The sequence below is a fragment of the Homarus americanus genome, unplaced genomic scaffold (genome assembly GCF_018991925.1).
Source record: "Homarus americanus isolate GMGI-L3 unplaced genomic scaffold, GMGI_Hamer_2.0 scaffold25860, whole genome shotgun sequence".
NCBI lineage: Eukaryota > Metazoa > Arthropoda > Malacostraca > Decapoda > Nephropidae > Homarus > Homarus americanus.
The window spans coordinates 644,550-760,351 of record NW_024724693.1 but is presented as its reverse complement, the minus strand read 5'-3'; the positions used below and the strand labels follow the sequence as shown (position 1 = coordinate 760,351).

Here is a 115,802-nt window from a genome sequence, read left to right as displayed (position 1 = left end):
TATCGTACCAGGTTGGCACTTGGCAGCCCATTGTTCCCGGATTAAAATGCTCAATGATGGAGCAATAATTATGTGGTTCATAATCCGGTGTGACCAAGCACCAGTAGTATAACCATATCACCACTGATTTGTCGTAAAAACCCAACACAGACATCCACTTCTGTATACAGGTAACAAACGTCCTGGGTTGACTCGTAAATACCTTGGTATAGATAGAAATGTATAGATATAGATATTCAGTAAATCGTTAAACAAGATCTCTTTAATTCAGGATGCATAATTACAGTGCAGGCATACAATGTACAGTCCACAGTGCAGGCATACAATGTACAGTCCACAGTGCAGGCATACAATGTAGTCCACACCACGTATAAGTCTTAGTGCAGGCACCACAGTCTGGTGGCTCTATTTTCGAAATAAGAAAATAATTTAAAATGTGTTACATCATTATTTTTTTATGTTTAGTACAAATATATCTAATTGACGTTTGTTTCACGTTTGTTTTTCATAATCAAATAAAGCAGAGGGTAAACAATATAAACATCGGTAACGTAAGGGTTCAGAAAGAGCTTTTCGATACATCAGACTCAATCACTCTATAACGACCCATTACACGAACTAAAATATTGGCATATAACTTTGTGTAATACATTGACTTAAGACTTGTTGATCCTTCACGGGTCCGGGAATTCGCTAATCAGGTGCAATTCTTCCCCCAGTGCCAGTGGCTACGTGTGCCTGTGTACTGTGCATGACAACAGATGAACTAGTTATACAATACATTGACATTTCCTCATTACGTACTGTATAGTGACGTCAACAAGATTACAACGGTCTTAGAGAAAGTTCACGCAATCCTGTAGTTATCACCTACTGTACGTCACGCCTTTCACACCTGATTATGTGTGATATTAACCAACTTGGTAAATCGTGTGCTTATTACAGCAACCATGGAATTTGAAGAAAAAAAAGTGGTGTTTGAAGGGTTTTGATGCGATGAGTTACATAGTCGTCACGTGATTCTATCCCTGCCACAGTTACATAATAAATTCCTGGTCTCGTCACAAAAGACTCTAGTCTCTTCATGTGTGCTTCTAGACTAATGTATTCGCACCTTGGCATACGTTATCCTAGTCTCGATATGTGTGATCCTAGCCTCGTCACGTCATCCCATCCTTGTCACAAGTAATACTATAGGCAGTTATAGTCTTATCTCATATGTTCCTAGCCATTTATAATGTCCGAGCCTCGTCATATGTGATCCTAACCTTGGCACATGTGGTTTTAGCTTAGCCAAAGAGTTAGAAAGTATAAATAATGATCTCCCAGAAATTTAGGCTTATTACTAAAGCCACAAGATGAAGTAGTTATATAATACGGTAAATCAGGCTGGTGATTCATCTCAAATTTCCTGGACTACAAAATTCTGATATTTACTTGCAGGTCAATATTTAGGATTCACTTTTAGTTGTTTAACGTTGCTTCTTAATATGAATTACATCTGAAAAACAAGATGAAAGAGTATCATTATTAGGTAGGTAGTAGGCAGCTACCAAACAGGGAGGTACTACCGCCTGGGAAGATATTGGAAGCATAATGTGTTGTCTAATGGTAGATCCTGCTGCCATATGGCATCACAAAAATTGTGACCAAGTCCCGGGCTGCTGATCTGACTTTCTGCCTCATTTACACACAATTGCGGGGTCTCAATTGTTTCTCTTACTATTAACAACACAACATACATATATAGTGTTTCTCACTATTGATATTTTTATTTTTTGTTTTGAATTTATTCATGGCTCTTTATTATTACAGGGGGTATTATTATTATTATTATTATTTATAATTTTTATAGACTTTTATTATTACTGTATGTGTATTTTCTTTTATTATAATTATTATTTTTTTTAAATATTGTTATTAATTTTATTATTATTATTATTATTATTATTATTATTATTATTATTATTATTATTATTTTCTTTTATTATAATTGTTATTTATTAAATATATTTATATTAATTATATTACTAGTATTATTATTATTACCATTATCATCATCACTGGCATTATTATTATTATTATTATTATTGTTTTATTATATTTTCGCCCCCTGGGCCTTGATGTGGGTCATTAAAAATGACCCGTGCCCGGGTGGGCTAATTCCCTTAAAGAAAGAAAAGAATTAATATACAGAAGTGAATCCTGGCAATAAATTAGTGGGGCATACTAATATCCAACCCATACTGTACTTATAGATGATTCCTCTTTTATGTCATGAAGCGTTTCATAAGTGTAGTGCTCACCCATTGGATAGTTGTAATTCTGTTTGTTCTCCAAGATGCACCAAGGACTGCATAATTTTACTTTTGCATTTATCCTCTTCGCCACTGGTCTACTGCTAGCCGCTTGGGCAGTTGGTCATGTCTCTGTTACGCACTGTTGGCATGAACCGGCTCCATTATCTCAGTGGGCCACATGAGTGACCTTCCATTATCTCAGTGGGCCACATGAGTGACCTTCCATTATCTCAGTGGGCCACATGAGTGACCTTCCATTATCTCAGTGGGCCACATGAGTGACTCCATTATCTCAGTGGGCCACATGAGTGACCTGACCTCCATTATCTCAGTGGGCCACATGAGTGACCTTCCATTATCTCAGTGGGCCACATGGTGACCTTCCATTATCTCAGTGGGCCACATGGTGACCTTCCATTATCTCAGTGGGCCACATGTGACCTTCCAGTGTGGGCCACATGAGTGACCTTCCATTATCTCAGTGGGCCACATGAGTGACCCTCCATTATCTCAGTGGGCCACATGAGTGACCTTCCATTATCTCAGTGGGCCACATGAGTGACCTTCCATTATCTCAGTGGGCCACATGAGTGACCCTCCATTATCTCAGTGGGCCACATGAGTGACCTCCAGTATCTCAGTGGGCCACATGAGTGACCTCCATTATCTCAGTGGGCCACATGAGTGACCCTCCATGTTCAGTGGGCCACATGAGTGACCTCAGTCATGAGTGACCTTCCATTATCTCAGTGGGCCACATGAGTGACCCTCCATTATCTCAGTGGGCCACATGAGTGACCTTCCATTATCTCAGTGGGCCACATGAGTGACCTTCCATTATCTCAGTGGGCCACATGAGTGACCCTCCATTATCTCAGTGGGCCACATGAATGACATTCCATTATCTCGGTGGGCCACATGAGTGACCTTCCATTATCTCAGTGGGCCACATGAGTGACCCTTCATCATCTCAGTGGGCCACATGAGTGACCCTCCATCATCTCAGTGGGCCACATGAGTGACCCTCCATTATCTCAGTGGGCCACATGCTAGATCAACGAAGGTATTTAGTAAATTCAAAGAGAGAGATACATTCTAAGTTTTCTCAGTGAGAAGACTACGAGTGTATTATATATTCTCTCACTAACGATGACACTGACATGTTTTACCCTGATGACGACGACAACGAAACACGAATCACGATTCATGAGAGATCATGACACTGACCAATAAAGGATCTCAAATCAGGTGTCAGAGCTTTATGGGAGTGAATGAACCCGTCTCATTACTGTCAGAACTTCTCACAGTAATGAGACGGGTTACTGTGGGAAGTCCTGACAGTAATGAGACGGGTTACTGTGGGAAGTCCTGACAGTAATGAGACGGGTTCATTCACTCCCATGAAGCTCTGACACCTGATTTGAGATGCTTTATTGGTCAGTGTCATTTCTTATGAATCGTGTCATACTGTCAGTTTCGTTGCCGTTGTCGTCGGGGTTAAAACGTGTCATCGTTGGTGAAGAAATATATAATAAAGAGGTATGTGGTAGACAAGACAGGTTGTAATTGTTGAGGTTATTGTGTTAAATATGAGGATGTACAAATCATTCCACAGCCTTATTTGGCGGAATACATAGACATTGTTGTAGTTAATTGGGAAATTAGAACATTTGCCAGCAGTGTGTTTACAAACATGCATCTGGCTCAACCCTCTGGCAGTAAAAACATAGGAAACTAAGGTAAATATTAAAAGTCGCCAACACCTACTTATATAATGAGTCTTATATCGTTAAGATGTGTTATATATTACATTGTGTTCCACAACCTCTCCTGTGTCCCTTGGGTAAGTCAGAGAGCTAATTGGGGACATGTACAACAATGATCTGTGCAGGTGGGGTCGATATTTTACATCTATGGTCTCATACTGTTTCCCACAAAGTATGCACAGAGCTACTGTTCATGTGGATGAGTCCTCTGAAAAGATTATGATCACTTTCTATTAATACACCGGTCTTTCTCTCGCTGTTTTTAATATGTATTTTGTAATGTTTAGACAATTCTAAGACATTTTTCTTCTATGATATTTATGGTGGAAATTAAGGACAACCGAGATATTAATTTTTCAATATTATTAGATTTCCTCGGTCACAAGTGTCGCCATGATTTGTTTACATCTGGCACCGGTCTTTCTTTTGATATTAGAAGGTTTTTCCCAGGGTATTTGACGAGTTTCGAACAAATTTTATATTAACTTCCATCGGAAATCAGTTTTTTTTTAGATACCTCCCACCCCCACCTAACAATCTTAACGGCAATTGATAGGCAAGGGGTGACCTAATTGTGGTGTACAGTATAAGCACCTCAAGGGGCACTACTCAGTCTAGTGTCCTTACTTGGAGCTGGCGGACGCTCGCCCCACAAGGGGTGACAGCTCAAGATTGAAGAAGCCTCAAGTCCAGAAAACTGTGAGGGCAAACTTTTTCAGAGTGAGAGTTGTGAACTCTTGGAACAATCTGCCAGAAAGTGTTGTGACGGCACAGAGTGTGAGCTCTTTCAAGACAAGATTTGACCAACACTGGAGCGGGTTCAGGTACATTCAGGAGCCAGTGCAGCCCAGTACTTGCCAACAGTAGGTAGCAGAGACGTGACCAATCGCCCAAGCGGCTAATGAGCCGATCAGTGGTGAAGAGGATAAAAGTCAAAAGTTAAAGTTGGTGTGATTTAATCGATTTGACCTTTATTTCTGGAGGAAAGTACCCATTTTATAGTTATTCCCCCCAAAAGTATGGAAAACTATACAATTCATTTCTGACATTACATGTATTATTCTTTGCCCCTGGTTGAAATGGGGTTAGAAATGTTCCAAAAAAGGAGATATAAAGGTTGGTGATGGTAGTGTAGCATACTGTATGTGGCCAGTTGTCAATTCTCTTTGGTTGTCTATTGTCTCTTTGTATGGGCACACAAACGTATGTACATGTAGATACCTCACACTCAGGAATGAGGTAGAATAGAAACTCAATGCATTTTCTGTATATATATTGTTGTACAGTGAAGTGCTAAGGAGTTACTAGGTGATGACTAGTTTGCTCAAAGGTCCTGTTGGGCGAGGAGCTTTCTGAGGGAGCTGGTTGGTGAGGCGCTGTAGAGAGGTCTTGCTGGTCCAGTAGGTCAGAGTAGAATGGGCTCCCTGGCCAGCCACGCCTGTATTTATACAATTCTGCCACCTCAGAAATCAAGGCGAGCGTAGTGTGGGAGCCAATCACAGAGGAGAACGCGACAGGTGCCCGGCACTCTGATCCTGGCATGTCGTGGGAAGCTATGGCCTCTCCTGGCGTTGCTACGTGTGCGTCTGCACTGGGGAGTAGGTCTACTGGCATCGCTGGCTGTACGCTGATTGGCGCGCGGCAGGAGCTCAGTCGTCAGTTGTAGGGGAGAGGATCCACTGCAGTAGAAACAGTCAGCCGTGTATTGGCCGAAACTGCAATAATGCTAAATAATTTATTCTCTAGCTTTTCCTTTGGAAATTTATATTTTTCTTGTATTTTAGCCAATAAAATGACCAATAATATTACTTGAAGTAGAGGGAAAATGTGGGGTAAACCTAATGTTTCCTAACCTTTCAAAACCCTAAAACTATAAAAAGTTTACCTTTTTTCATATTTTCGGTATTTAGTGTGTGATGGTTTTGTTTTCGCTGATCAGATAAGGAAGGATTCATAAGCTCGAAAGTGATTCTTACCATTTTTACAAGTTATGTAAGGTTAGGTAAGGTTTTCAAAGGTTTGTTTGGTGTTCTTTTTAAGTATTTAACCCCACATTTTCCCTCTACTTCAATTAATATTGTGGGTAATTTTATCGATTAGATACTGTACTCAAAAAATATAAATTTCCGATGGAAACGCTACAGAATAAATTATTTCTAGTTTTCTCTTTCTCCCTATATAAATATTAACCAATGATACATCGAGTGAGTATTTGAATCATTTTAACTTTTGTAAAATTGTAATACCTATACCCCTTTCATATATGTACAGTACAGTCAGTACTGTGTGTCAGCTGGTAGAGGGAGCAAACAAATTAAGGAATATACCAAAAGGAAGCGCAACTCTCCCTTAATACCATAATTTTTAATGTGCTGCCAGTGCCGCAAGGAGACCGTGGCATCACCTGATGGCAAACTTTCTAAAGAAAACATGTTTATAATGAGGGCACACTATTAATGTTTATTGAGCGACATTTTTTTAAGCCTCAAAGATGAGGTACTCATTAACCATAAAACGTATCGGTACAGTAAAAAATCATATATTTGGACTAAATTCACTGAATAAACCATTACAAAAAAAAATATTTAAAGGTGCTTTATGAAACTTACATTATAAGTAAAGAATGAAAAAAAAATCGTCTTTATGGAATTTCTAAATTCTTCTCCGCTGATGCCTATAAAACCCGTTGATTGGCACTCATAAAATGTCACTTAGAAGATTCCTGTTCGTCATGGTACTCTCCCTTTAAACAGAAGCAAAAATTCAAGCTACAGATTATTCACAACAAAATGGTGAAGTTCATTCTTGACATAAACACAAGTAGTGAAGCAACTGAGGCTGAATCACACTTACAGAATTTTGAATGAAGTGAAAAACACTTTCTTCTTTACTGCTATAACAGACTGGAGCAAGTTACCTTTTACAGCAAAATTAGTAATGATATTAAGTAATTCAAAGTTAAAACTAAAAAATACATTACAGTACAGTACAGACAAAACAAGAGAATGAATTTCTATGTCACTAACCCCAGAATGTACTGTTGAAGTGATCTGCCAGCCTCAGATAGTTCAAGTGCAATGTTTGTTGAATATATAAAAAAACCCTTTCATTATTACTCCAGTATACAGTAACATAGGGTTGCCAGGTCTCCAGTTTTGGGCCGGATTTTCCGGAAATTGATCTTTATCTCTGATCTCCGGTCAGAAAAAGGAATCGCTGTATTATTATCATTGATCATATTATATTGTTAATAGTTTATCATATACATGTAATTATATAATTTATTTTCATTAGACTGATGTTAATTAGCATGTTTCCACTCTACATCAGTAACATTAGTCGATACAGACCACCCCCCGGTGCGCTCCTCTTACTCCCAGACCTCCATAAAATATCATGGTATGAAGGTGTGGAACAACTTACCTCCACCCATCCGAGCAAAGACTACGCTCCCTTCCTTTAAATCATCTCTTAATAAAATATCTATTGTCTAAGTATTATTATTTCTTGTAACACCTACTATATTTACAGTACCTGCTTTTATTGCACCATCAAAACCATTTTATTGGAAATTATCATGTAAATAGATAAGTAATTACCATTGCAATAAACATTATTGCCAACTAGACATAATCCTGCAGTTCTGTCCTCTTGTTGAACCTTATTACTGTACAATCCATGTTGTACTGCTCCCCCATTATACTTAGTTTTTCAATTCCACTGTAATTTATGGATACTGTCCAGTATATAAAAAAACGAAAAAAAAAAATACAAAAATAAAATTAATAAATATTGAAGTGATAACCGTGGTAGCATTATGAGATGTTCTTATTACAGGTTGACAACCCTTTATCCAAAAACCGAAAACCTCTGAAAACCGAAAGTTTTTTGTGGAGCATTTTTTTTTATTTACTGGGATTAGCCCACCCGGACACAGGTCACTGAACCACATTGGGGATTGGGGGGCAAAATGTAGTAATAATAATTATAATAATAATAATAATAATTATTCATTGTAAATAAATTTTATAAAAAAATTCACAAAAATAAAATAATAATGATAACAATCAATAATAAAATAATAATAGTAATAAAATTAATAATAATAATAATAATAATAATAATAATAATAATAATAATAATAATAACAATAATACTGTAATAGCAATAAATTAATAATAATAATAAAGAAATACAATAATGAAAAAAAGATCAAAAGTGAGAAACACAACCTAGACCTATGAATTATTATTATTATTATAATTATTATTACATTTTAGCCCCCCAGGCCCCAATGTGGGTCAGTGACCTGTGCCCAGGTGGTCCGATCCCTGTTTAAAAAAAAAAAACTAACCATTCTGAAATCCGAAAAATTCCAAAATCCGAAATGCATCTGGTCCCAAGGATTTTGGATAACCGTGGTAACATTACGAGATGTTCTTATTACTACCATGCCATTGTACTATTCCAGATGATACTAATTGTTACATAATACTTCCTTGAGATAAATGTATAGTATGCAGTACTGTGTATCAGGTGCCCAAAAGAGCTCAGGTTCTCAACTGGCTCAGCCATGATAATACAGTATTGTTATTATTATCCACTCTGTATCTGTGTTTTTCTGGCTAAATAAACTGTTTCAATTCAATTCAGTTCAGTTGTGGGCAGCATGAGTACACCATCAGCTGATCAACCTAGGCAAAGTCAGGTGATGAGACTAGGAGGGCTTTTGAATCTGAAAATCTTTGGGAAAATTGGTTATTTCCAAATATTTGTTTTTGAATTCCAAACTCTTCAGTGTATTTATATATGAATGCAAAAATTCAGCTTATATAATGTTTATTGTCATTTAGATTAATGTAAAAAAAGTACAATACTGTACAATACAATGAAGGAGTGAGAATTCTTAAGTAACAGTATCAAGTATATGGTAAATTGACTGAAAAGTTTGTCAAGCCTACATTCAATTTGTAGAAACTTAATGCTTCAGACAGATAATATTTAATTTATAAGATAGGGAGTCTTTTTTAATAAAAGAAGACATGGAATTTTCAAAACAAATTTATTTTGAGTACAGTATATATCACACAAAAGGTGATCCAGTATGAAAATAACTACGTTACTGTACTGCATGTTGAAAGGAAAAGATGTGTGAAATCAGTGTTCACATCAGATTTTCGTGTACTAATGATCCTTCCCGTGTCAGGAAGGTGATGATGGTACCTTCTATGGGTTCTGAACTGCGTAACATCAATTTCTTCATTCCCATCTTGAAATCATGCTTAAGGTCTCTGTCAACACCACGTGTCGATATTGTTCTTTGTTGTCTGAAAGTAAATTCACGAGTAATGAAAATATTCTTGACAGCAAAAAATGGTACTTTATTCTCTGGAATATGATGTCAATCAAATATAAACAATTAGATATGGATAATGTATTGGTACTAAGGAAAGAACACATTAGTTTTCAGTATCTGCTTCTGATATAAGATACCCAAGATTTTTGGTAGGTTGTTTTAGTGCCTTAGTATATACAGTACTAATGTACCTCACATCCATTCTTGGCACACAACAAATTTTCTCTTTCCACCTCTATTGTATATCTACAGAATGTACTGTTTTATCATCCTCGTTAATCTTTTGATGCCTCATTTACCTTTAAACTTTATGGAGACTATCTGTAGTTTCTTCCCTAAATTTATCTGCCACTTACCATCTTTATGCCTGTTAAAACATTCTGAGACTCTCTGAAACATCTGTTGAAGAATTGTACAGTATTGTACTTGATGATTTAGTTGTTACTTTTTTTTTTTAATGGGATTAGCCCACCAGGGCTCAAGTCAATGATGCACATCAGGGCCTGGGGGCTAAAATATAATAAATAATAATATATTATTAAAAAAAAATCGTGAGAAACGATATAAGTAATACCTGTATCTCCGTTAGCTGGGATCCCTTAAACCCGGAACTCTTCGCCCGCAACCCACCACAGCCAGCCCAAGCCAGTGAAGATGACTTTGAGGGATTTGTCAGGGAAGCCCTGACAATTGTAAGTGACAGTGATGGTGATGCACCTAGTAATGGTGATTCACCTGAGGGCCAGTAGCCTGCCCTCTGCCTCGGAACCAGCCTCCATCCCCGTACACCGACCAATCTCTTCTACTACCTTAAGTGTTCCACCTAACTTTTAGTTTTTCTAACCTAACCTTTATTTTTCCTATGTTAACCTTTATTTTTCCTAACCTAACCTCTTCTATATTACTTGTTTTTTCATACCATCATAAAGTTAAGATAAAATTTTTACTACAACATAGTTATGTGTCTTCAAAAAGTGGAGTTTGGGGGGTCGGGCCAGTTTCTATTGGAATTAATCCCATATGTTCTGTTGTTCACTTAACGCGGTTTTCACTTAACACGGTACCCTGTGGGTTTTATTGACCGCGTTAAGTGGGGTACTACTGTATAATTATTTTTGGAAAAGTTTATTTTTTCTCGATTTATCCCCAACAACATCCTAACCCCGGGCTTAAGGGTTAAACACAACTGAACACTGCTGAGTCTTTGATAACAGACCGTGTGGTAGAGACTCATTAACAAAGGGGTGATTCATCTTATTTGCTTAGGTGCAAATTGGGGGTTGTCTATTCAGTTAATACCTGTTATGTTTTTGACAATTCTTCAAGGATATAACCTATGGCATCTTTATGCAATGACTCAGTGGCACTAGCAAAGGTCTAAGTCTCAAGCATTCAGGAAATTATCAAGTTTACTGTACCCTTTCTAAAACAGTACAGTACAAAATTCAACAGGCTATCTTCCTGCTCTGACCCATGTATTGTATGATTCACATGTGTACTACTGTACAGTACAGTATCATAATTTCCCCTCTAATGTCACATCATGATATGTCTGCCCAAAGTTACTCTTGCCAACTTACTTGTTGCTGTGGTTTATGGGAATGATGTCCATCTGTAAATTTCCTCCCTCTTTGGTAGCCAGGAACATAAACTCTTCCAATATATCTGGTGTGATGATGTAGCTATAAAACAGAGGGTATGAGAAGCCTCCTTGTTTTCTAATAATTTGCAAAATTTCTTCAAACGTATTCATGTATTTTGGCCACTCATACTGTAAATAGAGGATGCATACTTATACAACACATTAAAATAAATCTTATGTATAAAAACATGAAATATCACCATCCCACTAGGTACAGGCATTCACCAATTTATAAAACGGTTAAGTTCCTGAAAAACCTTGTACCCAGACTTTTGTAATCCGCACATTTTCACAATGACTGGATGAGAAATGAAAACTCTTGTTCTGCCCAATATGAGTTTTTTATGATTTTCTTTAAGCATTTTCTAACTTACTCATATCAATTTACCTGTAACAGTGTAATAAGATGGCCAATGCACAAGTCATCCATGTGCCTGTCCACAATAATACGCTGTCGTAAAGCATGTATGAGAAGAGTGGTGGCAAACTGCAAGCATTGTGGGCGTGTGAGTGCCAACACATGGAGGTGACGGCGGTTAGGAGCAGCTGACACACACAGGTCCCCAGCCAGACTGCCAACACCGACCCAACCGGGCAGCTGACCCACAACTTCCAGTACGGCTTCTGCTGCTCCCTGTAAAACAAGTATTATTGTGGCAATTATATTTATGGGTAATATACCACTTACCAAACACTGTATCAGTAGAAGAAGGTGGAAATGATGAGCCTGAACGAGGCCAAAATTCATTCTGCTCAATAAAGGAAGGTGTAATGGATTCATATTTTGAATTCTCATATTAGTTTTGATTCATTAGGGAGTGTGAACCAGAAGACTCTAACAATATTTCCCATTGTGAGGCTTCAATGGTTCCTCTCTTAGTGACCCAAAAGGTCCTGTGAGACAGAAACAACAGTCCTTCACTCCATTTACCACTGGATTATACAATCACACCAAGCTAGAGTTTTCCGCAACATGCCAGACTCAACTAGTTCAGATTATAGCGTATCGGGTCCCCTCTAGTAGTCTGGCATTAGCCTAACAAACTATTAAAGGGGATATCACATTTGTGCATTTTTCCTCCAACCTCCGGTCTGATTTGCTCAGTTTCCAAAAATGGACTATTACCCGTGCATCTTGTGTACCGTATGTCCATCTCCAACCTCAAACCATAACAACAAACATAGTGGAGCTCTTAAGGCAGTGAAATGGGAATATTCCCAGTCTGCAGTACAGTGGAATCACGATAATTTATGAGATACAAATTCATGCTCTTAAATTCACAGGTACGTACTGTACCTCTATTACTACAGTATTATTTTAATGCTTTCACATGACTGAAAAAATCCTACTGTATGCCAGATGAGTTATCGTGTGGTACAGTATTATATTCCTGTTTCCTTGTTTATATACATCGTGGTCACAGTCAGTCTGGCACCTGCCCATCTTGATGTTGTATTGGTGTCACCCAGAGTATGATTATGAGAAGGGAAAGGAAGGAGCTATTAAAGTAATATAGAACTTTGTGTACAAGACCTGTGTTAGTCTATTGTATGATGTTTGTTAAAGCAGTTTTGGAACAGTTTATTAATATTTTATGGCTTCCAGAGCCTAAGTAATTATTTCCATTTAAATTAATTAAAATATAATTCATGATTTGATAATTCACAATGTCTTTTGGTACTCAACTCATGAATTATCACAATTCCACTGTACATTATGGATGGATGATAATGAACTGTTTATCGTAAAAGTGTTCTGAAATGATGAAATTAGTGTTGTGGTGAAAAAATTTATATGCTAAGAATTATTTACTTTATTCTATTCCTCACTGGTTATTTGTCTAACACGGTGGTCCCCAACCTTTTGTAGGCTCTGGGCTACATTTATCATTGTAAATATAGTGGAGGGCGAAAAAACTTTGGATCTAAATTCAAGAAAAAAAAATAATAAAAAATCATGTACGCACAGGTCCATCACCGACTTTCCAGGAACGGGTGTTCTGGCACCTCTTTTAATCCGGACAAAATTACGAAATGGCACTCGAAATTCCTGCGACCTTCAGATTAGTTTACTGGGCTGCCACAGATGGCGTTACGTGTTAACCGCGCTCACTTTGTTTACTCTGCAGTTGCTGGTAGCCCCTTGATTTTGTGTGATTCTCAGCTTATTTTGCACATACCGGGTACTGTACAGCTAGGGCTTCAAAGGCAAGTACGAGTGTTGGTATAAAGATTAACACCAGCTACGTGATCAGTATGGTATTGGTTCATTAACTGTGTATGATATAAAGAAGCAAGGAGAAAAGGTAATGAGATTCTATGGTGCTTTAAAGATACCAGGAGGTGTATAGCTAGTGGGTCAGAGATGTATTGCTTAATATGACCTCTGTTAATCCGGCAAAACGGATGGTCCGGCAAGGCTCAGGAAACAAAGGTGCCAGATAATGGGTGGTGGACCTGTATACTGTACAGTTATTTGCAGTTTTACATGTCTAACTATGACCAGTTACATTCTTTTTAAATTTACTCTTGGACCTGATGTGTGTATTTACCCCCAGTGAGAGAGCTGGCTCTCTTTCTGGGCCCAGTTTAGGGTAAATATACACATCCTGTACATGATAGATGTATCAAGTCATTAAATTTTTTCATTAATTTCACTCTTACAAAGAATCCTAAATAATTCAAAATTTTCTAATAAACCCTAGTGGGCTCCATAATGTGGTTCCACCCCTGAACTACAGGTTGTGGACCACTGGTCTAACATAACTAAGGTACAGTACTAGAATGTATCCTCGTTGTCTTTAGTGTAAAAACATTTAGATACAGGCAAATTTTCTGATGAGAGATACCTGTAACATTATTTAAGTTTACTTAAGATTTTATAAAACATATTATTACTTCACTTTATGTAAACTCTTTAATTAATTCAGAGTACAGTACAGACAGAAAACTCATTAAATTAACTCACAGATAAATTATTTAAAGCATAGAGCACTGAAGCTAATTTGAGGTTAGTGCTGATGAATGTAGTAGGAAGCTGATGGACACGTTGGGTGAGTGTGTGACGCAGTTCCCTGGATGCCTCTGCTAGTCTGCCTTGATATATCAAGACATCCACTGTGAACACACGCAACCACCACCACCGGTCTGTGCCAAGACTCTCCAACAGTCGCACAAACTCTGCCAAAAGTGTTGACAGTTTATTTTGACTATACTTTAATTGTGATACAGTATTCTCAGGTGTTTATAAAATCAAATGAATACTAAGAGACTTTCTCCCATGAGCAATTTTTTTTATTATAGGCAATGTATATTTTTTCATTCTACTACCAATCATGTTTTCCAAATACAGTACAGTACTGTAACTATCAATTTATTATTTTTTTTTCTGTTTATCAACTTTTAATTCTTAGTTTTTTGTTTCTCAAAAATATGTCAAGTTGAAAATTCTTGGTAATGTAGGAGAAATTTAAAGCCAAAAACTTACCTGCACGTAGCTGTTCGTAAGAATTGAGAAGATCCCAGCATTTGATGGCAGTAGTGAGTGCTTGAGAGAGTCCACCAGCTGCAATGCCACCAGGAGTGTTGACTGACAGTCCCACCACTGGTGTAACAGCCTGACCAGCCGGAGTAGGCCGACTAACTGTAATGATGGGAATGGTAGGGTCTTCGTCCAATGAAGGTCGGGACCGTTTGGGAGGCACAATGACCGACTCTTCACGTTCACATTCCGGAAAGACGAATGCTTCCACTAACGTCAAGGGTGTGCTTGTTGATGCACTGTTTTCTGCTGGAAAAGATATTTTAAAAAATTTTGATGCCGAACAATTTGTGTTTGAAAATAACATATGTTCTAATGCTCTCTTTCCTGTTGGACCCTCAAAAGTTGAGCATTTCAAATGTCCCATGTGAGAACAAGCAACATGCATGTCTCTTTGTGTCTCTAAGCTGTATGCTCAGCCCATGACAACAGTGTGTGTGTGCTATCAGCGAATCAACACCTCATTCTTCCAGTTTTAAGTGCTCTTTTTAAGCAGTGGCATATATACTGCATGTTCATGGAAGGGGGGGGGGGGCAAGTCTCTTGAGTCTTAAAATAAAGCTGTAAAAGGATTACCTTCTTAATTTTCATTCACTTTTTTTTAGCAAGCACATTATATTTACAAAACAGTAAAATAAGCAGATATACAGTAGGTTTAATTTGCAGTTGCATTATTGGAAACTTATAAAACAAATTAGTTAGTGTACAGTGGTCCCTCGGTTAACTAGCACAATTCGTTCCAGAAGGCTGCTCGTTAACGAAAAAATTCGTTAACCAAAACCATTGTTTCAATAGGTTTTTGGGTGATTGGTTCCAGTTCACCGAAAATTGCCTAAAGTAAAAAAAAAGGTAGTAAAGTACGCTTACTTTGAGGTGTGTATGTAAAAGGCTCCTGGATGATGATGCTGATGTGAATTTGAGTGGGAGGTGGAGGAGGAGAAGGGAGAAGAGAAGGAAGTGGGGGTGGAGGAGAAGGGAGAAGAGAAGGCATTGAGGTGGAAGAGAAGTCACCCCATGCCGCCATTTCACCCATAAAATTTTAGTTCACTTGGTGTAATTGAAGATTATTTTCTTTAAATCAACACTACACTGAATTATATATTGTCAGTATGTAAAATAAACTTCAGAAAGACCAATAATTTGACTGGAAACACAGAAAAAAAGCATTTATGTTGAAGAGAGTCTAAAGCAAGATGTTACCTCCACTGAAAAGACACAGAGACTGACGCCTGTATGGTGTGTTGACAGGCTGTTTGGCGTGCTAAAAACTAGTTTCCCTGTATTTAAAATGTTAAATAATTGTTAAAATGACTAAAAAATTTAATATAAGACTTTTAAAATTATTGAATAGTACAGCGGTCCCTCGGTTAATGAGATTTCGGTTAACGAGTTACCTTCCATAAGATTCTTAACTTCGGTTAACGAGCAATCCCTCGATTAACGAGTTTCTTACGAGCCAACCTCAACATGTTTTCACTTGCATTTGGCGGTCCACCAGCTGTAGTATTAGTCCGCCAATACAGTAATCGGTTCTAGGGCTTATATTACTTACCATTTTAGCAAATATCAAGAAGTTTGTACTATTCAATAATTTTAAAAGTTTAATATTAAATTTTTTAGTCATTTTAACAATTATTGAACATAATTGAAGGTAAGGAAACTAGTTTTATGCGCGCCATCCAGCCTCTCAACACACCAAACAGGCGTCAGTCTTTGTGTCTTTTCAGTGGTGGTAACATCTTGCTTGAGACTCTCTTCAACTAAATGCTTTTTTCTGTGTCTGCAAGCAAATTATTGGTCATTTTGAAATTTATTTTACATATTGACAATATAGTATAATGTAGTGCAGTGTTGATTTAAAGAAAATAATCTTGAATTACACCAAGAGAACTAAAATTTTATGGGTGAAATGGCACCATGGGGTGACTTCTCTTCCACCCCAATGCCTTCTCTTCTCCCTTCTCCTCCACCACCACCATCATCATCATCATCATCCAGGAGCCTTCTACATACACACCTCAAAGTAGGTGTACTTTTCTACTTTTTTGTTGAATTTAGGCAATTTTCGGTGAGCTGGAACCAATTACCCAAAAACCCATTGAAACAATGGTTTCGGTTAACGAGTTTTTCGGTTAACGAGCAATTTTTTGGAACGAATTGTGCTATTTAACCAAGGGACTACTGTACAATCGAATTCGTTCGCAATAGAGAGGAACTACTGGAATGTGAGGAGCGGTTCAATGTGTAGATGTTGGGTATATAGAGGTAATACTGAACTATCAGGTAGAAGTGCCAGCCTGTAAAACACTGCAGAGACCAAGGGATGGGCACAGCACTGGCATCAGGTACAGTATGTTGAAGCAAAGTTTTTCAGTTATATCTCCTTCCTAACACAAGGTGGAAACAGCTGGTAATGCAAGGTCATAACCCCCTGAGGTAATCTTAGACTATCTGCCTAACATTAACCCTTCAAAAAAAATTTCATAGCTTTCCAATGCTTTGAGTTCATTATGTGATGGCCAAACATTAAAATATAGAAACTTGTATGTGTATCCATGAAGATTCTTGTCTAGCTATGAGAATGTTTTTGAGTAACTGAAATTCTCCTTAATGAGACTAACTGTTCACCAATTAAGTATTCCAGTTAAAGGAAACTTTTCTAGAACAGTATATTACAATTTTCAAAACTGACCTTTGTTGTCCAGTTTATAAAAGGACTATCATACACAGGATGCTATTTTAAGGGCGTTTATCATCCTTTACTGCTCCTCTTATTACCAGTGTCATATACAGTATTTACCTTGATTAAAATCTGGGTACAGGCGCTTGGTATAGTCCATGAGAGCATGAAGGAAGACAGTCAGTGTTGTGTAGAGGACCTCACGGACATCCTCACCTCCTTCACCCTTAGGTCCTCCCAAGCGAGCTCCTCCTTCAACTAAGCTCTGGATTCTTTGTAGAATAACTTCTCTGTTGCTGTCAGGAGGAATGACTTTAATATATAACTTATAAAATCTAAGGACCAACAGAGCAGATAGCTTATTTGATTTGAAGATATACAGGTGGATGATTAAATGAAAGTAAGAAAAATGGTAAGATCTACCCAGAAATCCGCTTTTGTGAAGGTGCCCCAAGCTTGGAGCCTTCTCAAAGGTGTGGTGACTAGTGAGATGCAGCTGTCAAGGGAGTGTCACACCTGACAGCCAGCACTCACTGTCAGCTGACAGCCAGCACTCACTGTCAGCTGACAGCCAGCACTCACTATCAGCTGACAGCCAACACTCACTATCTGCTGACAGCCAGCACTCACTATCTGCTGACATCCAGCACTCACTATCTGCTGACAGACAGCACTATCTGCTGATAGCCAGCACTCACTATCTGCTGACAGCCAGACTCACTATCACCTGACAGCCAGCACTCACTATCACCTGACAGCCAACACTCACTATCTGCTGACAGCCAGCATTAACTATCTGCTGACAGCCAACACTCACTCTCTGTTGACAGCCAGCACTCACTATCTGTTGACAGCCAGCACTCACTATCTGTTGACAGCCAGCACTCACTATCTGCTGACAGCCAGCACTCACTATGGATTTACTTCTTTGGAAGACTTAATATTATAAGGAAAGAAATAAACAAACTAACATTGTCAAAAGCATTATGATGTGATGTACTGTACATACAAGATTTACGGTATTCTATTGTGTTCAGAGGTGTACAGTATTTCTACAAGTCTCACAATGGTGGAAGCCATCCTTAACATATGAGGCTAGCTAGGCGGGCAGACTATAACTTCGTAAGTGCCACCCTCGCATGGGGCACACTCTCGCTCCTCTCCCTGTGTGCTTGGACACTTCAATTGTAGGGCGCGGTAAATAGAGTCTAAGGAACCGCATGATCCTGCATGTGTGTACATTATTTTTGCATGCAATAATGTTTGCTTGTACAGGTTATACCTCTCTAGTCCGGCAACCTCGGGACCTGACCGGTGCCGGACCATGGAAATTCACCCTTTTCCTGGATAGATAGTGACTTGTGCTTATGCTTGGAAGCACTAGCACCACTTTCTGTGCATCATGGTCTCTTTGAAGACATATTGAAGAGTTAAATGTCGTATAGTAGCTTCTCAAAATTCGCGAGTTTTTAATTCAACGTATTTTATTGGAACACAAAAAAAATAAATAAAAATTTTGACGGCGGAAACTTGAATTTCAACGGGTTTGAACGACCCGCCAACGTGCAGACGACGTGCATAATCGTGTAAACAGCGTCATTTCTCTTATGTACAAAAGATTAATTATTGTTTATTACTGAATGTCTTTTTTATTGAATTAATGTTTGTGTGCAAAATGAGCAATACAATTCATTAGTAATACGTAGAATATTAAAACACACGAGGAAATGACACAGCATTGTTTTCGTTGATTACAAAACCAGTGACTGAATGGTTCTACATATAAAACTGAAGAAAATAAGACCTTGGTTGTAGCTGTAGTAAAATTAATATGGTTGTTTTAAGTAATGTTATTTAATGTAAATAAATGGAACAATAGAAGTAGCTAACGATAATGGTAAAGAAAAAAGAGAGATCGCGTATGTAAGTGCGCACACGTGAAAACATATCGTCATTACTTTACATAAGAATAGGAAAACAACACTTATTTACTGTTCATATATATTTTAATTAATGTTTCTGAATTTGTTTTTATTGAATTAATGTTTGTGTGTGCAAAATTAACAATACAATTTATTAATAATGAGGAGACGAGACGGCTGCCGGCATTGTTTATGTTAAAGCTTACAAAACCAGTGACTGATTGGTTCTACATATAAAACTGAAGAAAATAAGACCCTGATTGTAGCTGTAGTAAAATTAATGTAAAAAAATTAATATGGTTGTTTGAAGTACCTGTAATGTTATTTAATGTTAATAAATGGAACAATATAAGTAACTAACCATTAATGGTAAAAAAAAAAGTGAGACTGCGTGTATGTAAGTGTGCACATGTGAAAACATATCGTCATTACTCTACATAAGAATATGAAAGCAACACTTATTTACTGCTCATATATATTGAAGGGTTAAATGTTGTACTCTGTATAGACAAGCAGAGAGAGAGAGCGCAGCCGAACTGCCGGATGTAAACAAACCTTAATTTCCCGCGGCTTTGTTGGTTATTTTTTACGGGGATTAGCCCGCCCGGGCATAGGTCACTGACCCACATTGGGGCCTGAGGGGCAAAAATTTAATACTCCTGTAATAATAATAAAAATTCAGATAAAAAAAAAAGAAAGAAAAAAGCTGCCTATCTACCTATTGGACAAACTAAAATCGTTCTGGACCACGGGAGTTTCCGGACCACAGAATGCCGGACTAGAGAGGTACAACCTGTATTACCATATCTTTATTTTTAACATATTGTACATCATTTTTTTTTTTTTGACAGAAAATGCGGTTAAGCTGATTATTATGGTGAGCAATATAATCACTTGGACATTTTTAGTTCAGTAAAGCCTTAAATAACGACGCTAATGTGTCCTCCAATATTGCAGTGTAAGGTGAATCATTAATTACCATTAAAATAAAGTAATAATAATGAGATGCATTCCTTAGTGTGACCCTTTCATAATTTTTGTGTGGCTTTTACCCTCTTTTCCCCCAAAACAATACAATTAATGAAAAATGCAAAACTACTGTATATTTTTTAAATAATGTTTACGAATGCACCTTATACAATATCAATCAATAATAATAAGGTCACACAAGAGGAGTCGAGACGGCATTGTTTTCGTAAATGTTTACAACACCCGTGACGAATGAAGATGTTTCTAGATAAGAAACTGAAGAAAATAAGACCCTGCTTGTAGCTGTAGTAAAATTAATGTAAAAAAAATGAATACCGGGTATGTATGTTTTAAGTAGGTACTGTAAATTTCAAGTTTAACACCGTTCGTATCAGTGGGCGTTCGTAAGTCAGGGACCTCCTATACAGGTATACCCTGAAAACTGTCGCCCCAATAACCTCCGATTCACATAACTGATGATTACATATACAGTATGGGAATTACCCCACAAGTTTGGTTGATACCCTAGAGATCTGACGATTGGGAGAAGAGTGGCAGCGCTGATTTGAATTTGGCAGGTGCTGGTGTCGTGCAAATTCTTGCCAAGAGCAAGCTCTGAGTGCTGCCTTCGCCTTAATCCCACCTTTGCTCTTGTTTACACTTACCATGTGTCTCTGACTTTGAGTTTTTTCATTATTTCCGACTTTGTGTGTTATGCAATCATGCCTAAAGGCCGCAGTGATAATTCTTCTTGTGCTGTCCATCTAAGGGGCAGCTTGATGTGAAGTGATAAGAGTGTTGATGACCCAGCAAATATTGATAAAGACTTTCAAAAATATTATTCCTACCCAGTTTTTGGAGCTTTTTATGAGGTAAGAATACATATATTTTCTCGCGAAAAATTTCCTCAAGTTGCTGGTTAATCTGGGCAACAGTCATTGAGCATTACTGTACCTGTATAGTACTGCTACATCTATTGAAGGCTGGGTCAGCAGAAGGGTGTGTTGTATTTTGCTACAATCTCTTTTTTGGTGCAATTTTCTTAATGGCTGTACAGTTCTCTTCACTTTTCTATGGTGTAACAGAACACTGCACATTACTTGCTTGTGCTCTTTAAGAAAATAAACCATCATGGTGAATGTTTTGGGCCTCCAGTCCCTAACCCTTTATTTGTAGTTGAAATACACATCTTTTTAACTATTTTTTTTCATTAATCAACCTATCTCAGTGCCTATCTTGTGACATAACCTGACTACAATACAGGTACAGTACATTATGTTGGCTGATCACAAGATCTCACACCAATGTGAGTTAAAAAATCAATATTTTCTGTCATCTTGGTCTGGTGTTATGGTCTCTCAGGGTTTGCTATGGTGCAGCAGAGTAAGTGATGATCACCTTTATTAGCAACCATGTCACTACAGTACTATGGATAAACACACATACCTGGTACTCTGGAATCCAGATGCCAGGTCCCAGCCCAAATTCCAGCCAATTAGTTGGACAACAGTGAACAGCTGTTGCCATGGATCATCAATCTTTCCATCACCATCAAGAACTCCCTGAAATACATCCAAGACACTGAACAAAAAATACTTATACATTTCCATATGATAAACAGGCATCTATAAAACAAAATAAAAAAGTTAAATTCCTTATAAAACAATAGAATCACACTCCCCCGTGTTCATGCAGGACCTGCACACATATGAAATGTTTACTCCCTTTCTTTTAGACCTTATAATAATATTTACTTTTTGTTCATTCTGTATGAAACATGAAAGATTGTGTGTGCATAAAAAAGAAAAGAAAAAAAAGTTGGTCTACCCGAAATTAGGAATTGAAAAATAACCACTGTGAGTGTTAACTCTGGCTCTTCAGAGGCTCAGGAACGGAACCTTTTTACCCCCATAAGTTATAAATATCAATATGTATATGATCGATCACCTTATTATAGCTTTTCAATGTCCCTAATCACATCATATAATGGTTAACACCTGTAGCCCTAATTACATTACAGTAATTCTTATGGGGAAAAGTTGCTCATTATAAAACACTTCACTGTGTCACATATCTCTGTAACACCCCCCACATATAATGAAGACCTCTGTATAAATAAATACTGCAACAGCTGCCGTTTGACCGAGAATTATGAACATTTAACAGCAAAGTTAAAAAGAGGTATTGTAGTAATACAAGTACTGTAGGCCTGAAATTAACATGAATTTGTATTGCACAAATCCATTGTACTTGTGATTACATTTTGAGGCTGACTAGTAGCTCTACTTTCACTCGATTACAAAGACTTAGACCACCAGTGGTCTTAACATACAAGTAAAATGACCTTAACCAAGTTCCTGAATCTTATATAAGATTGTGGTCGCATAATCTTCAAGAATGTCTATTTAAGCACGTTTCCACTCTTACATACTACTGGAAATGGCTTTACTTCTTAACCCCTTTTACAGTAGGGATGCCTCTTTACTGTTTTATTGGGCTAATGCCAGCACAGTGGTTAAGTAAACAAGTACAGTACATAGTGTATTACAATATGTTGGGCTTCACTAACCTGCATGACTTTTGGTGAAGTGGTAACATATGCCACATAAAATTCAATGGCTCTGGACAGAAGACTATAAAGAGTTTTTGGTCTTACTTCCAGTCCGTGCGTCTGTAACAATCTTGGCAATAAATCACACACTGGAAGAAAATAATAAAAAAAAATCTTGTGTAGTAATTATCATGAGCGAGCAGTCATAACCTGAGCGTTGTGAACATTTGCAATCCATTAATTCAAGTTAGTTAGTTAACTCCTTCACCGTGGGAACCACTTTCAATTTTTTTACTTGGCTAATGCCAGAACATTTTATTCAGTTTCTTCACATTTACTCATGTAATATATGAAAAAAAAAAATCTGTACAGTATCCTTAAATTTCATAAGCAATTGCTTTATGAAATTTAAGGATACTGTTAAGAAAATTTTTATCGAGTTGTAAGAGGAATTTGGCAATGAAGAAATGTTTGGAGGTGTGGTGAAAGCTGGCAATGTACAAGGGAAGGTGAGTGGAGTGATCAGGTCAGACACCTAACCACATGGTGGGAGTACAGTACAGTACTGGCAGGCGTATGTTACATTTCATGCCCTCCTTGCTGCCATTTTGTTGCTTGAACCATTTGTCCAGTTTTGGCATATTTTCCACTTAGCACTTTGTTTCATTTTAGCACCGTTAAACTATCGCTTGTGTAGTAAAGAAAACTCCTTCATGTCCGACATCTAAAGGACAAGTATCAGATGAAATATTCCATAAATAGTTGAACAACAGAATTAAGCACCTTACCTATTCCTTCTGTCTGAGCATTACTGTACAGTATGTAATCTCACTACCACCTCACTTAATGAACTTGAACTCCTCCCCCTCCTCTTTTATATAAACAGAGAGAGAGAGAGAATACTGCATAGGGGATTGGTGATTTTTTCGAAAAAAAATTGGATGGAAGATAAAAGAAAGCTTTAATTTTGACAATGTTAACAATGCTATGCAGTACAGTAGAATTGTCATAGTTTGTTCACTTTTAACAACATTAAGGGGAGCATCCAGCTGAAGCACAAAATTCATTAATATAATTGATCATTCAAAATCAATTTCCTGACATCAATTAAGGACACTGGTCATACATTGTTGCTCTGAATCAGTTTTGCCTAATCCCTGATAACCTTATTTTCCCTTATATTATCAATTTTCAAAATCCTACTTCTTCATAACTTCTCGCTAGATTACATTGAATTTTATAAGGAGTAAAGATAATTTACTCCTCTTGAACGTGGCATACAGTACAGTACAGTATAGATATTTCTGATTATCGCTTTTGTTTTGGGTTCATGAATTTTCTTCCAAACTAACTTACCATTTTCACATCCAAATAATTACAAAGATAAATCGGCAAATAATAAACCAGAGGCCAAATACGGTAATACTGTATCCCTATTATACGGAATCCCGACCCAGAACTCTCCTATAGCAAGACTAGAAATTTCCCCCAAAATGATTTCCAAAACCCAGAATTTTCTGAAAAATTCCGGCTTTGGGTACGATTTTCCGAGGGGCACATTTCCTGGAAAATTTCAAGAAAATTTAAAATTCCGATGGGGGAGTTTTTTTCCGGGTTTGGGAGATGAAAATCGGGTGCATTTTCCAGAAATTCCGGAAAAAAAATTCCGGGAATGGGGGATTTTTTCCAACTTTGGGAGAGTCGTCTCGTTACCTGGAAATCTCTCATTCCCGAAAGTGCTCTGCACCGACTGTTCCGGCTAACGGAGATATCACAATAAAGAAAGCCTTTATGTTCAGCCGTGCACAATATATTCTACTACTGTACTTAGTTTTGTTTAATTGGAATTGGCCTATAAATGGTCGAGCCTTTGAGATTTGAAGGATAGAAAACTAGTTTTGAGATGCGGGCTGATAAGGGCAGCGCGAGAACAACACAGGGTTGAACCTCACTCTCGCTTCTTTCATGGGTAACTGATGCATACAATCAGCCTTGGACTGCTACTAGCTAGCTGAGAGAGGTGCCAGATACTAACTTTTACCAAGTGATTACAGTAGGTCAGACTGGCTCAACAGTTCTGTGGCTCCTTACATGAAACCCAAATGCCAAACTTTTACTGGGAAGCATTGTACTGTATATAACCCCAACCTGGTGTAAGTGGTACATGAGTGTTACAAAAATCCAGTGTTATATCATTTCAGATGGTAACATACTCAAGAATAGGCCACTTATTTTAGTTGTACAAAATGTGCAACTCACAACTTGTACAATTTAGTAAGTCAACTGTCCTCATTAAAACACTCAATTGAGTGTTATTAAGTAAGGTAATTATATTCCCTTATGTCCTTTTAAAGGACATAGGTGGATACAACACTAGAGATTATTACCATACTGTACAGTAAATGAAGATCATACAAGATCTTGAGGAGAAGTAACTTGTATAACCAAAGAGTATAATGGCAATTACTGTATCATAAAGTCCCTATTTTAACAACATCTAAGTACAGTACAGTACAGTATCTTCTTAGGATAATAGAGTGACAATTGAAGCTGGATAAAACTGTCTACAGTATTGACAACATGAATACTGCATTGCACTGGGACCTTGCTGGGGTTTGAAGGCCTAACATACTGAACAACCCCAAAACAAGGTCTTCTGGAACAATAAACGCTCATACACTCGTGATCTTCACCCAAACAAAAAGTTCATATATAGAACTGCGTGACCGCCAGCACAAGAGATGTGCAATATGAAATTTAGGGGCATCACACAGCTGGGTAAGGAGTGTAGAGAGAGGTAGCATTCCACTGAGGTGCTTGATCCAGTGGTATGTTTTCTACTGAGGGAGGACAATGCAGGATTATAAGAACAAGCTTGTGTATCAGACCTGTCTCCCTCTTAGCAACTGTACCTCTATTATAATGTCACCAGGAATCATCATCTACAAAGATGTAAGATATTCATTTTTGTTTAATGTACTGTACATAATATTTAGATTCCAGTCACATACATTACTTGCTGTAGATCAGCTTTGGGTTAAAACTGATGGTTCTCATCAAGAGTGGTGTTCAGTAATCTGTCCTTGAAAAAAAAAAAAAAAGCAACAGCACAATATTGCCCAATAAGTACAGTGCTGTACTATATTGCCCAATAAGTGCAGTACTGTACTATCTAAAATTTAAAAGCACAAAATTTATATGAAAAAATACCTTGAGTATTAGGCACAATTTTATTGAAAAACACTAAATCCTAACTTACCAAGCATCCTTCTGAATGGGTTAAGTGCCCCGGGACAATGTTTCTCAGCAGCAAGCAGACTGTCCACCAATTGTAACTGTAAATAATATTTCATTGTCACTTAATGCCATCCCTTTAAGTCACTTAATACCATTCCCACATACTGTACTGTCATGTTAACGGGGTCCAGCCACCTATCTTACCATACCACTCGATATTCTCCCACACACTCTTATTTTGTTCTCATCTTATATCTCTTTACTACAGTAATGTTCAATATACAGTAGAGTACAGTAGTTTAATTGTTCATAAGGCACACTAGCACACTGGAACGATTTTGTGGAAATTCTGTAGTTATTTACACACAACAATGGCATTAGTGTGAAGTTGTGAGAGTGGTGAAGTGTTCTGGCGTGGTAGAAACTTAACACTCGTGGGGCATTTTATTACTTATTATGTTAGTTTAACATTACTTTAGATTCTTTTAGTACTACAGTATATATACATCATATTCAGCTACACACAGACTTGGTATAAAACAGTGGATGATGCAGACGAAGTTTATGTGAAATGACACACAGTACAATATACATGCTCTGTAGAGTGAGGACCCCTGTATACTGTACGGTACATTACTAAATACTGTATGGCCCTTGGCTTGGAACCCATAATGTTAAATTATAACTGAACTTGTAAAACAAAGAAACATCTTAATAGGCATTTGTTAAAGAGTCCTGTTAATACCATTCAGCAGCTTATGTTAACATACCCCATGGTGAGCAGTGGTCTCGGGGAAGGTGGTGGTCAACAGGAGCATAAGACGACAGCGAGTCATTGTGTCCTGAGAACGTTCAGCTGCAGACAACACCATCCCCAACTGGATATCTATATGATAAAAGACAATACTGTATTGTACATATCAGATACAGTATGCCAAAAATAATATGAAATCATACAAACAATGTATATCTGTGGGCAGGAATTTATTTATCCTTATAATCAATATTGTTTCTCAACAATTTTCACTGAACTGGACAATATACAGTGGAACCTCATTACATAATATTTACAGAGAGGACTGGTCCAGTGCTGTACTGTACAAGGTATTATTCTGTGGTTACCAAGAAGCACATTTAATCTAAACCTAATGTGTACAGTATGAGTCTCTCCTCGACTTATGACGGGGTTCCGTCCCGACGACCAGGTCATAAGTCGAATTGGGCAGAAGTCGAAAAGGCGAAAATAATACATAGAAATTCTAAAATGGGTGTCTCTTTTTCTTCTCAGCACCATGAGAACTCTCACTTTTATGCTTGCCAGCCATTATAGGGGGAATTACAAACAAAAATTTTGTTAGTACACAGCGCAATCACTAACGTAGGGACTCAAAAATACGTAATGTGAAAAATATTTTATACGACCATGGCCGTCGTATGTCCGGGTTGTCGTAAGTCGAGGAAAGACTGTATTTACAGATAAAATACATTGATTTTTGTTCAATAATCAAGGATTTTAAGAACACATCTTAAATATTTATGGAGGATTGGTGTAAAATAATTCATAACTAGGAATACTGTATACCGTAGTAATGTATTCTTTATTTCATTTTTTTTCCACTCATATATTGAAAGGAAATGTTTTGAAGCAGTTACTGGTATATCTTTGCAGACATTAAATTCAGCCATAACTGGGTATTGTTAACAGTTATACTGTAGTATATAGAATTATATGTGATATCAATACTAATTGAACATTCGTGTGAACTAATGGGGGGCGGGGTTTATTATTCTATCAATGTCAGGCAGAAAAAAAAGACTACAGCTTCTGTGACGTCTTTGTGCAGCCTGCAGAGTGATTGAGAAATTCTGTTTAATGTGGCCCACGGTTCAGGTAGATGCAGCCACTTTATGGTGTGTAAAGCAATATTTATAAAAAGACTAATCTTCACACACACACACTTCATTACTGTTTCATCACCAAAGAGTAAGCAACTCCTAAAATGTAACAGTGAAATAAATATATATAGTCAACAATATAAACATTTTAACTTGTGTGAGTTTATGGGTCAAGTTTGGCGCTGTCTGTTTGATGGATTAGCTGCTATGTGGCAGTGGGTCACTTGTAAATTAACTAAGGTTAGGTAAGTCCAAGTGGGGTCACGGGCAGTAGTCAAAGGTAGAGGTCTCTTCCTTGTTGACAGACTGTCTCTCTCCATAGTGCTTCACCCGTCATGCCTGGCCGTTTGTTCTTTCTATTTATTCTTGTCTGATTAGATGTTAGGTTGTTTCATTGTAGTTCCTCATGCACCAAGATTGACATTATTCTGGTGGGTGTGTCTCATAAGACAAATGCTCTAACTGTAAGAAAATCAACGTATTCACAGGCTGCTTCACCCATCTTATGTTAAATGCTAAGAAACATTAATATATTACTTAAAATATTATTTTGATGGATTTGTTTCATAAATGAGAAGAAGACTGTAAACTGAAAATATTGTAAGGTGGACGTGATGATAAACTGCTTCACTGTCCGTGCTAATACAATATTAACATTACTTTTGGGTTAGGTAGGAAATAAATTTAGGTGGGTTGGCCCACAGAAAAATACTTAAATTGTAATATGCCCCATGACTGAGGAAAGATTGTCCATGCCTGCTGTAAGTGAATAAAAAATATTTGCTTCCAAAACCACTTTTAGGGCTACACTGTACAGTACAGTAGTTTCAACAGGGTTGGTACAACTCATTGAGATAAGTCTAGGCTATTAATGTCAAGCTTCTTGGGCCTAGTTAGTAAGTGCATTACAGTATACTATACTGTACTGTACCCTACCCAAGGTGTCATGTTCTGGGCTCTGCAGTTAAATGTGATTTCAGGATCAATCCTTCCTTTTGTAATCACTCATAAAGGCACAGTACTGAGAACCTCACCTTTAGGAAGCATATTGAAGAGATATGAAAGGAATGATATCTGAGAGTCTGGGTTGTTCTGGCGTAAAGCTGACATGATTGTCTCTACCTCCCTCCACAGTAACGGCTCGGGGGCAAAGTCTCGTAACCTATTAATAAAAATTAACACTCGTTATAATCCTACATACATTATCTACCAACCTTATGTTTCTTAAGTTGAACCACACAAAAAAACAAAGAGTGTGATGTGTACCCTTGCTAACATTTCTAAGTTAAATTGAAACAATAACTGTAGCAAATAAATAAAGAAAATTGCTCATCGCTGGATTCAGCAATGATAATCAACCAAGCACAGCTTTTATCAGAATACCTTTTTTCTCCTGATATCACCAGAACTTTTGACATTGTCTGGCATCAGACTCTCTCCATCTAGATTCTCCTTCTGTTTTCCCCAGTTCTTTAATTTGCTTTCTTTTGAACCATTATACCTGTACTCATGTGGACGATTCACTCAAAACTATTTTCCATTAATACTGGATCACCTTTAGGCTCCTACATTAGTGTGGCTCCAGGACCTCCACCAGCGCACACCGTACTGTACTCTTGATACTATCCCATACTAAAGTACTGTATATCATATTGATCTAAAGCTCTGTTAAGTCTGCTAACAGGTTGTCTACTATGCATACAGTACTGTACTACAACTGGCCTGAATGCAGATCATGAGTCTACAGCATACAGGGGTGCCCAAAAATTTATTATGTTCATTGAAACCAAGACAAATTATTACTCTCTATAAGTCTCCACAGTCATTCAGTAGCACACAACATCCTTGACCACCGAAGGGTCAAGACGTACCTGGCGCTCCTCTGGGAGCAGCCAGGTCAACTGTTATGTTGGCCCATACAAACTCCCTCCCCTGAACCCTCCTCCCCACCGGAATATCAACAAGTTCTCGCCAGAAGTTACTATTTCATTTAGGAAAGGAATGAAACCAGTGTTGAACAGAGGTGAACAGTGTTGAACAGAGGTGAACAGTGCTTAAGTCAGTGAAAAACAACTCAACAGTAATAGCTGAATCGTACCCAAGCTAATCTTCACACAGTAAGGTCCCAGGTACCCAGTGATAACTGCCCCTGAGACTCGACAACACCAGCTATGTGTTAATCTGTCCACGATAAGGAGGCCTGGGACTATACCTCACTCACTTGAGTGAGTGATGTCCTGTGACACCAGACCACGTGGTGTCCCTATGATACTACGACACCACATAGTGAATGAGTTGCTACAGCATCATGTGAGGTTCCTTATAACACCATCTGTGAGGGAATTACTACACCACGTGATGCCCCTCATAACACCATCTGTGAGGGAATTACTACACCACGTCAGGCCCCTCATAACACCATCTGTGAGAAATTACTACACCACGTCAGGTCCCTCATAACACCATCTGTGGGGGAATTACTACACCACGTCAGGCCCCTCATAACACCATCTGTGAGAAATTACTACACCACGTCAGGTCCCTCATAACACCATCTGTGGGGGAATTACTACACCACGTCAGGCCCTCATAACACCATCTGTGAGGGAATTACTACACCACGTCAGGTCCCCATAACACCATCTGTGAGAATTACTACACCATGTCAAGCCCCTCATAACACCATCTCTGAGGAATTACTACACCACATGAAGCCCCTCATAACACCATCTGTGAGGGAATTACTACACCACGTCAGGTCCCCCATACCATCTGTGAGGGAATTACTACACCATGTCAAGCCCCTCATAACACCATCTGTGAGGGAATTATTACACCACGTCAGGTCCCTCATAACACATCTGTGAGGGAATTACTACACCACGTCAGGCCCCTCATAACACCATCTGTGAGGGAGTTACTATACCACGTCAGATCCCTCATAACACCATCTGTGAGGGAGTTACTACACCACATCAGGCCCCTCATAACACCATCTGTGAGGGAGTTACTACACCAAGTCAGGTCCCTCATAACACCATCTGTGAGGGAATTACTACACCACGTCAGGCCCCTCATAACACCATCTGTGAGGGAGTTACTACACTACGTGTCTGTTGTTCAACACCTCAGCGTACAAGATCTACGTGACCTCCACTGTAAACATTAACCTGTATGTTCACTGTATGTTCCTTTACCTTTCTCTAATGAAGGCTTTTGTTAAGCCACCAATGTATGTAATAAGTCATTTATGTCCAATGTATATTTTCAGCCTTCGGGCTGCAGAACTTTTTCTATAAACCGTTAATTATTATTATTAATTATTATTACCAGCCACCAATGTCAATACTTTTGGTGTTACTACAATCACCTTCATTCCTACCCCAGCCATAAAACAAGTCATTCTTTATTATGTCATCTTCACTGATTGCAAGTTCTCTTTAACTGAACATCAACACCATTCACCTTCTTAATTTTCTGCCATCTACCTTGTTTTTATACCCCCCCAAAAAAATAAAATAAAATAAATAAATAAAATAAAAAATCTGGGCCAGTAAATTTCAAAAGTCACTTGCCTAGGACAAGCAAATGCTGTACATAATCTGCACAGCCTGCAATAGTCCCTTACTATAATCACAAAAGTGTGACCGTATCAATGCAAGTCTCGCCATACCTTAAATAAACAAAACAAAATATGTTTGTACTTCTTGTGCCCATTCAATAAACAAGACATTCACAGTACAGTACAATTTAATATGCAATCGACCCATTTCCTCACTTCACATTTTTTTCTTTACTTCCATACACCTCCTTTCTTCCTTTCCTCAGCATCAGGCGACATTGACCTCAGGCAAGAGACCCCGGCTGCCATCTGGTGATAGGCGGGGGAAACTTCGTTTGTTGTCTGTAACCATTTGTTGTTGCCCCAAATTGTGCATAATGAGTACAAATAAAACATGCAAATGTTTTACCAAACACTTGTTGCACCAAGAAACAGTGAAAATTTAGTTTGAAAAGTGAAATTGAGGCTTTTGGTTGTGAGGAGAATACAGGGTATATCTTCTCAATAAATCATTCCTTACCACAAATTATATAATTAATAAGTATTCTTACAATTATTACATGCTAATAGTTTTAATATGATAAGGTTGATAGAAATGGGTGTACTATACGGTAGGTAGATGTGCTGTTCATAGTGCTGGTGGTCAGCTGTGAGGAGATCACGATGCCCACTCTTTTATATATTGTACAATACAATACAGAACTGTATATCCTTCCTTCCACATTTTTACACTATGTTATATACAGTATTACTATGTGTACTCTACTGATGACACCATCAGGTCTGAATACCAGTGTTCTTTAGTAAAAATACTATAGGTGAAGAAGGCCAAGTTGTGTGAGATCCACATCCTAACCGGCTATTTCCCATGAGGAGTTAAATTCTACCAAGAATGACTCACAAAAGATCAAAGGTTTTCAGGAACCCAATACAGTACAGTACTTACAAAATCCCACAATACAAACACAGGAGTCATGACACTTACAATACACTGAGACACTTTGCTGCTTCCTTGACATTCTTGGCAGCTTTCTCAATCTGGTATACTTCAAACTGGCAGGAGAGAGAAAGAGAAAATCATCACATTATTCTCAATATACCAAAAAAATAAGAAAAATATTTGTGAGGGAGGCAGCAAGAAGGAAAGATTAGACAGCATCATTTATACAAGTGAATCATGGATTATATAAGATATATACCAGGTATATAGGGAACTTGATGACTTAACAATGAGCACAGTCAACAACAAATAGTTACCAAAGATCTAACTGTGCACACGAACTATCTAGAGGTCATGTGGGCAAATTGTCAGTTAAAATATTTACAAGTCATGGATTCTCAGTGGAAATGAACAAAATAATTTCCATATACGGTACCTGTGCTGTACCTACACTGTACTGTACCTGTATTGTACTGTACCTGTACTGTAGTGTACCTGTACTGTACTGTATGTGTACTATATTGTACCTGTACTATACTGTACTGTACCTGTACTGTATTGTACCATATTGTACCTGTACTGTATTGTACCTGTACTGTATTGTACTGTGCTGTACCTGTACTGTACTGTACCTGTATTGTACTGTGCTGTACCTGTACTGTATTGTACCTGTACTGTACTGTACCTGTACTGTACTGTATTGTACCTGTACTGTACTGTACCTGTATTGTACCTCTACTGTATTGTACCTGTACTGTACCTGTATTGTACCTGTACTGTACCTGTATTGTTACTGTACTGTACCTGTACTCTACTGTACCTGTATTGTACTCTACTGTACTGTACTGTGCTGTACCTGTACTGTACTTGTACTGTACTGTACTCTCTCTATTGTACTGTTACTGTACTGTACCTGTACTGCACCTGTATTCTACTGTACTGTGCTGTACCTGTACTGTACTGTACTCTACTGTACCTGTATTGTTCTGTACTAAGGTGGCACAACCATGCAGGGCTTCTCCATGTACTATGACCCCCTTCAGGAGCTGCCATGCACAGGCCAACCAGCCTATTGCAGACTCCTTATTTTCTTATGTTATGTTCCTGGACGCCCTAGACCTCACAGGACACGACCCTTCTGTGACAGTTGTCTCTTCAGGGTCAGTATTAAGTCCAGATAGATCCCGAGAGATCAATTTATCTATAGTCCACAAACTAAAGTTTACCCTTGCCAGGACTTTTTGTACTGTACTGTACCATTGTGGACCATAAATAACCCTTCATTAATTTTAAAAGTGTTGAGCCCTGAGACAATAATCAGCCAGATTATATGTTAATTCGGTAATTATATAGGACTAACCCGTGAGCGAAATTGATTGAAAACAATTATATAAATGCCGGATTTTCAGTGTTATATTATAGTGGACACTGTTGTAGTTTGTGGAAATATGTTAAAAATTAATATTAAAAAAAAAAAAACACTACTTAACATTTGTGGGTATGAAGAACAGACCTAACCTTACCTAACTTCCCCGGTATATTAAACAGAAAGAACTTACTATGATATGGTGAAATTTGAGGCATTTTCTGGACGTGAGATGATACGGCCACATCGGCGCTATGCAGCCCTGGCGGGTTAGTCCTATATATTAACGGTTAATTCTTATTGAGGTAAGGTTTGCTGCTACCCCAGTTTATGCCATAATCAAACTACACTCCATTCCTGCCTCATAGTTTGTTACAGCGCCACAAGCCTTTATGGAGAGGTAACATATGTGTGGTTGACATTTATCACTATCATCATTCTGAACAATTTTAAAAAGACGAGAATAAGTTCAAAACGAGTACAAATTTATACTAGTGATAAGTGACCATAAGATTAATAAGGTAAGTAAATAGATATAATTTGGAGCTTTAATGACCCTACAGTCAGTCATCTTACGAAGTAGGGCCACAGCAGACAGACAGAAAAGCTCACGTCGGATTATTGGACACAATTATACTCCATCATCGCTACTACATTTATAAGTCCAAACACCAGTGGATGTAGGTATGACTCACCTGAATCCCGAAATTCTTTGGGAATAGAGCTTGAGCCGTGATCATCCAACACTTGGCTGCACAGGGATCTTTCTTCTGCTGTTCCTTTGCTCTGTATATAAGATATTCCTCATCAGTGAGGTGACTCAATTCCTCGTCAGGAGACAGTGACGGTGTAGCCATCTTCAACACTAAACTGTAGTACAGTATACTGTATCAACAGTACTACAGTACATCCCTCGCTCTCAACACACTTGTTTACACACACCACCCATCCACAAACCCCCACCCGGGGATTAAGTGTTAAAAAACCTAATATTATTGATATTTCTCTTAATTATTAATTGTGTGTGCATACCATCATAAAATTAAGATGTTATTTTGACTACAAGGTACGTATTTTGTTGGCAAAAGTGGAGTCTGGAGGTCGGCCCAGTCTCTATTTCAATTAATCCCATATGTTCTGTTATTTCATTTAAGTGTTTCTCACTTTACGCAGACCTCCATGGGTTCAATTGACCGCTTAAATGCAGACTATACTGTATAGGACAACCTTCGGACGCGTTATTTGTATTACTGTTTATTTTCTTTATTTTCATCTGTGAGTTCTGATAAGGTAATCATTTCTTGTGCAAATGTTTCATGTCATAGATAATTAGGCGCCTAGACACTCACTAATTTGTCTTCCCATCGGTAATGAGGCCACGCTCTGCTGCTTTGCTCGCAGCAGTTTCATTTTCAGCATGACGTTTCAAGGTTGTTGCCTGTCTTATATGGACGTAATTTGCGAATTTAGGGATAGATAATGAGACCCTTCAATTGTTCAAAGACCACGGCATTGTTCCTTTAAATAGAGACTGTCCACACTGCGGGAATCCCTGTGCTTTCAGACCGGAAAGAAATTTGTTGTTTCTCGCCATCACAATAAATCACTCCGCTGCCCCGGCTGCATAAACGCTGATTCGCCCGTATCATCTCACATCCAGAAAATACCCCAAATTTCACCATATCATAGTAAGTTCTTTTTGTTTAATATACCGGGGAAGTTAGGTAAGGAAGTTAGGTAAGGCTAGGTGGGTTTGTTTGGCTAGGTTGGTTAGGTCTGTTTTTCATACCTACAAATGTTAAGTTAATTTAATTTAGAAATATCCATTTTTTAACACATTTGCACAAACCACAACTGTGTCCACTATAAAATAACAGTGAAAATCCGGTGTTTTTATAATCTTTTTCGATCAATTTTGCCGTGGATTAGTCCTGAATAATTACCATCTAACTGAACCTAACCTATATCTAATCTAATCTAGCTTATACCTAACCTAACAAGGAGACTATACCCCCCACACCCCCCTACGGTTCCTTGTATGATTGAAGCGATAATATACTGTAACACCAAAAGAGGAGTCACCATAGATGAGTAACAAACACATATACTCATGAGGTAACTTATGAGGGTTGATATTCACCCATAGACTGTCCGCAGGTTCCCGCCATGTTTACCTGAGGCTGTGTCTCTCACTTGTCTCCTCCTTGTAGGTTAGGTTAGGTTAGGTAGGTTGGTTCCTTTAGTATGGAAATTGTTTTTGTTTTATTTGGTGTGTTTTATGCAAATCTGACCTTCATTTTTGGGTAAAATTATCGTTTCGGTCATCCTGCAATTTTTAGGACAATTCTGAGACACTTTTCTTCAATGGAATTTCTTCCGCTCATGATCTCAAAAACAAAGGAAAATTTTTGTATTTTCTAAGTTGTTGGAAGTTGAAATAATGTTTTTCTGATGTTTTTTGACGTGTTTTGAACGAATCTGATATTCAATTCTACTGTTAAACACACCTACCCTAACCAAACCTAACCTACCCAACCTAACCTACTGTAGGTAAAATTATCGTTTTGGCTCTCCAGCGATTTTAGAATTTTAAGTTTTGGAATCAGTCGTGCTTACCTTAATTAGACTCGGGAGTTGGGGATCATCAGGGTCGTCGTCCTCGTCATTCACAGGTCGTACTGGCTGCTGTTTGTCAGCTTTATAGGTACAGGGTTGGTTACAGTTCGTGCAAGTAATTTCAGCTGGCAGAACACTGTGTTCGTGGAGAAATTTCAATGCTTCGCCGTCCTTACCATAATATTCAATGTGAAATCTTGCGATGGCTTGGAAGTAATCAACATCACTACCATTGCACAAGAGAGACATCTTGGAAATAAATTCAAATTCAAGGGGGTCACAGGTGGGGGGGGATACCGAGGTGTGAGTTGGTTGATCCAAAATCATATCCACCAGTTAACTTATGAGATTTTTGTGAAGAACAACTGCGCATGTGTCAGACTCTGGAGCATGTGTACTAACCAACACACAGGAGCTCTCTGGGATGGTGGTAACAGGTGGACCCAGGAATATAAAAAGAGGAGGAGGTCCAAGAAGTTGTGGGAGAGGGAACATGGTGAGCCCACCCAGCTGGGGGGGCTGTAAGGGTAACATGGTGAGCAAAGTGAGCCACCCAGCTGGGGGAGGGGGGTAAGGGGGAACATGGTGAGCCCACCTAGCTGGGGGCTGTAAGGGGAACATGGTGAGCAAAGTGATCCCACCCAGCTGGGGGCTGTAATCGCTCCAGATTTTTTTTTTAATCTGACCAATATTATAAGCATTTTGAAGCCATGTTCACTTGATATTAGGAGATATTCTGAAGTCAATAGTAATTACGTTTTACTATACAAAAACGCCTGAGTACAATACTGTACAGTACAGTACTGCATTAAAGAAAAGTATTGGAATTTTCTGATGAAACAGGGGGAGTCCAGACCCCCAGGACCCCCTGGATCCACCCTTGGATAATACAGTAGTCATTTTAGTTCAAATTAGCAGTTTCTGTTAAAGACGAAAATGTTAATTTGCACAAGAAATGAAGGTCAGATTTGAGTAAAACACAAAAAAAAAACAGCCCTCCCCCAAAAAAACTATTCTTGTACCAAAACTTGAGGAGAGCCATTGGACGAATATTTACCTTCATGTGGAACAGGTCAGTTTGGGTAAATTTTCACTTGTGGCCGCTAAACAAAATTGAAGTTGAAACAATTTTATTTCACATGTTGCCACTAAATGAATCTCTTGAATTTTATAGTTACAATTGGTAATTTTCATAATTTTAAAACATTTATCTTCAATGGCATTTCTGGAGCCCCCAGTTTGGTTAGGTTACATTCAAAACTTTTTTCAGGTGTTTTTGATGTGTTTTGAACATTCTTTACCTGGAGTTTTATAGTAAATCTCTAGATACTGAGATGGGAGGGGGAGGGGGGGCTTTACTCAGAAACTATTGATTTGTGCCACAAATGAAGGTCAAATTTGTTCATATCTCATCAAAACCATCTGAAAAACACAGTTTCAACTTTGATTTTGTATAGTGACAATAAGTGAAAATTTACCCAAGTGACATTATTATATTTTCACCTTTATTATTTTTTTCCCCTATAAATCTCTTGCTAGTGGGCAGGGCAAGAAAGATGAGGGAAAATACTGAGCAAAAACCCATGGCATTATTTCCAAGCCTCAAAAATTTCTGTATGCAAAGAAGTAACTCAACAGAGGTAAACTTTATTATATTTTGGGTTAAGTTGGTGGTGCCCCCTGATTAGGTTAGGTCAGGTTTTGACATTTCTCTGCATTCATTATTTGTGTTTGCTGTGTTTTTACCCCGTAATTTCCCTCTTCCTTCGTTCCCTGCCCACTAACAAGTGATTCATGATCGAAGAGTAACTGATGATATAAAAGTAAAAAACAGTAATTCTAGTAAATGTTGCCTCTTAAAATACTGTACAGCTCCTCCCCGACTTACGACCTACTCGACTTGCAACCACCCAGACATACGACCGCCTCAATCGTACCAAAATTTTGTCAAATTACGTATTTTCGAGTCCCAACGTCAGTGATTGAGCTGTGTACTGACAAAATTTTCGTTTGTAATTCTCTTTAAAATGGCTGGCAAGCTTAAAAGTGAGAGTTTTGTGGTGCTGAGAAGAAAAAGAAACACCCATTTTAGATTTTCTATGTATTATTTAAGCATTTTCGACTTACGACCTGGATTTGTGTCCCTAACCCAGTCGTAAGTCGGGGAGCAGTTGTACTTACTTTAATGATAAGATCGCATTGTGAAAATAAAGAAAATCTGTAAACATTTTCTGGTGGTAGCAGTGTTCTCATACATCACCCAACTTGACCATACACAACGAGGATAGTTTGGTGAAATGTTAGAGAATTTTAATATGATCTAAAGAGGCTGTATCCATAATTTATCAGTCCTACATATCTTTAACTCTTGTCTCCCAAACAGCTTATGGACTCCCAAGTACAGTTAGATGGTCGGCTGTTAGGGCTTGTGGATTCAGGGTGGCGTAAGGATTGCCTACCCAGCGATGATATAGCCGTACCCGTGCTGGAACTTCCCGACCCTGAGCCAGACACCACCACGCCACATCAAACGCTGCGCCAACAAGAACACAAGTGGACTGATCTCATGCTCTCTAATCTTACAGACTCTCAAGCACAGAATATGTCAAACTAATTAATTTGATTGTAAACTCACCTCTGTGGCTTTGTCTCATTATGTATACAATACTGTACTGTACAGTAATAATTTAATATTTTTATTCTTGGTTGTATTGTACTGTATTCTATAGTTGTCATACCAAATCAAAGTTGATTGATTCATTATTGTACTTAAAAATTACCAAGATTATACAACATTATAGAGAACATTATATATAAAGTAACTTATAAATACACTTGCACAGTAGAGTACTACTGTACTGTAATAGAGAAAAATAATGGAGTTTCCAGGCTTAGGCAAAAACTGTGGAGAGACATCATGCCAGCAACTAGATTTTCTTCCAATTAAGTGTCACTTTTGTAACAACAGTTTCTGTAAGGATCATTTCTTGCCTGAACACCATCAATGTACTGGGGATTACAACAAAATCAAGCAACAGGTTAGTAACTTATAAATTTTTTAAAAGAAACTAAGTCACTGGTAGCCGTTTCCTGTGCCAACATTCAGTTCTTTATTATTACAGTACTGTGCATCCATAATGATAGATAGGCAGCTACCAAGCAGGGAGGTACTACCGCCTGGGAAGATATTGGAATCATAATGTGTTGTCTAATGGTAAACCCTGCTGCCATATGTGACCAAGTCCCAGGTTGATGATCTGACTTTCTGCCTCATTTACACACAATTGTAAGGTCTCAATTGTTTCTCTTACTTGGACAACACAACATATATACAGTGATCCCTCGGTTAACGAACGCCTCGGTTAACGAATTACCTTCCATAAGATTCTTCACGGGATCCCGTTTCCTCTATCAAGGAATAAACAATTGAAATTGAAAAATTGAAATTGATTCTTCACTTCGGTTAACGAAAAAATTTTGGTTAAAAAATTAGAACAAATGTGCTTAGTAAAGACTATGGCATATCGGCATCAACTGTGTCGACAATTCTTGCACAGAGAGACAAGTTCAAAGAAGTGAAAGTGAGAGTCAAATCTACCAGACTGTTTAAAAGTAGATCATTGATATCAGAAACAGAGAGGTTACTTCTCAATTGGATCAGGGAAAAGCAAATGAAAGGTGATTCAGTTTCTACAGAATTTATTTGTGAAAGAGCCAGGGAGATTTACGAACATTTAAAGGAAGATCAACCTGGTTCTTCTGGCACAGAGTTCGGAGATTTTCTGGCCAGCAAGGGCTGGTTTGAAAAATTTAAGAAAAGAAGTGACATTTTCTATGTTATTAGGCATGGTGAGGCTGCAAGTGCAGATAAAGAAGGAGCAGCAAAGTTTGTAGTAGACTTTAAGAAACTGGTGGATGAAGAAAATTATCTTCTACAGCAAGTGTTCAATGTGGACGAAACTGGGCTGTTTTGGAAGAAAATGCACAAAAGAACATTCATCACCAGAGATGAAGCCTCTTTACCTGGGCATAAACCTATGAAAGACCGTCTCACTCTATTGCTTGGTGCCAATGCTTCAGGGGATTTCCGACTGAAGCCTATGCTTGTCTACTACTCTGAGAACCCCAGGGTGTTCAAACAATAAAAAGTGGTAAGAGGAAAGCTTGGAGTTTATTGGAAGTCCAACCGTAAGGCATGGGTGACAAGACAGCTCTTTAATGAATGGGCTGTTGAGGTGTTTTGCCCTTCTGTGAAGAGCTACCTAATCACCAATAAACTCCCTTTAAAGGCTCTTCTCCTTATGGATAATGCCCCTGGTCATGACCCTGAACTTGCCAGCACTTTGGAGGCTCAATTTGACTTTGTCAGAGTGTTGATTTTGCCTCCCAACACTACATCAATCATGCAGCCAATGGACCAGAATGTGATCAGCAACTTCAAGAAGTTGTACATGAAGAAAATGTTCAGGTGTTATCAGGCAACTTCCACTGATCCTGAACTAACACTGGCACAGTTCTGGAAGACACAATTTAACATCCTGGAGGCTGTTAAAGTGATTGTGTCATCATGGCAGGAAGTCTCCATTAGATCCCTCAATTCTGCATGGAAAGCACTGTGGCCATCAGCAGTTCATGATTTTGAGGGATTTGAAGAAGAAGCAGAGTTGGACAAGGAGATTGTGTCCATTGGTCAGTCATTGGGCCTCGAAGTGGAGGAGGAGGATGTGGAAGAGCTTGTGATGTCTCATGAGCAGGAACTTACTCCTGATGACTTGAAGGAACTGGATGAGATGTTGGAGGCAGCAGGCAGCTACCCAACAGGGAGGTACTACTGCCTGGGAAGATATTGGAAGCATAATGTGTTGTCTAATGGTAGATCCTGCTGCCATATGGCATCACAAAAATTGTGACCAAGTCCCAGGTTGCTGATCTGACTTTCTGCTTCATTTACACACAATTGCAGGATCTCAATTGTTTCTCTTACCATTGACAACACAACATACATATATCGTTTCTCACTTTTGATCTTTTTTTCATTTTTGTATTTATAGTTCTTTATTATTAAAATTATTATTATTATTACAGTTACTGTATTATTATCATCATTATTTTATTATTGTTTGTTTTATCATAAATTTTATTTATTATGAATTATTATGACTATTATTTATTATTATTATTATTATTATTATTATTATTATTATTATTATTATTATTATTATTATTATTATTATATTTTTGCCCCCCAGGCCCTGATGTGGGTCAATGATCTATGCCCGGGTGGGCAAAAAAAAAAAAAAAATTCCGAAATCCGAAATGCCTCTGGTCCCAAGGATTTCGGATAAGGGATTGTCAACCTGTACAGCACAGTACACCGTAAATTCTTGTTTGCTATCCTATGCAGTACTATACTGCTACAGTATCTCATAGATGGAGTGAACATAACTACAGTACAGTATAGTCTCGTTTTACTCAGTCAATTAAACCCATGGAGGTCCGCATATACAGGTACCTCCAGGATGTCGTCGTTGGTGGTCTCGGAGAAGCCTGCAGCTCTAACACTTTGTGCAGCCTCTCTTGCAATGTCTAATGCCACAGCAACAGACTGAGCCTCGCCAGCCACCGCTTGACTCTGCCTCCCACCTGGGATACCCTCCAACACATGTCGGCACGAGTGACGAATCGTTGCCACAGACAGCTGTCCCCATGCCTCCACCAAGATATCAACAGTTTTCTTGATGTTAAACAGTTCCAGAACTGCTTGACTCGCACTTCATGGTCCGCCAAATCTTGTTCTGGATCCTCGCTCTCGCTATCGGTGCCACTCAGAAGGTTCTGGAATTCATCCTTGGTGTTGGTGAAGTCGTTCAGGAGCCGAAACTTCTTTGCGGAGAAAGCAGCCTTGACGTCGCATATCAACTCCTGATCCATGGGCTGGATTAACGAAGTAGTGTTAGGGGGAAGGAGGATCACTTTTGCATTGGGGTAACGATCCAGCAATAGGGGCGAGTGTCCTGGTGCGTTGTCAAGGAGCAACAAAATGTTGAATGGAACATTATGTTGCTCGCAGAATTTCTTCACATCAGGAAGGAAACCGTTGTCAAACCAGGAGAGGGACAGACCAGTGAACATCCACGCCTTCCCTGAGGTTAGCCAATGGACATTTAACTTGCTCATGCCCATATTTTTGTAGGCATGCGGCTTGCGGGCTTTGTGGATCACAGACAACTTCAGCTTTCAAGTGCCGGAGGCATTGGTGGTGAACAGGACGGTGATGCGCTCCTTCTGCAACTTCCGGCCCCGACACTTGCTCGCAGACTTGACTACGAAGGTCTTGGATGGTAATTTCTTCCAAAACAACCCAGATTTATCCATGTTGAACACTTGGTCGTCGATGTACTGTCCTTCCTCCATAATTTCTCGTAAGAATGGGGGAAAATTCATAGCGGCAGCCCGGTCAGCACTTGCTCCTTCACCAACAATTTCAACATTCGTGATCTTATTTTGACGTTTGAAACCTTGCAGCCACCCAGCGGAAGCAGTGAAGGGTTTGGGCTCTGCAACTCCGATTTTTCTAGCAATTGATAGATACAGTTCTCTCGCGTAGTTCTGCACTGTCTGCGTGTCGACCGCCATGTTCCTTCTTGACTGACGAATCAAGTACCTGACCAATAAACCTTCAGTCTTGAGCAGCACCTTATTGTGGCAATATTTCACCATCGACGCACCTGCAGACTTTGTGATGCTCATGTGTTCTTTGATCTTGCCGGCATCATTCTTGATGGTGCAGATCGTCGATTCATTAACTCCATATTGTCGGGCCAGATCCACCTGTCTTGTGCCTTTCTCTAACTCCTGGATGATTTTGTATTTCACTTCATAGCTTAAGGCGTGTCGTACCTTCTTGAGCTTTGAGTGGCTTGGGCCAGGTAGTTCAAGGTTTCTCGGGGGTGGTAGGGGTCCAGCGGAAGCCATTGTTGAGCAGATTAGCTGGCACAAGGGAGCACTGTATACATGGAAACGCAGGACAAAGGGACTGACGCTTCTAAGGTCAGCGACTTATTCCCTCTGGTGGCAGGGCACGCCAAGTTAAATTAGACCAACCACAGCTCGCAGCGGAGGGGATGCGTGGGTGGTAAGGATGCGTGGCCCAATCACAGTCCAAAACGTCAACTGACGTCAGCGGTGACGTAAGAGCGACCTACCGCGCAGCTTGTTCGCGCCGCTTCCTGCGTAAATTCAGGAATGTACCACGTAACTAATAATTGTCGCGTCTGGACAGGTGCCGCGTAAATGACCAACCGCATAAGGAAAATCCGTTTAAACCGAGACTATACTGTATTGTAACAGGCTCTCTATTTACTGTATTTATGATGTGGTGCAGTCATGTACAAAAGTCCTGTCCTGCTGCCACCCACAATGTGAAGCTGATACAACTGAAGTTCGAACAACGAAGCACCTGAAGGAAGCCCCTTTTTGAAGCAATAGATGGTGCACCGTGTATGAGGGGGAAGGAGGATTAGGAAGAGATGATGTTAACATTGTGATGTCGTTGGTTATCACAATAATGATAACAATCTTACATGCATGTAAGCCCTAAAACCGATTACTGTATTGGCGGACTAATACTACAGCTGGTGGACCGCCAAATGCAAGCGAAAACATGTTGAAGTCGGCTCGTAAAAAACTCGTTAATCGAGGGACTGCTTGTTAACCGAAGTTAAGAATCTCATGGAAGGCAAATCGTTAACCGAAATCTCATTAACCGAGGGATCACTTTATTGGTTGAAGTAGTGAGTTCACTGCCTTATTTGATGCTGCAACTTATTGTTTTCTACCTACCTTGAGTGATGATTGTTTTCTTAATATTTCTTTCCAGTGACTTGTTTATAATAGGAAGGCATAATTAATAAATTAAGCCATTCTTTACCTGTCTAGTTCGTGTTACTGTACTGCCAGGTATTATAATTTGTTGAAGTAGAAAGTGCAGGTGTACTGCATAACATTATGATATACAGTACAGTACTGTGTATTCATCCTACTTACTTTTACTGTAAGAGTAATGCCAGTTTCATAACTTTCTTCCAACAGTACAGTACTTTCTTGAGTTTTATTGACCTGTATCTTATCTATGTGCCATTATAGGTGTCAGAGGATGTTAACTACAGGTACCCTTGCAGTCATCCAGGTTGTAATAATGGCGAACTAGCACCAGTGATTTGTACCGGCTGTTCCAATAACTTTTGCCTCACCCACAGACATCAGGTAAGGTTGATACAGTGTTAATGTAAAGCCTTATGTTGGGTGCATGGCTTAAAATTTTAGGAATTTTGGTTGTTATCTAGTTACAGTAGCCTCGGGTTATTTTGTGAATTTTTATTTAAAGGCTATATATTACAATTTTTTTTTACATTTTATGAGAAAGACCTGGCTGCAAGTGTTTTAATTCAACTGCCTCGCTGACACAACTACTACAGTCACTCAGCCAGTGCTCAAGGACACTTCCTCTAACTCTCTCAAGTTAACCACATACTGTACAGTACACCACTTACCAACGGGTCTAGCAGCTTCTCCTTCCAGTACGAGTGAACAAACAAGAGAGACATTTTTAATTTAGAAGAGACAGTTGAAATTTTGGATACTCTTGACAATGAAAAGCATCAGTTATGGCACACTGAAACGGGGTAAATGAGAACACAATTTGATGCATATATCAGACTGAAGGCTGAGAAGAGTCATGCAATACTGTATACACAGACATCCATATCCAAGACCATCTAACATTGGTGGCCACCACTCTACGCTACCAAGCTTTGAAGATTTGGACAGTGAGCATTGAATGTCATACAGCTGCACTCATTGGTCTAATGATTCAGGCTGGGGCAATGGAAATTCAAGCTCAGTTGCTCAAGAGAGATGGCAAGCCAGCCAGTGACAGCAATTCTAGGCTGTCATCACAGCATCATCAAATGTGCTGAGCTACAGAGTGTAACTCTCACTGTGGAGGCTGCATCAGCTGCTGTAGAAAAAGTGAAGGGAGAATTGACAAAATGATAGCAAAGGATGCCAGAAATCCATAAAAATAATTTTTGGTTTATTCAGGTGTCCTGGAACCACTAAAAATATCTGTGTTTTAGTTATTTATATGTGCCAGAAAATCATTTTCATTTTTGTAGTTGTGTTGACATGGGCAGACCTGCGATGTCAGAAACCGAGTCAATTATATGCTGAATTTGCAGTACTGTACTGGATGGTGGTTACACAACTTGAGGACATTTTTCTGTACAAGGTAAAGACTTTCTTACCTCATGAAACTCCCCACAATGGGAAGGTATAAGTTTTTTGTAGTATTATTATTAAAATTTTTCTTGTCCTGTATGACACAATGGACAAAGGGTTTTGACAACCTTACCTTGACAACAAGAGTCGCCGTGACAACAAGAGTCGCCTTGACAACAAGAGTCGCCGTGACAACTAGAGTCGCCTTGACAATAAGAGTCGCCGTGACAACTAGAGTCGCCTTGACAACGAGTCGCCGTGACAACAAGAGTCGCCGTGTTTATTTTAAAATTCATCGGACTTCTACGTAAAGATACCTATTGAGGCGAGTCTATACAGACATGCAGAGTTACTCACATATTATAAGGCACTTGTGTACATCTTTGATGACCAATGACAGCAGGTGATTTTGCAGAAGTTTGATTAATTGTGGACTAATAGGACACAGCTGGAGTATTAAAAACACTGATATTTGTGTTTATAGTCCCATGAAAATTGCACAACAGAAACTTTATTATGTACTTAATGATTAATCTCGCAAAACTGAATTGTTCAGCATTCCGCCGTAAAAGGCAGGTAGAACTGTAAATAAACCAGCAGTGATGTATGTACTGTTCTCCTTATACTTCTACTGTATCTGCATGCTAAAGGAAAGTGTTTAAGCGGCAAGGCAATGACTACAGTTATGTACATAAATAACAGAATACTTACCTATGATTTGGATATGTAATTTCCCTATTGGACTGTATAAAAATATTATACTTTCATGTGAGATATAAAATGTCTGCAGCAGTTAAGAATTGTTTGACTTTTTGTGTTCTTGCTACAAATAAACCCAACTCTGCCCTCTCAGTACAGGTTCTATCATAACATTCCTATGTGTGAATGAGTGTAGGAGGTGTGCTGTGCTTGACTGGGGTTTATCCTGCCTGCATGCATGGAACAACTCTGGCATAAAACTAATAATAGTGTTTGTAATATTGGAAGATACTTAATGGTATCTATTTTTTCCTAGGTTGATCATGTATGTCCAGCTTACAAGCCTCCAGAAAATGCGATGGCTGAAGCAGCTGTTAAAATTCAGCAAATTACCGACCGTCTAGACGCAACACCTGCTAAGAAAGGACAAGGCAGAAAGTCTGACAAGCTGTCAGCTAAGGTACAGTACAATTTTGATCTTACATTATGCAGCACAGCACTAATGAAGTGTGTGTGTTCCAATTTAATTTTCCCTTATTTAACATTACTTTTTAGTTGCAAAAATCATTGCTCACTTTATTTCCTTATTTGCGGTACAGTATATCACCCCATGATGACTTCTTGTAGGAGGTTGTGTGCTGTAATGTACAGTAAACCCACATTATTATGCAGTTTGAGCTAATAAATTTGCCTCAAAACAAAGAATAGATACAGGACTACAGTATTTTTAGATATTGGAAGCATAAATTATTGTCTAATGGTAGACCCTGCTGCCATTTGGCATCACAAAAGTTGTGACCAAGTCTCAGGTTGCTGATCTGACTTTCTGCCTCATTTACACACAATTGCAGGGTCTCAGTTGTTTCTCTTAGTATTGACAACACAACATACTGTACAGTGGTCCCACGGTTAACGAGCACAATCTGTTCTAGAAGGTTGCTCGTTAACCGAAAAACTCGTTAACCGAAACCATTGTTTCAATGGGTGTTTGGGTAATTGGTTCCAGCTCACCGAAAATTGCCTAAATTCAACAAAAAAGGTAGAAAATTACACTTACTTTGTGGTGTGTATGTAGAAGGCTCCTGGATGATGATGATGATGGGAATTAGAATGGGGGTGGAGGAGAAGGGAGAAGAGAAGGCATTGGGGTGGAAGAGAAGTCACCCCATGGCGCCATTTCACCCATAAAATTTTAGTTCTCTTGGTGTAATTCAAGATTATTTTCTTTAAATCAACACTGCACTGCATTATATATTGTCAATATGTAAAATAAATTTCAAAATGACCAATAATTTGCTTGCAAACACACAAAAAAAGAGTTTAGTTGAAGAGAGTCTCAAGCAAGATGTTACCTCCACTGAAAAGACACAAAGACTGACGCCTGTTTGGTGTGTTGAGAGGCTGGATGGCGCGCATAAAACTAGTTTCATTACCTTCAATTTTGTTCAATAATTGTTAAAATTACTAAAAAATATAATATTAAACTTTTAAAATTATTGAATAGTATAAACTTCTTGATATTTGCTAAAATGGTAAGGAATTTAAGCCCTAGAACCGATTATTGTATTGGCGGACTAATGCTACAGCTGGTGGACTGCCAAATGCAAGCGAAAACATGTTCAGGTCGGCTCGTAAGAAACTCGTTAATCGAGGGATTGCTCGTTAACCGAAGTTAAGAATCTTATGGAAGGTAACTCGTTATCTGAAATCTCGTTAACCAAGGGACCACTGTACATATATTGTTTCTCACTTTTGATCTTTTTTTTTCATTTTTTATTTCGTTATTATTATTATTATTATTATTATTATTATTATTATTATTATTGTTATTATTATTATTGTTATTATTATTATTGTTGTTATTAATATTATTATTATTATTATTATTATTATTATTATTATTATTATTATTATTATTATTATTTTTATTATTACCCCCCAGGCCCAGATGTGGGTCAGTGACCTGTACCCGGGTGGGCTGATCCCCGTGAAAAAACCCAAATAAATAAATAAATAAAAATTATATACTGTACACAGTGTTTACTGTATACCCACTAAAAAATTATTGGGCACCCTTATGGCGTGATACAATATGACACGAGTAATGATTAGTGGGTGTACATCAGTTGTGTGGTGTCAATATCTACAATTCACTATTAAAGTGAATCTACAGTATAGTACAGTGCATTACAGTATAGTACAGTGCATTCCAGTATAGTACAATGCATTACAGTATAGTACAGTGCATTACAGTATAGTACAGTGCATTCCAGTATAGTACAGTGCATTACAGTATAGTACAGTGCATTACAGTATAGTACAGTGCATTCCAGTATAGTACAGTGCATTACAGTATAGTACAGTGCATTCCAGTATAGTGCATTACAGTATAGTACAGTGCATTCCAGTATAGTACAGTGCATTCCAGTATAGTGCATTACAGTATAGTACAGTGCATTACAGTATAGTACAGTGCATTACAGTATAGTACAGTGCAGTACAGTACAGTGCAGTATATTGAGTACAGTGCAGTATAGTGCAGTACAGTATAGTACAGTACAGTGTAGTACTGTATAGTACAGTGCAGTATAATGTAGTACAGTATAGTACAGCACAGTGCAATATAGTGCAGTGCAGAACAGTACAGTATAGTGCAGTACAGTGTAGTACTGTATAGTGCAGTACAGTACAGTATAGTGTAGTACAGTATAGTACAGTTCAGTATAGTACAGTTCAGTATAGTGTAGTACAGTTCAGTATAGTACAGTGCAGTATAGTACAGTGCAGTATAGTGCAGTACAGTATAGTACAATACAGTGTAGTACAGTATAGTATAGTACAGTGCAATATAGTGCAGAACAGTATAGTACAGTGTAGTACCATATAGTACAGTACAGTACATTGTAATATAGTGCAGTACAGTATAGTACAGTGCAGTATAGTACAGTACAGTACACTATAGACAATTATTAATTAACTATATTGAAGGGTTAGTGGTCCATAATCACAGCAATTTCAATAGATAACTTACTGGCCTGTGTCTTGAATACTAAAACAAAATTTTCATAAACTGAACTGTACTGTACAGTACTTTTAAGTAATTGAACACAGTACAGTACAGTAATCCTTTCCATTATCAGATTAAGTAAGATATGGGAGGAGGGTGAGTTGCCACATTCTGGTTACAGTACAGTACTCCCTATACTTTTGTTTAAGGTCAGATTACATATACAGTATATTGTACAATATTGTGTTTTTATTCTGCTATTGAAGATGATGTATTACTTAAGAATAATTATATGCCATAAGAGGCCAATCAAACGAGAATATAATGATGAATCGATGATAAAAACAAAGCTATGGCGTGTGGGATCACTTGGTCACCTTTCCTGCCTAGACACACACCTCTCAATTGGGTAGAGCAAACCTTAATACACCAGTGAGCAAATCTTGTCCTTTTCTTGAGAAATTGTTTTCATTTTAATTTTTTTTTAAAAAAGCACATATACAGTATGTATCCCTGTCTTGGAAGAGAATTTAGTTAAGGAGCCAGCCATCATTTATGGGTTGATAATGATCTTTAGAACCAATTTTAATTGAGGACAACTTTATATTGTCATAACTAATAAAGCACACAATTGTTTTTTTTAATTCTGCAGGTGCAGTTGATGAAGTTGAAGCAGAAGTCATCTGGGGATGAGAGCTTGCCACGGGAGGAGAGGCTTTATCTTATGGTTCTCTTCCCAATGGAGTGTAAAACTGTGGCACAACCACTATTTTTTTCTCATCAGTGGACAGTTGGGAGAGCGATTGATGCTGCTGCTACCATTGCAAAGGTTTGATTGATACACTGCACAATACAGTATTTATACCCATCCATAAATAGCAGATATTTTTTCATTTATCTTGGTATTCTCATCTATTGCCACCAGATCATCCTTACCTTCTTTATCATCCATATGCAGTGCAGTACAATATAGTACAGTACAGTACACAAAATGTTTGAGTACTCTACCTCTCATCATCTGTATCTTCTCTTTTGTGAAACACATTTGTCTCCACCCTATCAGTTGTCCTTTATCTGTTTGAGCGACACACTTTACCATCTGGTTCACATTTTACACTCATTTTTTATATCCCCAAAAATAAGTCTGCAGCATCTCTCTTATCAATTAATTTTTGCCTTGATTGAATTTTATCATTGAATGAGTTTGTGGAATCTGTACTATGGAAACATTAAATGAGTCCATGTGATTATTGTAAAAGAATTTATAATTCCTCTTTTCTTCTGTAAAATATTAGATTTTTTTTCTTCAAGTTTTTAGATAATTTGTTTTAAATTTCATGGAGTTATTTAAACGTTTCGTTACTCAAGTGATCCAATGCTCGGTGTTTTTTCACTGTACGTATATTTATTATGATGAGGCTCTGCCAATGGTTGATTTCCTTGCTGTGCTAATATTTATGACACATAAGCCAACCACCTGAGTTTATTTCAACACACCAAGTTTACATGTCACTATTTTACATTAATATCAGACTCAGTGCTATACAGCTGTTGCTTTACTTATATTATACAGCTGCTGCTTTACTTATATTATACAGCTGCTGCTTTACTTATATTATACAGCTGCTGCTTTACTTATATTATACAGCTGCTGCTTTACTTATATTATACAGCTGCTGCTTTACTTATATTATACAGCTGCTGCTTTACTTATATTATACAGCTGCTGCTTTACTTATATTATACAGCTGCTGCTTTACTTATATTATACAGCTGCTGCTTTACTTATATTATACAGCTGCTGCTACTTATATTATACAGCTGCTGCTTTACTTATATTATACAGCTGCTGCTTTACTTATATTATACAGCTGCTGCTTTACTTATATTACAGCTGCTGCTTTACTTATATTATACAGCTGCTGCTTTACTTATATTATACAGCTGCTGCTTTACTTATATTATACAGCTGCTGCTTTACTTATATTATACAGCTGCTGCTTTACTTATATTATACAGCTGCTGCTTTACTTATATTATACAGCTGTTAAGAAATAGAAGAAGAAGAAGAACATAAGAAAATAAGGAGTCTGCAATAGGCCGGTTGGTCTGTGCATGGCAGCTCCTGTCGAGAGTTACTACCACTCTCTATCATCCATGAATCTATCCAGCCTCCTTTTGAAACTTTCCAGAGTTCCCGCACTTACTACAAAGTTGCTAAGCTTGTTCCACTCGTCCACCACCCTATTTGTGAACCAGTTTCTTCCTATCTCCCTCCTAAACCTAAACTTATCCAACTTGAATCCGTTGCTCCGAGTCCTATCCTGCTCGGATATTATAAGAACTTTATTGATTCCTTTCACCCACTTAAATACTTCTATCATATCTCCCCGCACTCTTCGTCTTTCTAGGGAATGCAAGTTAAGTTTCTTTAACCTATCCTGATATGGAAGGTTTCTAAGTCCCTGAATCATTTTTGTCATTCTTCGCTGTTGCTTTAGTACTTACAAACTTTGAGAGATACAGTACTGTACAGTACTGTGTGTATGAACAAACCTGTCCATCCATAGCTAGTAAGTTGCTCCTGATTACAACTTTCACCCAGATAGATACATACCGAGTACAATATTTATTCTTTCAGATCACAAACCGTAACAATATTTTGGGTGCAGACAAACTGATGTTCTTTCATGCAAGTGATGGAAATCGTCTTGGCTCCATGGACCAAACACTGAAATCACTCCTTGAGAAGCAGCATCTCTATAATGGACAGACTGTTATATTGGAGTACACACCACAAGACAAAGATTATTTACCAACTTTCAACAATTACAAAGCATGAGTAAATTTTCCTAAGCAAATGTTTAAGTTTTGTTTTTGTTTTATCATTAATCAAAAGTGTAATTTAACAATGGCATTGCAACTTGACTGAAGGTAGGATTTAACATAAAGGCTTAAGGTGTTGGCAGCAACTCAATAGTTTTCAGTGAGTGTGGAAGGTGGCTACTGTGCACAAGAGATGAAATGGTGCAAGATGCTACTGACTTTAAATGTCCTGTATACACAGATGACTATGTGTCCTTAGCAAGACTGGAGAAGCTCAAGTTAGGGGATATATCCTTGGATTGTGTCTGTTACTTGGATGACATGATCAGTGCCATTGGGGGTGCTGAAGCCAGCTCAGTTGCAGATGGACCTTCTCTTCGAGGGAAAGGAGATTAGTATAAGTCAGTTTTCCTATAATGTGGTAGTTGTGTTCCTGAAAACACAACGTTATAGAAAAAATGCATTGTAGTAACCATTGATTCAATGGGAATTAATGGGTTAGAGGGCAGTAGGTACGAGTACATCAACGTGACTGACTTGGGTCCCACTTCCACTTTCATAGAATTATTGTTAATTTTTGTGTTGTTTTATAATAACTGTGTTTTAGTTTAATAATATTAATTATTAATACCATGAAAACAGGTAAAAATGCTTGTTACAGTATGTTGCTGTGCAATAGAAAACAGCTGTGAAGGAGAGTGAAGAACAAACATGGTGAAATACAGTAATACATAGTGGGGTGTGACTTGGTTAGCAGCTTTCAATGATAAAACCCTAAAAAAAATATATATAATAATAATAATAATAATAATATCCAGAAGAATTGTAAATAAACTTAAAAGAATGTTTTAATACTCTACCACAAGAAGAAAAGATGGTGTTTGAGACAAGTGGTGGAGGAGATGAGGGTTCATACCACTTGATCACATCTAATTTTTTTTTCAAGAATACAGCATGCCTTTAAAATTCTCGGATCTCGATTATTTGCAGATGACACCCTGGATGTACCCAAGAATGTCTAAGGGTAGTTTTAAAGTTGCTGGCATTTTTGCGGCCGGGACAGGGCGCCATTCGTTCTAGAGATAGTAATTTCTTTTACCAGTATTGTATATGTGTGTGTGTGTGTGTGTGTGTAGACACACACACAAAAAACACATACAAATAAATAATAATGGGAAAATCCTCTCACAAATAATCAGAAACTCTGTGCTTTGTTATCAAAGTTATAACAAAGCACACACACACACACTACAGGTAAAAGAAATAATTGTCCTAAGGGCAAACACATAAAGGGAATGTACATTTCTTTGTACACAAGTAAAAATGTACCCCCCCCCCCTTCCTGGTCAGCAAATGTTATTCGCGGATTTGGCGATTTGCGGCCATTTTGAGAACCTAACTCCTGCGAATTTTTAGGGCCTGCTGTAATAGTTTTCCTTCATTTAACGTCACTTCGACTAGAATGCCCTCACACCCTTGTCTTGTATTGTAATTAAAAGTAATAAATTTGATACAGTACTTGTGTAGTACGTACTAAGATATAGCACAGACCGCGACAACAAGTTGTCTAATGCGTATGAAAGATAAGCTTAGAATATAATTTAAGTTTATACTACTATATGTATGGTTCTGGTGATTGTTTGTGTTCATTGTACGTACAATATATATATTGTACATGCAAACATTGTTTTTACTCTCCTATAGTAATAATGTACATGCCTCAATAGTAGTGAAGGAGCAATATGGTAAACATGATAAGGAATAAAAGGTGATGGTGAATTTATTACAGTAGTAAGGTCTGTAACACCATTAGACACAAAATGAATGACGCTTTTGAGTCAGTGGGGTCTGTTTTCGCCCAGTTCTTGGCAAGGTGTCTGACTCGGTAACACAAGCACCTAACAGTGTATGCAGTATATCCCAAAGATATATTGAGACTACATATACCATATTTTAACTGAGATGGAATGGATGATTCTTGACTTAAGAGAGCATGATAATTCTTCTTAATAGGATACAGGTAATGACCAGCTAGTCATTTCAACCATAACTGGAGATCTCAATTCAGAGGTTAAGCCCTCAGTACTCCAATCATTATTTTTTTCCTTAACCCAAGTTACTGTGTTGTTGTATTCTTGGGAAGATGGAGAAGAACCAAGTCTTTCATTCCTTCCTCAGGCATTATTAGTGGATAGACTTTAAAAATTCCATTTAAGACTTGAGTTCAGACTAGACAACTAAAGGATATTCCCCAAAGAATACCTAAACTATGAGAGCTTAAGTAATGGATTATTATTTAAGCTGCCATTATTATTCAAATCTTCCTACTGAAACTGTTATCTTCAAAAAGGAAAATTTAGAAGTTAAGGCTGCCACTTGTTTGGAGGGTAATGAGTCACTACTTGTGTACCATGCACACAGTACCTGTATAGCTTCATCCATATTGAGGCTTCCAGGACAGTTGTAGCCAACTTTTAACACCCATCCAATGGGAGGGTATCTGATTTCCCTAATTCAGACTAAATTATAAATTGGGATCAGCGGGTTCAGTCCACCTGGCCACAGGTCTGCTTTTGGTATGGCATATGGATTGCAAGTGTGCTAGTCAGGCATGGGAATGAAGCCAATTGAAGCCAAAGCCATAATTTTATAAAAATCTGGGAATCGTCTAAATGGGAAGAAATTGTCTTAGTGGCATGTAATTACTGTACAAAGCTATATTTTATAAAGAGTATTGTGTAAGTAAAACTATAGGTACTGTTTAAACAGTCTTACTTCATTTTATTTTATGAAAAAATAAAGGTTGAAATATGTGGCTAAACATACATTTATTGGAGTAAATATTAGTTAATTATTGATTAAAAGTATGACATTGCAGAATGAGGTGTATAAATTGTATACACTTTTTAAAATCTGGGCCTAGCAGCAATTACAAAAATTGAAAGATTGCATCAGTCAGATTTGAGGTCGGGATCCGGCCCTGCTTAACGTACCCGATCTTGAGCGTAAAATCTAACATGAAATATAAATCGTAACAGGTCTGTGAGGAAAGGTGTTATTGAGAGAGGCAGGATGTGCAGTACATTATGCTCTTATGTTTAATAATAAATGAGTTCTTACAACAGATAATCTTACGGTGGAACATTGTCAATGTCAAAACACCGAAGCAAGACAAACTTCTGCATCTAGATGAGAACAATCCAGAAATGCAAGAGTCTTCTCATTATCCTGATTTAATATTTTTGACATAAGTTTTGTCCGCGGCTTGGTGCTTGGAAATATATTGACTGTAAACTGGGGGGGAGGATGAGAGGTGGAAAGCTTTGAATCACACCACATGTACTTAATCAAATTGAGTGACTATTTTTCAATAAACATAATTTCCATTATTTCTTGCTTGTTAAGTTTAAAATTGACAAATTAGTCTAGGTTTGTGCAGTACAGTACATTACAGACATGAGTGGTGCAAACAACTGTACATTGTATCTGTAGCACAAATATTGAAATCAGAAAATAAATTAAAGATGAATTATCTATCACTGGCTTCTTCAAAGTCTGGTGTCGTGCATGAACAAGTTAAGATACAGTGGTCCCTCGGTTAACGAGCGCCTCGGTTAACGAGATTTCGGTTAACGAGCAATCCCTCGATTACCGAGTTTCTTATGAGCTGACCTGAACATGTTTTCGCTTGCATTTGGCGGTCCACCAGCTGTAGTATTATTCCGCCAATACAGTAATCGGTTCTAGGGCTTAAATTCCTTACCATTTTAGCAAATATCAAGAAGTTAATACTACTCAATTTTAAAAGTTTAATATTAAATTTTTTAGTCATTTTAACAATTATTGAACATAATTGAAGGTAATGAAACTAGTTTTATGCGCGCCATCCAGCCTCTCAACACACCAAACAGGCGTCAGTCTTTGTGTCTTTTCAGTGGAGGTAACATCTTGCTTGAGACTCTCTTCAGCTAAATGCTTTTTTTCTGTGTTTGCAAGCAAATTATTGGTCATTTTGAAATTTATTTTACATATTGACAATATATAATGCAGTGCAGTGTTGATTTAAAGAAAATAATCTTGAATTACACCAAGAGAACTAAAATTTTATGGGTGAAATGGCGCCATGGGGTGACTTCTCTTCCACCCCAATGCCTTCTCTTCTCCCTTCTCCTCCACCCCCATTCTAATTCCCATCATCATCATCATCCAGGAGCTTTCTACATACACACCTCAAAGTAAGTGAACTTTTCTACTTTTTTGTTGAATTTAGGCAATTTTCGGTGAGCTGGAACCAATTACCCAAAAACCCATTGAAACAATGGTTTCGGTTAATGAGTTTTTCGGTTAACGAGCAACCTTATAGAACAGATTGTGCTCGTTAACCGAGGGACCACTGTATCAGTGTTGTGATATATATTGCTGGCTTACACACTTCAGAAGAAGCTTAAATGTTGTGTGTCTGTATCTTGACTGTCCTTGGATAAGAATCTTCATAATGAGGTACGTTATGCATGTCACACTACATCCAAGTTCTTTATGGAGGGAGTTGGAAATGGCATTCAGAATTCACTACATACAGGTATATCTATATGTTTTAACTCTTTCAAAATTATCCCAATTTTACTGAGCAATTTCAAGGAAAACTTTCTCCATTCCAGTAATAATAATAGCTAGTCTTTTATTTCTCAAAAGTGCCAGTTCTTCTGAAGAATGCACTAGTGCTTAAAACACTACAAAGTCAAAGACTTGAGAATTAGAAGAAATACAATACAGTACTGTACAGTGCTGTACTGTACTACAATCAAAGATCACAAAAAGTGACAGTTTGGCTTCGATTATTCATATACTGTCCCCTTAAGTTTTATTGCCTCCTAAATCCTGTAATTCTCCATCACTGTACAGTACAGTACCCTGTTTAGGATCGAAGCTGTAAAAAAAAAAATCATAAGTTGTTTCTTAAAGGCCTCCACAGAAGTCAGCTGCAGGCAACCCATTATACAATCTGGCTGCTGTATAGGAAAAGAACATTCCCACTACTGCTCTAGGCTCCTCAAGGCATGAAGGATCATTACTATTATGAAAAACCATTTCAGAATGTGTGATCAGTGGAATTAGTTAGTTGGCCAAATACTTAGGTTAACCAAACTTTAGTGTATTAAAAGTCATTAGACAGAGTTTGAACTCTATCCTAGCTTTAATTGGAAGCCAATGTAAATCGATTAAGCAGGGCAGTGGAAGTCCTCGGAGGGGGAACAAAAATAAGCCTGGCAACCTTGTTCAACACTTGTTTGAACTTTCTTCAGTACATCATTAGGTAGGCAGACCCGTAAACAGTTACAATAGTCAAGCTGAGACAAAATAAGTGAAAGTAATAGTGTCAGAAGACACTGTCTATCCAAAAACTGTTCCACAGCAAACCAAATTTTGAATATGAAAGTTGCAACTTTTAACCACTAAATTTATACTGTACACTCTTTAAAATTCAGTTTTGAGTCAAAGCTCATGCAAAGATTAAAAACAATTAACAGGACTGAGTTGTACACCCCCTAAAGTTTAAAAGAGCCAAAATCATCTCTGCTGTCACCCACCTATTTCCTCGGATGCCGATAATTTCAGTTTTGCCGTCATTCAGCTTAAGTTTTCTCCTTACTATCACTAATGTTACCTGTTTATCATTTGTAAATCAAGAGACCCATTCCCCAATTATATAATTAAATATTTTCAGTGTTCCGGCTGCTATGCTCTTTCAATAAACCGTTTATTATTATTATTACAGTTAACCCTCACTTTACGCGGTCCCGCATTCCGCGTTTCCACGTTAACGCGGTGCCTTGCCAGAACCTCACGTGCTCACATTACGCGGTACGTGAACCCCATTACGCAGAGAGTGTCCGGCGCGACGCTATTTTTAGATTCGCCCCACCCGCCACCCGCCCGCCTGCCTGCCTGCCTCTCCCTCCTCCTCCCTCCGCTTGGGCAAGCGGCGCGGTAAGGTTGTGCAGTGTGTGTCTTTGTTGCGTTATCACTGACGTCATATGACGTATCAGACCTGTGATTGGCCATGCATCCCTATCCCCTCTGCTGCTAGCTGTAATTGGCTTAAAGTATTATGACGTGTCCACCCGGGGGAGGGAGGGAGGGAGGAAAGACGACGCTTGACCTAGCCGCGGCAGTTTCATCCCTCAAGGCCATTCCGTGTAAAGCGCATCCATTGTTCCGTAAAATGGCTTCCGCCGGACCACCACCCCCAGAGAGAAACCTTTCCTTACCTGGACCCAGCGGCACTAAACCAAAGAAGACACGACGTTCCTTAAGCTACGAGGTGAAGTATACAGTAGCATCATCCAAGAGTTGGAGAAAGGAACAAGGCAGGTTGATTTGGCGAGCCAGCATGGCGTGAACGAATCTACGATCCAGACTATAAAGAAGGATTCGGCCAAGATAAAGGAGCACATGAAGATCACAAAGTCTACAGGTGCTTCTATGATCAAGTATTTCACAACCAGGTGCTTCTCAAGACAGAAAAATTACTTGTGAGGTACTTGGTGCGTCAGGCGCGACGGAACATGGCGGTCGACACGCGCTCTGTTAAGGACTACGCACGTGAACTGTACATGGCAGTGGCACGAAAGATGGGAACTTCAGAGCCCAAACCCTTTAATGCTTCCTCTGGGTGGTTACAGAGGTTTAAGATCCGGAACAAGATCACCAATATAAACATTGGTGGTGAAGAAGCGAGTGCTGATCGTGCTGCGGCTCGGGAATTTCCTCCGTTTTTACGTGAGATTATGGAGGAAGGACAGTACAGTGACGACCAGGTGTTTAACATGGACGAATCTGGTCTTTTCTGGAAAAAGCTACCTTCCAAGTCCTTCGTTGTGAAGAATGCCAGCAGGATTCGGGGCCGGAAAATGCAGAAGGAACGCATCACCGTCCTGTTTACCACCAATGCCTCCGGTACCTGTAAGCTCAAGTTATCGGTGATCCACACAGCCGCAAGCCGCACGCCTACAAGAGCATGGACATGACCAAGCTAAATGTCCACTGGCTGACCGCACGTAAGGCATGGATGTTCTCTACACTGTCCCTCTCCTGGTTTGATGACTGTTTTGTTCCCGATGTAAAGAAATTCTGTGAGCGACAGAATGTCCCATTTAATATTTTGTTGCTGCTGGACAACGCACCAGGACACTCGCCCCTACTGTTAGATCGTCACCCCAACGTAAAAGTGGTCTTCCTTCCTCCCAACACTACGTCTTTAATCCAGCCCATGGACCAGGAGTTGATTTGCAATGTGAAAGCTGCATTCTCAACAAAAAAATTCCAGCTCCTGAACGACTACACCAACACCAGGGAAGAGTTGCGTAACCTGAGTGACACCACCACCGATAGCAAGAGCGAAGAAGATGAGGATCAACAGTTAGAACAGCAAAAAATACTCTTCAAACAATTCTGGAGAGTATTTAACATCAAGAAAGCTGTGGACTTCTTGGTGGAGTCATGGGATCAGCTGTCTATTGCTACAATTCGTCACGCATGGAGACATGTGTTGCATGGAATACCAGGTGAGAGGAGGAGTCAATCTGTGACTGGTGAGGTTCAGAATGTTGCAGTAGCAGTGGACCTTGCCAGAGAAGCTGCGCAGACTGTTACAGTTCCAGGCTTCTCCGAGACCACCAACGACGACATCCTGGAGGTGATCAGAGATCCTGAAGTGACTGCCGACGAGATGTTGGAAGAAGAACACGTCAGTGAAGAGGAGGAAGAAGGTGCGTCATTCTCCGAAGAACACAATTTAAGTCATAGTGATATTAAGGGTGCCATGGAGTGTGCAGAGAAGATGAAGTCCTTCCTTTCCCGCGACAATGACGATGACCGCTATGAAGTCTTCCATACCCGGCTGGTGCAGGCTATGGAGCCGTACATCAAGGTGTATCACGACAACATCAACGCCAGCCGTCAGCAAAGCATAACAGATTTCTTCGCCTGCAACCCACCACAACCAGCCCAAGCCAGTGATAGTGGCAGTGAAGATGACTTTGAGGGATTTGTCAGGGAAGCCCTGACAACTGTAAGTGACAGTGATGGTGATTCACCTAGTAATGGTGATTCACCTGAGGGCCAGTAATCTGCCCTCTGCCTCGGAACCAGCCTCCATCCCCGTATGCCGACCCATCTCTTCTACTACCGTGAGTGTTACACCTAATTTTTAGTTTTCTAACCTAACCTTTATTTTTCCTATGTTAACCTTTATCTTTCCTAACCTAACCTCTTCTATATTACTTGTTTTTTCATACCATCATAAAGTTAAGATAAAATTTTTACTACAACATAGTTGTGTGTCGTCAAAAAGTGGAGTTTGGGGATCGGCCCGGACTCCATTTCAATTAATCCTATATGTTATGTTATTCACTTCGCGGAGTTTGGGGATCGGCGGACTCCATTTCAATTTCTATATGTTATTTATTCACTTCTTGAGACCCTCCGGTTTACATTAACGTAAGTGAGGTGCTGTATTATTATTACTGTATTATTATTATTATTATTATTATTATTATTATTATTATTATTATTATTATTATTATTATACCTTACTATCAGACATCAAGGATTTCAATATTTCCTCAATATCCTCAACATGAATTATTTTCACATAAACCTGTGTATTATTGGCATAAAAATGGTAGGCTACACCATGAGCATCCAGCAGAGATGCAAGACTATTGGTATAGACTGTAAACAAAGGTGTTCCCAAAACTGATCCCTGTGGGACTCTAAACTGCAAAGAGACCGGGCCTGAAATGGTTCCACCAACCATCATACATTGAGATCGCACTGACAAATAAGACCCGAGCAGTAAGAGTGCGTTCTCACGGACACTAAACGACCAAAGATCCTGAAGAAACAGATGATGATCCACCGTGTTAAAACATGCAGATATCCATTAAGACTAGAAGGGGGGACTTTCCTGCACAAGTATTTATTACTGAATTGTTTTATGAATTTTACATAGGCAGTTTCAGTTGATAGATGCCTCCTACAAGCTGGGACCAGAGAGGGGGTCTGCCCATATCGTCAACAACCTGCTTCGTCACAAGACCAGACTTGACCAACACTGGAGCAGGTTCAGGTATAGTCAGGAGACGGTGCATGCCCAATACTTGCCAACAGTGAGTAACAGAGACGTGACCGATATCCCAAGAGGCTAACGAGCTGATCATTTGGTGAAGAGGATAAAAGTAAAAAAAAAAAGGAGTAAAAAGAATTGTGGGGTACGTGATATTTGTTCACACTCAGGATGGGATGGAGAAAGGAAACTCACAATGTGCTCTCTGTACACATGTTGTATTGGATGTACAGTGCAGCTTGGTGCTGGGAAGGCAGCATGGTTACAAGCGTTGAGTAGAGAGAGCTGGTTGGTGAGGGTGCTCAGAGGAGGACCAGCTTGTGGGTTGCCATGGTCGCCGGCGGGAGCGAGGGCCGCCAGGCAGGCGGAGGAGGAGGTGTTGCTTGCTGGTGGCTGTAGGTAGTAAGAGAGAGGTCACCACGAGGTGAGGTCTTATATAGCAGAGGTAGGCGTGGCTTAATAGTTGACCTCAGTCATGTAAGGCGGCGCTGGTTGCTGACCTAGACACGAGGGCAGGCTGGTGAAATCATGGGTCGGCTAGTCGGCGAGAAACAGCGTTTGTAGGGGAGGAATCCACTACACTGTTAATGAATATGATGTATTTCTTTGTGTATGAACCTCTGTCCTGCGTGGCAGTGAGAAGTGATACCACCCTCAGTGTCAAGACCTGACTGAATTACTCAGAATCAGTGCCGGATTTAGACCTGTGGAGGCCCATGGGCATCCTCTTTGTGGAGGCCCCCCTCATTATAACTACCCAAGAGGGTGGGGTGGCGAGTGAAGCAAGCCTAAACATCTGGGAGTTCCGGGGGGGGCGCTATAAGCCCCCCGGGAAAAATTTGAAATTTGAACACTTCTTTGGAGAATTTTGAAGCCATATGCAGTTATATTGAGGAAATTAGAACATATTGTATTATGTGGAGGCCCCTGGGCAGCTGCCCACTTTGCCCACTCCTGAATCCGGCCCTGCTCAGAATAGGCATACTGTACTACAAGCTTTGCCAATAAATTTGTTAATCTAAAAAACAATAGTCTGTTACGCACTGTTGTGGGCATGTACTGGCTCTGTTACGCACTGTGCCAAATACTGGACATGCACTGGCTCCTTAATGTATCTGAACCTGCTCCAGTGCTTATCCAGTCTGAGCACAAGCTAAAATCGTGCACAAAAAAAGCAAATCATGGCAGACAAGTCCAGCTCTGGACGCTGTGGGATGAATATGAAGAAAAATATTACCACTTCTAATTTCCCCCAAAATTTCAGTCTTCTTCCAAGCTTGCATGCGTACTTACAATGTTTTTATTTTATTTATTTTCAATCTTTCACACATGATTTAAGTGAGATGATTGCAGGCGTATTAACAATGTTTTTATTTTATATTTTCGTCTTTAATAATTTGTCTTAATATTGTTCATTATTTTATATCCCAAGATCCCAAGAACCAGTTATTTCCGTTTTTATAATGATGGGAATGAAGGGGGTGACGAAAGTGGTAAAGCAGTGGTTACGAAACAAGTTAAAAATAGTTGTGACGAAGCTGGTTGTTGACGATATGGGCAGACCCCATCCATCCATCCATCCATCTATCTGTTGGTTTGTTTCTTGTAAATAAAGTTTAAATAGCGCGGGAAAATGTTGCCACACGTTGCCAACTTAGCGACTTTGTAGCTAGATCTAGAGCTTTTAGTTTTGTTCTAGCGACATTTTAGAGCGATTTGCGACTCTAGAGATATCCACAGAAATCTAGCGACTTTCTGGATACTTTTGGACTGTCCATGAAAACTCAGTTTTCCTAATTTCGAGCCATAATATATAGCAACGGGGTTACAGGGACAATAAATAATAAGAAAAGTTTAATACATTTGAACGGGTCGTGGTACAGAAGGAGGGACACGTCTATTTCCTGATCACTTGATGTCAGCCCGTCCATGGCTAATGTTGCTGTGTCGTCATTTATTTGTCTATTACCTTCGCCTTTGTAGCACCTGGGTAACTTATCTTTTTGTCAGATATGCAATATGAATTTCATTAATACGCTAAATTTTAAAGAATATTAGCAAAACATCTTATAGAATTAATTCTCAAGCCTGCGTGGTTCCAAACTTGTCATCCGCGTCCACCATGGGTGACCCATAGACTCCATACAGTTGCCCCGACACTGTTCACCCGCTTTGCCAAAAACCATCAAGGAAAGTTTCCGCTTGTTTGCATGCTGTTTATTAATTTGAACCCTTCATGGTCCCAATAGAAAATGGGTAAGCCACAGTATTTGCAGCGATTTAGGAAGGAATGGCTCAGAGATGACAGATACAAAAATTGGCTTCTGGAGATGCCAGGAGATAATAAAAAAGGATTTTGTAAATTTTGCAAGTGTACTTTGTCTGCTGAGTTGTGCGACATTGAAAAACACAAAAGCACTAAAAAACACAAGAAAGCACAAGAGCCGTTTAGTGCAGAAAGACAGACAATTTTACCATTCAAGAAACTTGGGAATAATAGCTAGCGACTTTCCATGGAAGATTTAGCGACATTTAGCTTCTTCTAGGTACCAGCCCAGCGACACTTGAAGACCCGAGTTGGCAACACTGCACACGCCACTTTGTTGTAGATGACGTCATCAGACAAACAAAAGGAAGGTAACTAAAATCATTTTAATTTCATTATGAATCATTTTTATGTTATTTAAACTAAACGTCATGAGTTAATACTGTACAAAGATGTGTAGTAGTTGTTTAGTTTGAGTTTGAGAAGGCAAATAGTTAGTTACAGTGAGATTATTGTGAATTAATGTTGAATAATTGCTAGACTTTCCCTCATACGATCATTTCGACATGATAAATTGTTTTTGTGTATTTTGGTGTTTCAACCAGATGTGACCTTCGTTTCTTGCGGAAATAAACTGTTTTGAATTGTTTCTATTTTTCTAGAAAATTGAAAAACACTCAAAACGGCTGTTTTCACAAGAAACGAAGGTCAAATTTGGGTAAATTTTTACTTATGCACTTGTCTTTGTTTGGATATTAAAAATATGTTTCTTCCATTGATATTTGATAAGTTTCGAACGATTTTGATATTCATTTCAGCCGGAAATCACTAATTTTTTAGATACCCCCCCCCAACAATAATGGGGGAGAGACGAGCCTATGAAATCGGGGCTTTTGGGTGGGGGGAAAACGAATCATCTAACCTAACAAAACCTAACCTAACCTAAGAAAACCCAACCCAACCTAACCTAACCTAACAAAACAAAACCTAACCAAGCAAAACCTAACTTAACAAAACCCAACCTAACCTAACCACTAGCTCCCGGTAGGCCTGGTTTTTTTGGGTGGGGAAGAAAACGAATTATTTAATCTAACCATTGTTCATGTCCCCCACATCTTGGACAAAGAACGTTGTTCAGTAATACACTGTATTTTTCTAAAAAAAAAAAAAAATGCCTTTATCGCCTACCTCACCTCCCACTCAGCATGTTCCCTCCATAAATCGCCATTTGCATGCGTTCCTGTACACGTCACGCACCCAATCAAAAGTGTTCTTTTTCCTTGCCACCAATTAAAATTAATTTTAGTTTCTGCTTTTAGAATTTGTGGTATTTTTTGCCCAATAAGATTCAATTTTGATTTTGGGTCATGTTTCGAAATTCAAATTCATTTCCGTCCATTGAAGTCTGTAATGGGTGTCACTTCAATCCTATGGAGTTAATTGTGCATTTTGGGGGGAAAACTAACAAGCTGTAGCATTTTTTAGATCTCATGGTGTTCTCCCGACCTCATTAAAGATTATAATTCGGATTAAGGTAAGAAATAACAGTGATTCCCTCATATGGTGAGTCGGGTTATGTAAAAACACCGTAAGAATTAGGAGGTCAGGTTAGGAATGGACAGGCTAGGTCAGGACAGGTTAGAGACAGGTTAGGTTAGGTTTGTTTGTTTTTCTAGTGTTTTTTGGTGTGTTTGGCATTCAATTGGCCAAGATTTTTTGTCGGAAAATGCCTGTTTCTCTCCCCCACCCAACACCCCAGTTCCCAACAGGATCCCTCATCTTGTTGTGAGTAGAAGGGGGCGATAACTAAAAAAACAGGCAATTTCCGACAGAAATCAAGGTCAGAACCAATCAAAACACACAAAAATACAGTACACTAGAAAAACATAATTTTGACTTTCTAACAAAGTTGTGTGAACTTCTTGGTTGTAGCCTGCTATTACTTTAAAATGTTTCAGGTTGCACTGGGAGCAAACGTCTACCATGGCTATTTTTGAAAAGTGGTGAAGGTGACGCGGATTGATACCAAATTTTGAAATATGTCTTTATTGCACATGACCCCGACCTCAGGTTACGGTGTTGCTCAAGTGCAGATAACGGCTGCTACCACAACGTCACGGTAAACACCGCTGAACTAATATTTACACAATGAAAGTGTTATGTGGGAAAAACTAATATTACGGTAACCTTTATGGTAAATAAAACACTAGGTTGCTACATCCAAGCTTTACTTGACTCATTTCACTACATATCTGAAATAACACAAAAGCAAATATTGTAATAATTCAAAGAGGAAACAACAATGAACAGTATTACCGTATTTTCCATAATGATATTTTAAAATATCACAACCTTTATGTTATTTATGGATAGTTGTTTTGTGGTTAAAGTGTGGTAGTAGATGTGGTGGTAGTAGGCAGCTACCAAACAGGGAGGTACTACTGCCTGGGAAGATATTGGAAGCATAATGTGTTGTCTAATGGTAGATCCTGCTGCCATATGGCATCACGAATATTGTGACCAAGTCCCAGGTTGCTGATCTGACTTTCTGCCTCATTTACACACAATTGTAGGGTCTCAATTGTTTCTCTTACCATTGACAACACAACATACATACGGTATATCGTTTCTCACTTTTGATCTTTTTTTTTTTATTTTGTATTTATAGTTCTTTATTATTAATATTATTATTATTACAGTTACTGTATTATCATCATTATTTTATTACGATATTTTATTTTTGTTTGTTTTATCATAAATTTTATTTATTATGAATTATTATGACTATTATTTATTATTTATTATTATTATTATTATTATTATTATTATTATTATTATTATTATTATTATTATTATTATTATTATTATTATCATTATTGTTATTATTAATATTATTATTATTATTATTATTATTATTATTATTATTATTATTATTATTATTATTATTATTATTATTACATTTTCGCCCCCCCCAGGCCCCGACGTGGGTCAGTGACCTGTGTCCGGGTGGGCTAATCCCCCGGTGGATTTGGCATCCTGTGTACCGCCATCAAGGCCGTGGGCTTGTCTTGCCCACGGTGCCCACCGTTTCTCTGTGGATGTCCGTCACACTATAATAACCTGTTATAGTACAGTTGTACCCGCTTAACGCGGTCAATTGAACCCACAGGGTACCGCGTGAAGTGAAAACCCCGTTAAGTGAACAACAGAACATATGGGATTAATTCCAATAGAGACTGGCCTGACCCCCAAACTCCACTTTTTGACGACACACAACTATGTTGTAGTAAAAATATTATCTTAACTTTATGATGGTATGCACACACAATTAATAATTATGAGAAATATCAATAATATTAGGTTTTTTAACACTTACATTAGTAGAAAAGATGGCTGGGCACACGGGGATGGGGGGTTGGTTCCGAGGCAGAGGGCAGATTATTGGCCCTCACCTGTATCACTTGTATCAATTGTATCACTATCCACCACAGAGGCTTGCAGGGCCTCTTTGTCAAACCCCTCAAAGTCCGTATAAGTCCATATCCTCACTATAATTATCACTATCACTGACTTGGGCCGGCTGTGGTGGGTGGCGGGTGAAGAACTCGGTAATGTTTTGATGACTGGGCGACCTTGTGCGCATCGTGCCTGCGCCGCTTCCCGCGTATATGAGTAGATGAACCGCGTTAAGTGAAAGTTCGGTTCTGGCGAGGCACTGCGTATATGAGAAATCGCGTTAAGTGAAACCGCGTTAAGCGGGGTACAACTGTACCTCCTTCTTTCCTCACACAGCCAAACTGTGGAATGCTCTGCCTTCTGTGTTTCCATTCTCATACAATCTGTCTCACTTTAAAAAGCTGGTTTTCCAGCATCTTCGTGGTGTAGATTAATGCAGTAGAACGTCGATTTAAAGCGATTCAATTTACGATTATTGATTTAAAGCGACACCCACAATTAAGGACAATGTTTTAATTTAAAGCAAATCTTTCCTATTTTGTGCGAGTCAATCTGGCGCATCATATTTAAAATTTGCGCCTAATGTTTCTCTGGGCACGCTACACTGTCCTTAGGGCAAAACTGTACTGTACATGTACTCAAAATAATGTACTAAATGATTACTAAAATTTTTGTCTAGTGCAAACTATAGCATGTTTATATTCAAATTAATCACTAGCTTATAAGAATTCCAGCAATGTAAATTATTTTCTCCCCTGTCACTTCTGTGACATTTTATTAACAAAAAACAAAACTCAATCTAAAGGACATAATTAAACAAATAAATACTCACTAGACCTTTGGCACCAACTGTCAAACATGTCACTGTCACCTCCCCTCCCTCCCTCCCATCTTCCCAGCCAGGGTTTGGTGTTTTAGGCTTAAAATTTTATCTTATATAATGTCACAGACTAAAGTTAGGAGAATATAATTTGTATTGCTGGAATCTTTGCAAGACAGCGAATAATTTGAATATAAACGTGATATATTTTGCACAAGAGATTACAATTTTAGCTCTTTGTAATAAAATTCTTAAATTAGAGCTAAAATTTGTATGTCTAATGCGAGCTATAGCATGTTTATATTCAAATTAATCTCTATCTTATAAGAATTCCGGCAATGTTAATTATATTCTCCCATGTCAGTTCAGTGACATTTTATAAGAGAAAAACTTAAAGTCGCTCTTAAGGACAGATAAATAAATAAGCACTAGACCTTGGCATTAACTGTCAAACATATCACCTCACCTCCCCCCCCCCCTCCTCCCCTCATCTTCCCAGCCAGTAAACAGATCATTTCCCATCCCTTAATTTTAGCTGTGTTGATTTATGAGTGTTTGTTTTAACAACATAATACAGGTTGTACCTCTCTAGTCAGGCATACTGTGGTCCGGAACGATTTTAGTTTGTCCAATAGGTAGATAGGCAGCTTTTTTTTTTTCTTTTTACTTATCTGAATTATTATTATTATTATTACAGGAGTATTAAATTTTTGCCCCTCAGGCCCTAATGTGGGTCAGTGACCTATTCCCGGGTGGGCTAATCCCCTTACAAAAAAAACCCGCGGGTAATTAAGGTTTGTTTACATCCGGCAGTTCGGCTGCTCTCTCTCTCTGCTTGTCTATACAGAGTACAACATTTAACCCTTCAATATATATGAGCAGTAAATAAGTGTTGCTTTCATATTCTTATGTAGAGTAATGACGATATGTTTTCACATGTGCGCACTTACATACGAGCAGTCTCACTTTTTTTTTTACCATTAATGGTTAGCTACTTATATTGTTCCATTTATTAACATTAAATAACATTACAGGTACTTCAAACAACCATATTAATTTTTTTACATTAATTTTACTACAGCTAAACTCAGGGTCTTATTTTCTTCAGTTTTATATGTAGAACCAATCAGTCACTGGTTTCGTAAGCTTTAACATAAACAATGCCGGCAGCTGTCTCGTCTCCTCTAATATTCCACGTATTATTAATAAATTGTATTGTTAATTTTGCACACACGTACATTAATTCAATAAAAACAAATTCAGAAACATTAATTAAAATATATATGAACAGTAAATAAGTGTTGCTTTCATATTCTTATGTAAAGTAATGACGATATGTTTTCACGTGTGCGCATGCGCACTTACATATGCGATCTCTCTTTTTTCTTTACCTTATCATTAGCTCCTTCTATTGTTCCATTTATTAACATTAAATAATATTACTTAAAACAACCATATTAATTTTACTACAGCTACAACCAAGGTCTTATTTTCTTCAGTTTTATATGTAGAACCAGTCAGTCACTGGTTTTGTAATCAACGAATACAATGCTGTGTCATTTCCTCGTGCGTTTTAATATTCTACGTATTATTAATGAATTGTATTGCTCATTTTGCACACAAACATTAATTCAATAAAAAAGACATCCAGTAATAAACAATAATGAATCTTTTGTACATAAGAGAAATGACGCTGTTTACACGATTATGCACGTCTTCTGCACGTTGGCGGGTCGTTCAAACCCGTCGAAATTCAAGTTTCCGCCGTCAAAATTTGTATTTATTTATTTTTTTTGTGTGTTCCAATAAAACACGTTAAGAATTAAAAACTCGCGAAATTTGAGAAGCTACTATACGACATTTAACCCTTCAATATGTCTTCAAAGAGACCATGATGCAGAGAAAGTGGTGCTAGTGCTTCCAGGCATAAGCACAAGTCACTATCTATCCAGGAAAAGGGTGAATTTCCATGGTCCGGCACCGGTCAGGTCCTGAGGTTGCCGGACTAGAGAGGTACAACCTGTACTACAAAAAACAATGTTTTGTTTATTCTAGGAGATGGGCTCAGGTGCATCTGGGTTGACTCTCAGTCTTTTTAGTATTTTGTGTTTCTCTCAAGTACCAAACTAAATTTTTCCATTAAAACAACACTTTGATTTAGTGGGAATTTGGTTTAAAGCGACCTGACCTCTCTTGGAACGTAGCGCGAGCGTTATATTGATTTCACGCGTTATTATTGACGTTCTACTGTATAAACTTTTTAATTTCTTTTTGCTCATATTTTTTTGCCCCCAATGCCCTGTTGTGGGTCAATGCCCTGTGCCCTGGTGGGCTATTCCCCTTAAAAAAAGAAAAAGAACCTTGTAAATTTTATACTTTAGTTTCAATCGGTAATTTTGACAATTCTAAGACACTTTTCTTATTTTTGTCGCAAATTATGTTTAAGCGAGATAGTTAATGGTAAGTATTTAGTACGCAGTTGCCAACACCTAATTGACTTTTTGAAAATCGGTTTTTATAGTGTAATTCATCGTGTTAAATACAAATATGACCTTCATTGCCATCGGAAATAAGTAACAGTTGAGATATTGAAAAAAAGTTGGAGGTCACCAATGTAAAAACCTAAAAAAAACTGAAAACTTAACCCAACCTAACCTTGCCTCACCACACCTCACCACCTCACCTCACCTCACCTCACCTCACCTCACCTCACCCTTAGGGTGTAAGAAACTTACCCTAAGTAAGAGGTACAGGAGGATAGAGAGGAAGTGTCTTACCACAGTCCCATGCATGGTGATCTACACAGTACTTACACTGAATTACATACTATAAGACATTTTACAGATCAAACAACAACACCTTCAGCCCTGAAAATGACAATGGCTGCTGCTTCATTGTCCAAAATCTGCTGAATAATGCACCAGCCAGCCAATGGCCATCCATCTCACACCGACGCCATCTTCCAATTGGCTGCAAATGCTGATTAATGTGCGAGTATGACTCCACATCGGCACTCACGCTGATTGGCACGCACGACTATGGCGTCCCATCAAGTCTTGCGCTGATTGGCCAGATATTATAAAATAAAGCTAAAATAACTAGAAAACTGTACATTTGTGACAGAAACATTTTATAATAATTTTTTTTCTATCCCCATATATAACTCAATATTCAGTTAGGTTGTAGAAACTACTAAATATTAACCTGTTTAACATTTTACTATGTACTGTATGTTCGTACGTGGTGGTACACGTCCAGAACATTGAATGTCTGTGGAGCCCCCCAGTTAGGTTTGGTTAGGGTACCGGGAACTTTCCCCCCACACACTCATCATTCTCTCACTTTATGTAACTTGACAGAACCTATGACCCTTCAGGCTTTTACGCCCTTAATGTACGAGTCATAAAGGCAAGTATGAACTTTTCATACTTCCCTGTTGGGCGCTGTAAACGCTTCTGCGCTTCACCTTGCACAGGATGTAAGGGGGTGCCCAATAAACTAGCCCCCTCGGGGGCAAATCTGAATCTGGTTTGGTTAGGTTGGATTCAAAAAATTTTCAGATAGTTTTTGATGTGTTTTGAACATTCTTTACCTGGAGTTTTGCAGTAAATCTCTAGATACTGAGATGGGAGGGGGAGGGGGGGGCTTTACTCAGAAACTATTGATTTGTGCCACAAATGAAGGTCAAATTTTTCACAACTCATCAAAACCACCTGAAAAACATAGTTTCAACTTTGATTTTGTATAGTGACAATAAGTGAAAATTTACCCTATGAAATACATAAATGGAAACAAGAATCCATTCAGTGTTGTTAGGTTTGTTTTAAAATTTTTTTTACATTGGGTTAGATAGGTTACTTTAGATTTGGTTACTTAGATTGTAAATAACGTTTCTATAGAGTTTTGTCCCCTTCTATCAACTTCTGGTGCTATTCTAAAAAAATACTTAGTCAACTGACAACTGGGTATTTTTAAACAATGTTTTGTACACTGATTACTTTGTTCTATTCATTTTCTTGTGCAAATGCTTAATTTTCTAGATCGTGGTGTTTTAAGATATAAGTTAGGTTAGGTTAGCACATCATTTCAGCCATTTTATATATTTTCCAAAGAATACTGAACTGTATCCTCAAATAAAACCGAGTACAGGAGTACTATATTTTTAAAACTATTTTCAATTAAAAACAGCCACAACCCGAATATTTACCAAAATTACTTGTGATCTCTGTATAATAATAATAATAATAATAATAATAATAATAATAATAATAAATAATAATAAAGTAAATCTTCGCCTAATGTCGTCCCGCCTAACGTTTTTCGGTACTACGTCGCTAAACTTCGAGAGACCAAAAATTCGTTTAACATCCCGGTGATCCAATACTACATTGTTTTGCATTTTCAGGGACTACTTTCTACTGCGCATCACCCGCTCTTCTCTGGCCGCGCTATGCTCTCTCGGCTCGGCGTACTGCCCTCACTCGCGGAATGTCACAGCATCCCCAAGCGACGCAGAGCCAGTCTTTGTTACGACTTCACATCATTCGTGTGTGCTTCAGTGCTTTTGCTCTAACCATTTGAAATGGCTTCCAAGCGCTCATCAAGTGTTACTGATGCTAGTGTAGTGAAGAGACAATGTAAGACCATTACCCTGGCTACGAAAATGGTTGTATTAGCACGTTTTGAAAAAGGGAAACGTGCTGTGGACATAGCCGTTGTGCTTGGTCTAACCCCCACAATGGTGCGTATTATCCGGACCAAAGCTGACAAGATTAAGGTTAGTGCTGGAAGTGGTTCTTCTCTGAGTGCAACAAAGACAACTCATACTAGAAGCACTGTGATAGAAAAGGTGGAAAAGATGCTGGCCAGATCCTTGTTTGACGACATGAAGGAAACAGAGGGTGAAGGATCGAAGGAAGAGATCTTTACGGCCAGCCGAGACTTGTTTCAACAATTTAAGCGTAGTTATAACCTCCACAATATTAAGATGACTGGTGAAGCTGCCAGTTCAGATACTGTTGCTGCCGAGACATTCCGCCAGAATTCAAATGGATTATCCAGGAAGGAGGCTACTCATAGAAGCAAGTCTTCAGTGTGGATGAGACTGGTCTCTTTTGGAGGAGGATGCCTGAGAGGACCTATATCTCCAAGGAGGAGAAAAGAGCGCCAGGTTTTAAAGCGGCAAAAGATCGCTTGACGCTGCAGCTTGGCGCAAACTCTGCCGGTGACTTCAAGCTGAAGCCTATGCTGATTTCTTGTGCTGCTAACCCACGGGCCCTGAGAGGTTACTCTAAGGATCACCTTCCAGTGATCAACAAGGCAAACAAAAAGGCATGGATAACCAGCACCATATTTAGCCAGTGGTTAAATGTGTGCGTCATCCCTGCAATGAAGGAATAGATTGCCAAGGAGAACCTTGACTTCAAAATTCTTCTGATCCTTGACAATGCTCCAGCTCGTCCTCCCAATCTCGACGACTTGCATGACAGTGTAAAAGCTGTATTCCTGCTTCCCAACACGACAGCACTGATGCAGCCTATGGACCAAGGCGTCATCGCCGCATGCAAGTGGTATTATTTACGCCGTACCATGGCCCAGGTGCTCAAGGCTGCAGACGGAGATAATAAACCTGCGATCCGAGAAAATGTGTAGTGGCTTCAACATTCTTCATGCAGTTGACAACATTGGCAAGGCATGGGAAGAGGTTTCAGAAAGTTGCCTGAGTGGCGTGTGGCGTAAACTGTGGCCTGAGTGCATCAACAGTTTTACGGGATTCACGGACTTAGTTCCAGCAATGAATAGGGATATCCTCAACTTGGCTAGGGAGGCAGGCTTTGATGAGTTGGAATCATAGGATATTGAGGATGTCCCGGCACCAGTCAGGTCCAAAGGGTGCCGGATTAGGGAAGTTCAACCTGTAGTTGTATATGTATGTAGTATTTTCTATAGAGATGGCAATGATTTTCTGTATATGTAATGTATTTCATGGGGCAAAGGGAGGCTCAGGAACGTAACTCCCTCATTTTATCTATTTCTATTGGGGAAAATTGATCCGCTTAACGCTGTTTCATAGAACGTCGTATTTTCAGGAACGTAACCCCGACGTTAAGCGAGGACTTACTGTAATGATAATAATAATTAACAGTTTATTGAAAAAGTTCAGTAGCATGAATGCTGAAAATATACATTAGACAAAAATGACTTATTACATACAAAGACATGGAGAAGGAACATGAACTGAACATACAAATTATTATAATTTGCAGTTGATAGCCCGGGCTGGTCTCTTGCCCTACTGTGTGAGGTCACGTAGGCCATTTGGTGCAGTAACTCTCCCTCGGGTGTTGATATGAAGGACCTCACATGGTCATGGAGACACTGGTGTGGTGTGGTGTTCACGTGGTGTAGTGACTTGTCCTCGGGTGTTGATATGAAGGACCTCACATGGTCATGGAGACAGCATGTGGTATGGGGTGGTATGACAGTACCTCACTCTCTGCTAGGTGGTGTTGTGTTATCTTATGATATTGTGTAATGCCGACCCACTGTCGTGGATTGATTAGCACCTCCTGGTCAGAAGACGGTGGTCGGTCAGAAGACGGTGGTCGGTTCCCAGGGGTGCTTATCTCACTGGTGGGTCACTGCTCTCACTGGTACCGTCTAATGCTGAATTCACTGGCTTAAACACTGTTCATCACTGCTCAACACTGATCCTACTTCTTTCTGAAACAAAATTGTCACCTCTGATGGGATTATGGTAACATCGTGGTGGTGAGGATGGGTCAAGGAGAGGGACTTGGGGAATGGCCGAACATTGGCCGGGGGCAGCTGCCGCAGCAGGGGCGGGCACCCAATAGGTCTTGACCCTCCGGTGGTCAAGGATGTAGTTTATGTGTAGTGTAATTTATGTGTATGTGTGTGCGTGCGTGCGTGCGTCTGTGTTCGTCACTGAACAATTTCAAGGTTCAGTATAAAAACAACAGGATTTCTCAAGATTTTGTGAAAAAACTGAGGCTAATTGGAGGTAGAGATGTCGAGAATTAGTCATTATAGGATTTATTTTTACTTTACCTGACAGAAAAGTCGCACCAACCTGACATGATCATGAGCACACTGTCGATCACTGTGTTAGGTATCTGTTTTACTGTACACCATAACCTAACCTAACAATGAGCACACTGTCGATCACTGTGTTAGGTATCTGTTTTACTGTACACCATAACCCAGGGGTGGGCAAAGTGCGGCCCGCGGGCCACATTTGGCCCGCCAAATTATTTCTGTGGCCTGCCACTGCATTTGGCAATCAGAAAAAAAAAATTCTTATTCATTACAGAAAGGACAATTTTGGAAGTTGGGTGGACATAGCAGCAATACTGGCTCGTCGCTGTTAACCTGTGGCCCACAAAGTGTGCCACCATTCATGAAGTGTCCCTCCATCAAAAATAATTGCCCACCCCTGCCATAACCTAACCTAACAATGACCACACTGTCGATCACTGTGTTAGGTATCTTTTTACTGTACACCATAACCTAACAATCGGTACTATATAGTGAAATAAACTGGGGAGTCTAATATTCAGGTGATATCTCTACATTTTTCTGTTTGCAGATGTCGAGCGCTCCATAAGAGAACAGTAAAATATGGGGACGCTACGGAAGAGAAATTGTGACGCAGCCTTCGTGGACGACAACGATGGTGTGAGAGAAACTGCGGCACGAGACACACAGAACAACGACCACTACAGAGAAAGACAACCAGAACAAGAGAGAAAAAGACTCAATGAAAATGTCCAACAATATAAAAACAAGACAGTGTGTGGCTGTATTGTGCTGGGTAAGTGGATCTTCCGCGTGCGTGCGTGCGTGCGTGCGTGCGTGCGCGTGCGTATGCGGGCGTGCGCATGCGTGCGTGCGGCGTGTGTGTGTGTGTGTGTGTGTGTGCAGCCGGTGGCTGAAGATATACAGACTTAAATTTGATTTAGACATAATGATATAATATGCACAGTACATAAATCAAGAGTTGTTTATCATTTTAACAATAGATGGGATGGTGCTGTTCTTATATCTATCGGTGCGGGCTCTTATGGGCTGAATTTTGTTGTAGTGGCGGACTGCGCGAGGTGGGTGGGGGGCTGCAGGAGGTGGAGATGACGAGGGTGGTGCAGTAGTCCACGGCCAAACCTTTCCAGTGCTTGGTGGTGGAGGTCACTGAGGGATGGCATTTCCAGGGTGGAGAGAGCGTTGGTGTAGCCGGAGTATTCTGCGCCGAGCATGATTCTGCAGGCCCTTTTCTGTATCTTCTCTAGCTGACGTTGTTGGGTGGAGTTGAGAGAAGACGACCAGGCTGATGACGCATACGTGTGTGTGTGTGTGTGTGTGTTTTTTTAGAAAGACCCTATCATAGGTACTGTACTGTTGCAGGGTTATGCGTCAACACATTGCTCTACACATTGTTCCTGGTGCAACATCCAGGCACTCCTGTATGGTTCTGGGACGCCGCGGATGGTCTGGCCGTCGTCACCTTAAACACCAACTTTACGCCTCTTGACCCTTCAGTCTTCTCCAGTTTTATTGACTCTGAGGTAAGAGGTCAGAAACTCTGTAGTACTGTACAGTACAGTACAGTACACGCTTGATAACTTGGCATATATGGGGCTCTGGCCTTGCCGAGTTGTTCAAATTCCGACTTATCGAGACACTTCGCCGCTCTTACAAAAATACAACAATAAAAAATTATCTACCCATATATGTGTACAGTCTCGTTCAAGATTCTTCGAACACTGCTGGAGACAGTTGGCAACTCAAGGCCATTTGCTTACTATAGTACGTAGTAAAAATTATGAATGAATGTAAAAGTGATCGGTGATTGGTTACATAGTTCCCCGTTGCTTTATTAATGGTTGGGCTTTGTTGTTTCGCATTATATTATACCTTTCTGCTGGTATATACTGTTAATTTGATTTTAAAATGGATAGAGCAACCTATATGAATTTATGTTTAGACAATTACACAAATAAAAATCGGTAAGTATGTTAAAGAACCTCATGCATCAGGCACAGCTGTGTGCAGGTTGTTTATGAGGTTGCCTGTTTATCATTAATTTATACTAATATTATCTTCAAACGTTTAATACCTTTCGGGTAATTAATCCAGTTGTGTGTAACCGATGCTAAACAGACTTCTTTCTAAAGCAACACACACTGCTGTTTTAATTCGCTGTGGGATTAAGCAAAATCATCGGTTCACTGCTTCCTGTAGTAAGTGTGTGCCTTAGCCTGTGTGTGTCAATGCTTGTCTTTAAAAGCAGTTGTATAAATGAAACAGAATTGTTAAGTTTATTTAATGAAATTATTTATTTTACATTCCCTGCGAGGCATTAAAAATAGAAATCTATATATAATGATTTATTTATTGATCTATTTATTTTATGTTTCAATTATATGTAATGGAATGGATACTACACAGTTCCTACGAAATGAAAGACTTTCCAATGCGATCCTGTGGTGAACTAGTTTAAAAAGGTATTTTTTGCGGGCAAACAATCAATAATCGAAAGAAATGTCATTTGAAATATATAATAAGCTAAGTTTACTCAAATGACAATCGTAATGACAGTTGAAAGGTCTATAGCTATACAATACACATGCTATCGCATTAGCTATACCTTCAGTACAAGATTTCACTAATTGATGTAATATTTTTTATAATTAATAAAACCTGCAAGGGACCCGTTGAAATCGACTCTCTTCACGAGCACGTGCGTATGTTTCCATGCAAGTGTGCGTTACCTGGACCCAGCTGCCCTAAGCCAAAGAAGATATGACGTGCCCTAAGCTACGAGGTGAAGTACAAGATCATCCAAGAGTTGGAGAAAGGAACAAGACAGGTTGATTTGACTCGCTAGCATGGTGTGAACGAAGCTACGATCCGGACGATCAAGAAGGATGCAGCCAAGATAAAAGAACACATGAACATCACAAAGTCTACAGGTGCTTCACTGATCAAGTATTGCCACAAAAAGGTGCTTCTCAAGACGGAGAAGTTACTTGTGAGCTACTTGATTCGTCAGGCAAGACGGAACATGGCGGTCGACACGTGCTCAGTTCAGGAGTACGCATGTGAACTGTACGCAGCATTGTCACGTAAGATGGAAATTGCAGAGCCCAAGCCCTTCAATGCTTCCTCTGGGTGGTTGCACAGGTTTAAGAAGAGGAACAAGATCACCAACATTAACATTGGTGGTGAAGAAGCGAGTGCTGACCATGTTGCGGCTAGTGATTTTCCTCCGTTCTTACGTGAGATTATGGAGGAAGGACAGTACACCTACGACCAGGTGTTCAACATGGACGAATCCGGTCTCTTTTGGAAAAAGCTACCTTCCAAGACCTTTGTTGTCAAGTCTGCCAGCAAGTGTAGGGGCCGGAAGTTGCAGATGGAGCGCATCACTGTCCTCTTTACCACCAATGCCTCCGGTTCCTGTGAACTCAAGTTATCGGTGATCCACACAGCCTGCAAGCCACACGCCTACAAGAACATGGACATGACCAAGCTAAATGTCCACTGACTGACCGCACGTAAGGCGTGGATGTTCTCTACTCTGTCCCTCTCCTGGCTTGATGACTGTTTCATTCCCGACGTGAAGAAATTCTGTGAGCAACAGAATGTTCCATTCAAGATTTTGTTGCTGCTTGACAACGCACCAGGACACTCGCCCCTACTGTTGGATCATCACCCCAACGTAAAGGGTGGTCTTCCTTCCTCCCAACACTACGTCATTAATCCAGTCCATAGACCAAGAATTAATCTGCAATGTGAAAGCTGCATTCTCTGCAAAGAGGTTTAAGCCCCTGAACGACTATACTAACACCAAGGATGAGTTGTGTAACCTGGGTGACACCGATAGCAAGAGCGAAGAGGACGAGGAACAACAATTGGCAGAGCAAGAAGTTCTTGTGAAACACTTTTGGAGGAAATTCAACGTCAAGAAAGCTGTGGACTTCTTGGTGGAGGCATGGGATCAGCTGTCTGTAGCAACGGTTCGTCACGCTTGGAGACGTGTGTTGCAAGGTATCCCAAGTGGGAGGCAGAGTCAATCTGTGACTGGTGAGGTTCAGACTGTTGCAGTAGCAGTGGACCTTGCCAGAGAAGCTGCGCAGAGTGTTACAGCTGCAGGCTTCTCAGAGACCACCAACGACGACATTATGGAGGTGATAAGGGATCCTGATGTGACTGCCGACGAGATGTTAGAAGACGATGACGTCAGTGAAGAGACAGGTGGTGCGTCATTCCGAGAAGAACGCAAGTTATCGCATGGTAATGTAAGGGGTGCCATCGAGTGTGTAGAGAAACTGAAGCTCCTCCTTTCCGACGACCCTGACGATAACCGGTATGAAGTCTTCACTACCCAGCTGTTGCAGATTTTGGAGTCCTACATCAAGGTGTATCACGACAACATCAACACTAGCCGTCAACAAAGCATTACCGAGTTCTTCGCCCGCAACCCACCACAGCCAGCCCAAGCCAGTGATAGTGACAGAGACAGAGACAGTGATGGTGACTTTGAGGGATTTGTCAGGGAGGCCCTGCTAAGTGTGGATGACAGTGATGGTGACTCACCTGAGGGCCAGTAGCCTGCCCTCTGCCTCGGAACCAGCCTCCATTCCCGTACGCCGACCCATCTCTTCTACTAACGGAAGTGTTAAACCTAACCTTGATTTTTCCTAACTTAACCTAACCTTACGTAAGTGTTAAACCTTGATTTTTCCTAACATAACCTAACCTTAGGTTTGTGTTGAACCTTGATGTTTTATAACATAACCTAACCTTACGTAAGTGTTAAACCTTGATTTTTCCTAACTTAACCTAACCTTACGTAAGTGTTAAACCTTGATTTTTCCAAACATAACCTAACCTTATATAAGTGTTAAACCTTGATTTTTCCTAAAATAACCTAACCTTAGGTTTGTGTTAAACCTTGATTTTTCCTAACATAACCTAACCTTATGTAAGTGTTAAACCTTGATTTTTCCTAACATAACCTAACCTTAGGTTTGTGTTAAACCTTGATTTTTTAAAACATAACCTAACCTTATGTAAGTGTTAAACCTTGATTTTTTTCTAACCTAACCTACCATGACATGTGTTAAACCTTGATTTTTTCTAACCTAACCTACCATGACATATGTTTTAAACCTTGATTTTTCTCTTACCTGGTACAGTATATTATTCTCTTATTAATATTTCTCTTCTATAATATGTGTGTGTGCACACCATCATAAAGTTAATATGTTATTTTTACTAAAACGTACGTATTGGGTCGGGAAAAAGTGGAGTTTGGGGGTCGGCCCGGTCTCTACGTATTTCAATTAATCCCATATGTTCTGTTGTTCACTTTACGCTGGCCTCCGTGGGTTCAATTGACAGCGTAAAGCGAGGAATTACTGTGTGTGTGTGTGTGTATATATATATATATATATACAGGTAGTTCTGCTATAACGCGATAATTGTGTTCTTGTAAAATATCGTGTTATAGAAAATCGCGTAATAGAAATAACAGGGCTTATGGAGAAAATAGGGTTAGGTGCAGATTACTCGAAATCGAAAAAATTTAGTAGTTAGCCTAACACAAAGGATAGCACAGTCTAAATAAATGTTACATTCATATCTAATAATGAAATCATACAGTAAATTTAACACTTTACCTTGAAAAAATATGAATGTAACTTGATGGGGGAGAAGGGTGATTTTGAGGTTGATAACATCAAGCTTCTCTTCAAGTGTTATATCCTTTCTTTTACGATAATCACCGGGAATTCTATCATCAGAATGCTTTTTGGAGATATTCTTCTTTACCATATTCACAGTTAATACCACAAAATTGGAGAAATAGTAAGCAAAAATCGCGTTATAGCAAACAAGCGATCGCGTTATACAAATATTGTTCCGAATTCATAAATCGCGTTAGAGCAAATTCGCGTTATCAAAACACGCGTTATAGCAGAACTCACTGTACTGTAATTTGATACAGATTATTAATTTTTATCTCTTGTGCAAAATATATGACGTTTATATTCAAATTATTCGCTGTCTTGCAAGGATTCCAGCAATGAAAATTATATTCTCCTAACTTTAGTCTGTGATACTATATAAGATAAAAACTTTAAGCCTAAGACACCAATGAAGGATCTTGAAGAGCAAGATGTTTGCGTGAAATTCTGTTTCAAATTGGGAAAACTTTTATGGAGACTTTTCAAATGTTGCAACAAGCTTATAGGAGGATTGTTTGAGCCGTGCACAATGTTACGTGTGGTACCGGCTTTTCAAAAGGGGAAGAACATCCACCGAAGACGATCCCAAATCTGGACGTCAGAGTCACTCAAATGTGGAGGTGATGTTGATCGTCATTTTTGATTGGAAGGGCGTCGTTCATCATGAGTTTGTTCCACGTGGTCAGACAGTCAATAAAGAGTTTTACTTGGAGGTCCTGAAGCGTTTGAGGGAGGCAGTGCGAAGGAAGAGGCCTGAGGCGTGGACAAGCAAGACCTGGACGCTGCACCATGACAATGCACCTGCTCACGCGTCGCTCCTTATCCGTGACTTTTGGTGAAGCACGAGACGACCATCATCCCCCAGCCGCCCTGAGGACTTTTTATTGTTCCCAAAGTTGAAATCCACCCTGAAAGATTGCCAATTTCAAAGGATAGAAGAAAATTCGCTACGAAACCTGCACACCATCCTTCAAAACGAGTTCCAGGACGCGTTCCTGAACTGGGAAAAAACGTTGTGAGCGGTGTATCAACAGTGAAGGGGAGTACTTTGAAGTAGACAAGTCTGATTAAGTTGTAAGTAAAGCAATAAATTTGTTTTTTAAAAAGATCGGTTTCTTTTTGGGCAGACCTCGTACAGTGAGTTCTGCTATAACGCGTGTTTTGATTACACGAATTTGCTCTAACGCGATTTATGAATAGAGGAACACTATTTGTATAACGCGAACGCTTGTTTGCTGTAACGCGATTTTTGCTTACTATTTCTCCAAATTTGTGGTATTAACTGTGAATATGGTAAAGAAGAATATCTACAAGAAGCGTTCTGGTGATCGAATTCCCGGTGATGATCGCAAAAGAAAGGATATAACACTTGAAGAGAAGCTCGATGTTATCAACCTCAAAATCACCCTTCTCCCCCATCAAGTTATATTCATATTTTTTCAAGGTAAAGTGTTACATTTACTGTATGATTTCATTTTTAGATATGAATGTAACATTTATTTAGACTGTGCTATCCTTTGTGTTAGGCTAACTACTAATTTTTTTCGATTTCGAGTAGTAATCTGCACCTAACCCTATTTTCTCCATAAGCCCTGTTATTTCTATTACGCGATTTTCTATAACACGATATTTTACAAGAACACAACTATTGCATTATAGCTGAACTGACTGTATATAGAAATTGCTTAAAATATGTGTTTAGGGCACATGACAGTCATTACCACAAATATTATTGTTTTACAGCTATTTGATGTAGCGTATTTTTGTTCCTGCTCACCAGAAGTCACGTCACAGCCTGTACGGTGTGTTGTCATGGAAGGTGGCAGCTGTGTCGTGGTCGTGGGTCCAGCCTAAGGCCTTCACCGCCTTACTCCCGGAGGAGGGCATCAGTGCTCAGCCCGGCCATGTGTGGACATTATTGCCAGACACAACTAAAGACAATTTCATGTTCAGGTGAGTTAGATCAAGGCCACCTAGAAGAGAAGGCCTGGGTGTGGGTTTGATGACGTCACTCTGAGAGGCGGCGTCTCTCTCTCTCTCATATATTTCTGTAAACTATGGTTTATGTCTGCAATTTTCTTTATATATTGTTGAAGGAATTGTATTGACTAAATAAAGCACAGAAGTCTACTTTCTGATTCATGATTATACATACAATCAACACTGAGTTAGCTATAAAGAAAACATCAGTGTATTCTATAAATAATTCATATTCACATTCTTATCATAATTACCAAAACTGTTGATGTCTAGTACAGTCAATCAGGTTATTTCTGCTACATTGAATAATTTTCATCATGTATAAATTTATTTAGTAATGTCATGTGTATAACATTATTTTCATAATTTGATTTTGCCCTTAAGGTAATGCAAAACAAATAGTGTGCATAAATCAACCTCTGGTCGCATTTACATAATCAAATAGACTGTATGTAAGGGCAACATCTTTCCTAACTGTACATACCGACCTACATGACCTTTGGGGAACATGATGTGACAACATTACACAGAACAAATAATATACTATTAATAACATAGGTGTCATGAGAGATCAAACACCTTCAGTAATCAAGGCTTTATTCAACTCATAAATCCATATACATCTGCAACAGAACAAAACAAAACCCAATTAGAACGAGAGAACATTTAGAGTAAAGGTAAACACAAACATAATTTATTCCATAATATGACATTAGGTACTGTACTAACATTCTATTGAAAATTGTTAAATCAATTACAGTGGTCCCTCGGTTAACGAGCACAATCCGTTCTAGCAGGTTGCTCGTTAACCGAAAAACTCGTTAACCGAAACCATTGTTTCAATGGGTTTTTGGGTAATTGGTTCCAGCTCACCGAAAATTGCCTAAATTCAAAAAAAAATGTAGAAAAGAACACTTACTTTGAGGTGTGTATGTACAAGGCTCCTGGATGATGATGATGATGATGGGAATTAGAATGGGGGTGGAGGAGAAGGGAGAAGAGAAGGCATTGGGGTGGAAGAGAAGTCACCCCATGGCACTATTTCACCCATAAAATTTTAGTTCTCTTGGTGTAGTTCAAGATTATTTTCTTTAAATCAACACTGCACTGCATTATATATTGTCAATATGTAAAATAAATTTCAAAATGACCAATAATTTGCTTGGAAACACAGAAAAAAAGCGTTTAGTTGAAGAGAGTCTCAAGCACTGAAAACAGAGAGAGACTAACGCCTGTCTGGTGTGTTAACAGGCTGGATGGCACGCCAGAAACTTGTTTCTTTACCTTCAATTATGTTCAGTAATTGTTAAAATGACTAAAAAAGTTAATATTAAACTTTTAAATTTTTTGAATAGTATAAAGTTCTTGATATTTACTAAAATAGTTAGGAATTTAAGCCCTAAAACCGATTACTGTATTGGCGGACTAATACTACAGCTGGTGGACCGCCAAATGCAAGCGAAAACATGTTGAAGTCGGCTTGTAAGAAACTCGTCAATCGACGGATTGCTCGTTAACCGAAGTTAAGAATCTTATGGAAGGTAAATCGTTAACCGAAATCTCATTAACCGAGGCGCTCGTTAACCGAGGGATCACTGTATCAATTTAATGGAAGCCTTTCTAAGGGTGATTATACTGCAGCAAATTTGTTAAGCAGAATTTAGATTAACTTCAGTACCAATGGGGAGCCATTAAAATTGACAGAGGCTACTACAGGGTACTAAATTAAAACACTTTTTTTTTTAATGGCTTCCAGCCTCCCCCAATAGCCACACCTTTGCCACCATTTTATTACCTTAATATTAAATATCCTAATACATAAATAGCTATCCTAGCTGTGTTGAGTTAGTTGAGCCGCAGATCTATGCGGCATTCGGTGACTGTAGCCTCATAGTCAATATCTGCAACTGTTGTCGGCTTTGGAGCCGATGCTCTCGTTCCCCTGAGGCAGAGCAAAGCTGACCTAAGGAGTGAGAAGGACATTCGACATCTCATCCAGGCTGTAACATAACTTCTGGGCTGCTGCTTCTGTTCGGATATCACCTCCACGAGTCTGGCGTAGAAGCATCTTGCACTTGGTCCCATCCCACCAGATGTGAACACTAGAGGAGTGAAGCTGCCTTGATCAACGTTCTGAATTCTCTCCCCGTATCCCCTTATCTTGTCGTTCTCATTCCTCCTGTGTGCAGCATTGAGAGATAAGTTATGGTGACATGCGGCCAAGGGATAAAAAATTCTGATGTCGAAGAAGGCTCGCTGTCCCCGTGTCCAGAATCATTGAGCACTGACGTCAACGTGGGCTTCGTTAGATGTGTTTGAAGTCCTATGTTGGAAGATCTCACCGTCCAAAGGAAGGAGGGTCGGTTCTACCATAACATCACGGCAGATTTCCTTCAACACATTTGCTGTGAGATCCCTTACTTCGTCATGCCTCATGCATATGAAGCCCCCCTTTCTTGCACATCATGGCGTAATCGACGTCATAGGAAGAGCCACACACACATTGGGAGGGCAAACCTTCCACTGGCCTACCGTACCTTAGAGCATTGGCATCTGTAAGTTCTTGTTTATTGAGACTGAAACCATTTGCCTTATCGGTTACATAGTTAACCAGTTCGAGGCGCCCACCTCCTGCGCTATAGCTCCTTTTTTTTTTTCAAATTCTCTGGTACTTGCAGCAACAGTTGCTGCAACTTATCACGTTGGCTGTGCTGTCGTTCTGTCGTAATGGACCTTCAAATCTTGTTTACTTCACTGGTATCCACCTCCCCTGTTGCGTTCTGAGCTATTATGTGGTCCATGAGGGCTGCCGTGAGCTTAACTGAGTATTGATGTTCGGTGGCAGCAATCTCCTCTGGATTGGTCAGTCCCATTCCTCCCAGTCTTGGTGTAGTGCAAGGAGTGATCTTTCTGCTGGGGTTAAGTGAGGGCGTTTCACTAATTTGGGAATGATATTGACGCTGATAGCTTCTTCCAGGGGGTGGAGGAGGGTTCCGATATCAGGATAGTGCGCATTAGGTAGTTCCAACGATGCTTGGCTCCTTGGGTGAATGCCGCAAAAGCCGCATGTGGCTCTGTGTTAGCAATCTCAGACAGAGCTTGGATTTCCCTAACCCACTCATTCACCTTTTCCGTTACGTACTCGGAGTCCGTCGTGCCGATTACTGCGCCTAGGTGTCTTTGGCCATCCTTTGTTATTTTGACCTCACTTCCACCAAACACCTCCATTGCCCGTTCATAATGTTCGGGCTTCACAATGAGGAAAGACTTGCTGGCGTTTGGGTGGTACCCTATTTGTGGGCCTCGTGATGTTACCAGGTCCCACCACTTTTTGATGTCCTCCACTTTTCCTGCTCCTGGAAGGTCATCAGCATATGCTACTTGCTTGACCCCAGTTGTTTCAAATTTTATTGTGTTGGAGCACAGATAGGCCTATTGAGTACATTGCCATTGCAACAGGGTGCCCCTGTGTTGTTCCCTCCGTTGACTGTATGATGGTATCACCTCTTAGAGCCTTGGTGTTTACTATATAGAGGTCTGATGGATTCCTATAGGTGTTTTCAATATACATTGCAAAGCTTGGACACTTGATCTTGATGTTGTGCAGTGCGGCCTTACGGTTAAGTATGTTGAATGCGTTTGAAGCGCCCACCAGGAGAACGGCCTCACAATCGCGCTGCTCAAATATCGTTCTCATGGCGTGAATGGCAGCTTCCCCTCCAGCCTGGTGGCTAGCACAAACTTGCAGGTTCCCTGCTGCTGCCCTGTCATTAGCCTTTACCACCTCCATTATGCATTTTCCGATGATCCGCCTCAGCACTTCCCCCACCCCTATAGGCCTACATCTTGGATTCTTATCCAGGGGAATGAGGCGGCAGGGCATCAGAGCATAGAGGTGTTGGCAGCACGAGGATGCCAGCTTTCTTGCAAGGACGGCAATGGCAGTGCAGAGATCACTTGCTACGGGGCCAAACTTGTTAATGCTGAGGATGACTCTCCAACCGTTTGATCGATAAATATATACCTAAGATCAAACCCAGTGCCTCTAGGAATGTGAGGGGATCCCTACACATGAACCATGTGGTGGTCGACAAAGTTAAGAAGAAAACCCAGAAATTCAAGACTTGGGTTAAGTCAAATGACCAGCAGAACAAGAGGATGTATGCAAGAGCCAGAAACCAAGCAAAGTCAGAGTGTAAAAGGGCTGAAAAGGAAATCCAGAGTCTGCTTGCGAGTTAGGTCAAGTCAAACCCAAAGGCATTTTACCGCTATGCAAGGTCGAAATTAAAAACACGAGTAGGAGTATGAGACCCAAGGCTTGAAGATGGTAGTTACACAGATGCTGATCAGGATAAAGTTGAGGCATTGAACAGCTTCTTTTCCTCGGTGTTCACAAGAGAAGATGCGATTAACCTTCCTGCGTTTGAGGACAGACGGTTCGACACAGCACTGAACCACACTGTGTTCAAAGAAGAGGGTATAAGAAATAAACTGTCAAAGCTAAAGGTCCATAAGAGTCCCGGCCCTGACATTGTGCATCCTAGAGCGCTAAGAGAGTTGAGCAACGAGCATGCCGAGCCCCTGAAGATCCAGTTCTGTAAATGCCTGGATGAACAAAAGGTCCCCAGTGATTGGAAAATGGCTTCTGTGAGTCCTGTCCTCAAGAAGGGCGATCGTCACTCCATGAACAACTATAGACCGGTGAGCCGGACCAGCATAATATGTAAAGTGCTTGAGAGCATTATAAGAGGTGCCATGATGGAACATCTGCTACGAAACAACCTTGCAAAGGATTGCCAACACGGTTTTATGTCGGGGCACTCCTGCTTAACACAATTACTCTAAGGTATTGGATATTTGGACGCATATTCTGGAACGGGGTGGTAATATCGACAATATATATCTAGATTTTGCCAAGGCTTTCGACAGTGTACCCCATGAAAGGCTGGAAATTAAACTGGAAGGGTACAGGATTCGGGGAAATGTCCTAGTGTGGATCGGAGACTTTCTCCATGATCGCAAGCAGTGTGTGGTGATTAATGGCACGAAATCGTCATGAGTACCCGTGACAAGCGGGGTACCACAGGTCAGCATATTGGGCCTGCTGTTGTTTGTTTGTTTCATAAATGACACGCCTGATTTCGTACACTCCTCCATACAAATGTTTGCGGATGACACCAATTTATTTCGGGAAATCAAGAACCAAGCTGACTGTGAAGAGCTGCAGAAGGATCTCTGTGAATTCCAAGAATGGTCGAAGAAATGGTTGGTGAGATTCAATGTCACGAAGTGCAAGAGGATGCACCTGGGACGTACCAATGGTAAGGAGGCGTATCAAATGTCCCAACGGGATGAAGAAACTGCATTAATTGAGACTGAGTGTGAAAAGGACCTTGGTGTGTATGTTGACAATGAGCTGAAGTTCTCGGGCCATTGCGAGAAGAAAGTAAATCAGGCAACTAAATTATTAGATCTTGTTAGAAAGTCGTTCAGATATTTAGACGGTCTGTCCTTTGTAACGATCTTCAAGAGTGAAGTGCTTCCCCATTTGGAGTACTGTCACCCCATCTGGTCCCCGAGATATGCTAGGGACTGTCAGTTGATTGAAAATATTCAAAGGAGGGCCACCAGACTGGTGCCTGCACTTCGGCACCTCAGCTACCCTGAGAGATTAGAGGTCCTGCAATTGCCGAGTTTGTACTACAGACTGGCAAGGGGTGACCTAATTGAGGTGTATAAGCATCTCAAAGGGCACTACTCAGTCGAGTGTCCTTACCTGGAGCTGGCGGACGCTCGCCCCACAAGGGGTCACAGCTCAAGGCTGAAGAAGCCGCAAGTTCAGAAAACTGTGAGGGCAAACTTTTTCAGAATGAGAGTTGTGAACTCTTGGAACAATCTGCCAGAATGTGTTGTAACGGCACCGAGTGTGAGCTCTTTCAAGACCAGACTTGACTGACACTGGAGCAGGTTCAGGTACATTCAGGAGCCAGTGCATGCCCAGTACTTGCCAACAGTGTGTAACAGAGACGTGACCGATCGCCAAAGTGGCTAACGAGCCAATTAGTGGTGAAGAGGAGAAAAGCAAAAAAAAAAAGTAATATCAGTTGTGTTTATCTGTCATGTCAGCTGTGTTTATCTGTCATATAAGTTGTAGTTGTCATGTATTCGCCCCTGTCTCATGGCAATAACAATTATATAAATTTGGGTTAATACATTTAGTTTATATAATCCAATCACCCTACTGTATTTTTCCATAAGCTGTGAGGTGCCTTGTGCTGTTCACATGAGGGGAAATTCCTTAGTAGGCTGACCTTGAGATTGTAGGGTTAACCCGGCATCTCCTTCAGAGGCCCTCTCTTCTCAGAAACACCTCCCCCTCACAGGCCCTGTCCTCATGACCTCAGTTCACACTTGACTCCCACGAGAATCGGACGGGTGACTTAACTCAGCCCAGCTGAGCCCTGTCCTTAACTAACACTCACGGCTTACAGTGTTAATTACGGTGCTTATACTCATAGCCTGTGACATTTTCAGTTTATCAATAACTGGAGAAAAGACCATTTTGGGTTTGTAACTTAACCCCTTATCTTATTTATATATAAGCCAAGTTAAAAGGGAGCTCTACCCAAAGCTTATACTGTATAGTCATGTCATCTGTGTTTATCTGTCATATCTGTTGTGGTTGTCATGTCAGCTGTGTACTAATACATATTATCACATTTCTATTATTTGTATTTTTATAATAGTTGTAAGTTAAATTTTACTTGTTGGTGTTGTGTGGGTTCGCTGTGATCACTTCTTTATTATTTACTTTTTTTCAGTAACAAGTATGTGCCGCCTCCACCGTCAGGACCTGTGGAGGAGCTTCTGTACCATCTGCTGTGTCTCTTTCACCCACAACCCTTCCTCCAGTCCAGGTACATCTATGGCTGGCCTCTTGAGCTGTGGTGATGTGATGTGTTAACTGTTCTCCACACATGAATGGAAGTGTGTTAAGAGAGACAGTGTGTGTGTGTGTTTTTTTTCTTCTTATTTTACCATTGTGTTATTACCTTATACACCTGCCTCCTCAACCTGCCGTGATCTGGTAGTAGAGTAACAGACATACAGTACTACTCTCTCTCTGCTACAGGTATGGTCCTAGAGGAGCTGTAGCTGTAGTCAGAGCCAGGAGTACTGACTGTTTAGATGTCTGCTTCAGGTGAGTACTGTACCACACTCCCCATATGGTACCTCATTTGTGTCTTATCTCCTCAAGATTAGCCCCACCTTATTTCACCTCAAGATTAGCCCCAGCTTATTTCACCTGAAGATTAGCCCTAGCTTATTTCACCTGAAGATTAGCCCTAGCTTATTTCACCTGAAGATTAGCCCCAGCTTATTTCACCTCAAGATTAGCCCCACCTTATTTCACCTGAAGATTAGCCCCAGCTTATTTCACCTCAAGATTAGCCCCAGCTTATTTCACCTGAAGATTAGCCCTAGCTTATTTCAGATTAAGTCAGATTAAGTAAGGTGAGGTTAGATTAGTAGTAGGATGGATAATCTTCAGGTGAAATAAACTGGGGTGTGTAATCTTCAGGTCATCCTATATTTGTTGCTAACATTTAAGAGACAAAGTGTGTGTGACAGCTTAATAAATCACCAAAGGACTAAGTGTAGTCTGCTGGGATGGTTTATTGAATGACTGACACCCTTAACCCCTTCACTACTGGGGATGCCACTTTAATATTTTATTTATATCTGCCCCCAGGCTCCATGCAGAGTATCAGCTCAATACTCCCCCACGACGGCCGCTCTGGTTTACCCCAGCTGCGTTCATCGGAAGAGTTGTCATCAACACAACGGACGCAGATGTCAAGTATTTCTCTATGTTTGTTCCTACACACAACTTCCTCAATGTTGGTGAGTTGATGAGATTATGTTGGATGATGACCTCAAGATTCTCACCCCAGCTTATTTTACCTGAAGATCAAACAACGTTACTTTAACCTAACTTAACCTAATCTGACCTAACCCAATCTTAGAGTAACTTATCCTAATGCTAACCTTAACCAAACCTTAAGCTATCCTAATCTAACACTAACCTAACTTGCACGTGCGGTGTGTGGATGGATATGTGTATTCATGTTTCTTAATTTCTTACTGTAGAGTTCGATACCTTCACACTGGTTACTTACAGGAAATTATGGCGTATCTACGTAGAAATTCACTCAACCACCCGACATTCCCTGTGATTTATACTTGATAAATGATGATTTAATGAAGTCCATTAATTTCCAACATCCATCTAAGTTATTGGTTATACTTTGTCATAACCAATCAGTCATTACCTTTAGTAATATTAAGATAAGGATCACAGATACGGGCAAGCTTCCATACAATGATTTACAATTTGCATGAGTATATGAGTCACTCACATTCATGCCTTAATAAAATTAATCTTGTAATGAGGGAATTTTCAACCTGGGGACCCACATTTGACTACTCTACTGTGGGTATGACTTAACAGAGCCTTAATTCCTCAATTGATACATTTACTTTACTGGGGAGTATAATTTATTAGATTCACTCGGCCAGCCTGGATCGCTATAGTTGCAACCAGGCCTTCACACGTGATCTTCTTTCCACGAGGAATAACAAAACCTTGGGTTGGCACACATAGTCTCGTGTCACTGACAGTCGTTGTAGACGGTGTCGTGCGGGAGAACTAGTAAGGTGACACACACACACACACACACACACAGTCTCTTTTCACTGACAGTCCACAGGGCTGTGATGCAGTAAAGGACTCTGTGTAGCATCCTGTTCCCTTAAGGAAGGGGAGGATGAGGACGTCTTAACTAACCCGTGGTCTAGGGCCTAGTGGCTAAAATGTGGTTTTGGGTTGTGAGAAATGATGGACAAGACAATACTGTCTCAATCACCCCCCCATAGACTGGCTCACATACCCACTAATGAAATAGTGATGACGTAGTCATGGCTCGCCTGGTGTCTTATCTCCCGTAAAACAAACACTGGAATTGGGTTGCATTGGTAGGCCCAATGCAACCCACGACACCAACCCTAATGTAATTTATCTTAACCTAACCTAACCTATACAGTACCATCATAACCTAACCTCCCACCCCTAAATAGTGCAAGACTGGTTAATCTTAAGGTGAAATAAACTGGGATGAGAAATTTCAGGATATTACAAATGACCTTCCTAATTTTAACCTCTTAATGGTTACTGGCATAAATTATGTGGTCCCTTGTCATACACTAATTGGTCACTGACGTAGTTTATGTCACATTAATCTTGGGTTCTGTAGGGTTTGTTAAGGCTGCTATGGGTCCAAATCTGTAAAATAACTCATTTTATATGACTTGGCAACTCGTAGTTATAAATAGATGAGTGTGTGGATATAACAAAAGGTTTTGTGTCGACGTACTTTACTCAGTCAGGGTGGTACTGTAGTTACTAAAGGGGGTCACTTGACTCTGTACATTTTGGTATCCATCCATCAGGTGTTGCCACATTCATCAGGTTTATTTATTTATTGATTCAGTATTATATTCTCATATGATTGTCCTCTTATGGTTCATCAAGATCAATATAACATCTTCAGCAATAGAGAAAAAATACAATAATATATGTTATTTGTAATATGAGTTAAAATAAAAGGATAAGGTGTATCAGAAGGTTATTTACTCAGAATATATTCTTGTGAGAACTTTCAGCAGATGAGCTTACAACAGGGGTCACTATAATGCACTGTATAGTATTTGATATGAAGATACCTTCTTAAAAACATTATTTACTACCTTCCAGTATTATAGGATGACTTAGTTTGGCTACGTGTACTTAGACAACTGATTAAAGAATAAACCAAGGTACAGCAGTCCCTCGGTTAACGAGCGCCTCGGTAAATAAGGACATGGGGGTACCATTGTTTTTGGGGGGCATATCGCGGATTTTTAACATCCACGGCTATCTCTGTTACGTAACCCCCGCGTATGTTAAGGGCTGACTGTATTTTAATATAGAAGAACTGAACAAGTTTTATTTTAAAGGTGTACAGTGTTCAAGTGGAATTGATGGGTGGGAGGGAAAGACGGGAAAGAGCCAAGTTTCTTTATTTCTTTTATGTTTCAGGCAACAGTCAAACCTCTATTTATGGATTATATGAAGAGGAAAATCCGTTATATCGAGGGTCCGTTAAATGTGAAAGCCACACGTAACGGAATGCTATGTGGAGAGAAATGTCCGTTATGTGGAGGTTTGGTTGTGTACAGAAATAAAGAAACTTAACCAACTCTTCCCTTCTACCCATCAAATACTGAACATTTACAACAGTCTCATGTATCCATAGTGTCCAAAGGTGCTGCCATTGGTGGACAAATAAAGCGTAGCATATTACAGTATAAGAGGAAAAAGTGTCTGTTAGTTTCTTCTTATTAAAGGTTTGAAATATGGAAGATCACTTAGCCAGTGTGTGTTATTTATGTCACTGAGCTGTTGGATATGATAAGATTATAACGTGTGTGTGTTCATAAGTTGTACTGTACTGGAATTAAACTTTCACGCTTCAGTCCACAGAATTTGGGAATCTGCATTTTCCTTTATTTAATTTGCCTTTTTTTTTTTAGCCAATAGGATCATCAGGTGGTAGATTAAGATCCTACGCTCTGATTAGCTTATGTTCACCAATAGGATCATCAGCCAGTAGATCCTATACAGTCTATGATTTAGTTAACACAAATTAAGCTTCTGTGTGTTTATGAACCTTTTTAAAAATTTCTCCAACTTGGCAATAATGGTGAGGGTTGGCAGAAGTTCTTTTGTATAGTACTGTACAGTATTTCATCTGGAAAGACAAAAGTGAACTGCAATTCATGTAACAACTGAACTCTAGCCTATTATAACATACAGTACAGTACAGGTAATGAAGGAGATGGTGTACTGTACCTGTAATGACTGCAACATACAGTACAGTGCAGGTAATGAAGGGGATGGTGTACCTGTAGACCTGGAGTGGCTGACAGGACCCAATGAGGATGTGGACATGGAGGTGACCATCACACACCTCCCCCAGATGACCATAACAACAGACACCATGAACCCTAATGAACTCAACTGGAAGGAACAGATACAACAAGATGAAGCTCTCAAACTTGTGGGGAAAACATTTTATAAATATATGCAGGTGAGTGTGTACTGGACACTTGATGCTCTTCTTCAAATGTACTGATAAGACACATGTACATTGTACATGATGATGACCACCATTTAAGGGTTAATTGTACATTATACAATTAACCCTTAAATGGTGGTCATCATCAGTGGAAGTTAGCTGAAGGGATGGTGATCATCATCAGTGGAAGTTAGCTGTAGGGACGGTGGTCATCATCAGTGGAAGTTAGCTGTAGGGACGGTGATCATCATCACTGGAAGTTAGCTGTAGGGACGGTGGTCATCATCAGTGGAAGTTAGCTGTTGGGACGGTGATCATCATCAGTGGAAGTTAGCTGTAGGGACGGTGATCTAACCCAACCCATCCCAAGCACTGGTGGTCGTCATCCATGGTCAAGATGGCTGTAATAACATTATGTCAACTTACAATATCATGTTACATCATGTTACAGTAATATCTTGTCATACTATACAGTATTTGTGACAGTATACTGTACAAGTACTGTATCATATTACAGTTATGTTATAGTATATTATTTTAGATATGTTATATGATCTTACAGTAATATCATCTTAGTTATATTATGGTACATGTCCACCACCGATTTTCTGGCACCCTTGGTTCCAAAGCATTGCCGGATTATCCGTTTTGCCGGACCAACCGAGGTCAGGTAATAATAATTCAACAATACACCCACTAATTATATACCTCCCGTGTCTGTAAAGCACCATGGACTGCTAGAAACTTAAATTAAACCAATATTAAATGTAAATTAAACGTGAAAAGCCATAATTTTGAGTAACATTACTGTACACATTCTGTACTCAAATGCACTACACTAGACTAAAATTTTTATCTCGTGCAAACTATGTGATGTTTATACCCAAATTAATCTCTATCTTACAAGGATTCCAGCAATGCAAGCTATAATCTGCTAAGTCTAATCAGCTACATTTTCTAAGATAAAAACATTAAGCCTAAAACTGCCTTCATCCTGGCTGGGAGGGAGGGAGGGAAGTTAAGTGCCGTTTCGTAATTTTGTCCGAACTAAAAGAGGGACCGGACCATCTGTTCCCCGAAATTTGGTGGTGGACCTACAGTATCGTCTTACAGTAATATTATCTAAAGTTATTTTATAAAATAATAGTTATATTATATTATATTACAGTTATATTATGTCATATCATCTTACAGCTAAATTATACCATGTACAGGTTGAGTACCACAACTTCACAGAAGCATACAGTGTGGCCAGCAGTGAGCGGCAGCCGATACACTCAGTGGTGCTGTGGGGAGTGTTGGCGGACCAGTCGTGCTGAGGGTCAGGCAGGGCACTGAGGGAGGGGCCACTAGCTGCTCCTAAAGTGCTCGCTCTACTCCACGACAGTTTTGTCTCATCCTGGGCGCTGGTGACAGAACTGAAGGTAAATTATTCATTGTTACTATAACTTCTTCACAACTTACAACATGAGATAAGCCTTACTCACTATCATGACAACTTATTCATATCTCACAACCTACAACATGACACAAGTCTTTTTTGAGATACTGGTATAATTATCATAGCACTGTTCATGTTTGTGTCAGCTGAGCCTTACTTTTTCAACTAATTTTCCTAGATGCAGTAGAATCCCAGTTATCCGTCACCTATGGGGGGATTGAGAAGTGCTGGATAAAAAGTTTTCTGGTTAGTTGAACTCTCTCTTAGGATTCCCCTCATAAATGCAACAATGCACAGTGCTACAGGCTGACCTTACAAATACGTGTCTCAGAAAAACTGACATCTTTAAAACTTATTCTACTCTATATAACTGATGTAGCTTAGAGATGAAGAAAATATAATATAAAACTAAAAAAATAAGAAAAATGAAGAGCATCAATGTGTAAATGTTGAGGTGGTGGGCTACTGCGTGGCTGTGTTCCTCCTGATGTGACCTCACAGCATACATACAGCCACTGTGGCAGCGACTTGTCTGTGAGTAGCTCGTTGACTGCACGAACTGTGTCGTGTTGCCCTGAGGATAGTTTGGGTGTGGAAATAGCTTCTTTTATTTTTTTTTTACATAAAGTACAGTAAACCCTTTTTATTTGCAGGGGTTTGGTTCCAAGGAATGGCACTAATAGGCAAAACCATGAATAGCAACTTATACTGCCTTAGTTCACTACTGTACTGTATACCAAACAACTGACCAGCCACAGAGCACTGATCCCCTCCTTTAACTTGTCTAATAATTCAAGTTTCTTTGTCAGGTTTATCACTGACTTCTGCCTTTTACATTTTACTCCATAGCACTGACACTAGGCATTCTTTTAGGGGCCATTTAACACAGAAACACTAAAGTTTTAAGAGTACAACACGAATGGAAAGGGTCTACTATACGTGCTACTGGCATCCCCGGGTTACGGCGGGGCTCCGTTCCTGAAAAATTTTCCTTATCGCGAAATTCCAAAACGCGGGACCATTTTTCCCGTTGACTCTCATTATACATTTTGAGATGTGTTGCCAAGGAAATTTTTTCAGTCAAAAGCATATTTACGAATATAAATAAACAGTTTTAAAGGCATCTAATGATTCATTATAATGTAACATGAAAATAAATGCACACACTTGAATTTAGCTCACCAGTGATGATGTTAACTACTGGAGGAGGTGAGGTGGTTACTGGGAGTTACATCTTTAAAGTATCATGTTTAATGTCCAACCTAATTTCTTTATGGGATCTTGTATCACCACTACTTTCACTTGAATTTAATGGCTTCATCCCACTCATCTTGATTAAGGGTACACAGTAACACAGATGCAAAATTGAACACAAGCTGGAGAACAAATTCATTCTGAACAGTGCCATTGTTGTTGTGCTGGCTGCTGGGTTGGCACACACGGTCTTATAGCTACCACAGAGAATCCACACAAAATAAATTTTATAATTTCGGTGAAATTTTTTGTTTTATATTGCGATTTTAAGGTTTGAAAACTTATTAAATTAACCTAAATTCTGTAAGGGCGAATTTTTCGACTGTATCTCAAATTTTTGGGTCATACAGTAATTTCAAAATTTCGTGAGGGCCAATTTCCATAACCAGGGTTTCTGTAATGCGGGGTCACCTGTACTGTGTTTTATTATATGAATTAACTTTATTGTTTATCTTAGTAATAGGGGGAGGTGGTGTGTTATTTAGAGAGAGACCCTACAGTGTGGCAGGGGAGGTGGTGTGTTATGTAGAGAGAGAGAGAGAGACTACAGTGTGGCAGGGAAAGGTCTTGTAGTCACTGCCTCAGAAATGTTGTGACTGTACCATAATACAGATGATAGTACAGTACAGTATGTCCTGTGAGCTGTGGTCAGTGTACTGTGTTTATCCTTCCCTCACTAGTAAATATATTATAGGGGAACTTTGTTACCTGATAAAACTTGTATTATTACAGTACTTACAAAACGGTACAGTAATCCCATCATCACTTACAGAGTCATGCTGGGAACACCATTCTGCCGGGGGTCTCCATGATAGCGAGTCTGTCTCTGGATGCCTATACTTTTCCCGTACAGATTCTGATACAGGAGGCATCAGGGTACGTGGTGGCAGCCATTAATGCCAACCAGGTGTTGGATGCTGAACTGAACGACACAATGATTCAACAGGGCTTCCATGACCCAGCAGAGTTTGTTTACTATAAGTTTTTAGAAGAAGGTTTAAAGAAATACAGAGATATATTTATAGATTAGTTATACAGTATAGTGCAGTATACTGTACTATGTCTGGTGCTAACAGTTTGCTACTTGTGATACTAGAAATATTTGTAATATACTGTACCAAAAGTACTTTGTTCTTGAAGATTTAGCAATGGTAAATTCTTAATATATATATATATATATATATATATATATATATATATATATATATATAAAATCACACGGGAAAAGGGAAACAACGGAGCAATGACTGAGGCTGTTTCATCTTTTTCAGAATGTTTAATTACATCAACTTTCACTTCCATTGTAATTGTTTTCCTTTTCTTGGATGTACTACCATCACTTGGGAGCCATGATGAGGTCAGTAAAATAGAGTTAAAAAGCCAAAAACAACAGTTTACACTTGATCACACACGTTACTGAGGTGAGGGTAAGGTGTACTGACGCTCCCTCAAGGCTGGGTGACTCATTACTCCCCACCTGCCGCTACGCCACACAAACTAGTTCTCGTATGTTAATACTACGAACCAGTTGTACCTATGTTGAATTCTTAAAACAATTGACCTTATGGGACCTCGTTCGTGTTGACAGGTGTTGGTAAATCGGACGTTTGTAACTCAGGGACCCCTGTATTACAGTACAAAGTACAGGTGACCAAGGGCTCTATTATTGTGTTTCTGTAAGACTTTGTGAAAAAGCCAGTAGAAATGAAGGAGGGAAATTTACAGGACTAACTGGGAAGAAATATAGATAAAGGGAGACTAGGAGGAGACGGAGACAGAAGAGAAATAAAGAGGAAAAATTGGGAATAAATATAGAAAAATGAAGACAAGTTAATGATAAAGATAGAGGAGGAGGACATTAAATATTCCAACAGGTATATAAGAAGCACTTACTGTTATACTCATTGTTATGTCTCTGGTACAGGAACTTGTGACCATTTGTGTTCACATTGCTGTGTTTGTGATGCCTGACAACTATGGTAGACATGCATCCTTCATACATATTTGTTTATCATACATGACAACATTATACCAAAGTGAGACAAAATCTTGTAGCTGGTGAAGTGTGACCCTCTGTATTGGTCACATAGCCAATCACATCTTCTGGAGGCTCATACAGTCACCGAGAAGGATGCTGTACGTACATTCGGACACCACCACAAGCACATTGGTATTTCTATCTACCTGCATGACTATTTTACTTACAGAACTATAACTCCTTGTGTCTGGGGTCCATGGGCTGAATAAAACTGTCTAATTGTAGCCAAAGGAAATATTAAAAGTGGCATAGTAAAGGGGTTGTGTATGTCTTGACTATATACAACCAATACTGTACTGTATTGGGTTCTGTCTTGCCTTGATCTATGTTATTAAAGATGACTTAGTGCTATTGAGTTTATTGTTACTTTTAGCTCTAAGTCACTTCATTGATGTTTTGATGACTTCTTCTTGATATTGTTACTATATTTTGTAATTCTGTTTGTGTGATAAGTAACATTAGATTAACTTATTGAAGGTCTTGTGGGGAAAAGATTGATTATATTTGATATTGTAATACTTTATAAGTTTACAAGATTTGCTTGAGTGAAGATGATTATAATGTTGTATGTGCATCACAAACTTACCTCAGGGCTCTATAAGGTGTGGGCCTCTCAATCACCATAGGTCAGAGGACTCTTACAGTATCATGACCCACGTTGTACAGTATCATTGTTTAGTGTCTCTTGATTAATTTGGTGCATCATTTTTTCCATATATCTCCTACACCTCCTACCCTCCCTTCCATATATAATATATCTCCCCTACCTCCCTACCCTCCCCCTTTCCATATATAATATATCTCCTACACCTCCTACCCTCCCCTTTCCATATATAATATATCTCCTACACCTCCCTACACCTCCTACCTCCCCCCTTTCCATATATAATATATCTCCTACCCCTCCTACCTCCCTACCCTCCCCCTTTCCATATATAATATATCTCCTACACCTCCTACCCTCCCCTTTCCATTATAATATATCTCCCCTCCTACACCTCCTACCCTCCCCTTTCCATATATAATATATCTCTACACCTCCCTACCTCCCCTTTTCCATATATAATATATCTCCTACCTCCTACACTCTACCTCCCCCCTTTCCATATATAATATATCTCCTCCACCTCCCTACCCTCCCCTTTCCATATGTATAATATATATCTCCTACCCCCTACCCTCCCCTTTCCATATATAATATATCTCCTACCTCCCTACCCTCCCCCTTTCCATATATAATATTTCTCCTAACCCTCCCTACCCTCCCCCTTTCCATATATAATATATCTCCTACACCTCCCCTATCCTCCCCTTTCCATATATAATATATCTCCTACCACTCCTCCCCCCTTTCCATATATAATATATCTCTACACCTCCTATCCCCCTTTCCATATATAATATATCTCCTACACCTCCCTACCCTCCCCTTTCCATATATAATATATCTCCTACACCTCCCCTATCTCCCCTTTCCATATATAATATATCTCCTACACCTCCCCTACCCTCCTCCCCCTTTCCATATATAAATATCTCCCACACCTCCTACCCTCCCCCTTTCCATATATAATATATCTCCTAACCCATCACCCTCCCCTTTCCATATATAATATATCTCCTACCCCTCCCCTCCCCCCCCCTTTCCATATATAATATATCTCCTACACCTCCCTACCCTCCCCCTTTTCCATATATAATATATCTCCTTCACCTCCCCTACCCTCCCCCTTTCCATATATAATATATCTCCTCACACCTCCCCTACCCTCCCCCTCCATATAATATATCTCTCACACCTCCCCTATCCCTCCCCCCCTTTCCATATATAATATATCTCCTGCCCCTACCCTCCCCTTTCTTATATAATATATCTCCTACACCTCCCTACCTCCCCCCTTTCCATATATAATATATCTCCTACACCTCCCTACCTCCCCCTTTCCATATATAATATATCTCCTACACCTCTTCCTCCTCCCTTTCCATATATATATATCTCCTACACTCCTACCTCCCCTTTCCATATATAGTATATCTCCCACACTCCCTACCTCCCCTTTTCCAAATATAATATATCTCTACTCCCACCACCCTCCCCCCTTTCCATATATAATATATCTCCTACTTCCCCTTCCAATATATATATCCTACACCTCCCTACCTCCCCCTTTCCATATATAATATCTCCTCACCTCCCTTTATTTTATCTCCTACCTCCCTCCTTTCCTTATATAATATGTCTCTCACCTCCCCTACCCTCCCTCCTTCTCCTACTATAATATATCTCCTCACCTCCTACCTCCCATATATAATATATCTTCTACACCTCCCCCTTTCCATATATAATATATCTCCTCACCTCCCCTACCCTCCCCTTTCCATATATAATATATATCTCCTACACTCCCTACCCTCCCCCTTTCCATATAATATATCTCCTACACCTCCCTACCTCCCCCTTTCCATATATAATATCTCCTACCTCTCCCCACCCTCCCCTACACCTCCCCTACCCTCCCCCTTTCCATATATATCTCCTACACCTCCCCTACCCTCCCCCCTTTCCATATATATATATCTCCTACCCCCACCTTTCCCCCTTTCCATATGTATGTCTCCCACCTCCCCTACCTCCCCTTTCAAATATAATATATCTCCTACACCTCTACCCTCCCCCTTTCCCATATATAATATCTCCTACACCTCCCCTACCCTCCTCCTCCCCCCTTTCATATATAATATATCTCCTCTACCTCCCTACCCCTCCCCCTTTTCCATATATAATATATCTCCTACCTCCCCTACCCTCCCCTTTCCACATATATAATATCTCCTACACCTCCCCTACCCTCCCCCCTTTCCATATATATATATCTCCCTACACCTCCCCTTTCCATATATAATATATCTCCTACCCCTCCCCTACCTCCCCCTTTACATATATCTCCTACACTCCCCTATCCTCCCCCTTTCCCATATATAATATATCTCCCCTACCTCCCCTTTCCCATATATGTCTCCTTTCCTTATATAATATATCTCCTCTCCTACCTCCACCTTTATATATATCTCCTACACCTCTACCTCCCCTTTCCATATATATATATCTCTCACACTCTACCTTTTCATATATAATATATCTCCTACACTCTTTTCTTCCAATATATATCTCCTACCTCCCTACCTCCTTTCCATATATAATATATCTCCTACACCTCCCTACCTCCCCCCCTTTCCATATATAATATATCTACACCTCCCCTCTCCATATATAATATATCTCCTACACCTCCCCTACCCTCCCCCTTTCCATATATAATATATCTCCTTCCTCTACCTCCCCCTTTCCCATTAAATATATCTCCTACACCTCCCCTACCCTCCCCTTTCCATATATATATCTCCCTACACCTCCCCTACCTCCCCCTCCACTATATATATCTCCTACACCTCTATCTCCCCTTTCCATATATATATCTCCTACACTCCCTCCCCCTTTTCCATATATATATCCCTCCCTACCCTCCCCTTTCCATATATAATATATCTCTTACCCCTCCTCCCCTTTCCTATATCCTCCTCCTCACCTCCCCTTTTCACATATATAATATATCTCACATCTACCCTCCTTTCCATATATATATATCTCCTACACCTCCCCTCTCTCCCCTTTCCATATATAATATATCTCCTACATCTGTCTCCCCTTTCCATATATAATATATCTCTCCCTACACCTCCCTACCTCCCCCCCTTTCCATATATATATCTCCCTACACCTCCCTACCCCCCCCCTTTCCTTATATAATATATCTCCTACCTCCCTATCCTCCCTCCCTTATATAATATATCTCCTACCTCCCTACCCTCCCCCTTCCATATATAATATATCTCTACCTCCCCTACCTCCCCTTTCCATATATAATATATCTCCTACACCTCCCCTACCCTCCCCTTTCCCATATATAATATATCTCCTACACCTCCCCTACCCTCCCCTCACATATATATATCTCCTCTCCCCTATCATCCCCTTCCATATATAATATGTCTCCTACACCTCCCCTGCCTCCCCCTTATGTTATATGTCTCCATACCTCCTCATCCTTTCCACTTATATGTATATCTCCTTTCCTACCTCCCCTTTCCATATATATGTATGTCTCCTACACCTCCTATCTCATTTCCTATATAATATATCTCCTACCCCTCTCCTCACATATGTATGTCTCCTACCTCCCCTACCTCCCCCTTTCCATATAATATATCTCCTACACCTCTATCCTCCCCTTTCCAATATAATATGTCTCCTACACTCTATCATCCCTTTCCCATATAATATATCTCACCTCTTCCCTCACCTCCCCTTTCATATATGTATCTCACCTCCCTTTCATGTATTATGTCTCCTCACCTCCTTCTCCCCTTTCCATGTAATGTTATCTCCTGCACCTCCCCTACCCTCCTTTCCAATATAATGTATCTCTCCCCTACCTCCCCTTTCCATATATGTATATCTCCTACACCTCCCCTTTCCACTTCATATATTATATCTCCTACCCCTCCCCTACCTCCCCCTTTCCATATATAATATCTCTCCACCTCCCCTACCTCCCCTTTCATATATAATATTCTCCTACACCTCCCTATCCTCCCCCTTTCCACATATATAATATCTCCTACCCTCTACCTCCCCCTTTTCCAATATATAATATATCTCCTCTCCCTATCCTCCCCTTTCCATATATAATATGTCTCCTACCTCCCCTACCTCCTTTCCAATATATGTATCTCTACCTCACACACTCCCCTTTCCATATATATGTATCCCTACACCTCCTATCACTCCCTTCTGTTATTAATATCTCCTCACCTCCTATCATCACTTTCCATATATAATATATCCCTACACTCCTATCCTCCCCTTTCCATATAATGTATCTCTACCCTCCTATCCTCCCTTTCCTTATGTAATGTATCTCTACCTCCTCCTCCCCCTTTCCATATATATAATATATCTCCTACACCTCCCTACCTCCCCCTTTCCATATATAATATATCTCCTACACCTCCCTATCCTCCCCCCTTTCCATATATAATATCTCCCTACACCTCCCCTATCCCCTTTCCCATATATATGTCTGTCTCCTACACCTCCCCCTCCCCTTTCCATCTCTCTCCCTCCCCTTTCCATATATATGTGTATCTCCTACATCTATCCTCCTTTCCTTATATGTGTCTACACTCCCTGCCTTTCACATATGTATGTCTCACTCTCATTGTAATGTTCCTGCATCTACCTCCCCCTTTCCATATATAATATATCTCCTACCTCTATCCTCCTTTCCCATATAATATATCTCCTACACCTCTACCTCCCCCTTTCCATATATAATATATATCTCCTCCCTCTACCTCCCCCCTTTCCATATATAATATATCTCCTACACCTCCCCTCCCCCCCTTTCCATATATAATATATCTCCTACACCTCCCTACCTCCCCCTTTCCATATATATATGTCTCTACCCCTCCCCTACCTCCCCCTTTCCATATATAATATATCTCCTACACCTCCCCTACCCTCCCCCTTTCCATATATAATATATCTCCTACACCTCCCCTACCTCCCCCCTTTCACATATATAATATATCTCCTCCCTATCTCCCCTTTCATATGTGTATCACACCTCCTTCCATGTCTTATATTATATCTCCTCACCTCCTACCTCCCCTTTCCTATATAATATATCTCCTACACCTCCCCTACCTCCCCCCTTTCCACATATGTATATCTCATACCTCCCCTTTCCCAATATATATCTCCTACACCTCCCTACCCTCCCCTTTCCACTTATATAATATATCTCCTACACCTCCCTACCCTCCCCCTTTCCATATATAATATATCTCCCTACACCTCCCCTCACCTCCCCTACCCTCCCCCCCTTTCCATATATATCTCCTACACCTCTATCCTCCTTTCCATATATATATCTCCCTACACCTCCCCTACCTCCCCCTTTCCATATATATATGTCTCTCTCCCCTCCCCTTTCCCATGTAATGTCTCCTCCTCTCTCCCCATTATGTTATTCTCCTGCATCACTCCCTTTCCTTATATAATGTATGTCTCCTACACTCCTACCTCCCCCTTTCCATATATAATATATCTCCCTCCCTCCCCCTTTTCATATATAATATGTCTCCTACCCCTCCCCTATTTCCATATATAATATGTCTCCTACACCTCCCTACCCTCCCCCTTTCCATATATGTTATCTCTACACCTCCTCCCCCTTTTCTTATATATTGTATCTCTCCTTTCCATATATGTGTATCTCTCACCTCCCTACCTCCCCTTTCATATGTGTGTCTCCTCTCCCTCACATTGTGTGTCTCTCCCTCCTCCTTTCCTGTTTTCTCTCACCTCATATATTATATCTCCTACACCTCCTAGCCTTCCCCTTTTCATATATAATATATCTCCTACCCTCCCCTTCACATCTCCCTCTACCCTCCCCCCTTTTCATATATGTATATCTCCTACCTCCCTACCCTCCCCCTTTCCTTATATTATATCTCCCTACCTCCCCTACCCTCCCCCTTTCCATATGTATCTCCCCTACACCTCCCTTTTCATATATATTCTACCTCTACCTCCCCCTTTCACATATATAATATATCTCCTACACCTCTAGCCTTTTCACATATACAGTTTCTCCTTACAGTTCGTCCAAACGACAGAGTAAATGGAAGCAAAAAAGCATAAAAGATTCTATGTAAATACAGTCTGGTATAGTACAAGCAATGTCGCCAGCAAAAATAAATGTTACCTGTAATGTAGTCCTTCATTACCTTTCCATATTTGTTAATTAAGCATAAGCTTCATGTCATCAGTATTTTCTTCAAGCTAGGCTTTTGTTGTGTGTCATCTTCTGGTAACATGTGTGAAAAATGTGCTTTCTTAATTATTTCTTTCATTGTAAATCTCCTGTAAGTATTTCTTGTCAGTCTGTCAATTTTAAAAGCTCAACATTTTGATCCATTCCATCAAACATTTGCATCCCCAATTGTAGCATATGCCTCTGCCATTTGTTTCACTGCTTTGGAGTGCAGATTCATCTTTTATTTATCTCTCTTCTTCTTCTGCAATTTTATTGCATCCATTCAATAAGATCCTGTTACTTATATAATGCAATAAACAAAGACATAAGTTACATATATAAGTAAAGTTAAAATAGAAATGTAAAATAAAATAGTGTGTATGTTATTCACGTCCATCTGTGTCTTCTTATCTCGTATGTCATACACATGTATTACTTCTTAAAACTTGTTAAACACCTCTTCAACACAACTATTTATTAATTCACTTTGTGACATGGACACATCAATATCCACTATTATATACATTAACGTTGGGTCTAATGTTACTACATTCTCGGACACAACATGAGTACACTTCCACAGTAGGTAATTCACCTAGGGATAGTTCACCTTACTCATGTGTACCCTGGCGTGGCTCAGTGGGCCTTGTCTGCATTTGCATTCTCTCCTTAGCTGGTGAATCATGAAGTCTCCCCCAAACTGAAGCAGCATGTGGCTTCTGTCTGGTGACCAGAATGACCTCTCAGTGACCAACCTCTCTGAATGATAGTCTTGTAGTCACGTGAGAAAATCAGAATGAGTGGGCGGGACTGTGGGCCTTTATGTGGGGTCGGCCCTTCCTGGACCTCTAACCAATATCACTACTGGTTGGATCTGAGACAGCTGTGTGCAGGTAGTCATTCCAGGTGTTTTGTCCAGGTAGTCACCATATTCAAGTCATTAGCGAATATTGTGTGTTTACAAAATAGTACCAAATCTCTAGCATGTTTGCTGTTATATGCGGCGTATTCTGGGCTGTATGGTACAAACAATCATTACGCATCTTCTTTTCTGCTCCTTTATCTTCATTATCAATTTCTAAGTCCAGCTGTTGACCCATCTGCACTATCTTGTTACTAATCTCATAAATTGCTTCATCTTCATTAAATCCTTTCAAACTGTTCATATATCTTTTCAGGACCTTCTGCCATATTCCATTCATGCACTGATCTGTAACCTCATCCCATGCTGCAGCTATGTTCTATGTACATTGCAAAATGTTGTAGTCCTTCCAAAACTCTTTGAGTGTTTTCTCACCTTCAGTAGCAGCAACAGCCTGAGCGAAGTTCTTATGTAAATAATACGCTTTGAAAGCAGCAATAGCACCTAGATCCATGGGTTGGATGACAGAGGTAGTGTTAGGTGGAATGTAGACTACCTTAACATCAGGATGCAGGTCGTCCAGGTGTGGTGGATGTCCCGGAGCATTATCCCAAATTAATAAAATCTTGAACACAATCCCTTGTTGCAGATAATACTCCTTGGCTCGTGGAATGAAACAACTCAGGATCCAATCCTCAAACAGTGCTAGGGTCATCCATGCTTTCTTATTACTGAGATAAAACACTGGCAGTGTGTGCTTGCTGACATTTTTAGAAGCCTTTGGGTTCTCTGAATGATATATCATGAAGGGTTTTACCTTGAAACCAGCTACATTCCCCCTCAACAGAAGTGTGATTTGGTCCTTGAATCCCAGCATGATTTTCGCCTCTTTGTGGATGTATGTCCGTTCTGGCATGTTCTTCCAGAATATGCTAGTTTCATCCACATTAAATGTTTGCTCAGGCAAATAATTTCCCTCCACGATGACACGATCTAGCTCCTCCTTAAAAGCTTCGGCAGCACCAACATCAGCACTTGCTGCCTCTCCACTCACCTTTACACTATGTATACTGTAGCGGTTCTTAAATCTTTGGAACCACCCATGACTTGCTGTGAAATTTTGGTCGCACTCATCTCCTGCCTGCTCCTTCAGGCTTTCGAAAAGGCGTCTTGCCTTAGCTTGTAGGGTTAGAAGGCTTAAGGGTACACGCTTTTGCAGCTGACCTTCCATCCACATCACAAGTAATTTCTCCATCTTATGAATAGTACCTTGTCTTTTTTTGTTATTATTATTCCCTTTATAGGTGCTGATCCTTTCACTACCTCACGAATTCGTTCCTTGTCCTTCAAAATTGTTGATATCATCGAGTGAGAGAAGCCAAGGTCACGTTAAATGTTTGCTATTGTTTTTCATTTTCTTATTGCATTATTGACTGTCTCTTTTTCTTCTCAGAACCTTGAGAACTCTCACTTTTACGCTTGCCAGCCATTTTAAAGGGAATTACAAACGAAAATTTTGTCAATACACAGCGCGATCACTAACAACAACAACAACGATGGCCAAACAGCAACTGAGCGGGCTACGGCGTTGATGCTGTACACCACGAGGCGGCCCAGCCCACGCTGTCGTATGGGGTCACATTACGACCAAACGTTTCTGGACTTGAAAATACGTAATATGAAAAATATTTTATACAACCATGGCAGTCGTATGTCCGGGTTGTTGTAAGTCGAATATGTCGTAAGTCGAGGAGAGACTGTAAAATATATCTCCTACACCTGCCCTACCCTCCTAACTTTCCATATACTGTATAATATATCTCCTACACCTTCCCCAAAATCCCCTATCCTCCCCCACCCTCCCTCTCCTACCCTTCCTCTATGGTTCACAAGATCAAGGGGTCATCCATAGGTTGTCTGCACTAATTTATCCATTGGGTCAGGTGTATAAATGTTATGATAAAATACATATAAACATTGTCATGAGTACAGCCAGGATGTTTTGGCACTTATAATTAAAAAATAAGGAAGGCAAATAGACAAGACAAACAGGCAAAATAGGCATTTATGGTATTTGGGCCGATCATTCAGGCTCTAGTGATGAGTGGATGAGTCGTGGTAATGTTGGGAATACTGAAGTAGACAACGGGACAGAGTTGTTTCTTGTGAAGCCGAGACATAAAAGCTTTGGTTGTGTCTCAGTGGAAGGTGATAATGACAGCCTGAACTGGTCTTTACTTTTGAATCCCTCATACATTACTTACAGAGATAACTCCCATTGTATCTTGTTACAAAATTGTTACTCATCTATTGTATTGAGAAATATCACTCATTGCTCACAAGAAAAAGTTGGCTCACTTCTCATAATATAAAATATTTATTATGTCTTACAAGTAAAAGGTTCTTTGACCTCATTTCTCATAATTGTAAAGATTTCTCATCACCCAGGCAGAATTACAAAGATTTCTCAATAATTGTTAATATGAAAGATCTCGTGTCCCATTAATATACTGTATTGTACTATGCAGTGATACCTCTGTTTACCAGAATCCCTCAAACCCAGAACTCTCCGATAGTTGGAATTGAAATTTTCTTGGAAAATCATTCTGAAAGCTGGAATTTTGTTTAAAATTACGGCTTTGGGAACGATTTTTCGAAGGGCACATTTTCTGGAAAATTCTGAGAAAATTTTCCCAATATAGGGTACCCAGAAAATTTTGGGATGGTTTCTTTTTTCCGGGTTTGAGAGATGAAATAATGCATCATTCTGGAACTTCCTAGACAATTTTTCCGTTACTGTACCCGGAAAATTCCGGGGATGAGTGATTTCTTTTCTGCCTTTGAGAGAGTCGTCTCATTCCCGGAAGTGCTCTGCACCAATTGTTCTGGCTTCCAGAGATATCACTGTGTTAGGTGAATTTCTTATTACTGTACCATAAGCAGTTTTATGACTAATACCTGTATTACCCAGCTGTTAGTACTGTCAGCTGGCAGTGTACAGTGTATTGCCCAGCTGTTGGTATTGTCAGCTGGCAGTGTACAGTGTATTACCCAGCTGTTTGTACTGTCAGCTGGCAGTGTACAGTATATTACCCAGCTGTTGGTATTGTCAGCTGGCAGTGTACAGTGTTTTACCCAGCTGTTGGTATTGTCAGCTGGCAGTGTACAGTATATTACCCAGCTGTTTGTACTGTCAGCTGGCAGTGTACAGTATATTACCCAGCTGTTGGTATTGTCAGCTGGCAGTGTACAGTGTTTTACCCAGCTGTTGGTATTGTCAGCTGGCAGTGTACAGTATATTACCCAGCTGTTGGTATTGTCAGCTGGCAGTGTACAGTGTATTACCCAGCTGTTGGTATTGTCAGCTGGCAGTGTACAGTATATTACCCAGCTGTTGGTATTGTCAGCTGGCAGTGTACAGTGTATTACCCAGCTGTTGGTATTGTCAGCTGGCAGTGTACAGTGGATTACCCAGCTGTTGGTATTGTCAGCTGGCAGTGTACAGTGTATTACCCAGCTGTTGGTATTGTCAGCTGGCAGTGTACAGTGTATTACCCAGCTGTTGGTATTGTCAGCTGGCAGTGTAGTTTAAATTGATATTGGTATTGGTGTGAAATGTGTTATAACAGTTTTGTTGTGTGTGTATTGTGAGTGTATTATGTGTTGATTGTATCCTGTATACAATTATAAAATGTTTACTGTCAAGTCACTGTGAATGTTTTGTTTGTTACTGGTTGACAATCCCTTATCCGAAATCCTTGGGGGCCAGTTACATAAACGTATATTTCGATTAATTTTCTTATTTTTTAAAGAATTTTTGACAATTTATAGATTAATTATATTTTTTTATTTTTGATATTGATATTTTTGTCAATAAATTGTCTTAATATGTAATTTAACATAACTGAGGGATATATATATATATATATATATATATATATATATATATATATATATATATATATATATATATATATATATATATATATATATATATATATATATATATATATATATATATATATATAATATATATATATATATATATATATATATATATATATATATATATATATATATATATATATATATACAGTAGTACCCGCTTAACGCCACTTAAATGCTGCATATACGCTGCCTTGCCAAAGCTGAACTTTCACTTAATGCGCATTTTTCATCATATACGCGGTGAGTGTCCGGCCTTGGAGCTATTTTTAGATTCGCACCACCCCCACGCCACCCTGCCTGACTGCCTGTTTTAGCTCATAAAATTCATACAATTATTTGAAGAAGAATAAATTTACATTGCTGGAATTCTTATAATTTGGGATCATTTTGAATATAAACAACATATATTTTGTATTAAACATACAATTTTTATAAAAATTGTTCTCTAGGTAATTATGTTATCTTTTGTCCAAAATATATGACATTTATATTCAAAATATTCCTGGTCTTACAAGGAATCCAGCAATGTCAATTATATTATCCTAACTTTAGTTTGAGGTATTATTTATTAAAATTTAGTGGTTATCCCACATCTCCTTGGGACGGTTGGTGGGGTGGGGTGGGGGAGGAGGGACCGACCGACCGACCATCTGTTACCCCGTGAAGAATTATTTTTTTTTTATTAACTGAAGATATTTGTTTTAGCTCATAAAATTCATACAAATTACCCGATCAGAATATAATTTACATTGCTGGAATTCTTATAATTTGGTGATCATTTTGAATATAAACATCATATATTTTGCTTTAAACTTACAATTTTTAGATAAAATTTTTCTCTAGGTAACTATATATGTCTTTTGTGAAAAATATATGACATTTATATTCAAAATATTCCTGGTCTTACAAGGAATCCAGCAATGTCAATTATATTTTCCTAACTTTATTTGAGGTTATCCCACACATCTCCTTGGGACGGTTGGTGGGGGGTGGGGGGAGGGAGGGACCGACCGACCATCTGTTAGCCGGCTTAGTGTGAGAGGGGAAGAGTTGAGTCCATTATTTGAATGGACATTAACTAGTGACTGTATTTTCATTTCTCTTAAGTATTAATTGTGTGCATGTACCATCATAAAATTAAGATGTTATTTTACTACAACATAGGTATGTGCCTCAAAAAGTGGAGTTTGGGGGTCGGGCCGGTTTCTATTGGAATTAATCCCATATGTTCTGTTGTTCACTTGGGACCCTCTGGGTTCAATTGACCGCTAAGGGGTAAATATATATATATATATATATATATATATATATATATATATATATATATATATATATATATATATATATATATATATATATATATATATATATATATATGTATAAATCATAAGGAAAGAAGAAACACGTTCTAGCTGTAATTCACATCTCAGCATATCTTCAGTTATCAGCATATACCTAGATCAGTACATACAGTGATTTACTTATATATATATATATATATATATATATATATATATATATATATATATGTATATATATATATATATATATATATATATATATATATATATATATATATATATATATATATATATATATATATATATATATATATATATATATATATTATATATATATATATATATATATATATATATATCATGTAGATCCACAATGAAAACGTGGATAAGATAAATCTTGATAAAAAAATTGAAAGAAAAATAAATGGATCCCTTCCATTCCTTGATATCCCTATCATGAGAAATGGCCAAAACTACAAATTTAAGATGTACAGAAAGCCCACACAGGTAGACAGTTTCATACACTTTTTATCGAATCACCTGGAGTCTACCAAAATGTCAGTTTTTTCTGCCATGTTCTTAAGGTGTCTGCGTATTTGTGACTGAATTTATTCAATTCAATTTCAATTTCAATTGTTTATTCCTTGATAGAGGAAGCGGGATCCTAGTGCTGCCACTAGGTACCCCTGTACAATGACACCAGAAGCATCTGGCAAGAGTGAAAAGTATATACAGTATAAATATTATAAAGGGGCTTACTAAAGCCTAAGGAAGGAAGGATATTCCTTTAACACATAATCAATATTATTTACAAAATATCTGGCCAGTATTGGGAGGATCATCGTGTCTCCATCAGGGGGTCGTGGAGTGGTGGTCCAGCAGGCGTCACGGAAGCGTTGTGTGTGGGGACATCTTAGGAGGTAGTGAATAAGGGTGCGGCTGTCGGGTCTTCTGCATAACGCACAAGAGCGTTGCTCAGGGGATGTGGGGATACCAATCTCCCAAGCAAAGTCATACCCAATGATGATACGGGCAGCAATCACGTCCCCCTTCCGCGACCCTTTCCCGTAGACGTACGAGAGGTCAGGAAGTTTACGGAGGACATCGTACCAGGTGGGCGAGGAGTCCAGGGGGATGGCTGCTTCCCGAGCTTCTCTCTGTTTGCGGCGGATTTGGGTCCTAATCTGTAAGAGTGTTCGAGGAACAACGTAGTCAGGTGTGGCCTTGTTGCAGCCAGTCTTGGCATGGTCATCTGTTGCCTCATTCCCCAAGATACCGACATGACTAGGTATCCATAGGAATGTCACAGGACGGCCTGCATCCTGAAGTGTGGATGTTAACCCTCGTATTCGGAGGATGAGGTCCTTATTTTCCCGATCCAATTGCGATCCCGTCGAGAGCAGACCTGAAATCGCAGCAGACAAGCAAGGGGCAGAAACCATCTGCTTCTTCCTCAGCGAGAAGGGCAGCAAGGAGGGCTATTAGTTTAGCCTGAGTGGAGGATGCCCCGTCAGAAACTCTGAGAGACAGTTTGATAGGCTCAGGGGCATGAGAACGGGAGATGTAGACACCAGCCCCGGCCCAACCTGTAGCGGGGTCAACAGAACCATCAGTGTAGAGGACGACCCTACCTGGGGACCAGTGAGCGATCCTGGAGTGGTGGTATTTGCAGAGAATAACAGGGTTCACCTGGGATTTCGGGAGCGGTCCACCGAGGGCAATCACTTCAGGTTGAAAATCCAGCCAGGGAGAAGGCGACGAACCAACAGCAGGGGTGACAACAATATCAGGCAGGAGGTCGTGTTCCTGAAGGGCTCGGATGAGTGACCCTCGCCACTGTCTTCTAGATGGAGGTCGGTCTCGGACAGCAGTAGTCAAGTTGGTTTGGACATAGTTGCCCCGAGGATCCCGTAGAATGGAAACGGCAGTTTTTAGGTAAAACTCCTGGACACGATCCTGTAAGGGGGAAAGACCAAGTTCGGTATATAGAGAAGTAGAGCGTGTCCACTGAGGAGCCCCAAGGATGATACGAGCAGCTTTCCTCTGGATAACTTCGAGACGGTTGACAGCAGTCCGACTAATGTTGACGAGGGCAGGGGCGGCGTAGTCGACACAGGAACGGACAAAGGACTTGTACATGGTGAGAAGTACAGGGATGGTGGCACCAAGGGAACCCCTGCACATGGTAGAGAGGGGAGCGAGACGCCGAAAGCATATGTCTCGAAGATAGCGGACTTCAGGGATCTGACAACGTGTGCGAGTTACATACACACCCAGGTATTTTGTCTCATTAACCCAGCCCAAGGGCGTTCCTGATAAGAGAAGGGGTGGAGGTACAACACGACCGTGCCACATGGCTTTTGTTTTCGCAGTTGAAAGAAGGAAACCAAGTGAATCACTCTCTGGAGACCAGATCAAGGGCTTCCTGCATGCTGAGGTAGTCAGGGGCTTGGAGGAGGACATCGTCGGCATATCCTGAGTGGACAACTTCTGTCGGCCATGGGAGTGATGCAATGGAGTGCATGAGAGTGTTAAACAAGGTGGGACTCAGGACTCCACCTTGAGGGGTGCCAGGGTTCATTTCTTGAACAGGAGACATAGAGCCTTCAACGCGAACCCGGGCCTGACGTCCAGTGAGGTAAGAGGCGATCCATTGTAGAAGTCTCCCTTTAACCCCTAACCGTGCAAGTTCAGTTAGCCTTACCACTACCTCGGCAATCACAACATGTGTTTTGTAATCCTTATTATGTAGAGATGTTAAATATTGGTTGTGTTAGTACTATGATTCATAAAGCAGCCTGTTTAATGGACGCACATACATTCTATATCTAATACAATATTGTTTTGTTTTACAGAAAGGGGTTAAGGTAAGTGCAAGTTACCTGTTTGAGCTTAGCTGATTAACGTAACATCCAGAATTAAATGTCATCATTATTATTATTATTAGTAATATTTTTAATTTGAGTTTCTAGAGTATTGCAGGTCCATAAACCACATATTTGTGATTTGTTGACCCATGAGCCTTGATGTGTCAGGGGAGGATATTAGATGTTCTCTGTAGTGTACTAACACCTGCCCCGCCAGTGCTGGAAACGTATAACGGTGCCAACTTCAGGCAGTGAGACACACTGAGGCTTATTACAGTAAAATGTTCAGCTTTAGGGATCAGTTCTACTAACAAGGTCTGTGTTGTATTGTAGTCGACACAGATGAGTAGTATTTTTATGTCACTTTACCTCAAGATGCAAAGAAGACGAAGTGAAGAAACAGGTACGAAGTTTGGAAGAAAAGGACCGAGACTCTACCTCCGCCTAACACACATAAGGTAAATTAGTTGTTTTGTGTTTACATAACTGAAGGGTGAAGCATTATATTCGCTTGAATAGAAAAAATATTTGCTGATAAACGACAACAGTTGTCTCCCCTAGTTACATGGCGGTCAGCGTTTTATCGGTACAGTACATGTTTTCGTCCCACTGCTGCCATTATTCACATATAAGGCAATTGTTGCCATTTTTTGTTTTCGCCCCACTGCTGCCATTATTCATATATAAGGCAATTGTTGCCATTTTTTGTTTTCGCCCCACTGCTGCCATTATTCATATATAAGGCAATTGTTGCCATTTTTTGTTTTCGCCCCACTGCTGTCATTAATCACATATAAGGCAATTGTTGCCATTTTTTGTTTTCGCCCCACTGCTGCCATTGCCAATTGTTGCCATTTTCGCCCCACTGCTGCCATTAATCACATATAAGGCAAGGCAATGCTGTTGCCATTTTTTGTTTTCGTCCCACTGCTGCCATTAATCACATATAAGGCAATTGTTGCCATTTTTTGTTTTCGTCCCACTGCTGCCATTAATCACATATAAGGCAATTGTTGCCATTTTTTGTTTTCGTCCCACTGCTGCCATTAATCACATATAAGGCAATTGTTGCCATTTTTTGTTTTCGCCCCACTGCTGCCATTATTCACATATAAGGCAATTGTTGCCATTTTTTGTTTTCGCCCCACTGCTGCCATTAATCACATATAAGGCAATTGTTGCCATTTTTTGTTTTCGCCCCACTGCTGCCATTAATCACATATAAGGCAATTGTTGCCATTTTTTGTTTTCGTCCCACTGCTGCCATTAATCACATATAAGGCAATTGTTGCCATTTTTTGTTTTCGTCCCACTGCTGCCATTAATCACATATAAGGCAATTGTTGCCATTTTTTGTTTTCGTCCCACTGCTGCCATTATTCACATATAAGGCAATTGTTGCCATTTTTTGTTTTCGCCCCACTGCTGCCATTATTCACATATAAGGCAATTG

The 115,802-nt window shown here is 39.5% G+C and overlaps 3 protein-coding genes across 6 annotated transcripts; 2 read left to right on the top strand and 1 right to left on the bottom strand.

Annotated features, from left to right (window-relative positions):
• Nucleotides 1-9,111: 9,111 nt before the first annotated feature.
• LOC121864471 (integrator complex subunit 10-like) lies at nt 9,112-35,430 on the bottom strand. Of its 3 annotated transcripts, none has more exons than XM_042363490.1 (13): nt 34,424-35,430; nt 32,408-32,475; nt 28,895-29,022; nt 26,735-26,850; nt 25,987-26,062; nt 22,746-22,876; nt 21,623-21,738; nt 17,406-17,581; nt 14,552-14,854; nt 14,033-14,244; nt 11,453-11,698; nt 11,003-11,193; nt 9,112-9,393 (listed from the first exon to the last, which is right to left on the bottom strand). In XM_042363490.1, the coding sequence occupies exons 1-13, from the start codon at nt 34,583-34,585 to the stop codon at nt 9,231-9,233; spliced, it is 2,088 nt and encodes a 695-aa protein (XP_042219424.1). In that variant the 5' UTR covers nt 34,586-35,430; the 3' UTR covers nt 9,112-9,230. The 3 variants fall into 3 exon arrangements, with proteins under 3 accessions (XP_042219424.1, XP_042219425.1, XP_042219426.1); XM_042363491.1 differs by having other exon boundaries at nt 14,552-14,851; XM_042363492.1 differs by lacking the exon at nt 28,895-29,022 and having other exon boundaries at nt 34,424-34,562.
• A 3,524-nt stretch (nt 35,431-38,954) lies between these two features.
• LOC121864472 (AN1-type zinc finger protein 1-like) lies at nt 38,955-53,837 on the top strand. Its single transcript, XM_042363494.1, has 5 exons — nt 38,955-39,382; nt 44,490-44,609; nt 46,639-46,782; nt 49,982-50,158; nt 51,971-53,837. Exons 1-5 carry the CDS (start codon nt 39,221-39,223, stop codon nt 52,169-52,171), a joined length of 804 nt encoding a protein of 267 aa, XP_042219428.1. The 5' UTR covers nt 38,955-39,220; the 3' UTR covers nt 52,172-53,837.
• A 10,017-nt stretch (nt 53,838-63,854) lies between these two features.
• LOC121864469 (selenoprotein N-like) lies at nt 63,855-95,092 on the top strand. Of its 2 annotated transcripts, XM_042363488.1 has the most exons (9): nt 63,855-63,919; nt 75,434-75,658; nt 76,246-76,406; nt 82,372-82,544; nt 89,393-89,488; nt 89,704-89,772; nt 90,325-90,476; nt 93,582-93,760; nt 94,963-95,092. In XM_042363488.1, the coding sequence occupies exons 2-9, from the start codon at nt 75,466-75,468 to the stop codon at nt 95,065-95,067; spliced, it is 1,128 nt and encodes a 375-aa protein (XP_042219422.1). In that variant the 5' UTR covers nt 63,855-63,919; nt 75,434-75,465; the 3' UTR covers nt 95,068-95,092. The 2 variants fall into 2 exon arrangements, with proteins under 2 accessions (XP_042219422.1, XP_042219423.1); XM_042363489.1 differs by lacking the exon at nt 89,393-89,488.
• Nucleotides 95,093-115,802: the final 20,710 nt, after the last annotated feature.

Coding starts and splice junctions, on each gene's coding strand:
- LOC121864469 (XM_042363488.1), top strand. CDS start 75,466: ATGGGGACGCTACGGAAGAGAAATTGTGACGCAGCCTTCGTGGACGAC. Junction 76,407..82,371: donor CCAGTTTTATTGACTCTGAG/GTAAGAGGTCAG, acceptor CCTGCTCACCAG/AAGTCACGTCACAGCCTGTA. Junction 89,489..89,703: donor CAACCCTTCCTCCAGTCCAG/GTACATCTATGG, acceptor TCTCTGCTACAG/GTATGGTCCTAGAGGAGCTG.
- LOC121864471 (XM_042363490.1), bottom strand. CDS start 34,585: ATGGCTACACCGTCACTGTCTCCTGACGAGGAATTGAGTCACCTCACT. Junction 32,476..34,423: donor CAAAGAATTTCGGGATTCAG/GTGAGTCATACC, acceptor CTCTCCTGCCAG/TTTGAAGTATACCAGATTGA. Junction 11,699..14,032: donor ATGCTTTAAATAATTTATCT/GTGAGTTAATTT, acceptor CTTGTTTTACAG/GGAGCAGCAGAAGCCGTACT.
- LOC121864472 (XM_042363494.1), top strand. CDS start 39,221: ATGGAGTTTCCAGGCTTAGGCAAAAACTGTGGAGAGACATCATGCCAG. Junction 39,383..44,489: donor ACAACAAAATCAAGCAACAG/GTTAGTAACTTA, acceptor GTGCCATTATAG/GTGTCAGAGGATGTTAACTA. Junction 44,610..46,638: donor GCCTCACCCACAGACATCAG/GTAAGGTTGATA, acceptor ATTTTTTCCTAG/GTTGATCATGTATGTCCAGC.